The 121,896-nt window shown below is 35.7% G+C and overlaps 1 protein-coding gene across 1 annotated transcript; it reads right to left on the minus strand.

Annotated features, from left to right (window-relative positions):
* Positions 1 to 54,342: 54,342 nt before the first annotated feature.
* Positions 54,343 to 121,661, minus strand: LOC147080132 (uncharacterized). Its single transcript, XM_085948344.1, has 6 exons — positions 120,505 to 121,661; positions 118,986 to 119,101; positions 111,269 to 111,431; positions 110,676 to 110,859; positions 99,675 to 99,779; positions 54,343 to 54,638 (listed from the first exon to the last, which is right to left on the minus strand). Exons 4-6 carry the CDS (start codon positions 110,744 to 110,746, stop codon positions 54,479 to 54,481), a joined length of 336 nt encoding a protein of 111 aa, XP_085804470.1. The 5' UTR covers positions 110,747 to 110,859; positions 111,269 to 111,431; positions 118,986 to 119,101; positions 120,505 to 121,661; the 3' UTR covers positions 54,343 to 54,478.
* Positions 121,662 to 121,896: the final 235 nt, after the last annotated feature.

Genomic DNA, 121,896 nt, shown 5'->3' on the forward strand with positions numbered 1-121,896 from the left:
ATCCATCTAATTACATATCTAACTCAAAAATTTTCAAAAACCGTTTTAGGGGCTTTTGAAACTAGGCGCTTCATAATATAATCAATTATTGATTATGCCTACCTATCACTAATATTATGATCATATTATTTTATATGTATTAAGAATAATGAGGGGTTCTTACACACGAAACAAAAAAAAATCTTAATATATACTTATATTATGTATTACACAAAAATAATAATTAATATTATAATATAAACTAGAAAATAATTCATAGGTTATATTCATTTTTTTTATATTCGTTTTCATGTTTATGTTATGTTTATAAGTATTCAATAAATAAGGTGGATCTTTAAAAAATTTATTAATTTCTATCTCAGAAATAACAACACAACAATAATAATTATGACATCTAAAAGTTAGGTGGATAAATCAACGCATCCAGTGGCGCACTCAGGATTTAATATTGGGGGGAGCCCAAGGAGGAGAATGTAAATTAGTCCCATTGCTCTTTTTCTTCTTCATATATTATTTTACATATTTTCTTAATACGGGGCGGTATATTTGTACAGTTTCTCCTAGTTTTCATTAATTTGGAGGCATAGTGGCGGTAACCGTGGAGCGTGTCATCAGCGACTGGCGGATTGGAAGTGACTAACAGCGACCATGCTGGACATGTGCGCCTAGTATGCTAAAACATTAATCAAATAATATCGGCTGTGCTACCCGCTTGGTCTAGAGAGCTACAATATTTATGCCGAATTCCACTGAAAAAATGTTCTTTTGACTTACACCACCGCCGACTATAGTGGGTGTAGTCGTTCTTTTCGCCGAATGTTTATCGTTGATTTTTGGTTTTTTAATATTGAGGTTCCAAAATATTAATTGAAAATGGACAAAAAATGCATTTAACTTAACTTAACTTAACAAACCTACTCAACACAACACAGCCAAATTTCTCGTTTATCGGTCTTTTGTCTATTGCACTCGGCGTACCTTCACCATGGCCCCCGCATCCTGAAACGGGCCCTCAGGCTAGGATATTTGGTGGGCCCCCTACCTACCGCTAAGATTAAAGGCATTGTGAAACACTACATTAACGTTTTTCAAATTGTGTTTTAGTTCAAATTAAGGGTACTTATACAGTTTTCTTTAGCGATTTTTAATACATCTGTCTGTATCTGCTGTACGAGCTGTCGAGTATAATACACATAATAATCAGAAAATAAATTGCCCCTTGCCCCCGCCCCCCGGGTGTGCCACTGAACGCATCTATTCTATACATAAGACTGCTATATCGAGGACAGTTTTTCATATGTTTGTATCGAAGTATTATAATTGTTACAATAAGTTAGCCGTCTAAACAGTCAAAACTGTCTATCTCACTCTAAAATTTAGCACAGCCAAGAGAGGTGCTGTTAAAACATTGCACTTATTGTAACAATTATTACAATTATTGACTTATTGTAATTGTTACAATAATAAGTCTTAATAGTTCGATGCAGGCGGCTCTCGTGGTACTGCGTAAGGCGCTTGCCTTCCACCCGAGAGTTCTGGGTTCGATTCCGGTGAGGACACAATTTTTACGTGATTTTATCAAAGCCTGGGTGTTTGTGATTGTTTACAATTACTTGTACGAAAAAGCAAGGACATGGTTAATAATAATAATAATACTAAAATACTCCGATACAAAAATTGAAATTGAATTGAAAAACTACCATCGATAATTGCCGATAGCGGCCGATAACAGTCTTGTGTAAAGAATAGATGCGCAGGTATTGATAAAAAACGTTACTTTTCACCTAAATTACGTTTAAGTACCTACATATCACAGGAGATTTAAATTGGCAGAGAGATCTCGTTATTAGAAGAAGCTTGATTCAGCTCATTGCGGAGTAGGTGTCATAGATAATATACGTGTAGGTATTCAATCAATACTAACTAATCGTTGTACTTACTCGGTTAACGCGCCAAGCGAGTCGTGGTAGGTATCTTACGACACCCATTATGTATAGGTACGTATACCGTATCGTAACGAACATTAGGCGCCCTTTAAAATTGTTCTGAGAGCGTCCCAGGGGCAGACCTTGGTTGTCGTGCACTAGAATGTGCGTGATTCCTGCTTTGATATAGTTAATTACTGTCAATTCTCGATGAGAAAAGACCTTCTATCGGCGCCAATCTGGCGCCGGTGTTAAAGAATGCAGGACATGATGAAAATCAAACAATTTAAATCAAATTTTGATTATTTCAAAAGTTGAAATTACTCAATAAAAGATGTAGCTATCATTTTATAATGTTAGTTATATACAGTCCAATATATTATAATATTATATAAATATTTGATTTATAAAATGTATTTTTATTTAAATTTGTTAAAATAATGATCAGTTCCCTAGGTATGAGGTGTTTGAGACAGTAAAAAGCATAAAATGACCCTCCATCTTCTAAATATCTTGAAGAGTATTATATTTACCTCCAGTTTTAGTATATCTTCCTTCTATCATGGACTTTTTATCTATGTCATTTTGTATAAAAAAAAGGCTAAAAAACCCCAAAAATCTATATTTGACATGTTTTTTTCATTCCACTTATACAAAAAGTTAACTTAAATGTAAATAAGTACTTGATAGAAAAATTCAATACTTACCCATAAATATTTTAAATATTTATTTGAATTGAATGAATAATACATGTGTTATATCACGTTTAGTAATCAGTGTGCCTTTTTAAGTGATCCTGAAAAATTAATTCTGTCTGCAATGGGTTAAGCTACGGTGACTGTTCGGTTAAGAACTAAAAAGTGCAATGGTCTGGAGTCATCCTATGCGCCACTTTAAATTTGGAAAAGATAGATAATGGGTACATATGCGGTAAAAGCGAGTGCATGCTTCTAATCAGGTTTAACGTAGAGACGTTGGATCTGACTCAACTACATGCTATGGATGCCCTTTCATCGAGTCATCCGGATTCCAGCGTCGCAGACGACCCCTAAATACTATACGGCAGAGCTCCAGTACGGTGACATGAAGACGCACAGCAACAGGAATTCTTGGAGCTGCATCCAGTGACGTCCCAAGACAAAATGCCGCCCCATATTTTTATACCATATTTTTTATCATCCTTTCAAGACACCAATATCAAAGAAATGTGTTGTATGGATACATTATTAACAAGATAATATAATATACCACTAAATCTAATTTAAGTGCCACCTCTGTTTCAATAGACAATATTGAGTGTCCATGGTTTCAGATACATTTAAAAATACACCTGACAACTTCCAAAACTCGCGAGTCACTGGCAAAAGTATTTGGATACATTTTGAATTAGGTAAGTATGTAGAGTATATGCTTCATAACTTTGCACTCCGGCTCTAGGATGAAAATGATGTTATATATTCTAAAAACATATTTTTTTTGTACATAATATATTAAGTATTTATTTATTTATTAGTACATAAGTAAGTAGGTAAGTATATTAATTTTATGCAATATTATTTAATGAACTAATTTTATGCGAATCAGGCAAAATAGGTGCATCAGTGTAGCAAAAAGTGTTATAAAACGTATACTCTACCTACCTATAATTCAAATGTAATTTGCAAATCTGCACATGGCATTGCTGATAACCAAGGAAAACGGAAGTAAACTAGATTTCGCGAACCTAACAAAATAATTACAATCCCGTTGAGCCTTTTATAGTAATTAATACATTTTGTTTCCAACCAGTCAGTTGATTTTTAAATGGAAAGATATTTCGGTACTGTTCGGTTATCAGGAATACAGCGGAAAACACATTTTGAAAATAGCCGATAAACTGGATTATTTGTTAGGATAACCTAACCAAACCTAACCTCACCTAACCCAAACTAACAAATAATCCAGTATATCAGGTATTTTCAAAATGTGTTTTCCGCTGTATTCCTGATAACCGAACAGTACCGATATTTCCGTTATTACTAAGTCGAGGTAGCTATTTCTATATGCCAAAAAAAGATTCTCCTCGATTTGCAGCCCTTCGGGAAACTGCCGCCCCCCAAGCGACGCTCAATCTGCCTAGCCCCACGGGACGTCACTGGCTGCATCACATCGTCCATACGCCCCACCCAACGAGTGGACATGGACAGAAACGGAATTCCTAGTATCTCTTCTCTTCTTGGTCGTGCACTCATGCTGAGGATCGTGACCACATTTAAATTTCGCCATCCTTTGAGCGACCAAGACTTTCCATCCTTCTCGATCTTCCGCTTCTCTCAGGGCAGAATGGATGGTGCCCCCAGTCAGCTCTTTCACTTGGTCGCCCCATCGCGCAGACGCTCTTCCTCTGCTTCTCCTTCCCTCGAGGCTACCCAAAACTACCAGTCTCTCCAGGTTGTCCGGTCTGCGCCTGACAATACGTCCAAAAAACTGCAGAATTCTTCTCAGACATATCGTCGATAGTCGTTCCTTTAACTTCAGTCTCTGGATGGTTGACCGGTTCGTCCTGTGCTCCGTCCAAGAAATGCGAAGCATTCGGTGCCAACACCACATCTCAAAGACATCAATTGCCTTCCGTTCTCTTGCCTTCAGGGTCCACGACTCGACTCCGTATTGAAATATCGAGAACACTAATGTTTGCACAAGCATCATTTTTTGTGGCAATCGAAATTCCCCGATCCTTTCATATAGTGGTAAGGCGTGTCATCGCATTTTTTGCAATCTGTGTGCGCCTTCTTATTTCCGATTCGCATCTGCCCTTTCCACTGATGGTCGATCCAAGATATACAAACTCGTCGACTGTTTCGAGGTTTTGGAGTTGTACTTGGTGTTGGTAGAAGGTTGACCCGATCAACAACCATTAACTTGGTCTTATTCCTATTAATAAGGAGGCCGTATTTGCGACTCTCTTCCTATACCCGGTGTAGCAGCTCTGTGAGTTCTCTTTCATCAGCAGCGATTAGTGTGGTGTCATCTGCGAATCTTAAGTTGTTTATTTTCTGGCCACTAATTGTTATTCCGCCTTGCCAATGATCTAGGGCTCTTCGCATTATATGCTCTCCATAATATATTGAGTAACTGGGGAGATAAAACACATCCCTGACGAACTCCCTTTTCGGTTCGGAAACTCTCAGGAAACGCACTATTTACTCTTACCTTTGTGTGGCTATTCATTTGCGTTTAATTTTCCGAGTTGATATTTTTTGTGAATTATACCGGGAACTTTTCAATCAAACATGCCTCTACGTCCTTGGAAAATGTGTAGATAATTAACATATTGACAATATGTAATACCTGTTATTTTATATACAGGCAGTTGGTACAACCGTTTCTTTACTTACATACTTATGTAGGTATCATTTACCAAGTTCAAAGTGAGTAGACATTATATTCATTTGGTTTCACACTAACCGGAATGTAGTGCTAAAGTGAACGCATGTTTAGAGTCAAACCAATTAATATAAGTGTTTATTTTTCGCCAATTTAAATGTCGTTATTTTAATTTAGTACATTCAGGCAAAAATAATTTATCGCGTCATTATTTTATCTATTCTGTTCGACATGGACGAGGAGACTGCTCTCATCTCCAGCAGGAAGGAGCCGCAGACGTGCTGTGATGGAAATTCCAATGCACCATTATCAAATAATGCTGCTGCGGCCAACGATAGAGGCGGACTATCAGTGTTTTTCACAATACTATGCATCGTCGATTTGTTTGGTGTCTTTCCAGTTATAGCACTGCCAAAATCGGTGATTGCCTGCGGTAATAACCATATTTTAAATTACAGTTAGTTATACTTCTGATGGCGCGTTTGGGAAAACAGATCAGAGTATATTTTTGGCGTGTGATGAAGTTGCGCGCGCCGATGTAACACGTTTGGCGTGTGATGGAAGTTGCGTGCGCCGATGCAACACAATTTATTATTATGGTTATAATAATTTCGGTCTCGAGGGTACGCGCATGCGCATAGTGTCATTCAATGTTAGTCGTTCAATACAACCAAGTAAACAGCACGCGTTGTAAATATAACCAATTTCTACACTGTTAATTTATATTCATAAAACTTTATTTATATTAGAGTGTTTTTTTATTTTTCATTGTAAAGGTTGTGTATCAAGATTTGAGGCTATATTTATTAATAAATAAATAAATTTTGTGAATGTTGAGTTGGTAAATAATTCAAAAAATATATCAAAATTTTATTTTTTATTAATTCATCACGGGCACTTCTGAATCGATTATAACCGCTGTATGGCAAAGATGAGTTTTGGTCCAATACAATAATTATGTTAAAATTATCATGTGCTATATGAGACACAAATGAATCGTGTACGTTTTCATCAACCTAATCCACTGTAATATTAATAGACTCAGGTAACGGCCTATTTTTTTTTTTTATTACGCTAAAGACGTAGGTATAACTTCTAACACGCGTACATAAGTACACATACCGATTTTTTATTATTATTTTTCATTTTCATGTCCCTTGACCACTAATCGTAACTTCTTTCAAATAATATCTCATATGTGTCTCTCCCATACCCGTACCCGAAGAGAATATTTTTTATCTCGAGAATTCTCGAGAAATAATGAGAACATTCGATTCTCATTTCTCGAGATTTATTTTTCAGAAATTCATGATTCTCCAAGAAATCATCAATAAAAATACATATTATCTAGAAATCGAGGAAATGATACGAGCGTATATTTGGTGTTTCGACACCGCAAGCAGCTGTAATATTGTCTAACAAAGGCCTCCTCCAGAATTTTTTTTCTTCAAATCCACGAATGTGTACTTAGCCCGCCTTGCTGGTAGCTCCCCTTACATTCAATTGGTATACGTGGTCAATATCATGGCCCCCACATCCTGAAGCGGGCCTTCAAGCCAGCATCTTTGCTGGAGGCGCCCTTACCCATCGCTAAGATTAAAGACACTATGACACGTTAAAGTGGCGTTTTATAAATGGTGTTCGACAGGGCTCGAAATGGAATGGAACGCACCGGAGCGCCGTTCCGGCTCGTAAAATTTGTAAATTTATCGCTCCGTCTCGTGGAAAAAACATGTTGACCGTCTGAGCTAGATAGACCATAGAATAGAAAATCTGACACACTTATTTTTATAAAATACACCTACGATTTGATGACTATGTAAATAAATATCTTCACAAAATTTGACGACCGCTCCGGTTCGCAAACTTTTCCATTTCGAGCGCTGGTGTTCGATGCCAAATAAAATTCAGTGTATTTTTAGCTATTTTTTAGCACGTCGAATTATGCAGTTATCAAGTATCAACACAAGACGACCAAAAATTGCATTGCACAACCATATATTTAAAAATGGTAATAACTCCGAAATAAAATAGCGCGCAGGCGACTTTTTTCATTATTAGAGCAAATTTAAGATGTGTTTTTATCTCATTTATCTATTCAACCCGCCACGCCGCCCCCCTGTGGGAGCCATGGTCAATATAATCTTCTGATTTACCTTAATTATGTACTTATTATTTGCGATGTTAAAATGTATAAAAAAAACCTATTTTACCCTAGTTAAAATAATTGAAGGCGATGACTGTGACTCAAGTGTCTGCCAAACTTATTTTAACTGACGGCACGGGACGGGATGGGGAAAAAAGTACCTAATAATAAAACGAATTAATATACATAATGTTATGTAGGTAGCATGGATAATAACTTTATTAGTGACAGTGATTGTCTCCAAGCCGAAATCAAAAATGACGCTTTGTATATGTTACGCCGAATGTGCGAAATTGAATATTACATGAAATGGGCAAAATTTTGCCTAAATCATGAAAAATGCAAGCCCGTTGCCTTATTCATGAATTAGACAAAATATCTGGAGAGTGCGTGAATTCGGCAGTAATTTTTCTGCCTAGTTCATGTATTGGACAAATTAGATAGTAGCGCTACGGTGGTATTTTTTGCAACTAAACTAAATGTATCAAATGCTCATGCATTGTTCAAAATGTACATATTATATTATCTATGGTCAAAATAGATGATCGCGCTCCGGTGGTGTTTTTTGCAACTAATCAAACTAAACAAATGAGTCAAATGTCATTGATTATAATATAAAAATATACCAATCAATAACTATAATGACGTTCATATCCATTTACTATGCGCAAAAAAAATCTAGAACTATAATATGATAACGGAAGAATTTTATTGAAAAGTATTTTCGCGATTTGATTCGTGCTTGGGTAACAATCGTGCAATGGTCTATTGCATGTTTTCCCAAACTATGGGTCCCGACCCACCAGTGGGTCGCGAACGAATATTGAGTGGGCCCTCGCCACTGTATACATAAATTTAAAAAAAAAGGAAGTGATAAATTTGATATTTCAGTCAGCTATTTATAATTCCTAAAAATTGAAATAAACTTAGAAATAATGAATGTTCGATGAAGCTATGAAAGTCCTCCTCCTCTTTACTACCTCATATCTATGTGAGGTCGGATTTTCGGCTATGGTTAACATTAAAACTGAATACCGAAATAAATTGAATATATCAAACTCACTGCGATTAAAAGTAATTAAAGTTGAAGTTGATACTAAAACTGAAATGAAGAAAAATAAGAAACAAATACATCCTTCCCGTTGTAATAACTTTGTAAAAAAACCTTGCAGGTGTAGGTATTTAAGTAATATTTTTTATTTATTTAAGTTGTTTCTTATTTCAACAGTCTTTCATTCATATTGGTAACACTTATAAAAATATTTTTTTTATTTCAATTAGAACAAATAAGACAGCATTAAGTAGTTCCACGACTCGCTACTAGGGAATCTGAGCATTACCAATATGTATGCCCTCTTTTCTCTAAGACAGCTAAGAGGTGGGTCTATGATATTTGTGGGGAATAGACTCTATTGAATGTTTGTGATAGTTTGTTGACACTTGATAGCTAACCTCAAAATGGACATTCAGTTGAATAATTTAATTCAGAATTACAAAACCTAACCTAACCTAATAATATGAATAAAAAATCTGACGTTTCTCTGTGGTGTACTCTCGGTAAATTGAACCATAATAATATTATATTATATCCAATTATAACTAATTAAACCATCCTTATTAAATTTACTTTTTCTTCTGTCATGTTGACATTCAAGAATTCCATACCCTGGCGAATTCATGTACTCAGCAGAAAATTTACCTAATTCATGAATAAGGCAACAGGCTTGACTATTACATGAATTAGCCAAAATTTTGCCCATTTCATGTAATAGTCAATTTCGCACATTCGGTGTAACATATACACTGTCAATGTCACGTGTGTACCGTCGTAGACTATCGTCCATGTAACCTTGCCACTGTACACAGTGACAAGGATTTGTGTGTATACGCAACCGTATAGATGTATTAGTAAACAGTTTACACACGTACGTCGTATAATTGTATTAGTAAATTCCAAGCACTCGATTGGTATATTCACGTTTTCATTCAAAAAAATCTATTGCAAATGGCAAGGTTACGTGACGGAGACTCTATCTTACGAAAGGTAAAGGTTTGATAACCACTCGTGCTTAAATTTGATAATCAAGTGATGGTAAATACTAATATTAAATTATGCAGAAATGTTTTCTGCTTAATTACGAAGTCACTAAGGTGGAAATGTGTTTCATCAGTCTGATATTTACATTTATGAGTAGTGATTAAATCCCTCTGCTTTATGCAAGTTCGGAGGAATCTAAACCGCTGAGCTTGTTATTGCGAACTGGGTCATCTATAGAGTTGATGGAAACCCGCTGGCATATTGGGTTGAGGCTCAACCAGTATGATTTTTCTTTTATTGTGTTAAAGTCAATTCATGGTGGAAATCCATTGTATTATTGATTTATTTTAATAACACATGTTGAAAATGTCACTCTACTCTGAGGCTAACGAAACTGGTCCAGATAAAATTAATAAAAGTGGAAAAAGTACTAAGTATAAAAAATTTCATTTTATTAAATTAAATTGAGGATACAGTATCATTTTGTTTTGACAATGTGATTTTCTAACTTTGACTTGTTTTAATATCTTTATGTTGTCGCTTACATCCTGCGATGTACGCACAAAAAGGTTGTAGTAAATAGGTGCAATACTAAATATTTTTTAATCATTTATTTCTAGGTCTGTATGCAGTTCCTATTGTACTCTTTGTGTTCACTCTTCAAATATACACAGCAATACTCCTAGGTCGATGTTGGTCCATAGCTGAAAAGATTAACCGTACAATTATACATAAAAACAGGTAGGTATTACATAATATATTATTGTCTTATATTTTTAAAATATCATTATCGTACATATCATAACTGCAGGCCTATGTTATAACTGGTGATATAAAGTCACCCGACGACATGACGTAAGCCAATACACGCTCGAGGCAAGCCGCCTAACACACACTGCTCACTATAGATATTATTATGCTGAAACACCTATTTGTGTATGGGGACAATGAATAACGCCAGTATTTGACTAGCGTTATTTTCTTGAATGCTATTATCACTCCGGTAGTACGTCACAATGATGTCATATGACGTCATGTCGACCGGGCGACTACAACTCGCAAGTTCTAACATAAGGCCCCTGGCACTATTTTTAGAAACATATTCAGTGGCGTAGTCCTAAATAAAATAGTGCCAGGTTGCTGGTTTTTTTTTTTAATATTTAATAAACCTCCCACTTTTACAAACGCACATTTTTCAATATTTCGATGGGTATCGATTATGCATAGGCTTACCATACGTCCCGGTTTCACACACTGGTCCCGGCGTCCCGGCCAGTTTGGCATTTTGTACCGGCTGTTGTTGTGTGCGCATGAATGATTGTCAATATTGAATTGTCCTGATTGGCCGTAGTAGCGTATATGTGATGACAGTGGGATGGGTGCGAAATTACATGCCATATTGCGCAATATATGTAAACTATATATTGTCTATACATGATATCATGGCTCCCACATCCTGAAGCGGGTTCTCTGTCTAAGATGTTTGGCGGGCCCCCCTACCTATCGGTAAGGGTAAAGGAAGTGTGACGAGCTGTAGTAGCGTTTTCCAAATGATATACGCGGTAAAATTAAGGTGTATTTTTAGCGATTATTAATATGTATATCCATTTGAATTACCTATGGTGTTGTCGAGTATCGGCACACAGTTAAAAATTACTCTGTACTTACAACCAAATAAGTACTTTTAATTATTAAAATCAATTAAGTAAAATAGCGCCGCAGGCTACTTTTTTACCATTAGAGCAAACTTGTGATCTGTGTTTTATCTCACTTATCTGGTCGACTCGCCACGCCGGGCCCCCAGGCTAGAGCCCTGTCAGCCCCCCCTTATGGGGGCCATGCATGATATACTCACTATTATATCAAAAGATTTAGTTAAGTAAGCTCCCACCGACTACCATGTTGGTATACTACATAGCCGCAGCCCGCAATAGCAAGTATTTGCTTGGTCCGGACTTCTCCATCTTCATATTGTACAACTAAGTATATTTGAAAACATTTTTACAGATATCCATATGCAGCTATTGCTGAATTGACATACGGCCCATTGATGAGTAATTGCGTTACGCTACTTCTCGACGCTACTTCTCGACGCTACTATCTTTGGAGGGGGAATACCAAAGTTGTTAGTGGGTATGTCATTGGTTTTTTTTATTATTTTTATTACAACGTTTTTATTAGGTCATATTCTTGTTTGTCCGGTACAAATCTTGCAATCGATTTTTAACAAACTTCCCAACTAGCTAGACATTTGAAACTTTTGGAATATATCAGAACACGATGCCAATGCATTTTATTTAATACTTTTAGCCATCTTTAAGTGGAATTGAATTCATCTTCAGTTAATTCTGTTTGTATGAAAAGTTATTTCGACACCATTATTGGTTGCTAGGGGTCTGGGGTCCTAGCAACTAAATTATTAATATATACGTGCGTTACTTTGGAAATCAATATGAAATGTCAAAATGACATTTCAGTACCAATTCTATATTTATTCAGTATTTTATCAAGTACAATAAACTGCATAGAATTATCAAGTTTATATAATTCAACAGAAAATTTAAAAACGTGGTATGTAAAAAGTTCTTTTTATCTTGTAATTATTTCCAAAATATTTTAATATCATTTACCGTATATTTTCAGCATCGCAGAACCTTCAACTATTCGGCTTAAAAATGACAGATTACAAACTAAATTTCTCTTTCTGCTGGTGGTTAATTATTATTGGAATTTTACTCTGTCCAATAATGTGGTTGGGTTCTCCGAAGGATATGAAGTAAGATTTAAGTCGGCAACGGCACACCTTAGTGCTCGGCCGTAGTGGTTTGGCGGGCGCGGTTATACGTTTGAGTTTCGCAAGACGCCGCCACGCCGCGCCCACCAAACCACTACGGCTGAGCACTTATACTTGCATGATAAAATTTAAACTAATATTTGTAATACTGAATGGCGTATTCATAATTTAAACCATAATCATGTACGAAAGATGGGAACGACTGAATTTGCTTGTTATACGCGTTACTTACTCGTTATATCAGAGAATAGGTATGTTTAAATGAGCGGTCACATAACACAAAAATACACAATTAGAATTTTTACCCGAAACAAGCATGGTATTCATAAACTACAAAAGAAGTTATTGTAATGAATGCTGGTAGGTACCTACTGACTTCACAAACCTTGAGTTTTTAATATGCAATTTCAATCATCCGCGTGGATACTTTTTCAATATTGTCGACGAAAACGCTAATGAGGTAGGTACTTAGACACTTTTAACTAGTGTCATAAACGTAATCTGATCCCGGCGGCATCCTGTCTGGTCGGATTTTATTGCTTAGGGTCGAAATGTTTTTAAACGATCGACACATTAACAGTTTTAAGAAAAATTTTGACGATATTTTAGCTCGGTATACCCGATAAGTAGCTCATTATAAAAGTAAATAAAATTATGGAGAAAATCATAAACTAAGATGTCAACGAATGTTTCCTCGTTATATCCGAGATCTCGCTATATCCGTGATCGTAATAACTGAGTTCGACTGTAGTATTTTATTATTTCTTGTACATTTACAGAAAATATGTTTTGTATCAGCGCTCGAAATAAAAATGTTTACGAACCGGAGCGCTCGACATTTTTCTAAAGATATTAACATAGTTATTAAATTTTATATGTATTTTATAAAAATTAGTATGTTAGATTTTTTGTTACATGGCATATCAAGCTGAGACGGTCAAATTATTGTTTCCACGAGACGGAGCGATAACTTTACCGATTTCACGCACTGGAACGGCGCTCCGGTCCATTTGGAGCCCTGGTTTTGTTTCATTGCTAACCATCCCTCACCCCTCTTTCCCCATCTGCCGCCATAAAGTTAGTCAGAAATATTAGTATCTTTTGTTGAGTATATTTTAAAGAATTGTCGCTTTTATTGTATATTTCTAACAATAAATCTTTTATTCTTTTAAGAATCTGATTATCTCATCAAACATTTCAATGAAAATTAAGCATCTCTATTCTTCCTTCAGAATATATTCGCGGTCCCTATATAGTTTTCAATAATTTGCAATAAAAGTATTATATCCACAATTAATAGTAAATAACAGAATTTGGTGAGAATATTATTATTATTACTTATTTGTTTCTTTATTAAACACCACAACACCCCGTGAAGCCCAATAATAGTAGTAAAACTCCCAGGCTTGAGGAATTTACATATTAGATTATGTAAATAGATTTTGACCTCACCGTGAATCGAACCCAGAACTCCGGGATGGAAGGCCAGCGCCTTACGCACTGCACCACGAGAGCTAAACTGTCAATATTTTGTTCCCCATTATTTTAAAAACCCACCACAAAATTCAATATAATTTCAACAATTTTTTCACTGCATAATGTGAATTACAGCAACGCTATCTACTTGTGCTTTCATGTCATCATTTGACTTCAAAAATATATATTTATTAATTAAAGCTTCACAGAAGACCATTGAACATTTTCAGTTTCAAAATTTTAGATTAAGTACTTACAATTTTAATACATTGCAGAGGAATAGCCTTATTATCAGTGCTGGTGGTCGGCACTGTGGCAATCATTACATGGCTATGTATTCTTGAAGAACCTGAGAGACTGTTTCGTTACAACAACCCAATCTACATTGTCCCAACACTAGATGATATTTTAACAGCTTATGGGATAATAGCATTTCAGGTAATCCTTTCAATGATATAATATGATGTTAATTTATTAAAATAATTATTCTGACAATAAGATGAGCTGCAAATAGGTCGGTCTACGATGGAAATATATCTTCAAATATTTTTTCCAAGCGACACAGCATTGTGATGTTTGAAATGAAGATATCTCTGTCGTCATGGATTGATGATCAACATAAAAAAGATGTCCGTCTATTCAAAACTGCCTTTTTAACTAGTTATAAAGAAATTTTCAGGTTGGGTGGAAGCAACTATGTGTTTTTATTATTTTGTTGACAGGTGCTGTCAAATTATGAGAAATATCACCAGATTTGTTACCTACCTACTGTAGGTATAGTAGATCACGGCCCATTTGAAACTTGATATGCCTGATATATAATATATGAGTCACTTAGTCGTTAAAACCGCTCTGGAGGTTTTTTTTTAAAATTTCCAGTAAATCACGAAAAACTGTTTTGCGCATTTGCGATGATGTTGATGCTAGTAGTGGTGACGTTTGTATAACAATTTAAACGTATGCTAAAAATCATGGTTTGAATCACAATGTGTGATTGGTCGGCTATGTAGAGCGGATTTAGTAACCTTTTATTTATCCTAGAGCGGATCTGTCGACTCCAGTCAACATTCATTTTGTTTTGTAGACACCTCTATAGGCTGGTAGACCTATCGATATAGCACGTACATATACATTCAAAACTAATTTTGACTAAGCGACTCATGTTATAATAAAATAAAAAAACATATTAATAAATACTTACTTACATACAGAATTCTTCATTTTCAGTTTGACATACATCCAATGTTACTCACTATTCAAGTAGACATGAAACAATCGTCAAAAGTTCATATAGATTGGTGGATTTTTAGGTAATTAATAGTATTTTATTATATTATTGTTACATTATATAATTACAAGATAAAAAGAACTTTTTATATACAACGTTTTTAAATTTTCTGTTAAAACTGTTGCTCAAACTTGTACTTGATATGAAGTAAATAAAAAACAAACAAACAAACAAAAAATATAGAATACCTACTGAAATGTCATTTTGACATTTCATTTTGATTTCCATAGTAACGCACGTATATATTAATAATTAAGTTGCTAGGACCACCCCCTTAGCAACCAATAATATTCTTTAACTTTTTACGGATTTTTCTCAAATAACTTTCCATACAAAACAGAATTAACTGAAAATGAATTCAATTCTGCTCAAAGATGGCTAAAAGTATTAGAAGAATGCATTGGCATCGTGTTGTGATATATTCTAAAAGTTTCAAATGTTTAGCTAGTCGGGAATCGATTGCAAGATTTGTACTGGACAAACAAGAATACGAGCTAATAAAAACTTTGTAAAAAATATTATAATTCTATAAAATATTTATGCTTCAAAATGGGTATATTATGAGATTGCGTCTACATCTATTATTAATTGCATTGTGATACATATTTTGTCTTTCACTGTTTCTAATGAATGATCTGTTACTATTTCTCATTTAAAATTGTGTCAATAAAAAATCTTGGTGTATAATAAAGCTGGATCAATATAAAATACCGTTTACTTACATACTTTATATTTTTTAGTTTCTGGTACTCTATTTACAATGACGGCCATATTAGCAGCTTTTCAATATGGAGACAACATTAGATCTAATATTTTACAAGGTATGTTATTTTTAAGAATTGAACTAACCTTTCAATGCTTTCGCTCATTTGCATGAATTATCTTACAAAGAAGTGAGAATTAAATGAATACCTACATGTGACTTAAAAAGAGAAAGACGGTCATATCTGCCCCTTAGATGGAGCCATGGCCCCCACATTCTAAAGAGGGCCCCCAGGCTAGGATGTTTGGCGGGCCCCCCTACATATTGCTAAGGGTAAAGTCAGTGTGACGCGCTGCAGTAGCGTTATCCAAATGGTGTATTTTAAACTATTTTTTATATTTTTATTATGTACGAGTACATCCATTTGAATGATGGAGTTGTCGAGTATCGGCACACAGTAAAAAATTGCATCGTACAACTAAATAGTTTAAATTATTAACATCATTTCAAAATAACTCCGCAGGTGACTTTTTTTACTATTTGAGCAAATTTGTGATCTGTGTTTATCTCACTTATCTGATCGGCTCGCCACGCCGGGCCCTTCCTTAGCCTGGCCCCCAGGCTAGAGCCCTGTCAGCCCACCCCTTGTGGGGGCCATGGTTGGAGCATATGGACACCACGTGGCACCTCCAATGATCCCTGTCTCTTGCCAGTCTTCTTGCAACGTTCCAGGTCAAACCAGGCTCCCGTAGGTCCGCCGTGTACACTCTATAGATAGTATTCCGAAATTTGGTTGGCTTGAAAGACAGTCAAGCCAGGATGAAGTTCTCTTCTGGCATCCGCAGCACGTGGCCAAGTCAGGTCCAACGTCGCTTCTCCACTCTCAAGCTGCTGTGCGTTCTCTTATCTTCTCGTTACTCCAAAAGTCATACCACCGCATACCCAATATCCGTCGCAAACATCTGCTCTCGAAGCTCAGTATATGGTTCGCTACGTAAAGCAGCACCGTCAGAATACAAGCGTCGAATAGGCAGCATTTGGTTTTTACCGAGTACAATCGTGAGTCCCAGATACTCCGCATCTAGTTGAATGTTGCTCCAGCCATTCCCATTCGGATAGCGTCCTCTCTCTACAAAATGCCATCTCTCGTGACGTGTACCTTCAGCTATTTGAAGTTGTCGACACGCTCGATGTTTTGCCTGTCGCTAATCAGAGGAAAATCGGGATCAGGACAGGTGCTATTGCACAAAACATTGGTTTTCTTCGTGTTGATTTTCAAACCAATGCGAAATGAGTTGGCATGTGACCTATCGATTGTCTCTTAAATGCCCTCGATTAAGTTGTCGAATATATCAGCGTCATCAGCGTATTCCAGATGGCATATTTGACCACCTGAGCTAGATATGACATACTATAAGAAATAATCTAACATAGGTACTTATTCTCATAAAATACACATAAAATTTGATAACTATGTTGATATCTTCAGAAAATTGTCGAGCTCTCCGGTTTGTAAACTTTTTCATTTCGAGCGCTGGAAATATAGAAAGACTAGATCAGACTCACAGATTTACATCTTGATAATTGCATTCGGGTACGAGTGACAAGGTACTCACCGAGATTTGAAAAAATTGTGGAGAAAGGTGAATGCCATTTTTTTCACTAATTATGTTTATTTTTACTCACTTATTTCAAGATATTTTTCAATTATTATTTTGTTTATAAATAAATAATTAAAATACCCATTTTATGTTTTATTGGAAGTCCGATGTCCTAATTTATTTTAAGCAATATAACAATATTATGTATGGTTATATTATGATATGGTTAAAAATTATAAAAAAGGAATATTTGTATAAGTAGCTCACCAGACAATTTCAATTTCTGAACATCCTTATTAAGTTTTAAGACCTGCATTAGACTATATCCCATAATATAGTGTATAAAATATTACATTATTTTCATAACAATATAATAATGTAATTTGAATATTTTGTCAAGACCCCTTTAAAGTTTTACACTTGCATCATAGTATAATATAATTAGGGATTGCAATACCGAATGAAAATGTCAATACCGGTATTTCTTAAACATTAAAAAAACAGAAGTAGGTGCTTATCAATAACAATATAGCTATTACTTAAAGTATTTAAAAAATATTATTTTATAGCAAAAACCTACATACCTACATTTATTATGTTGACATTTAAAAACATGTATTGATAATAATTATGGAACTAGTGATTTTTCACAAATAATTTGATTATATTGATAATTTTAACAAAAGCGCTCAAAAGTTCATCAAATGTCCGGCTGCAGGAAAAGCTTATTAAATTCAACGCTTGTACAGTCATCAATGATTATAGACTAATTGAACATTTTTGTCACGGATGTTTTCTATTTCGAAATAATATTATGATAATTCATCGCAACAATTACTTAATATAAATATATTTGATGAAATTTGTTTTATTATTTTTTCAAAACTGATATTGGTAAGTCTATAATAATGATTATTATTAATTGTTAATATTTTTAAGCCTGTTTTTTAGATGTGATTATAACATAATAAGTAAATATTATTTATTCTGAAAAATTACTCATTTAAAAAAAAAGTTCAGAAGCTTCTGAATTACTTGCATGGCGGTGCGCATGCGCAGTAAAACCATAGTGGCGAACCTGCCGGAACAAAACAAACTACACCACACAGAATATTTTGGCGTCTACCGATTATTTACGAACTTGTCTGAACGTGTCTGAATCTGTCAAATAGCACCAATACGATGATAACATCGCGTCTTGCTTACATTTGAAGAATGAGATTGGAGATACAGCCAGCACTTTTACGTGTAAACAGTTATTATCGCGATAGTTTAAAATACACACTATCGGTGCAAGTAAATCCATGCACGTGCAAAGTGCTATAAGTATGTAGTCATTTTTTTTGTTTTATAACCTTAAAATAATGATCAAAATTATTGCTTTTGGCTGCCTAAATAAAATTAACGAGTTAGTATCTTTCCACAGGTATTTTTAGCAAAATTATATAGGTATTCAAATGTCTGCTTTAATATGGCAATATGTGAGACGCATGAAATGTCTATTTTAATTACTTATACACTAATCCAATTCTATGATTTTAAGTATTAAAGATTTATGTTAGCAATATCTGCATATAGAATCATGTATGTAATTACGTGATTGAGTGAATCATAGTGGAATGTCATAACGGAAGTGTGAAGTTCTCATCAAATGAACCTGCAATGTAAAGTCACCAGTAGCTAACTGTAGAGCAGGTCTGGGCAAACTTTTTTGATGAAGGGCCACATTAGGAATATAAAATGAATGACATGCCGCAAGTAAAATACTATTTTTAGACATACTTACATTATTTATTATCATGAAAAAGGAATTTCAACATAAACAATAAATTATTCTCTAATAGCCAACAATTTAATGAGAAGAATGAAACTGTTTTACATTTTTTTTAAATTTCAGGTGTTAATTTTGTAGTTAAGATTTTTAAAACTGCTTGCAAATGTTCATCAGTGATGCTTGATCGTAGCGTTTTTATTGATATTAATGTTTGTTCACATAAATGTAGGTTAATCCAAAAATAACCAGAATTTTTCAAGCAGATTCCTTAAGGAATACGATTAAAGCCCGCGGGCCCCACAGAAATACTTGGCAGGTCGTAGTTACCCCAGGCCTGCCGTAGAGGAACATATGCGGCCAGTACGCCTGATTTAAATCCACTGATAGACATGAATCACTCGTCATTACTCAAGACTCAGTCTTAGGTACAAAATCTCAATATTCAAGTGGACACATCAGTATAATATTATCTCAAAGACACAAATGTCAATTTTCCCCATGTACCCTCACTGCAATACAGGTAGAACAATATGCAATGTAGTATGTTGTGTTTCACTCCATGAACAGCGAGCCCAAATCTGATCATTTGATTCGCTATAGATTTTTATAATAAACTAGCTGACCCGGCAAACGTTGTTCTACCATATAAATTATTTCTAGTGAATATTTTGGTTGATAAATAAAAAATAACGAATGTATCGTAAGTGTGTGGGAATGGGATCTATGACAGAAAGATGAATAGAGCGCTGTAGACGATGACCGCCGATAAAAACAAAAAAACATCAACCATTCATTTTCTCAATTCAAAATGAGTAATGATGTTCACAATGAATGAATTACTTGTGACAGGATCTCGTTGTTTAATGTTTATGCAATATCCGTCTTGTTCCTTCCAGAAAATTAGCGGATATTGGAGAGCGTCGTATGAACGGTGTGTGTCAGCGATGAACTCCAGATTATTGTTTCTTCTTCGAATCACAATTTCTCGCGTCGATGTGCGGTCGCCAACTATGATTCTAGCAATGTCGTCAACAACAGGCACATTGAATTGACGTACGTGCTCTCCAGCTGGTGTTTTATCAGTATTGACGACAATAGCGTGATTGTCACATTGCAATTCGTGCATGTGTGCTTTGAAGAATTTCAATAATTCATTGTGCTCATTCTTCGTGCGTCCAGTTCGCCGACGATGCGCCTGGCATTAGGCGAATTGAGGCTATTGTAGCCGCAACGTGCATCCACATGATTGATGTCCTCGCCGCGCCTATGAAGTAGATTTGTAAAAATGTATGTGGTTCGTTTGGCATTGGCAGCAATGAGCCTACTTTGTGGTATACTTGGCCTTTGATTTTGAACGTAGAATGGAATTGTTGACCATTTGCCGCAGTATTGTGAACTATTTCTGTTGCTCCGAACGAAGTCATTTGGAAGCATGAATTGAATGTGCGAATGGACTTCAGGAACAGGTTTGAATCTGGAACCGTGCCGATGAGCAAGCCGTTCAATGGTTCTGGTGGTATCTCAATTTCTGGTAGTTGCACTTTTCCTGATGCGCAACACATCTCGGCTGACTCATGTTTGAATTTGAGCGCATGACAATGGGGACATTCTTTGTCCATAGCACCAATCAGCACTTTCGGATGAGCGGAATATTCAATATCTGGCTCGTACTCGAATGCGAGACGAAGGAACGAAGTGGATGTAAATGTTCGATGTACTTGTTGGCGTTGTCGGTCATTTGCTCTGCGTGTGTTAACTACGAACCGGCGCGCTTGGCTCCGTTCCAATTGTCGTTGTTGATTTCGTTCAGCTCGTACCTCTTGTGATTGAGATGCACGCAATTGCGACATGCTTACACGCACATTTTTGTTATCTTGTTGGATTTGTTCGTCTGTTCTTTCTGCTCTACTATTTCGCATGTTTGTTGCTTTATTTGTTCGACGGTTCGAGGGGGGCCCTTGCGTCTTGCTGGCATTGTGACTTTGATACACGCACATAAAAATAGATAAATTAAAATAAATCGTATAAAATTTTGCACGCACTGCGTTGTAATATGCCGAATGAAATGTCAAAATGACGCGAAGCTTCTCTTGAATTCTTTTCGGACGTAGCGCCATCTGTCATTCAACAACATAAATAATTTCGTTCTGTTTGAAATACGAACGACGGTTAAATTTGTTCATACAAAAATAATAAAATCGCGATTAAAAAATGGGAGGGTGGGGGTAGGAGAGTGAAAATTTGGGGTTATAGGTATTTTTTTATGCCAAATATTAAAAAAAATACCAAAAAAAAATTGTCAAAAAAATAAAAGAAAATTTTTCTGGATAGAGATACCCTAATCACCTAGCGGTATGAAATATACTTGTTGACCTATTCTCATACCTAACAAATATACATAAAATAATTCATAAAAATCAGTCGAGCCATTTCGGAGGAGTTCGACCACAAACATCGTGACACGAGATTTTTATATATATAGAGATAAATAATTTCTTACAGATATGTTATAAAAGCAGTTGTTTATGAAATCGGCATCCTAACAGACGTCAATGAAAATGATACAACAACTAATGAAACGCTAAAGTAAGTATTGTTTATTCAAATAAACGACAATATCTGATAATAAAAATAAAAGTGTATTATCAAAAATATTTCATAATTGAAAAGTAGTATCATTTTTTCTAAGTAACAAAATACAATTGAAATTCATTTATAGATCAAGCAACATTTTAGAAAAATTGAGTTTTCTCTTTTTTCACTTTGGTAAGTACTTACCAAGGTGCTGTGTGAAATTCGAAAATGAAGAATTTGGAGTATCTTTACGAGCTTAGCCCAGGGTTCGAAATGACCGGAGCGCCGTTCCAGTTCATACAACCACCAAAATTATCATTCATGTTAATTTGACTGTCTGAGCTAGATATGCCATATAATAAAAAATCTAACAGTTATTATTATAAAATACACATACTATTAGATAACTATGTTAATATTTTCAGTTTCTTAAAATAAAATAAAATAAAAAATTTCCTAAGCGTTAAAATTAAATTCATGCACGGATAACCCGCAAACCAGATAATCCGCACACGGATAATCGGGAGTTTATTGCACATGTGTTTAAGTTGAAGAATGACAATGGGAGAGTGTGGTAGATAACTGCCAGTTTTGATCCTGAATAGTTGATCACAACCTAATTGATGTTGGACATGCCTGCTACCTATATAAAACACCTATAATTGTAAGAATGGGAGAAAATGTCTAGCTCAGCTACCTTGGTAAATTCTTATCATCCATTATTATCGCTGTGCTTTTATTTCACAGGGATGAACAGATGGACTTCACATTCTTCAACCCTGATAGAAACGGATCGACGATTAACCTGGGAAATATCCCATTGCCCATTCAGACGAATATTAATGGCCAAGTAATTACAGGACTTACCGCTGTCAACTTGGGTACAAATTTCTACATCACAAGTCGGTTCACTCAACTCTTCTGATGGAATTGAGTTGATGTCTTTTTAAGGAGTAGTGAAACCAAGAGTTTTGTCAATACTTAATTCACACATTCTATAATGTTTTATTAATTTTCATGTAAAAGAGATCTTTCAACGAAACTAGCCCACAATTATTATTTGAGACAATAGAAATCAATCGCTTTCTACTGATCGTTGATTATTTTGAAAGAATCATATATTACTATAATCAGATTTGATTTGAAATTTCACAACTGTATAATGTCACACTTGTAAAAATTGTATATTTTTTCATGTTGTGACGTGCCGGTGACAAAAGTCAGTTTATTTAACTTTGCTAGCTATGTGAGTTAATTCTTTGGCCATATTCGCCCCTTAATTGGGACATATGGATACCGCGTGGCGCCTCCAAGAATCCCTGTCGCTCACCAGTCTTCTTACTTCGTTTCAGGTCAAACCAGCATCCCGTAGCTCCGCTGCATACACTCTGTAGATAGTATTTAGCGGCCTTCCAGAACGCGGGAATCCGGCCGGCTTGAAGAACAGGCAAGCCAGGTTGAGGTTCTCTTCTGGCATCCGCAGCACGTGGCCGAGCCAGGTCCAACGTCCCCTCTTCACTTTCAGCGTGATGAGAGGTTGCTTGGTGCGTTCTCTTATCTCCTCGTTCCTCCTAACGTCATACCACCCCACCGCACACCCAGTATTCATCGCAAATATTTGTTTTTGAAGCTCAGTATACAGTTGCTCTGAGTTTTTGTAAGGTGCCATGCTTCTCTACCGTAAAGCAGCACCGTCAGAATGCAAGCGTCGACGAACAGGCGGCATTTGGTTTTGACCGAGTACAATCGTCCCAGACATTCCGCATCGAGTTGAATGTTGCTCCAGCCATTCCCATTCGGATAGCAAGCTCTTTCTGCAAAATGCCATCTCCCATGATGTGTACCCCCAGGTACTTGAAGCTGTCGATGCTCTCGATATTTTGTCCGTCGCTAATCAGAGGGAAATCTGGATCAGGACAGGTGCTATTACACAAGACATTGGTTTTCTTCACGTTGATTTTCAAACCAACGCGAGCGGAGTTGATATGCAACCTGTCGATTGTCTCTTGAATGCCCTCGATTGAGTTGTCGAACAGGACAGCGTCATCGGCATATTCCAGGTCGCATAGCTTCACCGTGGGGGTAACAGGTATGCCTCGGTCGGGTGGTATTGACTTTCGTAGTATGAAGTCAAAGAGAATGATGAAGAGAAACGGTGCAAGGACACAACCCTGTCTGACTCCGGTCGTGACCCCGAACCATTCCGTTACAGTGTCTCCAATTCTGACATAGCATTCGCTATTCTCGTGCAGGCTTTTGATTATGGCTATGATCTTGGGAGGGATCCCGTATCCTCCCAGTATCATCCAGAGGGAGGGGCGGTGCGGACTGTCAAAAGCCTTCTCATAATCCATAAAGCAGCAAGCCATCGAACTGTTCAGCTCAAGGCTCTGCTGGAGAAGACATCAAAGGTTGTGGATTCAGTCTGCACACGCTCGACCAGGTAGAAACCCGGCTTGGTTATTCCTGAGGACGTGCATTATTGGGTCCCTTATTCTCATCAAAAGGATGTTTGCCAAAATCTTTCCCGGAACACTGAGTAGCGTAATGCCTCAGTAATTGTCGCAGCTTAGAGGGTCACCTTTTTTATGAAGTGTGATGATTTCACTGTTCACCCAGTCCCTTGGACAGCGCTTTTCTTCCCACACCTTTGCCATCAGATGAAACATAGGGTGCAGGATTGCACTCAGGCTGTACTTGAGGAATTCAGGATAAATCCTGTCTCCCCCCGGTGCCTTTTCATTCTTGAGCCTTTTCACAGCCGATTTTACGTCGGTGTGCGTGGGCGGGCAATCGGAAATGTTGGTTGCTCGGGGATTGTCCAAAAGTAAACCTTCCGCAGATATGTCAAGGGGATCCAAGGGGGTGGGCGGTTCAGCACTCCGCAGAAATGATTCTTCCAAATCTTCTTGACGCATTCTGCGTCAGACTCTTATTGCTCCACTGGGGCCACGAATGGCTCCGGATGTCAGTGGTCGCTAGCCGCAGACTTCACGGGTGATTCGGAAGAATTTCCTGGTGTCATTTCTGCTTGCTGCCTTCTCTGCCGCTTCAATTTGCCGGTTCATAAAATTGCGCTTATCCAACCGCACGGATCGTTTGACTACCCAGTCTTGGGTCTGGTAGTCAGCCCGTCGGTCCTCGGTTCGTCGGGGTCTGTCTCTTCGTCTCTCAGGGCTTTCAGCCTGGCTTGTTTTCCAATTTCAGCCCACGTTTCGTGAGACATCCACTTTCGATGCTCACTCCTTCTGGTACCAAGGACTATACGGGCCGACGATATAATCGCACTCTTTATGAGGCTCCAGTCCGCCTCAATGAGGTCGAATTCAGATTTGTGCCGCTCGTAGATACGATCTATACTATCTCGTATAGCAGTTTCGAAGTCGACCCTAATTCTGCGGCGTCGGAGCTTCTCAACGTCAATTCGTTCGCGGTTTGGAGGCCTCGCCTGGCCGACTGAGTTTTACTCGGATGTTTCCAATGAGTAACACATGATCGCTATGGATATCGGCGCCTCTGTAAGTACGCACGTCGAGAAGTATCTTTCGGTGCTTCAAGCTGTACAAGAATTGGTTAATCTGCGTCCTAGTGATTCCATCAGGAGACGTCGACGTGTATTTGTGAATGTCTTTGTGGGGGAAAACAGTGCCTCCGATGGCGAGCTCGTTCAGAGTGGTGAATTCTGCGAGCCGCTCACCATTATCGTTGGGGTCACCGTGGCCGTGTCGTCCCATCACCGTGGGGACAAGCACCGGGTCTGCTTCTACTCTCGTATTATAATCCCCCATTACAATCACGCGGTCTCTTCGGGGGATGGCGGAGACTGCCGCGTGGAGAGAATCGTAGAAGGCATCCTTTATCTGCGCGTCGGCATCCTCAGTGGGGGCGCAGCACTGAAAGATGGTCAAGGAGCTACCAGGCGTCTTGAAGGAAGCACGTATCAGTCTCTCCGAGATTGGATCCCATTTCACGAGACAACGGGTCGCTCTCTTTGACATCAATACTGCCACTCCCTGGCGATGATATTGCTTCTGACCTGAGTAGACAATAGAGTAACCCTCAATCAACTTTCTCCCGGATCCTTTCCAGCGCACTTCGCTCAGCCCTAGGATGTCCACACCGTAGGTGTGCATGATGCGTGTGGCGTGCAGGTCCTTTCCGGGGGTACGCAGGGTGCGAACATTATACGTCCCAATGCGCATACTCGAGTCGTTAGAGAGGTTTACTCTACCTGTTTCATTGTCCATTTCCACGCAAGGTCGTCGGTGTACAGTGCCGGTTGTCGTCCGAGGCTGCTGTGAAGGTACACCTTCACAGCAGTTAATTACTTGCAATTTAAATGAATCCCTAAAATTAACCAATTCCACATCTGCACCAGCAGATGTATTCTAATAGGCTGCATGTTCCTAAGGCATAAATCATCTCATTTGTACACACTAGTAATGTTTATTATGGTAAGTACAGTAAGTACATAATGCTATTGAATTCTGTATAAATAAATGATATAGGTACTTGATGATTTTGACAACACTGTCAAATATTTTTGTCACCTTGAGGAAAACACCAGCACATGCGGATTCACTTTTAATGTGAAAAAACCAAAATACATGGTTGTATCCAGAGGGCCGGACAAACATTTGTGATACTTTCAGGGTGTTCTACGGCGATTTTGAAAGGGTCAATAATTTTGTGTACTTTGGGTACTTTGGGTCCTGTACGTGTCACACGTGACAAAAAAACTGACATTCATGAGGCTGGAGGAAAGCAACTTTTGACAGATCCATATGCAGGCAAATACTGGAGAGGCTGACCCACATAGGGTAGCCGCATCAAGAAGAACATAAAACTATTACTAAATAAATTATATCTAATGCTATTTGAAAATGAATTTTATTAAAATAATGTCTCAAATGGAGCATAATAATATTAACGCCATATTATGGAAGAAACTTAATTTAAATATTATGTACAAAAAAAATTATGATGATTACCAACAAATGAAGCAAAAATTCTTCTTGAAATCATAAAACTAGTATAATTTGGTTTTTGATCACTAAAATACTCGTCTTGGATTTCATGCTACGAAAGTCAATACCACCTTAGACATAGCTGTAACCCCCATGGTGAAGCTATGCAACCTGGAATACACCAACAACACTGTGCTGTTCGACAACTCAATCGAGGGCATTCAAGGGACGATCAACAGGCTGCATAACAATTCGTTTCACATCAATTTGAAAATTAATCAAAGAAAACCAACATTTTACATACTAAGTTAAAACTAAATATCGCCTATTTGGCGCTTCAATTCTGATAATGCATGTTGCTTTACGGTATAATTTATCAAATCTAATGCCGGCTTGAAGCAACCAAATACAGATCTATGCTATAGTAACGAGGAGATAACTGAGCGGACCATGCAGCTTCTCATTGATTTGAAAGCGCAGAAGCAACATTAAACCTGGCTCGAGAGAATTTTAACTCTGCCTGCCTGTTCTTTAAGCCAACCAGATACAAGCGTTATGAACATGGCGGAGATACAGAATAATCGAAATAGCTGAAAAGAGGCAAGAAGGCTGAAGATAGACGGAGATTCCAGGAGGCATCGAAATGCTCCATCTGATGGGAGTGACAAGGTACTCACCGAGAATTGAAAAAATTGTGGAGGAAAGTGAATACCATTCTTTTCACTAATTATTTTTACTTTTACTCACACTTATTTCAAGATATTTTTCAATTAAAGTACACATTTTATGTTTTATTGAAAGTCCGCTGTCCTAATTTATTTTAAGTAATATGATAGTACTAGCTGACTCGGCAAACGTTGTTCTGCGATATAAATTATTTCTAGTGAATATTTTGGTTGTTAAATAAAAAATAACGAATGTATCGTAAGTGTAGGGGGATTGGATCTATGACAGAAAGAGGAATAGAGCGCTATAGACGATGACCGCCGATAAAAACAAAAAATATCAACCATTCATTTTCTCAATTCAAAATGAGTAATGATATTCATAATGAATGAATTACCTGTGACAGGATCTCGTTGTTTACTGTTTATGCAATATCCGTCTTGTGACTTCCAGAAAATTAGCGGATATTGGAGAGCGTCGTATGAACGGTGTGTGTCAGCGATAAACTCCAGATTATTGTTTCTTCTACGAATCACGATTTCTCGCGTCGATGTGCGGTCGCCAACCATGATTCCAGCAATGTCGTCAACAACAGTCGCATTGAATCGACATACGTGCTCTCCAGCTCGTGTTTTATCAGGATTGATGACAATAGCGTGATTGTCACTTTGCAATTCGTGCATGTGTGCTTTGAAGAATTTCAATAATTCATTGTGCTCATTCAACAGGGCGTCCAGTTCGCCGACGATGCGCCTGGCATTAGGCAAATTGAGGCTATTGTAGCCGCAACGTACATCCACATGATTGATGTCCTCGCCGCGCCTATGAAGTAGATTTGTAAAAATGTATGTGGTTCGTTTGGCATTGGCAGCAATGAGCCTACTTTGTGGTATACTTGGCCTTTGATTTTGAACGTAGAATGGAATTGTTGACCATTTGCCGCAGTATTGTGAACTATTTCTGTTGCTCCGGACGAAGTCATTTGGAAGCATGAATTGAATGTGCGAATGGACTTCAGGAACAGGTTTGAATCTGGAACCGTGCCGATGAGCAAGCCGTTCAATGGTTCTGGTGGTATCTCAATTTCTGGTAGTTGCACTTTTCCTGATGCGCAACACATCCCGGCTGACTCATGTTTGAATTCGAGCGCATGACAATGGGGACATTCTTTGTCCATAGCACCAATCAGCACTTTCGGATGAGCGGAATATTCAATATCTGGCTCGTACTCGAATGCGAGATGAAGGAACGAAGCGGATGTTAATGTTCGATGTACTTGTTGGCGTTGTCGGTCATTTGCTCTGCGCGTGGTAACTACGAACCGGCGCGCTTGGCTTCGTTCCAATTGACGTTGTTGATTTCGTTCAGCTCGTACCTCTTGTGATTGAGATGCACGCAATTGCGACATGCTTACATGCACGTTTTTGTTATCTTGTTGGATTTGTTCGTCTGTTCTTTTTGCTCTACTATTTTGCATGTTTGTTGCTTTATTAGTTCGACGGCCCAAATGGCCCCCCTTGCTTCTTGCTGGCATTGTGCACTGTAATACACGCACATAAAAATAGATAAATTAAAATAAATCGTACAAAATTTTGCACGCACTGCGTTGTGATATGCCGAATGAAATGTAAAAATGACGCGACGCTTCTCTTGAATTCTTCTCGGACGTAGCGCTATCTGTCATTCAACAACATAAATAATTTCGTTCTGTTTGAAATACGGTTAAATTTATTCATACAAAAATAATAAAATCGCGATTTAAAAATGGGAGGGTGGGAGTAGGAAAGTGAAAATTTGGGATTAAAGGTATTTTTTTTTGCCAAATAATAAAAAAAATACAAAAAAAAGATTGTCAAAAAAATAAAAGAAAAATTTTCTGGATAGAGATACCCTAATCACCTAGCGATATGAAATATACTTGTTGACCTATTCTCATACCTAACAAATATACATAAAAAAATTTATAAAAATCGGTCGAGCCATTTCGGTGGAGTTCGACCACAAACATCGTGACACGAGATTTTTATATATATAGAGATTATGACAATTATGTATGGTACGATAAAGGACGATAATAAAAAATTATAAAGAAGGAATATGTCTCTTTTATTTTGTTAAGGGGGATGTCATCAAAAGTTTCGTTTTTATAGAGCCATCTATTCCCCGAATTACAAAGCATATAGGTCAAAATTATATCAGAATCTAATTCCAATTACAATCCAATTTGAATGAATCTTCGAGGCATCTTATGATGTCACTGTAATTATATATTAATAAAAAATCTAAAAACAGATGATATAATTACAGTTATTATTTAAACAATGGTATATATATTTTTTGCATTTTATTTCAATCGGACTTTTTTATATTTTGTCAGATTATTATAAAAATATATACGTGGACCATCGACCTGGTAGTACCTTATAATAATTACTTATGTGAGTTTAATTGGAATGGATTGGATTGTTTTAGAATTTGGATTTTATAGTAATATTAAAAAAATATATACATATAATAATATTGTGTAATGATATTTATGTGATAACAATCTGTGAATTATTGACATTCTCATAGTAATGAAGATAATTAATTAGGTATGGAAACATTAGACCATACACATGATCTCCATAAAAATGGCGTCATAGACTATTTTACAACACATTTTTAGAAAATAATGATTAGGTTACCTTAGTAAAAATATAAATATTATCAATACATTATTAGAACAATCCGAAGATGACAGCCGGTTTGGTGATTTGAAAATAATTAAATATACCCAAAACATTGACAATAATAATTTATTTTCATCATAAGAAAATATACCTAACATCTGAATAGAATAGACCCATAGGGACTCAAAACAGTACGTCGAATGTGTTGATAATTTATTTTTTTTGGCATTCACAAAACGTAGGTAATAATAATATGTAGGCAGGCACACTGCAGGGTTTATTTGGAAAGCATCTGTCAGTCGTGCAGGTACCTACCTAGTAATATATCAATGCTGGCTGCCATCAATGCTGGCTGAATTGGCTTGGACAGGGAACTCAGAAATATTTTTTTTTCTTTTCTGTGGTCTCGGACCATCGCAAACAAGCAATGTTGCGCCAGTTTTGATTTGTGACTAGGTATAAATATGCCAGTCGAGATTATTTTTGGTAGGTAAATACTTCTGATTACTTATACAAATATTGGAAACTGGTTAAGTAGAACCAAATAAGGACTGATCTAATTATTTAAATCTGAATAGGTATATCCCAAATTAATTTTATAATTAATTTTGACATTATTTAGTTTGCAGATATTTTATAAGTAATGTTTTTTTATGTAGCTACTTACAAACATTGTGTCAATTTTATTTTCGATGAATATATATTAAGTAGGTATGTTAAGGGGGAGACGCATGCTAGCAGAGAACCTAGCGGAAAAATACGAAGCTTGCAATTTGAGATTTTTTTTTGATAATTTACAATTTCAACTGTATTATTTAATAAATATGTATCCGAAAACATTAAAAAGATTTTTTATTTTTTTTTAAACTTAAAGATAAACTTACAATTGTAAAAAAATGTAATAAAATGTGAATTCGTTGCAGGGTCAAATCTTATTATTGCATTATATTTTATGGTCATAATTATCATTAAAATTTAGTTTATTAAGTTTTAGATTTTATGTGGTGTAGATTTTTGACTAATTCATCGTTTTAATATTTTTTATATATATTTTAAAAAACATCGATTTTTTTTAAAAATATAAATGTGTATAACTTGAAATCCTTTTTATTTATTTATAAAAAACAAACAAAATTTTAGAAACCCAATCCCTAATGAACTGTCAAAAAATTCTCGGTGTCCAACTGAATTCAGGAGTGGTGTTGGTCATGGCTGGGGAGGGCTGACAGGGCTCTAGTCTGGGGCCGGGTTGTGGGGGGCCCGGCGTGTCGGGTTGACCAGATGAGTGAGATAAACACACATCATAAAGTAGCTTTAATAGTAGAAAAAGTCGCCTGCGGTGCTATTACACTTCATGGCCGTGAACATTTTCAATTACTTATATAATTGTGCAATATATTTTTTGATTATTACGTGTCGATACTCGACAGCTCCATTATTAAAGTAGATGTATTAAAAATCGCCAATAATTCACTGTATAAGTACCCTTAATTTGAACTAAAACACAATTTGAAAAACGTTAATGTAGTGTTTCACACTGCCTGTAATCTTAGCGGTAGGTAGGGGGCCCACCAAATATCCTAGCCTGAGGGCCCGTTTCAGGATGTGGGGACCATGGTGTAGGTACACCGAGTACAATAGACAAAAGACCGATAAACGATAAATTAGGCTGTGAAGAAGAAAAAGAGCCTATGGGACTAATTTACATTCTCCTCCTTTGCCCCCCCCCCAATATTAAATCCTGGGTGCGCCACTGCTTATTGGGGTAATAATTAGATTCTATAATGTTTGAGGCTTTCACGGTTGTTTTTTATCGTAGTATATTCTTGGGTTTTCACCGTGTCTCCTTCTTCCTTCTTTACTCGACGTTTCGGGCTCGTTGCAGAGGCCATTATCGTAAAGAAGGAAGAAGAAGACACGGTGAAAACCCAAGAATATACTACGATAATTACATTCATTTGCGAAAATTCGCGTTCACATTCACTTGAAGTAATGGTAATAGAATTCAATGCATATAATATATCAAACGCGATAGTTTTTCAGGATATGTATGTCGTTTCATATAAGATGATTCAGGAAAATTAACTTGTACCTACCTACTACGTAAGCGCGAACATTATGTCATCTAATTGCTTTTTTATAACTGAGAATGTCTCAGGAGCAGTTACCCAAACTGAGGTTGCCATGCACTCAAGTGTGCTTTAACCGAATTTATATGACTAGTCAAGAGTGGCCATGAAAGAAAGGAACACATAAGCAAAATTAAAAATTTTGGTAGCTCATACAAAGCTGAAGCTTTGTGAACTGATATTGTTCAAACCACCATTTTCCTTCTATAAATTTAAGCGGATTTTATAATATTAAAAACGTTTTATTTAAATGTTTTTTTATTGAAAAGATGTGGACTTATAATAAGTTTTTATTACAATTATTAATGTTACAAGATATCTATATCAAATTAACATTTTACATAAAATTATCAGTTAGTGCTAACACCGCTGGCGCGTTCGACTGTTTGAAACTCAGTACTTGCACGCACGGAAATGTAGAGCCCGTAAATACACTTGGGGCACACATCCGGTTAAATGGTTCATTTATACATTGTTTATTTTCTAACTATGTTTGTATGCATCACAGTTTCAGAGATCGATTTTTAATCATTATTCGCTAGCATAGTATATTTAAGAAATGTCATACAAAAAAACTGTAAATTTTATATTATACAAAAATCATCTGTATGTGCTAAGATTATAAACATTTAGAGAATGTTTAAATCATTCTGTGCGCCTGACGCAACAGGTACGTTGCCAATTAGTTCGCCATTAGATACCATTAGCATGATAATTACATTGTAAGTAACGGGTCTGCAGTCAATGAGTTATGAAACCAGAATATGTAACAATATATACTATTCGCAACAGGCAAAAACATAATATTACATATTTTGAAATCAGGTTTACAGAGACACACAATAGTATTTTAGTAATTTCAGATAATTTAATATTAACAGTTTTTGATAAATCGAATCATCTCACAATGACAAAAAAAGACAGCGCAAAATGTGTATAAACAGAAATAGCAAAAAAAATACCATAATTAATAAGTCGCACCCCTAGTTTTAAACTATTACAAGTCAAAAAATTGACATTTTGAGTTAATAATGCAGAAAGGTTGAAAATATCATTATTTATCTAGTCAAAGACTATCACAAGTCTAAATAAATTCTACGGAAATACAGGACAGAAAGAATAGTCTATAATTTTCATAAATTGTATTGTGTGATATTTAAAGACTATGCTATTTTGAGTTGTTATGGTCTTAAATTAGGATTCAAAAATTCAGCGTGTTTAAGACTATGACATCTTGAATTATCATAGGTCAGGAATGGACAAAGTAAATAAAACTTGTGTTGTGGTCACACTGGTGATTGGTCATTGACAACATTGACAATTTGACAGTAGATTGTTGATAAATATAGTAATAAATAAAATAAACAGTGATGGAATCATAGAAAAGGATCTCAGAAGAACACATGAAAATCATAAGAAAATTGATACCGAATTAAAACAATATGTTAGAGATCACATCAAATGCATTCCTAGGGTAGAATCCCACTTCCTGAGAGCTCAAATTTTCAACCATGTCCGATCTAATAAGATCATATGGGCCTCCACGGTGTGGAGGTTTGTATTAACAGATTTTTGTTTTTTACGAGATATGGATGTCAGCCACTTGCTCCACCTATTAGGTCCATACTCTGACTCATACACAAATTGAAAAACAATATGTGTACTTGCCAGACCCAGGATTTGAACCTATGACCCACAACGCTATAGTCCGACGCTTACACCAGACTAACTACCAGACAATTTATTGATGGCTTTTTAAATTTAGCAACACTATAGGCTATACAAAGGAAAGTGCCAACAAAATGATCGACCTTTCGTGAAGTTATCCCAGTATTCTACGATCTTTAACACAGAATTTATTATTGGGCGCTTTCAGTCAAAAAAAGATCAATGGTCAGGACAGCATATACAAATTTAAATAATACACAAAAACAAAACAATTAAATTCGTTCAATAATCATATCCCAAATAAAGAAAAAGCACGAGAGGAGAAAAAAAGACGTGAAAAATGGAGCTATCCCTGATCCAGATATGATAGTTTCATGCTTCGATTTGCAAGCAATTCTTTCATAACCCTGTGGTGAAGTCTAATTGCACTAAAAAACTTGCAACATATTTCACTATCTTTGATATTGCTGCGAAAAAGGGTTTTGTTGTATCTGGGACGAAGTGACTGCTAAAAGAGGTTCTAATGAAATTGGTAGTTGTATTTATAAACCATTTCTTGAAAAGGGAATTCTAAATTAGAATGGGCATTTTTGGTCCGATAACTGTGCTGGACAAAATAAGAATAAATATTTAGTTGCGTTGTATTTATTATTGGAAACAGAAAATATAAAGTCTGTAACGCAAAAATATTTGATCACGGGTCACACCCAAAATCAGTGGATACTGGTTAGCGATTCACTCAAAAAAAAAAGAAAACTAAAAGTGCTCCAGTCTTCAAACCAGCTCAATGGATACCCATTATAACCATGGCTGAAAAGAATGGTGAACCTTATAGAGTTAATGCAATGGCAACTGATGATATATTTGACATGAAATTGGTGTCCGATGAGCTGGGACAAAATTAAGTTATAATTACCGTAGGTACAAAGGTAACATGGCAAGCAATCAAAGTCATGCATTTGAAAATAGAATCACCGTATAGTTTTTTCATTAAAACCAATTTTAATGATTCTTCCTATAAGGAAATTAATATAATGCATCGCATGACGGATCGTCCGGTTCCTATGAATATGATAATTATACTGAAAACTTATAATGAGCCACCAAGTGGCAAGAAATTATTTGGTTCACGAAGAGAGTGATGGAAATTACTCTGATTAATTCTAAAGTATATAATAATTTTCATTACATAATGTCAAGAATCTTGAATAGGTAATCATAATCTTATACAATTATATATTTAAAAAAATCGGTAAGTATGTGATGATTTATCTGTCCCAGTTATTTTATTATGAAATAAAAATTTCAAATAACCATTTTGTTTATTATTTTACTTGATATGCATAATATATTGAAGAGATTTTATGTTGTTTCATATTAGTTTGTATTGTGTGCATGATGGGTTATTTCAAAATTTATCAAAATAGTCCAATTTTTGACTATGACATTTCAAAAATACTACTAAAAATATGTTTTCTGTATGATTTTTCAATATAATAATTATTTCATACAAAAATACAAGCCCTGATACACATTGAGCAAGAAAATCGGTTTGGTACATACATTTTTAGATTTAGTTAAGAGGGTTTGAATCTTTGAATCCAATTATCTCAGAATGCTGTTTTTTGACTTGTCATACTTTAAAACTAGGGGTGCGAAGTGATACATAAGACTTCTTTTATTATAAATTTTTTGACAGAATTCCACGATAGCCATTATAACGATATCACTCACGCAAATGCAACTTTTACCAACACGACAATATGAAATTGAATGTTTATTATGTTTAAAGGTTTTGTACTATACAGACAGTTAAAACACAATAATCAATCAAATTACTGAAATGAGATAACAAATCGTAATATTGCGTAAACCAAACTATGATAATTGACTAATCCACACTCATCTTAAATGATGATCGCTGATTATGCGTGAAACGTAAAACACTATTTTATATAATATTTAAGCAATGCGCGATGAACATAATAAATCAACAAAGATATTATTCGGAATAAACTTTTTACCATTCCCACCTGAGCTATAATTATTCTTCATCTTCATCTTGAAAAGAGAGCACCAGCTTTGCTTTTGGTGCTTTTACTGCTTTTTTGCTTGTTTTTTTACTACTTTTTTGTTCTACTGCCTCAACAGCATCAGGCACAATCTTCGTACGAGGTTTGAAAATAACGCGTTGACTCAGATCTGCACGCTTTTTCTTCTGAAATAATAAAAAATGAGTGAAACTGAATTTTTTTTTATGGACAAGTAATGTATTTTTGTGTGTTCTATTGAAAAGCTTTTTACCAAACAAGCAACAACTCCATTGAATATCAAAGCACTGTAACTGTTTACTGAAAGTTTCCAAATGTCAAATTGACCTTTCTCAGCAGTTTCTCGGCCAGAGTTGCCAACATAGACTAGTTGCCAAGCTCTTGAAATAAAATATAGTATTATAATGATTGAGTATTGCCAATAAAGTATGTAAATTTCAGTTTCAAGAAAAGCGCGGCTTAAATAACTACATCCACCATATTTTATGTGAAAAACTACGAATTTCATCTATCGTAGGTTATTCATGTTTTCAATTAATTTTTGGCAATTCCACTTAAATTGGCAACGTGTTCATTTTAATAAAATTAAGCTCGTATTTCAACACCAGAATAGGTACTACAACTTTACCACTAAGTTATACAGAAATTTACTACTTTATTTATTATTACTGTCAGTACCTACCTATGTAATAGTAGATGTTTACTCTTTTCAGATAAACCGACGATATACATCATGTCATCAATATATATTGAAATATTTGTATACCTCTCTCATGATTCTATTGGTCAAGTAGAACAAGTATGCAAGCGATGGAAAGAAGTCGTTCTAAGTCGCAGAACTTCTGATCGGATGCTGATAAAGTACCTACGACAGTAAATATGTGGCCGGCATGCCGAGAATTAATAACGACCACTTTAAATTTATCACATTCGTTCAATTCACACTGATACCAGATGAAGGTCTCCCACAGGAGACCACCTCAAAGGGTAGACCGAACCATCATATTTCCCAAAATACCACAGCCTACGTCCACTCTACGCGGTTCTCGCAACCCTCTGCCGAGCGAAGCCCGCCTCAAAGAATCGTAAATTCAAATTCTTCAGAATCCCGCCAAACACAGACGCGACCTGTCAAAAACGGTCGCTCGCACCGCCACTAGTCGATTCGTCGGTAAAACAGAGAGCGCGTTAATGCCGGCAATTTGACAGTGGGACGCGCGCGAAAAGCTCTCTCTTTCCCGTGACGCCGAACCAACAGCATCGCCCGCAAAAGCTCTCTCTCGTATCAGACGTCGACCAACAAGGATCTCTGCTCGCCTCGGACGCGAAGCCAAGCCAGCATCCCCTATTCTCCAGCCAAAAGGACCGTGTCGGCGCCAAGCAAGATACCAAGCTAAAGCATTCCGGAAAGCCAGCCAAAAAGACTGCATCGCCATGACCAACCCACCGCCACGACAATAACCTGTACCCACTTAAAATATACCAGCCTTGACAAAATACCCCGTGCGTTTCTGTCTGCCACCCCCGCTTTGGCCTTGACGTTATCACGGCCTGCCATCTCCGCTTAAGAGCGCGCGGAAGGCCGGTGATAACACGTACGAATGCCAAAGATGTCAAACACATTTTACTCAAATGCCCTCAAATTAATAATCTCTCTCTAATGGATTGTGGAATTGATTCTGCAGTATTGAAACATATTGAGTCTCTTGGTGGTATGAAACAGTGTTGTCTATTACAAAGACCTATTTTCAGAAAGTGGGATTTTGCACTGAAAATCGGTCAACATCAACTATTGCATACTTTAAAGTGCAATGTCGGTTTGAGTGACCGGAATTTTGATAAGCTCCTTTTGTCAAAACCTCACACACATAAGTTAATCAGTATCCCAAATGATATTAATAATATAATCTATACTTTAATAATAAAATTTTGTATATTTGGTTTGTAGAAATCATATCACTTAGCATCACATGGGTGACACACTTAAATATGTAAGTATATTTTGTTATCGAAACAAAACAATATAACAAAAACTTTACATTACTTACACGTAAGAAACTATTGACATATTTTCTAAATTACTTATTAAATCTCGTAAGTACCTTAAGAATCAACTATCTTCGTACATAATAATATAATAACTATCCATCCTTTAAGAATATTGTTAATACCATAAATATAATGTATAGCAATATTAGCAAGCATACCACTCAGCATTAAATGAGTGACACTTACTACAAAAATTATCACTTGAATAGGCAATCGACATGATAATTATTCTACCGATCGGCAATTGGGAAACACTGCAGCATAGACTTTGTTATTGTAAGTGAGGCACATAGAGGTTTACCGTCATTTCTGATTTCAAGGTCCACTTAGTAAAACAAAAAATACATAGATAGGTAATTTATAATATTTTTTGAAAAATAGCTATTTTATTGGTGGAAATTAACTGACTAGTTGGGGACTTTTCGGCTTCCGCGGCCGATGTAGCGAGCGCATAATTCACTACGACCAGATTCCACCCTCCATTCATTTTCATGAATTCCACGGCTGTTGTATTGATAAAGTCAAGTCCATCAACTGATAATCACTATCGCTACAACTACCGTCAGAAAAATAGCCATTAAAATAAAAAGTTGAGTTCCTAAATAGCCCAACTAGGATAAGGATGAAGTACAACATTTCCTTTCACCCGTGTACTTACATCACGTACTTCAACAGAAACTTCTTTTGAAAACAATTCTCTTACCGTGGCTTTATTGCTTACTAACGGACAGTATACGAATGACACCTCCTTAATATGAGGACACAAATGTGCAATAACATGCACAACTTCCATGTCAACATTCTTAATTTCACTTAAATAAATCTTCACTAAGTTGTCCATGTTTGATAATAATTCTATTATGGTTTTTGAAGTAAATTTGTTATTATATGAAATTTTTAATGTCTGTAATTTTTTTAAATTACGCAAGTGCTTTAGCCCGCAATTTGTCAAACTATTGCTTCCCTCCATTTGAAGCTTTGAAATATTTGGAAATCCTGAAATATATTCTAAAGTGGTGTCATTGATGCCATATAACCCTAGGGTTTTTAATTTTTGCTTTTGTTGCATTAATAAGAGTTTAAATAAAGATGCGGGATAATCGATATTTTCAAAAATTAAATGCTCAAGGTTTTGACACTTGAGAAGAGTATTAAAACTAAAGGTAGAAATTCTATCGCAGAATATTAAAGTATTCAACCGGGGAAAGGCACCAAAATGAAAATTTATAGCTCCCTCCATCAAAAAATTGTTATCAGTTATATTCAACTCTACCAAATTAGGAAGAGAATAAATATGGCAAAATACTTCCATAACTCTCTTCTCGTCCATTATTGAAGCATCAGTCACGATAAGTTTATTGATTTTCGGGCAATTGCCAAAAATATATTTCAGGTGATTTCCATTCGAAAGCAAATGGATATGAATGAATCTAACAAGTTTAAAATGGCGTCTATATTTTTTTATAAATATGTCCAAGGGGAGGTAACCGTCGGGATTGCCATTTCCAATGTATTTGACCAGCATTCTATCCCAAATGCCAGGACTCGCACTGACCTCTTTCCATCGCTTACAAACTTGTTCTACTTGAACGATGTCATCAAAAGAGAGGTAGGTGAATACCTCAATTAAGATTTCTGTCGGTAACGAATTAATATCCATGGTCGTTGGAAAATCAACAGTTATTTATAATGTACCCTGGGTGTAGATTGTATTGCAGATATTGAGAATCGGACAAATCTGGAAACACAAAAAACAATTAATAATTATCATCAAAAGTCACGGAGCATTTCAAGAATGAATGATGACTAATTGTTGAATCAATGATCTTCTATAATGGGTTTGTGCAGTGACATCCTGTTGGGGTAGGCAGGAAATATGTTGCATGTGGGGCGGCAAATAATGAAACAACCACAAATACTACAAATTTTGAGAGCAGTGGCGGTTTTTCATGAGGCAGACGAAGCCGTTACTTCAATAGAAAGTATTGACATCTTAGTTAAAAAAAACGAAACATAAAAATCCTGAGAATATAACTATCGTCATAGGTGTCGGTTATTTTTATTGTGTCACCTAGTGATTTTGCAAGATGGCGAATGTTTCTTCAGTATGACAAACGTCAAACACCGTATATGTTGAGGTTATGAATAATGACGCATTGGATGAATTGACATTATGCACTCAACAAGTTCGAATTTGAGACTTTCGAAATTTTAAACTTAAGTTCTCTGAGAGAAGTAGCTTTCTTGTTAGTTTTGAGAGTGACATATCGTTGTTGACTTGAGCGCTCCAAGTGTCAAATGAATTTATACCTAAGCATGTGGCGAGCAATGTGGCAGTGGTGTTTTTAGTAGACAAGCATAGCACCTGCCTATGTGGCCGAAGCCTTAAAGATGGTATTTTACCTGAGCCTAAGGAATTCCCTGATAATGTGTGAATTTCGCTGGAGAAGCTCAAGATTGCACTCGTCTCACAAAAATGTTCCAGTATCAGTTTTATCCGAGCTGGAAGAGAGATACAACAAACTATCGATTATTATTGAAAGCAATAACAAACTTATCTACCTAATTTTAATAATATTATGGTTAAACCATTATATATTCGTACCTACCTGTTTCGTTCAGTAAAATAGCTAGGTAGACAGACAGAAATGACAGGATAACGCAGAGGTTATGTGAATAGACATGCGTCGTTCTCGAACGTACGAATCTTTTAAAACTAATCTATAGCAATCGAACGAATCGGTCCCGTGTCACCTGGCGCTTATGCAGTTCGTCGTTCGTCTACCAACTACGAAAAAACGAGGGTGAGAGGACACGCTCCCAGGCGAACTGAATATGTCGTTCAGCTGAACTAAATTGGCGAGAGTGCGCGCGCAGTATAGGAAGAAACGTGGGTGCGAAGGACACGCTGCCGCGAACTGAATATATCGTTCCGTTGAACTAGAGTGCACGCGTACTATAGGAAGAAACGTGGGTGGGAAGAGCACTGCCATAGTTTAGTTCAACTATTTTTTTCATATGTAGTTTCATGAAAACGAGTCCAGCGAACTAGTTACCTACCTAGTTCGCGAACTACCGTATTTTTTAACATATAGTTTCATGGTTACGAGACGAGACAAGCGATCGAATCTTATTTCTTTGCCAACTGGATTGTGCACCTTTTTTATAGGTACGTTCAGGTTGAAGGTTTCATAAAATCTTTCCGTGAATACATTGCCAACGGTTTTTCAAATAAAAAATAAGTAGGTTTGTAGGATCTAATTTACTAGTATAACAGTTTGGATCTGTCATTTTTTGATAGATTTTTATTAGAAATTTGGTGTAATTGAATAAAATTAGAATGTAGTATGTACCTACTCGTAGATTATCTATTACTTGGACAATTATTTTTTATAAAGTTTTATAAAAATTAAAACTAATTCAATTTAATTAAGTATGTACAATATTAAATATTATAATATTATAATATAAATATAACAACATGCACATTAATTATTTCATAACTAGCTACTACCAATAACTAATGTAACGATAATACAACGGTGTCGGTAACCCTTTTACAATAATGTAGTAGAAAAGTATGATTTGACCATTAATAAAATTAATAGAAGTCCAACACACTTTATTCAATTAATTAATAATTAGCAGTTAACCAATGCGTAAGCCATAAGGCATTGGTCTTTGGGTAGGCATGGATCTAATTTTAAAGTATGATAATTTGGATCTGCCATTTTCTAAATATATTTTATTGGAAATTGGGTACCTACCTATATAAATGCAGCAAATATACTTACTTACACGTTTGTTAATAATGCTAACTAATACCTAATAGTGGCGAGGGGTGGAGGTATGCTATTAAGATTCGACATAAATAGTGTACACTAAACTTTGTCAGTTATACTTTATTTGTTTTCATTGAACTGAGAATACTACATGCAGATCGAAGCAGAAAATTTAATTAAACCCTGCCAAATCAAACCATAATAGTTTAATATGCTATTAGCGATCTAACAACAATAGTGCACACTTTTTTAGTCATATTCATTATTTTTCGTCGAATTAAGAATATTCCGTAATTCGTACGCGCTAGTACTATACATTTTATTACGGCAACAAAAGACACAATTGACCTAATCTGTCCGAACAAATCACTATCCGTAATTGACCTATTCGGTCGGTGTCCTCATTAAGTGACTCATTTCCCATATCTAACACGCTGCCCGCCGAACTGAATATGTCGTTCGAGGCGAACGAGATACGCGGGAATGCGCGCGCAGTATAGGAAGAAACGTGGGTGCGAAGGACACGCTGCCCGCCGAACTGAATATGTCGTTCGAGGCAAACGAGATTTGGGTGAGTGCGCGCGCAGTATAGCATAGACAGTATAGGAAGAAACGTGGGTGGGAAGGACACGCTGCCAGGCTAGTACTATACATTTTATTACGACAACAAAAGACACAATTGACCTTATCTGTCCGAACAAATCGCTATCCGTAATTAATCTATTCGGTCGGAGTCCTTAGTAAGTGACTCATTTCTCATATCTATATCAAACTGACAAATAATGACAACTCAGTGTTCAGTGCTGCCAGATACGATTAGTAAAATTCCCAACTTTATAATAATAGTAAATCAATGAAAAATAGTATCTTCGCAATTTCTCATCTAAAAACTACGTTTAAATTATATGCAATAAAACGTTTCTTTAAAAAAGTTAGAACACGGTTAAATTTTTGATTTATGTCTACCAATCTTTTTGAGGTACCTACCTTTAAATAACAAACATTATACCTACCTAAAATTGTTAGCCAGCATTTGCATTTTTCCCATAAAATATTATTATGTAAGTACTTTTTAAGTCTTAACTAACGTATAGAATATATTTCTGAATCCTAGTTTTAATTTTAGCTTCATTTTCCAAACATCGAGTTTTCTAAAAATAAATAATATCTTAATTACCTATATCGGATATAAGTATAGGCATAATCACAATATAAAAAAAATAGTCGGAAGATGTAATACAACATTTGATTAATACTTTATTTTGTCTGAATCATAAATAACAATATTTTTGAATCGTAATTTTACAATTTCGTTAGATAGAGACCATTAGTTCAAAAATTTATTATATTTTACTACTTGCCACTTTGAGCGGGACTCATTACAATTTATAATTTAACACCTCCATCTTTCAATTTACTTTGTATTTAATCTGGGATTAATATTCGAGATTGAAATGGATAAACCTGATCCAAAAAAAGAAGCTGAAGGTAAAAAATATTCATATGTATAATTTTTCATGAACGATTTCCGTGTAATTAGTTTTTTTCTATGGACACACAACCACAAATTTTGATCTGTCTGAAAAACTATTCACATATTATGGTTTATTTAATTATTTTAATTTCTCCAAATGAACCTAAGAATTGATTGAGTTTCTACTTTCAAACAATGTTGATACATTAACATTAAATGCCGGTATTCTACAAAAGGACTTCAATGGCTTTATTCTATATTGTCATAGTTTCATATTTATTATTTTGTCTCATTTACAGAAAACATTGGAAATGCATCGGAATCTCAGGAAACGTAAGTACTGGCATCAATAATTTTACATTGTGATTGAAATAGAAAATATATTTATCTATTCGAATCCCCCTGAATCTAGGTATAATAACATATCCCGAATATGAAAATTTGACTAATTATTTAAATTCCAAACAATATATTATTACTATATTATATTATACCTGTAGATGTTGAAAAAATCATCTTGTGTAGAGATAGTGCCTAAATATATGAAAGTTATTGCAAAAAGGATCACTAATTTTCAGATAAACTCTGATATGAAATTACCTTTCTTACATTTTTGGCATACGAAAACTGACTTGCGTTGACATGTTTCTTGCTGCAGCGATATTTATTAGGAAATCACAAATGGCTCCGCTTGGAAGAAGATTCAACATCTTTGGATGTGTCAGTTTAAATCATTCTATATTACTTAGTATCGGATAGTATTCATAAAATAAAAAAATAAATGAAAATCTTTAAATCTCCGACATGCAACCTACTGATGTAAGTACATAATATTATTATAGAGACAGTAGTATCGACATTGTTGTGTTATTCTCTTTTCTCTCTTGACTTGCCATTCCTAAGCAGTACATGACCTGCGTATCACTTTATTAACCTATTTGTTGTTCAGAATACATCATTTTGAAAAACCTCAAACATGCATATTATAAATAATTCTAGATGAAAAGTTCATCTAAGTGGAAAATGAGCTCACATCTTTCATTGTCCGGATGAGTTATCTAATACCCCGTTTACATGTATTGTGCATAGATTTACTGCTGACAGTACATATTATCACGGCCATAACAAAAAAATGCACGCATTATCGTGCAAGTTGCAAGATTACATGCATGAATCAAAGTTCAGAAGCTTCTGAATTTCATGCAACATTTGGACTGTGCGATGTCTGCGCCTGCGCAGTAGAATGGTAGTGGTGACTGTTGAAAAAAATAAACTACACTGCGCAGAAACTCATTTTGACGTCTATCAATGTTCACGACCTATCAAAAAGCACCATACAAAGACTATATCACGGCTTGCTTATTCTTGAAGAACAGTTATTATAGCGCCTGTACACATGCATGAATTTACTGGCAACAATGGTATGTATTTTAAACTATCGTGACAATAACTGTTTACACGTAAAAGTCCTGACTGCCTCTTCAAGAGTGAGCGAGACGCGATGTTATCATTTTATGGAACTATTCGACAGGTAGTGAAAATCGGTTAACCTCAAAATTTGTTCATACAGACCTACAAACTTATCTGGAGAATGGCCAAAAATGAAACTACGAACTACCATATGACGCCATATTGAAAAACGTTTAAAAAAAGTTTAAACTGCACACTATTGGTGCTAGAAAATCCATGCACGTGTACAGGCGCTATTATTCTTTGAACTACAGATGATTCATGTGAATAACTATTAATCACGACTCTATCTGAGGTGGTTTAAATTTAAATATGATAAATGATATATCTATCTTAATTAGAGTTAGCGTCCGGTTAAATGCCGGTTAGTAGTTTTTTATTTAAAAAAAACAAAAATGGTAGTTTCCAGAACAAATCACAGATGTCAGAGTCTTACTGAATTCGTAATATGGCTCAGTCGCGTCTGGCACTGATAAATACTGTAGATGTCCAAGTAATTTGGAAAGAAAAAACTACAAGTTTAAGAAATATGGGTCAGTCCTGTCCGGTCCTGAGCCAGCCAATTGTTGCCAGTAGTCGCCTACCGACTTTCCAATACCTATGATGGACTGAAAATTTAATTGTTGTTTTATTTTTATTCTTTACAGCTTAACAGAAGATGTTCCACAAGATGTTCCGCAAGATGTTCCACAAGATGTTCCACAAGAGTATGATTACGCTGTATTTTCAGCCATCCTTGATGTTACTGGAAAACTTTCTCCTATACCATCTCCAGTCATGACCACCGATGAACTCCTGGACATTCTCTCGGGTGATGACTGCAACGTACCAGCTCACCAGAGCGATCAGGCCTCTCAAGAAAAGGTGCCAGATCGACAGGATCAAAGTTCCAACGAAAATCCTCACCTCATTCCCGTCGAGTAATATTTTACCACATATTATCCATTATATTTCCTCAGTTCATGCCAGTTGCCTATCGACTTTCCAATATCTGTGATAGACTGAAATTTAATTGTTGTTTTATTTTTATTCTCTACAGTTTACCACAAGATGTTCCGCAAGAGTTTGATTATGCTGCATTTGCAGCCGTATTCGGTGATGCGGGAGAACCTTCTCCTCCACCATCTGTAAACCTAGAAGATCGTTCTCCAGTCATGACCACTGATGAACTCATTGACATTCTCTCGGATGAAGACTAGAGAGCGGATTATTTTAGGACATATGCACTTCAAATCATTCACAAACGAACTATTAATTTTAATCTTCATAAGTGCAAATATTTAAATAAGAAATACAATGTAAACCAAACACAACTTTAAACTTAACTTTGACATAACTAGGTATTCCTAAATACTATTTACTATTTTTTAGTCGGAAACAAAAAAATTACTAGAGTATCAACTGGAATATCAAAATAATCTAATTAGTAAATTCCAATTATTGTCTGAAGTTATAGAAATATATAAAATAAAAAAAATAAAAAAGCCTTTTTATTTCTTACAAACAAAAAAAGTAAATGACAGTGAATTGACTATATCTAATGTAAGTTATTTATAACCTATGATTATATCTATCATGTATAATATATATCTATCTATCTATGATTTTTTTTAATATTTTATCTATGATATTTTTATATTTTTTTTATAATACATATTGATACTGGCCTTTCTCCGTCGAGGAGAATGGTGAAGGCCGTATCACTAGCAGGCCAGAAGCGGGGTGGGATGAGAGAAACGCACATGTATGCTGTTGAGGCTGGTGTTTATTATATTGTCGTCGGTGGTGGGTAGAGGCGGTTTGCTTGAGATCTTGTGGCTTGGGATGCTTGATGCTTACTTGGCGCCGATGCGGTCTTTTTGGCTGGAGAATTGGAGATGCTGGCTTGGCTTCGCGTCCGAGGCGAGCAGGGGCGATGCTAGCTGTCCGGCGTCGGCCGGGGGTTGCGAGAGCCGCGAAGAGTGGACGTAGGCTGTGATGTTTTGGGAAAGATGATGGTTCGGTCCGCCCTTTGCGGTGGTCTCCTGTGGGAGACCTTCATCCGGTATCAATATATACCTATATTAAGATTTTTATTTTGTATATAATATTAATAAATAATGTTTATATATTAAAAGTGCTATGTAACGTTTTTAATATTGGTATATATTTTTGTATTTGTAACTTAAATAATATTTTTAATGCTAAGATACTAGTTTCTTTGATTTGTAAGAACCTCTCTTTGGGTGAAGGCCTCCTCCAAAGAAAGAAGTCCCACTGGACACTGGGCTTAAAATGCTTTGGATAAAAAGTATCAATTTCTTTTTCTTTCGCTATTTCTGTGGGTGCGTATACTTGTATTCATTTCCTTGTATTTTTAAATTCAATAGTGCTACTCTATCTGTTATACCTATGAAGTTTACTATGTTATTCTTGTGCTTTTTATATATTAAGAATCCGACGCCATACATTCCAGGTGTAAGTCCTATGTGACATAGAATATGATTGCCATATTCCTCTATCTTTGTTCCTTGACGTCTCACTTCAGATAATCCGATTATGTCGGATTTTATATCTTTTATTGCCCCTCTCAATTCTATTAAGCGTACATATTATGACAGTGATCTTATATTGTAGATTAGTTTGTAGAGCTTGGTTATTGAGATACATGTAAGGTTTGTTAGCGTCATTTTATTTTTCTTGGAGGGTTTTGGTCGTGATCTTCCTCGGTGACCAGCCCTATTGGAAGATGGTTTTTGTTTTTTGTTATGTGTTCATCTATGAGATCTTCGTGGGAGGGGTGGGTTGGTTGCTATGTGTTCTTGTCTTTGTTGTCTTGCTTGTTTGTTTTAATGTTGGTATTTTTGTTGACTAAGAAGTTCAGCATACCCGGTTATGGGGCTCCTTCTGATAAGCTACTTGATCTTCGAAACGATGTCTGTGGTTGGAGCGTTCTGTTCTTTTTGGTGGGTTGAATGTTTCTATCGTTCCGTAGTAGGGGATTATTTTTAGGTGATGTGGAAAGTGGTCTCTTATTGCTAGGTTTTACTATGATCCAGTGGCGCACCCAGGATTTAATATTGGGGGGGGGCCCAAGGAAGAGAATGTAAATCTGTCTCATAGGCTCTTTTACTTCTGCTTTAAATTATTTATACATATTTTCATAATATACGGCGGTATATTTGTACAAAGTTTCTCCTAGTTTTTATTAAATTGGAGGCATAACGGCGGTAACCGTTGAGCATGTCATCAGCGACTGGCGGATTGGAAGTGACTAACAGCCACCACACTGGACATGTGCGCCTAGTATGCTAAAATATTACTCAAATATTGTCGGCTGTGCTACCCACTTCGTCTAGAGCAGTGGTCGGCAAGCCGCCGCTCGCGAGCCACATGTGGCTCTTTGGCCCCTTGGGTGTGGCTTGCCACAAATGACCACGTATGGGCTAAAACAGTGAAAGATAGAACAGTCAAAATGTCTTTGAATATAACCAACCAGCGAGTCAAAGATCTTAAATTGGTTTCAGCTTTATCAATAGCAGTTAACGAGTGACCAATCATACAGCACAAGTTTCACGTTTTGTAGGATTTATTTTATATACAGGTCCTAAAGAAGAACTTGTAGTATTATTGCAACTCAAATGTCAAACACGTGGAGAAGATATTGCAAATGCTGTAATTGAGTGTATGGAAAAACATCATATTCCACTCGATAAAATTGTGTCAATTTCAACAGACGGGGTATGACAGTAGGACCGGCGTAAGAAAAGGGATTGTTGCTATTTTGAAAGAAAAAAAAATCACGAGATACTTGCTTACCATTTCATCATTCGTCAAGAAGAGCTTTGTGTGCAGACATTTGCAAGATATGGAATTTGTGAATAAGATTATCACCTCTATTATAGATAAAGCTTATGGATAAAGAATTATGGAGCTCTAAATTTGAACATCTCTGTGCCGATATGGACATATTGGAGAAAAAAAAATATGAACATGTTTCACAGTACAAGTTTAGTAGTATACTTTGAAAGACCTGGAGAAGGAAGATATGATGATTTTTAATACTTGGAATAGTATTCCTGACTCATATGATCAGTTGAAAAAACTAGCGTTTGCTGTTCTTTCCCTTTCCGGTTCTATATATTCATGCGAACAATCTTTTTCAAGCATGCAACAACCCCTTTTCTTACACTGGTCATACTTAACTGTTGTTGTTGTTGTTATCTGTTGAAATTGACACAATTTTATCAAGTGGAATATGATGTTTTTCCATACACTCAATTGCAGCATTTGCAATATCTTCTATACCCTGTTTGACATTTGAGTGGTATCCAAGTTCTTCCTTAGGACCTGTAGATGGAATAAATCGTACAAAACGTGATACTTGTGCTGTATCATTTATGTCACAAGACTGAAACCAATTTAAGTTTTTTATCCCGTACGTGGTCATTTGTGACAGAGCCACACCCAAGGGGCCAAAGAGCCACATGTGGCTCGCGAGCCGCGGTTTTCCGACCAATGACCTACACCATGACCTCCACATCTTGAAACGGGCCCTCAGGCTAGGATATTTTTCAGGCCTCCTACCTACCGCTAAGATTAAAGGCAGTGTGAAATACTACATTAACGTTTTTCAATTTATGTTTTAATTCAAATTAAGGGTACTTATACAGTGAATTATTGGCAATTTTTAATACATCAACTTTAATAATGGTGCTGTCAAGTATCGCATAATAATCAGAAAATATATTGCACAATTATATAATTTAAAATGTTCATGGTCATAAAGTATAATAGCGTCGCAGACGACTTTTTTTTACTATTAAAGCTAATTTATGATGTGTGTTTATCTCACTTATCTGGTCAACCCAACACGCCGGGCACCCCACAGCCCGGGCCCCCAGGCTAGAGCCCTGTCAGCCCTCCCCAGCCATGACCTACACCACTCCGGAATTCGGGTGGACTTTTTGGATTTTTTTGACGGTTCCATTAAAAATTGGTTTTTAAAAAAACCCGACATTAGTGTTTCGAAATTTTTGTGTTGGAAATTAAAATCTAAGAAATTTTTCTGAAAATGGTGCTGGAGAATAATTACAAATCATTTTTTTGCCATGTTTTTATTTGTCTAAGCCCAAGGTATAGTTTATTGGCTTTCAATTTCAATGTTTAAAATCATTCATTTTCATGTTTGGGGTGCCAGGGCCCCTTGCCCCACCTCCCTGGGTGCGCCACTGCTATGATCAGTTTATCATATTTTATTCTGACTGTATTGCCTTTCTCTTTCTCTAGGATCATTTGCTATCGTAATTCTTTTCTTTTATCTAAAATGTACTGTGGATAGTCCTCCATCATATAATATTGAGTGCCTTTCAGCGCTCCCTTTTGTTTAAATATGTGTATCCTGAGACCGAGAGTAGTGAAAGTTACCATTATTGGAAGTTATAGAAATAAAACCGTTAATAATTTAATTTGTTATGTAGATTGTGATAAAAATAATATGAGAATCTAATATCTGTGTGCGAAAGGAAGAGGGCGATAAGTCGAAAATCGGTACTTTGATATAACATAATATTATGCTTCACCCAACTGGGTTCCGCGAGCAGTGCAGTATATAATATATCAGTTTATTATAAATTTGCTTGCATGTGTCCATTCCAAAAATAATAAAATGCGAATAGTATGTAATAAAAATACATTAAATTTAATACGAAGGTAAGAGGCCAAAATTTCAGTCTCGCTTGTAGCAGTTTGCTTCAGTATGTCACTGCGTACTGATATATACATATTTTTGTAATTTATTTTCTAGATCTAAAATGTGTCATTCAGGTACTGCCATCCAAAAAAGGTTAAGACGATACATCAGTGAAACGGCAAATAATTTTCAACTATAGGCGCGACGAAATTTTGGATTCGCTGGCATTCGGAGAGAGAATGTCGAGCTGGGAACGCGTCGATTTGTTTCGTGATGGCAACGGGGGTATTAATTCTTAAATCGTGTAAAGATGACTAAAAACGTTACCCATTTACTTAAAAAAGAAAACATGTCACAAAAAATTATATTTCGTTTGGCATGTGTTATTTGCACCCGCGACCCGCAATCCACGCATCGCCTAGCCACGATCTTTTTAGACCGTGCCTCAACTGAGGTATAGCCTTAAGCATCACAATTCTAAAAACTATGTTACGTTTTTTACAGATTCCGATAATATCACTGAACATATTTTGATCTAACAAGACCATTGCTCGGGAGAAAGATGGGGACATAAACAAAATTCACATTTTATAACGTTTTTCTTAAATTGTAGGTTTATCTTTGACTTAAGATTAAAAAAAAATCTTTTTAACGTTTTCAGATACATATTTATTAATTAATACAGTTGAAATTGTAAATTATCAAAAAAATGTCTCAAATTGCAAGCTTTGTATTTTTCCGCTAGGTGCCTCTTCAAAAAGGGCTCGGTAAATGCTTCACCTTAAACTCCACCAAGTTACATCCTAAAAAGTAAGTAAGGTATATTACATTTTTATAATAAGTAAAAAGTATGCACATTTTTTAAATATAATTGAAATTCAGAGAAGTGAACAGAAAAATAATAATCATACTAATTATGCAAGTAAATAACGTACTTATATAAATAATTATAATGTAAAATTAAATCACAAATGCACCCTAAGCAGAATATAATATGGACCCCTTCACAGAGAGAGCCCAACAATAATATCTAATATTTTACAGACAGTACGTGCCTACATCAAACCTTGTGTTTTTGTGAATATATTGTATTCTTATATGTATTATTATAATAGTAAGAATTAAGCATTGATGAGCTTTCTGATATTTTTTAAACTGCGATATTGGTACCTGCAGTATATTATTTCAAATAGAATAATTTAAAAACTAAGAGTAAATATAGAAATCGTCATATTCAGTTGATAATAATTGACATTGTTACGAGGAATGATTATTAGCCATTAGCACAATTAATATGGTTTTTGACCTTGATCAAACACATTGAAAGAACATAATGTGCTTTTTACACGGGATCAAACCCACACCCACAACTGCAGAGACGAATACGAAGTATGCCACAGTAGAATCACCAGCAAACAAGACTATCATTCTGGGTTTATCACAACAGTAAACTTTATTAAATTATTCAACAGTGAATTAGATAGATGTAACTGTATCACGCTTGAAATAATGATATAAAGTAATAAAAACTTATCGATAATATAAAAATTTAGTCTTTCTGGTTCTTTAATATTCATAGATCAACTGGTTCTAGAATCTAATATTTCTGGCAGCAAAACACTTCCTATAAAATTTATATACTTAGATGTTTTTTCATTCTTCCTGTATAAAATGTCGTCTTTGTTGATTCCAAACTCCAAATCTTTCTTAGTAATATGAAGTCTTCTTTTTGTCACAGACTTATAGTAAACAATAATTTAAAAACTAAGAGTAAATATAGAAAGCGTCATGTTCAGTTGATAATAATTGACATTGTTACGAGGAATGATTATTATCCATTATCACAATTAATTTGGTTTTTGACCTTGATTAAACACATTGAAAGAACATAATGTCCTTTTTACACGGGATCAAACCCACACCCACAGCTGCAGAGACGAATACGAAGTATGCCACAGTGGAATCACCAGCAAACAAGACTAACAATAATAATTGTTAAAATATTCAGAAATAAATTTTTGTAGTTCTACTGAAAGATTTCGTGGCCTCCCAGGGAACCGTAATCCATTAGCTTGGGAAATTTATCAAACTCAATTCATAAAAAAACAAATAATAGTGAACTGTAACTAAATATTTAATGAACACACATTTTTTCAATTTTTGACTTGTATTTAGGTACTTACCTATTATATAATCTAAAAAATATCTGTTTTTCTTTATATTTTTTTTGGATACATATTAGTAATTTAAAAAAAAAACACATTTTTTAGTAAATTGTATTGCCCCTGCGGGGCTGTTCTAACGTATCCAAACGTATGTGTTAAAAGGTTAAAACGGCTAATTATGATAAAATTATCAAAATTAACACATTTGCTATTCTCGCGGTCATTTGCGTAAGAAAGCTAACCGATATCCCTGTCAAAGTTAGCGGCACCTCGATGTGCCGTGCTACTGCGAGAACGAGAGAAAATATGTCAATTTTACATATTGAAAATTGAGATGCAAGATAATATGCAAAGTTTCAAACCACAATTTGTGGTTCGGTTCTACGGATTCTATGGTTAGAATCATAGATACTATTACTAATAAATGTTCGTTTCGCGGATGTCAAATAACTGTCGTTATATTGTTTTATCAATTTTATTATCCATCTACATTCTACAATTGTACAGACTGTCGAAAGAAATAGTGATCGAGATAGTGACCAAATTGGACTCCGTGTTGATGAGAGGCATACCCAAAGGAATTCCTGTCCAAATTCAGGTAATTAAAATCACAAATTACTTCGACATTTAGTAGCTATACTTAACCCTACTTTATGACAGCGCAAGATAACATCATGGGTAAGATACATTTACTCAGTTTGACAACAGCACATGTAAATACCTACCTACTTCATCTTTAAGCATTCACCACGACAGAAAACATATTAAAATTAACAGATTGTCATTGTTCATTGTCCTTCGTCATTCTTCATTTCCTCTTGTTATTGATTGATCCAAAAAACATTTCAGGTGATTCAGGGTATGCGGTAGAAAAATATATGCTCATTCCGATTCTACGTGCCGAGGTAGATTCACCTGAAGCTCGCTATACGGCTGCCCACTGCTCAACAAGGAATGTCATAGAGAGACTGAACGGTGTGTTGAAAGCAAAATTTAGATGCCTTCGAGGGGATAGAGCCCTCCATTATAAACCTGAGAAGGCAACCAAGATAATATATGCGTGTTGTATTCTGCATAACATGATGCAACATTATAGGTAATTATTGAAGTTTCAAGTAAATGAAAACATTACTTAAATAGATGTGACATTGGACTGAGTCTGTGCTAACACATCTCTTTTTCTTTCTTTTTCAGGATACCGAATCTAGAACCTGTTGATGAGCCTGTCCTATCGGAATTCGTGTATAATGAGACGCGGAATCAAAATAGATTAAGGGAGGCATATGCTACTCGTCAACGAATTGTCGACATCTATTTTGGTGACGATTAACACAATCACTATACCAGTATCTAATGGACAGGCTCGTTTTCAGCGCTCAATAACTCATTCCACACCGTTCCACATGTATGTGCCAAATAATTTAGCCTGTATTCAAACGTATATATGATATACGAAGGAGATGCAGCTAATGTTGGACAACAAGAAGACCAGGATCATCCCTCGTCATTTGCAGCTCGCCATCCGCAACGAGGAAACAAGCTGCTCTCCGGCGTCACCATCGCCCAGGGTGGAGTGCTGCCCAATATCCAGGTGGTGCTCTTGCCCAAGAAGACTGAGAAGGCGTGAAAAAAAATCTTATCGTCTATGATTACATGCAATAATCCATCTATCGTCGTACAAAAGGCCCTTTTCAGGGCCCCCATTTTTATTCAAATTCGACTGGTAGCGAACGTGTCGAGGTCGTTATTGTTGCTTATGAGATGACATTTATTATTTAACGAATCACTGGTCAAATTGGAAATGGAACGATTGCATAACGAAAGAGTTTTAACTTAAAGTTTAGTGTGCACTATTTATGGCGGATCTTAACAGCCTACCTCCACCCTTCGCCACTGGCACTGCCAGTAACAAACATTTTCGTTTGGTTTTACAATTACCCGTATTCCGTAGACATCAAAGGAATCAAAATTTTGCATAGTTATGAGTGGGTATTTAATGAAACAACAATGTATAACGTTTCAAATTTATTTAATCAAAAACATATTCAAAAAACAGATTGTGATCATTGAAAAAAAATTCAGCTGACGAACGTGAAGCAGATGATGTAGTCGGTTGCAGCTTTCGTCTTCTCTCTCGGTCATCTTCGTTATTCTCTTGTTTCCTTTTGGTTTTCTTGGTATTGACTGATCTAAAAACATTTCAGGCAAATTAGGTTATGCGGTTGAGAAACCCACTGTTCAACGAATGTGGTAGAGAGACTCAACGGTGTACTTAAAACAAAATTTAGATGCCTACGAGCGAACAAAAAGCAACAAAAATAAAAAAAATATATGCATATTGTATTCTGCACAACGTGATACAAGAATTTAGGTAATTTAAGTTCAAGTAAATGAAAACAATAGGTACTTAAATAGATGTGACATTGGATTGAGTATGTAATGTATTGTGCTAACAAATCTCTTTTTTTACAGGATACCGAATCTAACTTAATACATTTACGAAACAACAAATTCTTCAAATTTTAATCTATTGTCAATATTAAAAAAATATATATAAAGAAATTATTCGTAATCAGAAGTACAATTAATGATGGCGGGCCGCAAAAAAATAGCCGGCGGGCCGCAGTTTGCCCCCCCCTGTTATAGAGAGCATTTTCGACAAAATGAATGAGCAATGAATGAGAAGAAATGAAAAAGAATGAGAATGACCAATTACTAGTAGAATAAGATAGTAGGTATAAAGTAAATCACCATTTCCACTGCAAGGCGGAGCATAATGTGAAAATCCACAATGTTACAGTCTTTTACGAGGTATACCTACGCTGTATGATAAAACAAATTGGTTTTTTACAAAACAAATTATTAAAAGTAATATTTAGGAATACAATTGACCGTGAAAACTAAATTAAAACACCGTCATTATTTTCATCTGCGACTATCTGGCAACAACTTTTTAAGTCTTGAAAAACCTTTACATAAGGAGAGAAGGTCCTTCACTTTGTTACCTGGAATTGACACGCAGATTCTTCTTCTGAGTATGATGTTTTGTAGGTACTTAATCATACAAGGTTCTTCCTTATTAACCTGGATTGCTTTTACCTGCTGCCATTTACCTTTGTCTTTAGTCATTTAAAGAAAAAAAATTAGGGTAGCTTTTTATTATTTTATTTCACTTATCAATATCGTTCCTTTCAGGAGCTATCTTTTTCTGAGCAAGTTGGACATTTTTCTTACATGTGTTTCGTACTCTTCCTTCCTTTTTCATTTATCAAAATCGGAACTGTTCTTTTCATATGTTACACAGAATGAACAAAGATCCTTTTTCGGTTTGAAGAACGAAATATTTAATTTCGTATTAAATATACGACTGTAAATCGATTGATTAACACTGCTGGCCGCCGTTCAAACATTTTTCTTTATATAAATTGTTATACAATATCATAGTGATATTTAATAGTCCATGTATTCCCGTGCGGTTCTTGCATGGCAATAGTGAGACTCAATTCTTTTAAAACTTCTTATATGGTCTTCGAACTATTGAACGTCAAATCAGAAAGATCCAAACTGCAGAAGAAGTCAAATGCTCGCGTATACCTGCAGAACAATACTGAATTCCAAAATGAACTCAAAAATGCACTATCGGCTTTCTTAGATGAGAACGAAACCGTTTCCCTATCCAACGCGGAGGATATAACAAATATTATTCTACAATGTGCAGAAAAAACAGGCGTAAAAAGCTCAGAAGTTACACCTTCCACCAAGCTTTCGAAGGCAACATTGAATCTTATGGAGCAGAGAAGGAAAACCAAGAGCGATAGACAGGCACAAAACGATATGGAGTTTTCATCACTTTGCAAAACCCTCCGAAGGGAGATTAGAGAAGACCTTCGTAAATTCAATGTAAACCTCATACAAGCAATTGTGAAAGCAGGCAGAAGTTTAAACAAAAACAAGCAATGCTTGTCGATAGGAGAACGTCAAATCACAGCACTAAAAGCAAAAGATGGTTCTATCGTCAGAAATTGGGAACACTTGTTAAGCCGAGTTGAAGAGTTCTACAGCGATCTCTACAGTGATGACACTGACAATACGACTATAGACTTAGATCTTCAGAGAAATGGAAATTCGGAAGACCATACTCCCGAAATTACATCCTGGGAAGTAACCCATGCTTTAAATTACATGAAAAGTGGGAAAGCCCCCGGGGAAGACGGTTTAACGATAGATATCCTCAAAAAAGCAGGAAAGGATGCAAATGAAGTACTTGCACAATTGTTCACAGCCTGCATATGCAAAGAGGATGTCCCAGAGGTATGGAAAAATGCCAGCATTGTCATTCTTCACAAAAAAGGTGACAGAGAAGACCTAGCAAATTATCGTCCAATAAGTCTACTCCCTATTCTCTACAAGACGTTCACAAAAATTCTCTCAAACCGTCTGCAAAATGTACTAGACGAGAACCAACCGAGAGAACAAGCCGGATTTAGAGGAGGATACAGCACTATGGACCATATCCAAGTCGTCAGAGAAATCATAGAGCGGTACCAGGAATACAAACTGCCACTATGCATGGGTTTTATAGACTATGAGAAGGCGTTTGATTCGATAAAGAAATGTTCAATACTCGACGCACTCAGAAAACAAGGAATCACTGGACGCTATATAAATATTTTCAATAATATATACAGTAGCGCAACAGCATCTGTAAATCTCCATAAACCATCGCACAGATTTCCTATCACCAAAGGAGTCCGACAAGGTGATACAATCTCACCTAAACTATTTACAGCTACCCTTGAAGACTTATTCAGGCAACTTGACTGGAATGACAAAGGGATCCCCATAAATGGAGAATACCTGAGTCATCTGCGCTTTGCCGATGACATAGTAATTTTCTCGCAAGACTCAGAAGAAGCAGAATGCAGGAACTCGCTGAAGTAAGCAACAAAGTAGGTTTGAAAATAAATGTAACAAAGACGAAAGTCATGTTCAACTGCTTTGCAGGCCAAAAAGAGATCCTCATCAATGGCACTCAGCTCGAACAGGTGAAAAGCTACATCTATCTGGGACAACAAGTATCTATAGATTGATGTGTATTTGATGAAATTGTTCGCAGAGTAAAGCTAGGCTGGAGTGCTTTTGGCCGCCTGAATAATGTCTTCAAAAGTGACCTTCCACTGTGCCTAAAGCGCAAAGTGTTCAACCAGTGTGTGCTTCCCGTGATGACATATGCCTGTGAAACATGGACCCTAAGTAAAAGAGAGATCCAGAAACTTAGAGTAGCACAACGTGGTATGGAGAGGTGCATGCTGGGCATAACGCGAAAGGACAAAAAGAGGAATGAGTGGATAAGGAAGCAGACAAGGGTTTGCGATGTAATAGAGTTTATTAAAAGCCTTAAATGGAGATGGGCTGGACACATAGCTCGAAGAAGAGACAATCGTTGGACAAATCTAGTCATCCAGTGGTATCCAAGAAGTACAAAACGTCCACAAGGTAGACCTAGAGGCCGCTGGATCGATGAAATGATAAAGTTCTGCGGAAGTACGTGGCAACGCAATGCACAGGACCGAGAGAAGTGGAAGCAACTTGAAGAGGCCTTCATCCAGCAGTGGATAGATTCAGGCTGATGATGATATGGTCTTCAACATCATCAGCTTGCCTTTTTGTAGCTCGGAGCAGTACCTCTCATATCAGTTTCGAGAAAACCATCTTTTGCCTTCTTTAGTGCAGTATGTACTAATAGTGTTACTGCTGATTTCTAAATTGGCCGAGAAAAACTGTTTGCAAACTCGAATATTTTTACAACAAACATCGAAGAAATATGTGTGATTAGCCTTCCTTCTTGATGTACCTTCATTTTTTTGTTCTAGATGTTATTGGTTGCATGCATCTTAAAATAAATTCTTTTTGTCTGGTTTTATCTGCCAATAAATAAATAATGTCTTAAAATTGAATATAGTATATTATCAACCATGTTTTAATGTTTAATTAAATTATTCGTTGAATAAAAAAAATCGTTAATTATTTATTTTTGCTTTGTTACGTTGTGCTCAGTTCTTTTAGTGTTCATTCACTCACTAATGTGCTGTGTTTGAACATTTTTCAGTTACTAAATCACTCGTCACTTGACTAAACTAATCAACTAATCTGCACCGGCCTTTAGTGTTTGATATAACAAATCAGTGTTTTTGTCATCTATTGCAGTGCTCCGCAACCTTTTCTCACCCACGGCACACTAAAGGTCTTCCCAGAATTCCACGGCACACCACAATACAATTTATACACGCAAACATGGACTCCACATCCTGAAGGAGGATCCCAGGCCAGAATCGTCGGCGCTCCCCCTACCTATCGCTAAGGTTAAAGACAATGTGATACTTTAAAATAGCGTTTTTCTAATAGTGTTCGAAGTAAAATTAATGGTATTGATTGTATGTTTAGCGATTTTTTGTATTTATTAATACATCCACTTTAATTATTTGTCGAGTATTGACACAATAATAATAAATAATTGTACTTATCCCAAAATCGAATGTTTTAAAATATTAATGGCAGTGAAGTAAAATAGCACCAGGCTACTTTTTTTACTATTAGAACAAATTTGTTATCTGTTTATCTTACTTATCTGGTTGATCCAAAATTAATTGCTTGTTTTCAATGGTGGTCTGGTACTCAGGTAGGTTCTTTGGTACATTTGTAGATCCTTGTCTTAACTCCTTCTAATTATTTATCGGAGCACGTCAATATATTTTCATTCTGACCTTGCATTGTTTTATTAAGTTCATGCATATGCTCAAATATATTACCAGCCATGTACTCTAATTTGGATATTAAGTACCTAAGTATTTTATAAAATACAAAATTATTTGTGTTTTTTTTGGGAGCAATGCACCGCGGCACACCGGCTGCGGAGCATTGATCTATAGCAGTGGTTCTCACGTGAAATTTAACTGTGACCGCACAATTAATATTGACAGTTCTATGGAAACGTCCGGTGGCCGCACACAAATTTCACTTTTGTTGTGGTTGAAAGAATTAAAGCTAAATTTTATTTACTAAAAAAATGGATCAATTTATTTATAGACAAGTCCATTAAAAGACATTTGAACATTTCAGTAAGTATATATCTATTTATTTAAAAATAATGCAAATGGAAATACTCCTTTTTTCCAATGTGAGCCGCATGGCTGCTTCTAAGTTTACATCTGTCAACTGGCTTTGATATTTGTTTTTTTTGAAATGCAGGAAAAATCGACAATTTAATAAATATTTTGTAAAGCACTAGTGGCCGGGAATGGGACGATTTGACACCGCGAACTGGCCTCCGGTAATTGGCCGTCGGTACAATCGGACGCCGGCCCAATTGGACGCCGACCCAATTGGCCTCCTGGAGGATTGGACGCCGCACAGTTGAATTAAATGCGCAAAGGAATAGACGTACGTTACAATTTGTTGGAGTAAATAAGCAAGTCAGTTTAATATGCTTCTATCTTCTCAGTAGTTGTACCTTATACATTTTGCACTTGACACATTTTTAATATAGATTGAGAATAATTATTATGCCTTATGATGTTTATTAAAAGAAAATAATTCTTCCTTCGTTAAAACTTAAAGATGTGCATAATCAATTAATTTATTGTCTATACATGGGTACTTATATTTACAACAAATATTAAAAATAGTGTTAGATGTTAGAATGAAAATAACATTATATTTCAGCGTTTTATCTACTTAATATTATAATAAGGCTTAAACATGTATATTATTATGCATAAATGCGTATTTTAGATAGTATAGATAAGATAGTATGAAATTACAAACAAAATATTAAGTATGTTATCTGCTAAGTATAAATGTTTCAGTAGTTTGATTGATAAACTACTTAGGTACTCGGTGCCGGACGAAATCCCGAATGCTGAAATCCCGTATTATCTCTTATTATCCTTTATATTTATTTTAAACATTCGATGACTGCATAAAGTATTTTTATTACATAAAATAGTATTCGTTTAAACCTCTCGCTCTAATGTTTTAGAATATTGTCATATTTCGGTACATGAATGTGCAGTGGTGTTAAGATTTTTTACATTTGCTGGGTCTCACGCGCGTCAATATCATTTTACTCCCTACTTCAATTATAGTTTGTCAATTTATGGCTACGGCCGTATGTTGTAGCTTAACCACTGGGGAATAACAAAAGAAATGGCGTATTTCAAAAAAACACTTCCTTATTCTTAGGTCAATAATTATTATGAAGCAATCATTATTTGTAATATGTTTATCACACTTAAATGGTCAAAGACATAGCTTATAATAAGTATCTTTAGAATCATCTTCAAATGTGTTAATCTTGCCGATTTTTTGAATAAGAAAATGCCCAATTCTTGTCAAATTTGGGATCACAGAGATTATCAATATAATTTTTTATCGTAAATATTTTACTAAAATTATATCGTCATAAATTATGGTTTTATAAATGCGATTAAAAATTAATAAATGTAAAAAATCTTAACACCATTGTACATTCATGTACTGAAATATGACTATATTCTAAAACATTAGAGCGAGAGGTTTAAAAGAATACTTTTTTATGTAACAAAAATACTTTATACAGTCATCAAATGTTAAAAATAAATATAAAAGATAATAAGGCTTCAACATTATATAAATAGATTATCTACAACGTTTAAGGAATGTCCAGGATCATGGTTTAAAAATACAATAAAAACTCAATTTTGACCTACGCTGAGCATGTGGGCCGTTAACAAGTCACTTACGAGGCGTCGTTTCTTAACCCTCAATATATTATGTGAACAGGGAATGTAGTTTCACCTACCCTCATTGGCAAGTGTTCAGGCAATCCTCTATTCAATGCAACCTACCGCGAGTTGTTATCAAGTCTCTCTCACGCTCGGTGTTAAAATAATCATCGATGTCCCACAATCAATATCTAAGGCAGTGGTTTCCAAACTTTATGTTACTAGCCTCCCTTTTAAAAAAAATTCCCTTTATTTCATTAAATAATACAGACACCTTTTTAAATAGTGAACAATGTACTTAAATACAAAAATGAATAGAAAAAAAATAAATGAACAAGTTTTCATTTTTAAATTAATTTGTTTTTCATGCGACGAATGTGCTTGTTATTGGCATAATCAATTGTAATATAGTAGTCAATCGAAATTCATTATCGTTCATTGACAAATGGATTCTATCATGGGCCCCACGTCCTGAAGCGGGCCCCCGGACCAGGATCTTTCAACCACATATTTAAAATATTTAATATCCCTGAAACAAAGCAGCACTATTAATAAAATAATGTGAAAAGTGCATTAGCAAACTAACCAAGAACGAACTCAGCAAATAGATTTTTGTTTGCTTCAATATAACTGGCGCAGAAATCGTTTAAAAGTGAAAACATGGCGAACTTATTTTTTTGTAATTTTAATTTCCAAAGCTCCAATTCTTCATGAATGCCTTCACTTCGTCTTTTTAATCAGTGAATGCATTAGTGGTCCTTGCATTGATTTATTCACTCAATTTTATTAAAAATTTAAACCAAATAGACAAGTTTAGCAACAAAATTATCGCTCCTAAACAAGTTTGCCTCAAATTTCAACGTTATGATTTGACCCTTTTATTTGATTTTTTCACGAGATGCCAGCGCGCTTGACAATAGTATAGAAGTGAGGGATTATAAAATTAGTCTCCATATTTTCAGACAGGTTTGCAAACAACCTTTTATAGGACTGTTTTTTTGTGTAGTTTAAGACTAGCGGCTGTTTTATAAACTATGCATTTGCAAACTGCAAACTTGTGGCTACATTAATTGTGTTAAACTTTTCGTGCCTCCCAATTTGGAAATCGCTGATCAAAGATGTTTAACAATAATACCATATCGTCGGTATAGTGGCAGAAGACGATAAGTCAAAAATTGGCTGATTTGAGTTATGAATGCAGAATGATAAAGCTTAACACGCTCTATCGTCTGAAAAAACAAGCTCCGCCAAAGTCCATGTAGTTTTGACATAATTTAAAGAATTCAATACGTATTAAGTCACTTTCTTTCTTACTTCATAGTGGCAAATAACAATAAGATGACTTAACGTTATTTGGCTTCAAGCTTCTAGTCACTTGTCCGTTATTTATATTGACTTATTGTCTATGCCACACACAGCTTGCAACCATTTGACAGTTGGTTCTGAATGTTGACATTTTGCGCGTATTTATATATCTCATATTTTCTACAATTGTGCTTGTAATCTATTGTATAATCGTTTTTATCGACTAGTATAATTTAAGATTGGAAAATATTATGTTTCTGTATGGGCAACAGAATAAAATAAGGGAGCATGTAAAAGGTAAGCAACTTAATTCAACATAACCTCAAAATGAAGTTTGCTCTACAATTATTGATTATTTGTGTACTGATATCACGTTTCTATGGCGTATTTTTATGTAATCGGAAAGACATCCTTACTAACGCATATGTATTATTTATATTTTAGATTATGCACACCAAAGTGATGTTGTGGATGGAGACAATATTAATAATGTCTGGGACTCACAATTGTACTCGGTCGAAACCAAATGCCGCCTATTTGACGCTTGCATTCTTATGGTGTTGCTTTACGGTAGCGAATCATGGCACCTTACGAAGGCTCATGGCAACCGTATACTGAGCTTCGAAAACAGATGTTTGCGATGAATACTGGGTGTGCGGTGGTATGACTTTAGGATCGAGGAGATAAGAGAATGCACCAAACAGCTTCTCATCACGCTGAGAGTGAAGAGGCGACGTTGGACCTGGCTCGGCCACGTGCTGCGGATGCCAGAAGAGAACCTCAACTTGGCTTGCCTGTTCTTCAAGCCGACCTGACTCCGGCGTCCTGGAAGGCCGCTAAATACTATCTATAGAGTGTTTACGGCGGAGCTACTGGATGCTGGTTTGATCTGGAATGGAGCAAAAAGACTGGCAAGCGACAAGGATTCTTGGAGGCGCCGCGTGGTGTCCATATGCTCCAATTAAGGCCAAAGAAGACGAAGAAAGAGCTTCAAGCGCAAAGAGGATTTTATTTTAGGGATGCAGACAGTGCTGCTCCAAAACCCCAAAGGGTACGAATTGCTGACGGCAAACTGCGCAAGGACTCAAAATCATACCAATTTTATCAAAATGAATTAAAAGAAAGTATTTGCCAAATTTCTTTCTTAAATCTCCATACCGTTTACCCACCTGTTATCCGATGTTTCTAATAAATAAATTAAATACTGTTCTCGAACCCTTCGAGGTTGGCTATGATGAAGCGGAAATGATCTCTTAATTATATTATAAGTTTTCTTAATTAATTTTGTAGAGTGATTGTTAATTTTAATTGTTTTCATAAATTATTTTTGTGTAATCATCATCCCCATACCGTTTATCCACCTCTTATCCAATGTTCTGATAAATAAATTATATAAAAATGTATTTTTTTTATTATTTTTACCTAGTACTTAGCTACACAAATTTATGTTTAATAATTTAATAAAGATGAAAAGTATCGTAATTTGAAATAAGATTATTACTAATCTTACATACAAAAATATCAAATTACTTCTATACCTACCTAATATTATTACCTAATAGTATCCACCTACCTAATATTATTTCTGTTTTAATTTTAATTTTATTTTAAATTGGCCAGTTTCTATTATTATTAGAGTCCAATGTATTACTACTCAACTACAACATTTAATGTTTGACTATTCTATTAACTCAAAAATCGTTGTGGCAAAAAACGTTAATTCACCTTTTTGTAAATAAACTCAAAAAACTAATTATTATTACTATAAAAAAGACTTGACAATACTCAAATCGAATTCATAAATGATTACCGAATATCATAAAGTAGCAAGTTTAGGTAAAAATGTTTAAACTATTTAAATAGAAAGGTTTCAATTTCTTGAATTTAGAAAAAGACGATTATCTCAAAACACGGTTTTTTGACTTAACGCCTTTTGCCACTATACCGACGATATGTTTTTATCAACACTTATTATAAATCGTAGCATTTCTCATTGAGATTTTAAAAACATAGCAATGAAAAGATTCTGACTCCTGTACATCCTCACCCTCCTTTCACATTATATGTACAAGTACGGCAAAAAAACTGTTCGATTTAAAGCCGTCGAATATGAAAGCGTGCATTACGTCACGTGCACCACTGAGTCATCGGTGACCGTACGGCCGCAGTGCTTACAGTGGCAATGGACGGCTGCTATACGGCAAAGTTTCCGTTTTTAAGCATCGCCGTGTAATGTGAAAAGGGTCATTATCTTCTTCATGCCACTAAAAGAATGTCGCCACTCAATTTTTTCTCCGTACGGTCAAACCTGTATAATGTGAAAGAAGCGTTACGGTGGTGAAATATTACATCAGATTTATCTTATAATCAATTGTTAGCACATCAAAAATAAAACAAGAATTAATATGTCAAACAGCTTTTAATTTATTTTTATTAGACAAACAAAATTATAGCAAGAGATATTTTCGACACTTCCAATGAATCATTATTTAATAAAACTAAACTATATTTATACAAGACAGATAATTGTATTCTTTATAGAACATGTACAATTATTTGGAACATCTCACAACATTCTGGTTGTGTATCATTAGTTTATTAGTAGTAGTTTAATAGTGTATTAAAAGTTTCAGCATGATTAATGTAATGAATACACCGATACTTTAAAATGGTAAAGCACAGAGCCTTAATTACGATGACTGTAGAATGAAGATGCTCCATTTTCAGTCGGTCCCTCAAGGGTTTCGTCGCCGACCCCTCCCTCAACCTGCAGCGGTGCTACAAAAGCAATATACGCACGCACTGCAGGTCTCACATAGCGGGAGACGCATGACCTGGCAACGCACGGAGGTAAGTGCACTAGCTGTATAAACACTCGGGCGTGACAGGGTGAAGTAATAGTATTCAATTTTATTGCGAGATGTTCCAAATTATCAATTGAGATGCCGAGTTGTCATAATATACTCGTAATTAATGAACTAGTTTGGGGCAGTTTTCATTGTTTGAAACAGGATTCGAATACATATATATTGACACCCCCTACATATAAGGTTGGAACTGCAAATTGATTCAGTAATTTTCAGTAATACGATTTCAATAAATTTTAATGACACCATAATGTAAATATAATTGCTGGAATCATATTTCTTTTATTTAAGCCTATAAAATATTGATTGATTTTTTTGTGATATAACTGTTTTATTATCTTTAAAATTATTTAATAAAAGGCAACTAAGTCAAAATAGCCAAAAACGCAGTTCCGAACTTTTACATAGGAGGTGTCAGTCGATAACACTAATTGTTTTGTATCATGGTGTATAAAATGTTATTATTGTCATAGCAACAGCCATATATAATTCGACTCTTAGAATACGGCCTGAGTGGACAGCGTTCAGCAGGGGCGGGAACAACACAAACGTATAACCAAAAAAAGACATTGCCCAAGAACATTTTCACACACGGTTATACGTTTGTGTTGCGCACACCGCTCACGCCCAGCCGAACGCTGTCCACTCAGTCCGTACACTTACACTTTTAAACAATATTTTTTCATGGAATAGTAAATAATGAAATATTTGGAAGCGAGACCTAATTGACAATCGCATATTTTATGAATTAGTTAAATTCTCAGCATCCTAATAAAATTGCTATAAAGATACATATTATGATAATTTAAAAAATGCAGTACATATTGATGTTTCAGTTCCATAGTACGATAAATCAAAAATTTCGTTATGTTAACCATTATATTCGTATATCACTTCTCTTCAGTTCCAGAGAATTACAACTGGAAAAAATGACTAGTTGTCCTCACTCCTCGTAGGGTCAATGTTTTTGTCACCTTTCTACGACTCAGTTTAGATGAGTCAAAACTACTAATTCCTAGTTTTAGCACCATGGAAACGGTGGAAACTAATTATCTTTCATTATTATTATCCTAAGAGATTTTGGAAAACGCACTAACGGCTCATTTAAGCGACATTTTATTGTTATTTTTACATCTTCACTTCGAAATGTGCGCTACCGATTCATCTACCGTTTGAATTGACCACATTTCACAAATTTTCAATGATTTTACAGGTACGTGACGTTTATAACTGATATTTTCTCATAAAGCGTATACAATTCGCCATACTTCTTTTAACATACAGCAGAATGACGTCTTCGTCGCTTAAGACCTTCTAATCCTTTATTTGATAAACAAATTCGATTATTTTTATTCAAATATCGTAATGTAGGCATTGGCGCACTTTTTTCCAGTGAAAAAACCATAATATTGGTACGATTCACTACGTAAATAAAATTATGACAGGCGCACCCGCCTCTGTCCGCCATTTCATAGATAACGTGATATTCCAAATTTGATTTTTTTAAATACTTATTTGTGGCTGTTCACACACCATTTTTTTATTGAATAATTACCTAGGCTACTAATTTCCATAGATCACAATATAGTCATATTAAACTAACAAAGTTGCCATTGCAAACAATGAAAGAAATTAATACGAATTGTTATAGTTATCAAAATGAGTCATATTGTATAATATCTACATATTTTTATCGTCCCTATCATCATCAATCTAGACCTATCCACTACTGGATGAAGGCCTCCTCAGCCTTATTCGACTCCTTACTTACACATGAATTGTTATATTTATCAAAATCAGTGATATTATATTATTATCAACCTAGCTATATATAATTCCATTATTATCACGAGCCTCAATAAATCCACTGCTGGATGAAGGCCTCTCTACGTTGATTGTATTTTTGACAGTATTGAATTTTTAATGTTATTTATCTACATATTCATATCGTCATCATAATCATCATCATCATCATCAACCAGGATCAATCCACTGCTGGATGAAGAGTTCCGCAACCTGATTCTACTACTATTAGTTCAACGAATTTGTGATATTATACATATTTCTATCCATCTTATCATCATTGACTTGAACCAATCCACTGTTGGATAATGGCGTCCCTAGCCCGAATCTACTCCTTTCTGTCATATGAATTGCTGTATTTATCATAATCGGTGATACTATATTTATCTACATATTCATAATGTCATCATCATCATCATCAACCTGGATCAATCCTCTGCCTAATAAAGACCTCCATAGACTGTTTCTACTGCTTTTTGTCATATGAATTTCTGTATTTATCAAAATCGGTGATATTATATTTATCTACATATTCATATCGTCATCATCATCATCATCATCACATCGACCTGAACCAATACACTGCTTAATAAAGACCTCCCTAGCCTGATTTTACTCCGTTATGTCATATGAATCCCTGTATTTATAAAAATCGGTGATATTATATATTTTATCTGCATATTCATATCATCATCATCATGATCAACCAGGATTAATCCACTGCTTAATAAAGACCTCCCTAGCCTGATTCTACTCCTTTCTGTCATATGAATTTCTGTATTTATGAAAATCGGTGATATTATATTTATCTACATATTCATATCATCATTATCATCATCATCATCATCGACCTGAACCAATCCACTGCTTATTAAAGACCTCCTTAGCCTGATTCTACTCCTTTCTGTCATATGAATTGCTGTATTTATCAAAATCGATAATATTATATTTATCTACATATTCATATCGTCATCATCATCATTATCATCATCATCATCATCGACCTGAACCAATCCACTGCTTAATAAAGACCTCGCTAGCCTGATTCTACTCCTTTCTGTCATATGAATTTCTGTATTTATCAAAATCGGTGATATTATATTTATTTACATATTCATATCGTCATCATCATCATCATCGACCTGAACCAATCCACTGCTTAATAAAGACCTCCTTAGCCTCATTCTACTCCTTTCTGTGATATGAATTTCTGTATTTATCAAAATCGGTGATATTACATTTATCTACATATTCATATCGTCATCATCATCAACCAGGATCAATCCACTGCTGGATGAAGGGTTCCGCAACCTGATTCTACTACTATAATATACCTATTTCTATCGTCCGTATCATCATTGACCTGAACCCATCTACTGCTGGATAATGGCCTCCCAAGGCTGATTCTACTCCTTTCTGTCATTTGAATTGCTGTATTTATCAAAATCGGTGATATTATATTATATCTATTTATATTTCCATTATCATTATGAGCCTGAATCAATCCACCGGTAGATGAAGGCCTCTCTATGTTTTTTGAATTTATGTCGGTCATATGAATTGCTATATTTATCAAAATTGCTCATATTATATTTACCCATTCATAATATCGTCATTATCATCATCAACCAAGATTAATCCACTGCTGGATGAAGGTTATCCCAACCTAATTCTACTCTTCTTGGTCATATAAACTGCAATCTTTTTTTTAAATTTGTGATTTTATATACCTACCTATTTATATCGTCATTATCGTTATCAACCTGTATAAATCCACTGCTGGATGAAGGCCTCTTTAAGCTGATTCCACATCTTTAGGTCTTATAAATTCCTATTTTTATCAGATATAATATGTATTGCTTCATTATTTATCAACATTTGTCTCGATATGAATGTCCCGCACCGGGAAACTATATTGTTTAAGGTTAATTTTTAAATCAAAATATGATTTTTAAAATATTATTCTATGGCTCCGAGCATTTATTTTTTATAGACAATGAAACAAAATAATGTTTAAATTTATTTTTTATGCTGCTATGTAAATGGGACCCGAAAGAGATTAATATTCGCGTTATATTGGATCGCTATTTATGATAATCACGATTGAGATGTATAATTATTTATCATATTTAAATGCACATATTTACACATATATTGTATTAAAATGACAGTGGTAGCAATCGGCGATTGCCAACTGTTCTGCTAGACCTAGCAGCCTGAAATGGTGTCAGACGATATTGAGAAGGCCAGACTCCAGAATAGACTACGCACATGTCTCCAAATTTGTATTGGCAGTGACGACATGTAGATCGTAAAACTGACAAATCAGCTAAATTTTCAACTGTCTGACTTGAATGAAAATCCATCCCGAAGGGAAAACTATGGCCCCGTCTATACACGCTTTACAATTATTATATTAAAATCCAACGCCAAAGTCACTATGACGAAAAGCTGTCTGCAAGACCTAGCGAGACAGACTGGCGAGAGCCAGCTGGCTCAGCTAGTATACATTAATTTTAGAAGGTAAGTATTTTCTCGCTTCATTGCAATAACAGTGGCGGCGATGGGCGGAGTTAGGCTAAGGAGATCTGACAAAAATAGTGCACACTAAATTTTGCCAGTCATTGTTTTCGTCGACCCAATAATAACTTTCAGATGTTAGTTAATTTTTAAAATTGAATTGAAACCTGTTTAACCAAACCATACTAGATAAATGATACTTCACTTTTAAATTGTTAAATATAACACCATAGAATGAAATTATATAAAACATATTTATTTTAACAATATGTTTTCAACATTTTAAACATTATAAGATAGAAACAGCAACAAACCAGGCTTATGTTGAATTAAAAAAACAATTTTAAAATCTTGAGACTGTTTCATTCAGTGTTGACTAGGGGTTGATGAACAGATTTATTTAATTGTAACACTCTTTATAATATGAGGCACCTAGTTTCAAAAGCCCCTAAAACGGTTTTTGAAAATTTTTCAGTTATATATGTATTTAGATGGATATTTTTGTTAACTATATGATGGCCAAAGATTGAGCTTGAAAAAACGCCAAAAACCATCAATACGTATGATCAAAAATTAGGGTACATTTCAAAACCCGCCAAAATGGTTGGGTGTGCTTTTCAAATACTCCTAAAATGGAAAGCCAAATACTCTTTAGAATGTAACGAATTACAAAAGTTCACAAATTTAATAGAAATGATTTTATCTCCTTTTTCTCAAAACTACCCAGAACCGTTTTTCTCATTTTTCTCAGAACTACCTTAAGGGGGGACATGCTCGTCGTAGGTCAAAATTGAGTTTTTATTGTATTTTCAAACCATGATCCTGGACACTCCTTAAACGTTGTAGATAATCTATTTATATAATTTTGAAGCCTTATTATCCTTTATATTTATTTTAAACATTTGATGACTGCATAAAATATTTTTGTTACATAAAATAGTATTCTTTTAAACCTCTCGCTTTAATGTTTTAGAATATAGTCATATTTCGGTACATGAATGTGCAGTGGTGTTCAGATTTTTTACATTTATTAATTTTTAATCACATTTATAAAACCATTAGTATAATTTATGACGAGATAATTTTAGAAAATAGTAAGTAGAAAATAGTAGAAGATAATCTCTGTGATCCCAAATTTGATAAGAATTAGGCATTTTATTATTCAAAAAATCGGCAAGATTAACACATTTGAAGATGATTCTAAAGATACTTATTATAAGCTATGATTTTGACCATTCAAGTGTGATAAACATCTTATGAATAATGATTGCTTTATAATAATTATTGACCTAAAAATAAGGTAGTGTTTTTTTGAAATACGCCATTTCTTTTGTCATTCCCCAGCGGTTAAGCTACAACATACGGCCGTAGCCATAAATTGACAAACTATAATTAAATTAGGGAGTAAAATTATGTTAACGTGCGTGTTTCCCTCATTACATATAAGTAAAATTCATTGAGGCGTCTTATCATCAAACACAGCAATGTCATATTTTTATCATGGAAACAGAAATGATAAGAAGTGCGCCACCTTTTGTTGAAGCCCGAAATACAAAAAGTTCATGGCCGCACTGAGCTCGAAACAAACAAAAGTGTTTATACGAAAGGATCAATAGGCCGTGCTTTCGCAGTCGCTGTGCGTACTGTACATCGTGATCAAACCAGCTTTTGCCCTTTTGCTCGACGCGAGATTTCCGGCCTCGCTGAGCTGGTCCTACAACACCTGCGTTATTCTTAGACAGATGTACCGCCCCAGTCAAACTTCCCGCAAACTTAGCGCGAAAAACCCATGACGCGCGGCAATGGGACTGTTGTCATACAATATACAACTTACAGACACTTCCTCACAACTATGGAAGATGTGCAAGTAGATTTACTTGTAATGGATGAGATAAACTAAAGGAATAACTCGGAAGTGCTAGCGGTAGAGTCAATAGCTCAACTGTTGAAGATACCCAGAATCGCAATCACAGTCACAATATATCCATCTACATACTAGGTATGCGGACTCTTGATAACAGAGGTAAGAGACAAATCTATACTAGACTGTTAACTGCCAGAAATGGGAGATTCTGTTATTAACAAGATCCCGAAAGGGAAAGAGGGAATAGCCTGGAATAGGATAGGACAGAACTAGATAAAGGATGTAAGGTCATGATATTCTACCCAACGACTGAAGCGTGTAATGTAGCCTCGAAAGACTTGCAAGATCAGGAAGCCCATGACCCGCCAACAGCAATTAAAGAAGTCCTAAAACTAAATAATCCGAAGGAACTTCGCCTTATTCTGGGGGGAAAATACGTTTATCATATAATTACATATGCAACGTTGGAAGAGCATATAGGGATTTGTCATAAATTTAAACAACCTGCCACTTACGCATTCTGTACAGGGTCTACAAAAACACCTGATGACGATGGAAGATGTCAACTCAACCGGACCAAGAGTTATTGAACCAATAAGGCAAAACTAATGAGTCTGCCTGCCATCGACCAACTCATCCAGCGGATCCAAAGATCGTATCGGAACGACAAGGAATGAGCTCATTACTTCGGACAAAAAGTAATATTGTCATTTGATACTCATCATTTACTTAGAAGGAATTATAAATAACATGTCAACTAAAAATATAAAGTGGACAATTTGCAGAAAACAATTTGACGGAAAATGGGATCACACAAGCATCCATGCCGATACTGTAATGATGTTACCAAAATTGACACGACTCCAATGGGTGGAGGTGTGACAAGCAAGTATGAAAGCATATGTGGTATGCATACTATTACATTCGTTTCTGAATAAACTTTATATTTAGATTTTTCAGAATAAAAACAAACTTGTTCCACTTCAAACGAATCCAAACAAGGCCGTGTAACGTAATTTATTCCGTAACTTAGAATAAATACGTTTGAACACTTTTAAGGGCAACATTATGTTTCTGAAATTTATCGTTGTTAACATGGCAGTCTGCGTGGAACGATTTTTAAGTTGGTATCTCCTACGCGTGGGTAGGCGACTACATGCGCGTGGAGAAGGGAGTTAGTCTACATCCGGCGAGCAACGCAGAAGGTCCAGTCTAGAACGAGGTGTCGGTATTCGGACTCCCGGCGGTTTTAACAATGGCGGACACTCTCAACCGGTATTTATTGTATCGATTAACTAGAGGATTAGACTCCTGTTTTGCTTAAACTTGGTAATAACTCCCCACAGAGAACTCTAGTTTTGTTGATAGGTATTTGGCATTTGGTTCGGGTCTAATTGTAACTTGGATTATTATACTGTTGCGTTTTAACTGCGTGTGTTAACTTGTTGCTGTACTGTTTACAATAAATTTGCATATTGTCCATTCTGGAACGTACTTAAAAGGTTTTATTATTTTCTTGTCCCGATATGTCCCTTGTATTTAACCATGCCGTAAGGAGAAATCGGGCTAAGATGGCGCCCCTTTACACAATTACATAAATAATTAATTTAACAACATTTGACCTGAAGTACTGGAACCGAGAGGAATAATTCCGAACAGATATAACCACATTCACGATCCTCGATTACGATAAGATTCTTGTGCTATACTGCTTTTGTGTTATTTATTGAGCTAGTTCCGGAAGTAATAAAATTATGGGTACACACTATTATGGTAAGTAGCCTATATTTTTACAGCCGACAGTACGGGACGCGTCCCGGTCGGTGGTGGGTTTGTTTTGGGCACTCACAGAACACGTCTTGAAACACGGACCAAAGAGTCTAGCATGCGCGCGAGTCGAGCAGAGTGGCAGCCAAAGCCAGAAACGCTGCAATATCGACGGAGATGCTAGCGAACGACAGGTTGTCGTATCTGTCGCCTGCTGCAAGACAACTGATCACCCTGAACACGAGGCGACCGAGACCAAAAGCGCCAAACGCGCGGCTGCTTCGGCAGTAGCCAAAGCCAAGTCCTCTGTCAAATATCACTTTGAAAACGAGGAAGCAAAGGAAAAGAGAAAGGAACAGCATGAGTTTCTGAAAAACGAGGCCAAAGCAGCCAAGAGAACTGCTAACAACCAGAAAACAACAACTGAATACGGCGAAGGGGAGACATCCGCTCCGGGGCCCTACCAAGCCGCTGACGCCGGACCAACCCCCAATAATAAGAAAAAAAACAAGACAAGGTCGAAAACCAAGGACTTCTCGCGGAATGACTCCGCTGACCCTAACAACCAGCCTACAAATAACAAGGACAACGAGAACGAGGCACCCAGGCAAGGCTCCGGGGCAAACCCAAGACCCAAGCCTTCACGGGTGCGCCGGCGGGTTCACCGACGGGCCCCCGGAGTGCGTGCACTTCTCCCGCAGTATAACACTGGGACCTCGAGGGGTGGAGTCGACGGCCGCCGCACGCGACGGTAGAGAAAGAGGTTAATAAGGTTATGGACATGATAAAGACAGACAACCGAATGTCTAACACCATCAAAGAGCTGGAAAAGGTAACCGAGGATGCCTGGGCGCTGGCTATCCAGTTTAAGGCAAGCAAGACTGTCCTTGAGGACCGCGCCTCCTTCCAGAGCAAGATCGCAGCTGCGGTCGGGCAACCACAAAAGAGGACACGGGCAACAACCACTCTTGGAGTGATGTCACCCGAAGAAGAGCCAGAAGCTGCACCAAGCAGGCCCCTGAAGACTTCCCGACAGTCCCACCGACGGCGGCGGCCAGACCGGGTGTCTTTTTCTTCCTGACAGGGGAGACCAAGAAGTCCGAAGACACGAGGACCGTGAAAATCGTGCCCAAGAACCTCAACGTCCCAATAACCGGCCTCAGGATGGGGCGGGACGGCAGGGTCATTATACACCCCAAAACTGACGCCGAGGCCAAGCGTCTCATGGCAGCCCCTGGCATCAAGGAGGCCGGCCTACGGGCTGAAGTCGCTGGAAAAAGGCTTCCGCAAATCATAATTTTCAACGTCCCGGTTTCTACCAACGAGGAAACGCTTAAGGAAGCCATTAAGTCGAACGCTCGGGACCACACGGGCCTCTTTGAAGAAGACTACCGTCAGGTCAAGATGAGCCATAGAGCCGGACCCAGAGTCGGCAAGTGCCAAATGGTGCTGTCCGTGCCGGTCCGGTCCGGTGCCATCGAGTTAACCAAAAGCGCCTACGTCATGACGGTAGCCGGCCGCGACGGTCTCTCTCTCCAGAGTCGGGTTGCTTGAGAGTGCAGCCTTAAGCGGGTGGTAGTCTCCATCTAAGGCTAAATACTACCACGAGACCGATAGCGAACAAATACCGTGAGGAAAAGTTGAAAAGAACTTTGAAGAGAGAGTTCAAGAGTACGTAAAACCATTCAGGGGTAAACCTGTGGAACTCAAACGAGCGAACGGGGAGATTCATCGCTCTTCCACCGGGGTCCGCATCTCGCCGCTCACCCTCCGACAGCACGCCTTCGCAGGTGCGCCGGCGGGGAGGCGCGGGTTCGCCGACGGGCCCCCAGAGTGCGTGCACTTCTCCCTCAGTATAACACCACGACCTCGACGAGGGGCGGAGCCGCGGCGTCAACGGCCGCCGCACGCGACGGTAGAGAACGAGGTTAATAAGGTAAATAAGGTTATGGACATGATAAAGACAGACAACCAAATGTCCAACACCATCATCGGGGCCATCAACAAAGAGCTGGAAAAGATAACCGAAGAGGCCTGGGCGCTGGCCATCCAGCTCGAGGCAAGCAAGGTTGTCCTTGAGGACTGCGTCTTCTTCCACAGTACGATCGCAGCTGCGGTCGGGCAACCACGAGAGGACACGGGCAACAACCACTCTTACATACTCTTACTCACACATACATGAGGTTGACTTGGAGAAGATTCCTATAATATTATGCGACGCAGGATTTGAATACCATGATTTGGATAGCCAACAGCAAATTCCACAGGAAAAACAAATAGGTAAGTCACCAACTATTTGTGATTGTGAATAGACTAAGTTAGATAATGACCCGTAGAATTATAATACATTGAAATTATTTCATTGAATTATACCGAGTATATGCAAACTCAATTAATTAATTAACTCTCTTTGTGAGTTAAATTTACATAAATCAATAAAATTGTATATGGATATTATTTATTTAAATATAATTAGTGACATTAAAAGTGCAAACCATGCGCTACATATTATTATGATAAGACATACACAGACATTGTCTTGCAATGCGGGCTGAAATGATTTGTTAGTTATAGTTATATAAGTAGTTAGTATATTATGACGTAATTTTAAATGGTTGATTTTAATTCTTTACAGAAATTACACAAGACGTTGCATTGGACAATAATATAATCATAGAATACATACATAGAATCATATCATAGAAGATCAAATAAAGCTGGCAGATGAGATTGTAAATATTTTAGCCGATGAAGGTTTTTTACTGTCTACACCATGATTTTGCCTGTTTCATCATCCACAGGAGTTGAAAATAATTGTCCTAATCCTATGGCTAAGGAACTGCAAGAAGTTGCACTCCAGGATCTATCTGCACGACAAACCTGTTGGAAGACATGTAATCCTGCAGGATGGAAGCGAAAAAAAAAGAGATTTTATTTTAAGAAATGTGGAGTCCAGCAATCTAAAATACCGTAAACAGAACACTGTAACAGGTAAACAACGTAAAGATGCAAAAGCATGTTACTTATATAAGACCGGCCAAATTAGGCTGAGTTTGCCAAAACTTTTTTATAAAGACGATATACAGTTATAAAAAATGCTTTTTATGGGGATGGATATGAGGACGCAAAAACCCATCAAATAAAACTAAACAGGAGGATATTAGTATAGTAAAGGGTCATATTGAAAGATACCCGAAAATGTAAAGCCACTATACCAGAGCATCTTCGACGAGGGAATATATGGATAGTGGTCTGTCCATTTCCAAAATGTACGATCAGTACATAGTGTACTGCGAACAGTCCCGGTGAGTTCAATAACTTATAGGCGAACTTTTAGCCTTAATTACAATTTAAATTTTATTAAACCAAAAAACGATCAGTGCGTCAAAATTGCATTCAGTACTCTCAAGCCTCTAGTGAGGAAAAAATCATATCGGAATCAGAGTATAGAATGCACATTGAACGGAAAATGGCAGCTGAATTATCAAAGTCATCGGACAAAAATCTTTCAATCAACAACGTAAAATACATTACAATAACTTTTGACCTGCAGAAAGTCCTACAAATACCACCATCCAGAGCTACACTGGCATATTATATGCGGAAGCTTAATATGTTCAATTTAACCGTATATGAAGGTGCTCCTCCAAATAGAGGATTTTGCTATGCATGGAGTGAAGTAGACGGAAAGAGGGGAGCTTGTGAAATCGGATCATGTTTGGCCATCTATATAAGAAATGAAGTGCCACTAACAGCAACTAACTTGGTGCTGTATTCCGATACATGTGGAGGCCAAAATCGCAATGTTCATATAGCAGCTCTCCTGAAACACCTACCGCATAAATTTTTAGAGAGTGGACATTCGTACGTGGAAGTCGATAGCATGCATAGTGCTATCGAGTATAAGAAAAAATTTATGGACGTGTTCAGTGTGCATGATTGGCTGAACATTTTCAAAATGAGCCGTGTGGCACGGAAGTTTAAGAATGTAATGAAAATCCGTATCATGTGAAACAATTGACATTCAACGACATGCTCGACTTGAAGACATTAGCGAAAAAAATTATCAAAAATAAAAATGATGACGAAGACAAAGATAAAGTCCACTGGCTCAAAGTGAAATGTTTTAAATATGAAAAAAATTCGCCAGGAACAATCTTTTACCGCTACGATTATTCAAGTGAATACAAAAAAATTTATATATTTGGTAATCGTAGAGGTCGAAGAAGTGTTCTACCACTAGAAGACATACCAAACGCTTACGCTTCTCAGTTACACATTTCCAATGAGAAAAAAAAAGATTTATTGACAACGTGTAGCAAAAACATTATTCCTCCAGAGCTTTCATTCCGCCAGTCGGATCATCACGTGGCACTCGCAAGGTATGTTCTTTGCTAATGAAAACACCCTGAAAAAGCATGAAGAGTGAAGGCCGTTGAAGTATGATGTGTGTCCTGGTACAGCAATGCTGGTACAGTACTGGCAATGAAAGTACCTAAATATATAATATACCTTTACAATAATTATTGAAGGATACGTTTTTTTAATATACCTATTATTTGAAACTAGCTGAGCCAGCTGGCTCTCGCCAGTCTGTCTCGCTAGGTCTTGCAGACAGCTTTTCGTCATGATGACATGGTGTTGGATTTTAATATAATTGTAAAGTATGTATGGACGGCGCCATAGTTTTCCCTTATAGTTTTACGTCAGACATTTTGACATTTCGCTGATTTGTTAGTTTTGCGATTTGCATGTCGTCACTGCCAATACAAATTTAGAGTCATATGCGTAGTCTATTCTGGAGTCAGGCCTTCACAATATTACCTGACACCACTTCAGGCTGCTAGGCCTAGCAGAACAGCTGGCAATCAAGGATTGCTACCATTGACATTTTAATTTTAATACATTATATGTGTAGGTATGTGCATTTAAATATGATAAATAATTATACATCTCATTCATTCGCATATACAGCAATATTATGTGATTATCATTAAAAGCGATCCAATATATCCCAATATTAATCTCTTTCGGGTCCCATTTACATAATAGAAAAAGATTAGTAGCATTAAAAACAAATTTAAACATTGTTTTGTTTCATTGTCTATAAAAAATAAAAATGCTTGCAGCTATAGAATAATATTTAAAAATCAAATTTTGAATTCAAAATTAACCTTAACCAATATAGTTTCCCTGTGCGGGACATTTATATCGAGACAAATGTTGATAAATAAGAAAGCAATACATATTATATCTGAGAGGAATAGACCAATTTTGATAATAATAGGAATTTATAAAACCTAAAAATGTGGAATCAGCTTAAAGAGGCCTTCATCCAGCAGTGGATTGATGACGATAATGACGATATAAATAGGTTGGTATATAAAATCACAAATTTAAAAAAAATATAGCAGTTTATATGACTAAGAAGAGTAGAATTAGGTTGGCATAACCTTCATCCAGCAGTGGATTGATCATGGTTGATGATGATAATGACGATATTATGAATGGGTAAATATAGTATCAGCAATTTTGATAAATATAGCAATTCATATGATCGACAGAAATACAAACAACTTAGAAAGGCCTTCATCCACCAGTGGATTGATTCAGGCTCATGATGGTAATGGCAATATAAATAGATATAATATCACCAATTTTGATAAATACAGCAATTCGAATGATATAAAGGAGTAGAATCAGGCATGGGAGGCCTTTATCCAGCAGTGGATTAGTTCAGGTCGATGATGATAAGGACGATAGAAATAGGTATAATATCACAAATTCGGTAAACCTATATAGTAGTAGAGTCAGATTGCGGAACCCTTCATCCAGCAGTGGATTGATCGTGGTTGATGATGATGACGATATGAGTATGTAGATAAATATAACATCACCGATTTTGATAAATACAGCAATTCATATGACAGAAAGGAGTATAATCAGGCTATGGGAGGCCTTTATCCAGCAGTGGATAGGTTCAGGTCGATGATGATAAGGATGATAGAAATAGGTATAATATCACAAATTCGTTAAACCGATAGTCGTAGAATCACGCTACGGAACCCTTCATCCAGCAGTGGATTGATGATGATGATGAAATTCAAGACTATCAAGAATACAATCAACGTAGAGAGGCCGTCATCCAGCAGTGGATTTATTAAGGCTCGTGATAAAAATGGCATTATAAATATAGATAGTATAATATCACTGATTTCCATGTGTAAGTAAGGAGTAGAATAAAGCTGAGGAGGCCTTCATCCAGCAGTGGATAGGTCCAGATTGATGATGATAAGGATGGTAAAAATAGGTAGATATTATACAATATCACACATTTTGTTAATTATAACAATTCGTATTAATTTATTTCATTGTTTGCAATGGCAACTTAATATGACTATATCTATGGAAATTAGTAGCCTAGTTAATTATTCAATAAAAAAATAGTAAGTAAACAGCCACAAAGAAGTATTTAAAAAAAATCAAATGTGTTATTAATTAATAGAAAACTCATCTTACAATGGAAATGTCTTGATTGAAATTGATTATTTAACATGCTAATAGAAATGTCACATTTTTTCGATTAATTCTGCAAATTCTAAATTTGAATTCTGACACGTCAAATGAACTTGTTTTGCGAAAGAAAACAAATGAAAATCTAAGTCTATTAGTTTGACAGATAAAAAGCAGTGACATGGTTTTAGATTATATTTTCATAGTAATTAGTGAGGAAAGATGTATTTATTTCTTGTAGCACGCCAATGTGCTACTTACAGATTTGAATAGTTTGGTGGAATATTAATTCTGATTTGTGAAATATCGATTATATAAAAAGTATTAAGTGACAATATAATCAATTTGCCGTAGATGGCTAGCAAGATGCGAAAATGTATGGTGACGGATGTAAAACGCGATTTAAAAACGATATTATCTGTAATTGTGTCGAGTTATATCAAATTTGTGCCCGATTCAAATGGAAGTAGATTCGGGACTCTAAAAATTTTAGTGAATTCCTTTAACCGCCCGACCTCTTTGAACGTACGCGATACGCGCTCTGTGACGTAGCCCTGGCGCGCTAACCCGTATCACGTTCGCGCTTTAGAAAAAAATACATCTCGATGTCTACAAAACGAACGTGATACGCTTATGGGTTTATACATACATACAATTCACATACTCAGTTAATTCTTCAAGGTTAGTCGACGCGCGCGGTCGTTTGGAGACATTTCGTAAGGTTCATTCAACTTAGTACTACGAGTCAGGGGCGCGGTACATGCGTTTTAGTGCGTAATTATTTTGAAGCGCGTTTTTTGTTTCCTGTACAGTTTTATTTGTTTTTTGTATGAATAATGACATTTATTTTTATGTGAATACTATACTGACTTACTTTTTGTGTGTGTATATTGATATTTATTTTTTATTGGTGACTTTGAACCCATTTATTTTACCAGTGAACTTTTTTAGTCAGTAAAACATGTCTAGTGAGAGTGAATATGAGAATATTAGCACCTCCGGGAGTGATACCACAATAGATGACAACTCTTCGTCTTCGCAAGACGATGTAAGCGATGTCGAAGAAGACATTCCTACAAGTTCTCAGGAGTGGGTTGACATAAATCCGGAAAACGACATTTCGCAGCAGCCGTTTCAATTTACGGAAAAATCTGGCGTTCCCGAATTTATGAACAACTATAAGGAGGAATTCGAATTCTTCAATTTCTTCTTTGATGAAAATCTTTTGAAGTTGATCGTGGAGCAAACTAACATATTTGCTGAGCAATTTATCAGTACAACACCACATTCATCCAGCAGCCTCATAAGTTTATGGCATCCGACTACAGAAAATGAAATGAGAATCTTTTTTGTCATAATTTTAGTCCAAAGCATAGTAAAGAAACCAGAAGAAAAAATGTATTGGTCTAAAAATCCTGTATTTCTTACGCCATTTTTTGCTCGAACACTGTCATATAGGAGATTTATACTGATAAAAAAGTTTCTTCACTTTAGTAATAATTCCGAATATGATGAATCTTCACACCCCAATCCCAAACTAAATAAAATTTGGCCTGTCTATCAATATCTTCAAACAAAATTCCAGGAAGGTTACATACCAGAAAAAAATGTAGCAATTGATGAGAGCCTTATGCTGTACAAGGGGAAACTAGGGTGGATACAATACATACCCCTCAAAAGATCCAGATTTGGTATAAAAACATATATGCTGTGCGAATCGTCGTCTGGATACATATGGTCCACAATAATCTACACTGGAAAAAATACTCTCTTTGATCAACAATATCGAAACCTCCCTGTTACATCCCAAGTAGTTATGAGCCTAATGAAACCATTGCTGAACAAGGGCTACTGTCTTACCACGGACAATTTTTATACATCGCCGGAATTAGCCGAGATACTCACTTCAAATAAAACTGACACATACGGGACTCTAAGATTTAGGCGTAAAGGTGTACCAAAAAATATTTCATTTCCAAAGAAAGTAACTAGAGGGTATACTAAAGCCTACAGAAAAGGAAAGTTGATGGTGATGAGATGGAGGGACAAAAAGGATGTATTTTTCCTTTCCACTATCCATAGTTGCACCATGATAGATGTAGGCCAGGGTAAACAACGTCCTACTGTGGCAAATGACTACAATTTTACTATGGGAGGCGTTGACCGCGTTGATCAACATTTGGCAATCTGCCCTGTTACGCGGAAACAGGGTAAGAAATATTACAAAAAATGTTTTTCCATTTGCTCGAACAAGCTTTGTGGAACGCATTTGTTTTATATAAAAAGAACGGGGGAAAAGGAAGTAATTCGAAATTTAGGGTGAAAGTAATTCATCAATACTTAGAAAAATATCACTCGCCAGAATTTTCAGCGAAAGGAGGAAGACCATCCACAACTCCAAACCCATTACGTCTTACTGAGAGACATTTTATTGATACAATCCCGCCAACGCAAAGTAAAGCAAATGCAACGAAACGCTGTGTTGTTTGCTGTTCCAAAACGGATGATAAAGGGAAAAAAGTGAGGAGAGAAACGAGATATTATTGCCCCGACTGTAATGTGGGCCTGTGTATCCCATGCTTCAAGATATATCACACTAAGAAAAATTTTTAAAATATTCTATACTGTATCATCAGCCGGGTCAATCCACTGCATCATGAAGGCCTCCCCAAGCTTCTTCCAACTCTCTCGGTCCTGTGTCGTTATCAATCAAACATGAAATACTGAAATAAAATCCCACTCAAAGCAAAGAACCACCCACCAAAATAAGAAATAAACCCAAAAAAAAAATCGCTGCCACGTATTTCCGCCGAATTTTATCAGTTCGTCAATCCAGCGGCTTTTAGGGCGATCCTATGGCCATTTCGTGCCCTTTGGGTACCACTGGATGACGGCATTTGTCCAGCGCCCGTCCTTTCGGCGAGCAATGTGCCCCGCCCATCTCCATTTCAACTGTTTGGAAACGTCTATTATATCGCGTACTCCTGTCTGCTTCCTAACCCAGGTGAGGTTCTTTTCTCTATATATATATTTCTATAAACCCTTATACGTATAATTTTTACAAAAGTAATATATTATTTTCAAAATATTTTTATTACTACACTACAAGTTTCCAACCCCTGATGTAACACACTAAGGAAAAATAAAATATATGCTTGATATATTTCTGTAATCCCTTTTATGTATAATTTTTACACAAATAAAATAATATTTTCAAAATATTTTTACTGCTACACCACTAGTTTGCAACCCCTGATAAAATGAATCTAATCTAATCTATTGTAAATGCATCTATTTCAACAAAATATTGTCAGATATGGATGAGGACTAATATTGTTTTCGTATTACAAAGGTAAAAAAAGGTGACTTTTTTTTACCCATTTCTTGGAAAATAACTAAGAGGTAGGGCGGTTAATAATCAACAAAACGGTGTTTAAATAAAAAAGTTGACGTATTTTCCAAAATCTCTTAGGATAATAATATATTATATAGGAGATTATAAAAAATGAAATATAATATCTATAATAGTTTTGGTAGCGAGTATCAATTGACATTCTGGATTATTTCCTCGGCGAAATATCCTGTTAAATATTATTATTTACTATCAATTTATGGTTTAATTGAAGTGACTAAGATTCATAATGTTATCTAATATTTGCTTCGTAGATTTCTGAATTCATTTTATGACAGCTGTCTTGCATGTTATTGGGGACACTGTTCATATTTCAAAAAAAGAACTACTATATGTTCAATCAAAAATCTGTTTTTTTTTCTTGTTATAAATGTTATAAAGACAACCGTCAAAACGGAAAATTCAACAAAAAGACAGTGTGACGCGCACTTGCCTATCGAAATTCTTGCGTGTGATAATCTTGGCCGTATATGCAGCGTTGACGCACTTGCCATCTGACAGAACACAAAAAAATTCATGCTGGGGTACAACGAAACTCGCGATTTGACGAAGTGTTGCAATCTTAAATTTAATCCCCTGAACATTTTAACAAGACTGATATCCCTCTTTCTTCCCTGTACCCTTCACTAACAATTTTATTATTCCAGACAACCATTGCCTAGCATCAACGGATTGCAAATTGACAAGTTTGCCTATCAGCAAGTGCCAGATGAAGGCTATGAATTAAAAAAAAACGACAAGACCAAAGTTTTTGCTTTTTTAGCATTCGACCTGCAGCACTGTTTTCCAATGCCTTCTCTTAACTCAAATATAGTGTAATATAAAAGGCAATTGTACACATATAATTTGACTGTAAGAAATTGCACATCGAACCGAACCTCATGTTATATGTGGCACGAGGGAATAGCTGCAAGGGAGCCAACGAAATAGCGTCTTGTGTGATAAATCATCTGAATACCTACCTTAACCCTAACTGTTGAAAGTGTTATTGCATTCCCTGATTCTTGTCCGGGACAAAATAAAAATAACACAATAACTGCAGGTCTATCTTACTTTGTAAGTACATCACCAACTATCCAGGTCATAGATCATAAATATTTTCTCCCAGGCCATTCACGTATTGAGAAAGTCAAGAAAACTTCCAACATAGCAGTTTGTTAGAACAGTAAGGGGCAAGAAATCTTTTTGAATTTGTTTGTTGAATTACAAAAACAATTTTAAAATCTTGTTTCATTCAGTGTTGACCAGGAGTTGACAAAGCGTTTGATAAACAGATTTATTTAATTGTAACATTCTTTATATATTGAATATACATCAATTTTGAAAACACGTCAGAGTATATGCACAGTGAATATAGTTTTGAAGTTATGTTGGTGTTTTCACACTGAGTTTTAGTAGATGGGGAAAATGGTGTTACGTGCCGAGTGGAAATAGTTTTGACTGTTTAAAACATGTACGGTCCAATAACCTCATATAATAAAAATGATTAATAGTTGAACAAACTTGTTGACAAATATTACTCAAGAAAGCAAAACAACATTCATGGCATGAAGTTTACTTCTATTTTTGCAGAGTGACAGTAGATTTTGAGCATCAGCTTGTTGTCAGGGAAATAGATCCATTACGAGGTCTCGGAGGAGTTTAACCAGATAGTGAAGCAGAGGGACGCCACCCACAACATGGAACCACATGGGTACCTAATATTTACATACTTAATATTATTTAACATACTTGATTTTAATCATATTTTGTTTTTTTTTTCGTATTTATTTACATATACCGTGATTTGACATTCGATAAATCCTTTATGGGCTTAACTGTTTTTCATTGATTCAAAAACTCCCATTTTGTAAAATGCAGGAACGAGCAATATTTATAAGATTATTTTGAGAGCTTATTAAGAGCACTTATATAATGTTTATTATAATAGGAAATATTGTGCACAAAAATTTAAACATATTTAATAACCACTAATTAATACATTCACAAGGATTAGAAATTATAGCTTAATAGATTCTAGCACCTAGTTGCTTGGACTATTTCAACTCTTAATTTTAATGGTGTTTTCTTTTGTTTACCAGGAGTGCTTTGCCTCATGCCCGTTATCGTCTTCGTCTTCAGTAGTTATACCACGTGGGACGTGCAAGGTGTGTTCGATGTACTTTGCCAATTCCAACGCCCTGAGGCTGCACGAACAGCAACATTCTGAATAAAGGCCTTTTGAATGCAAAATTTGTACAAGCAAATTCAAAAAGAACTCGCATCTACTAAAGCATAAACACATCCACTCAATTCAGAGACACGGTTGCCCTAAATGTGTAAAGATTTTAGCACCGGGAAAAGTATGAAAAGACACAGCATAGTTTGAGTTGTGACCAATGCTGAAAAAGCATGTCCTGACTCACAATGACGGGTACTGCATTCTGCTGTGACTTGTGAGAGATGTCTTGGAAGATTCCGGCGGCCAACTAATAATAAGTAACTAACTTAAATTCAAATTTCATCAAGTACCCTCAGTTGATAGTATTAATAATGATATGACAATTATTATACACTACACTAATGTATTCATTGGTTTTAAATAAATTGCTGAATTTTCATGGACTGACGTACTTTTTTTTCCCAAAAATATAGCTGCTACAGGCTACGTCAAAAAATAATTGCAGAAAATAAAATTTGAAACAAAGCATATTATTGGAATATAACTTTCTATAAATTATAGTGTAGCCTAAACTGTCAACAGTGACCGCACACTGACGTGCTCTACCAACTTAATCCCTTCAAATGACCCACAGGCTACGTCAAAAAATAATTGCAGAAAATAAATAATTTTATAATCGTTTATAGTGACCAACCTTTGATCTTAAATGTGTATGTAGTTATAAAGTATAAAACTTAATTGTGTTCCTTTGTATTGTAAATTTGTAAACTTTAATTAACGTGAACAATAACCAATAAAACTCTTTGAGACATTTTGCAAAAAATCGTAATATTTCAATACTAATATGCATCCAATATGATCAACTATTCTTAACATAGACTACCAATAGACATAAATAAATATATTTATTGAGAAGCAACTGCACAAACGACCCGATTCTTACCGAAAAAATACGAAGCTGATGGGCTGGGGTGTTGAACAGAAATCAATGCGCAACAAGCAATGCGAAATTCATTACAAAATGGCGGCCATTTTCAAACTGATTTATGGGCCGACGACGCATGCCCTGTGTTCAATTCGTGACACGTACGGAAAAGTCGCACTTGCGGACTGACACCCGTCGCGAGCAGTCGCCTGACTAAGCGTTCCGATACCTGTCCAGATCTAATTCCATCTGCCGAATTATCTGCTACCGATACTCCGCTGAACACCGATACCTGATTCCAGAGATATAAGCAATAATCAAAATTCCAACAGATTACCAAATTGCTTTCAACACTGCAAGTACCAAAGAAGACCAAACTACCTGGAAACACCATGGAGCAGATACAATCCGAATTAACCAGACTCGGAAACTCCAGACCGACCAGGCTCCGAGACTACCTGACGCTACACATCCTACTGCTGATGGCCTATCAGGACGAAGCCATAACATCACTCTACGTCGAAACACCCACCCGCACACACACCAGGAGCAACACTACAAAGAACACGCCACGAAGTACTTCATACACATGGACCAATCATAGCCAGAAATCCACCCACCGATCACCAACAAGAAAGTCAAGGAAGCAGACCCTCCCTCATCCACATAAAATGAAAACAATCGCCTAACTATAGTCATAAGAGGCTTCCCTGTGAGTGACGCTACCGTAACACCGATTGATCTCCACACTTATTGTAGTCGGTCAGCGGCTACCCTTATTCCAAAAATAAGGGGGAAAATAAGGCCTAGATCGATTATTTTTAGTGATTTATGACGGCCATACATCAAAGTATATAAGTATTTTCAACACTCGACAGTCAAGGAAATATTTGACCATCGTGATTTCGTCGACCCTATAACACGCGCTCACACCCACAAGGCAAGAAGAAATGGAGAATACCGAAATTGAGACAAGCACCTAAAAAGAGCGCACAGAGACAACAGAATTAGAGACAAGCATCGAGCGACAGATTCAAGAATTTCACCAAGACATGACGGAAAACATGGACAAGCTCAAGTGACGCTACCGTAACACCGATTGATCTCCACACTTATTGTAGTCGGTCAGCGGCTACCGTTATTTCAAAAATAAGAGGGAAAATAAGGCCTAGATCGATTATTTTTAATAATATGACGGTCATACATCAAAGTATATAAGTATTATATACTTTAATACGTGATATGTGAATTCGGAAATTTTGTTCAAACTTCTTTTCGTGGATCTTGTATCTCAATCAGAAAATAAGGCCTAGATCGATTATTTTTGGTGATTTATGACGGTCATACATCAAAGTATATAAGTATTTTCAACACTCGACAGTCAATCATGAATACATTTTTAGCAAATGTCCTAAAATCAATAAACTTGTGACTCATGCTATTGTACGTAGGGGATAACGAAATATTTGACCATCGTGATTTCGTTGACCCTATAACACGCGCTTACACCCACAAGGCAAGATGAAATGGAGAATACTGAAATTGAGACAAGCACCGAAGAAGAGCGCACAGAGACAACAGAATTAGAAACAAGCATCGAGCGTCAGATTCATGAATTTCACCAAGACATGATGGAAAACATGGACAAGCTCAAGTGACGCTTCCGTAACACCGATTGATCTCCACACTTATTGTAGTCGGTCAGCGGCTACCCCTTATTCAAAAAATAAGGGGGAAAATAAGGCCTAGATCGATTATTTTTAGTGATTTATGACGGTCATATATCAAAGTATATAAGTATTTTCAACACTCGACAGTCAATCATCAATATATTTTTAGCAAATGTCCTAAATTCAATAACTTTGCGACTCATGCTTTTGTACGTAGGCGATAACGAAATATTTGACCATCGTGATTTCGTCGACCCTATAACACGCGCTCACACCCACAAGGCAAGATGAAATGGAGAATACCGAAATTGAGACAAGCACCGAAGAAGAGCGCACAGAGACAACAGAATTAGTGACAAGCATCGAGCGACAGATTCAAGAATTTCACCAAGACATGACGGAAAACATGGACAAGCTCAAGTGACGCTACCGTAACACCGATTGATCTCCACACTTATTGTAGTCGGTCAGCGGCTACCCTTATTCCAAAAATAAGGGGGAAAATAAGGCCTAGATCGATTATTTTTTTGATTTATGATGGTCATACATCAAAGTATATAAGTATTTCCAACACTCGACAGTCAATCATATATAATATATTAAATCCAAATGCCCTAAAATCAATAAACTTGTGACTCATGCTTTTGTACGTAGGCGATAAGGATATATTTGACCATCGTGATTTCGTCGACCCTATAACACGCGCTCACACCCACAAGGCAAAATGAAATGGAGAATACCGAAATTGAGACAAGCACCGAAGAAGAGCGCACAGAGACAACAGAATTAGAGACAAGCATCGAGCGTCAGATTCAAGAATTTTACCAATACATGACGAAAAACATGGACAAGCTCAAGTGACGCTACCGTAACACCGATTGATCTCCACACTTATTGTAGTCGGTCAGCGGCTACCCTTATTCCAAAAATAAGGGGGAAAATAAGGCCTAGTTCGATTATTTTTAGTAATATGACGGTCATACATCAAAGTATATAAGTATTATATACTTTAATACGTGATACGTAATACGTGATTTCGGAAATTCTGTTCAAACTTCTTTTCGTGGATCTTGTATCTTAATCAGAAAATAAGGCCTAGATCGATTATTTTTAGTGATTTATGACGGTCATACATCAAAGTATATAAGTATTTTCAACACTCGACAGTCAATCATAAATACATTTTTAGCAAATATCCTAAAATCAATTAACTTGTGACTCATGCTATTGTACGTAGGCGATAACGAAATATTTGACCATCGTGATTTCGTCGACCCTAAGTTCGTATCATTGAACCTGAACTGAACGAATCAAATAGCACGTTGGATTTATTTGATTTGGAACCGTTTGGTAGAATGTCCACGGAAACGCTTTTCTGACAACTAATTAGTGTTGCCAGTACTTAAAATTAATTCATAATATATTAGTCTCTAAAACAGAAACATATTTGAAACGTCAACTTGTTATGAAATTCTAACCTCCTATCGTGGTCTACAATAATACAAATTTAACAAACTGTCGTAATCATTCATTTTAAATATACAAAATATAAAGAATGCTTCATAAATAGGTAGCCATTTAGTTAATTTATAAGATTTATAGGTATGACAAGTTTTTAAAAATTACTTTTGATTAGAGCTTTTCATAATTATTGACCACTTGTTCATGTCGACAGTATGATATTGTGACTTAGACGACAATCGAACATATTAAATTCGTTAGGTAATATAAAGATCATTCCGGGTTGATTTAACACAGTTTGTAGTTTAGAATCTCCGTTACAAAATATAAATAAATTCTTTGTCCGACATAATAATTATAGTAATGATATTAAATCGAACTTGCATAGAAAATAGTGCTGGATTTTGAGATAATAACACCAAAAGCGGCGTCTTGTTCGCGTATGGTTACTTATGAATAATAGGTATTGATTATTAATCTATAATACATATAATTCAAGTGAACTCCTATGGTGTAAATATCTAACATATTAATATGAACACCTCACGATATATAAATGCCGAATAATGCTTATCAACACTTTGACAGATTGCCATTAGTCTATGGATCGTCCGAATTGGTTTGACGTTTCATGTCAAACCATTTCTGATGGTCCGAGAACGGTTTGATTTTCAATGATACACTGAACCAAACGTCAAATCTCAAACCATTTCCGGTCAACTACAATTTGTATGTATATTGTCTATGGTTTAATTTGATTTGTTTCGTTCATGTTGAAAGAAACGAACCTCCTATAACACGCGCTCACACCCACAAGGCAAGATGAAATGGAGAATACCGAAATTGAGACAAGCACCGAAGAAGAGCGCACAGAGACAACAGAATTAGAGACAAGCGTCGAGCGACAGATCATCAAAGCATGAATTTCGGGGCCAAACTACTTTATGTAGGAGATGTCCTCCGTCAACTACAATAAACTGATTGTTAATGTTGGTGCTGTGAGTCTCAATGCTGGTGAAAGTAGAAATTAGAATGTGGCTCTTTCTACCACTCCCACTAATCTTCCCCCCACCCCCACGTACCATCTGGAACATTGCGCCTATTGACAATAAAGACTAGTTTGTAAACCCAAACTAATTAACTAATTAATAAACCCCAAATATTATATAACTAATCTTTCATTATTATATAAGTAGGTACCCTAATAATTTCAATTCTTAATAATTTTAATATTACTGACCATATTTTGAATCAGAAAGATATTCTTAAGCCAATAAAAGGTAATTATAGGATAATTTCAAATAATAATAACAAAATATTTAATATTAACTGAAAAAACCCAGCGAAATTAATGGAGTTTATCTAACTAGTCACTCCATTACCTGTGGCCCAAATTCCATGAATGTAATAAACCCACCATTACCTACCCAACCTATTTATTAAATGTAAAAATAAAATAATAATATTGAAATATAAGGTAATGAACTTTGTTTTTCGTCTCCAGAACATTTCACATATTGTCGCTTTAGACAATATAATCCTAGAGCGACGATATACTGTTTTCAACAGCAAGTATCTCATAAACGGTTAGACATAGAAGAAAAGGTATTATATAAACATTTTAGGAAATCAAATAAGCTTTAATTTTTAAATAACAATATTTTTGCTACGACCAACCGTTTTTGAGATATAACCCAAAAACCAAAAAAACACCCAAAATTTGGCGGTTTTTTTGCGTGCCAAAAGTTGTGTTGAAGTCATCCGAATTGGCAAAACTCGTTTTCTTGTCATTCATTACCATATATACAAATTAAAAAAAAAAAATCTTCTACCCGACCTTTTGCAACCATAACGTATTTTTCGGTCAAATTTGACTGGACTATTTATGCTCTTTTGAAAAACATTTGAATCCGACCATCAGAAACAGATGTTCTGTCGAAGATTCCAGGCTCAAATTGGAAACGGCTGTGTTCAAAATTTTAGAAGTCATTTAGGAGTCGGATTGCATGCATTAAAATTGGATCGCGATAATAATAATTATTCGATATTATTTATTTTGTGATTTTGTCATTTTATATCTATTTTTTACTATTTTTATTACACAATACATTATACATTATAGCGGTGTTTCCCGACCAGTGTCACGAGAGCAAATTATATTTAAAGCAAATATATAAAAATATATTTTTATAAAACTATATTACTACTTGATTTATAGTATATTACTACAGGCGGACCTCGACTTTCGAACGTTTGACTTTCGCACAATTCGCTATTTCGCACATTAAAAAAAAATTGTTTTATAAAACGTTGCGCTGAGGGGTAAAGATTCCCCCTTTCGCTCGCTCACAAGCAAGTGCATTTCTTGCATCACTTGCATCCTGCTCACACCCGTCACTTTGCTTGTGAGCTAGCTAGGATAGGTTTAGTGAGTGAGAAACGGAGAAACTGCAGTGTTGATACGAACAAAAAAAAATCAAGGACTCATAAACTTCACACGATCGAGACAAAGATGGAAATTATTAAGACGTTCTGATCTTTTGCATCAATCGGACATTCGTATGATACAAACAGGTCTACGATATGTTGTGAAAATTGTGGAAATATATCTTTAAAGATTGTTTCCAAAAGACACATTCCAAAAATCTTTGTCATCATGGATCGATGACAACATCAAAAAGATGTCCCTCAGAGTATTTCAATTATTCAAGTGAAGGCTCTTAGTTTGCACAAAAATTGGAAGGCTAGATTAAAAGAAGATTCTAACACGATTTTCAAGCAAATAACGGTTGGTTCATATTAAATTCACTGGAGAATCGGCTGATGCGGATAAAGATGCTGCAAAAAAATTTATTTCCTCATTATCCAAAATTATTGAAGATGGAGAATATTCCTCTAGCCAAATATTTAATGTAGACAGGTTTATTTTGGAAAAAATGCCTAGTCGTACATTCTTATCCAAGGAAGAATCAGTTGCCCCCGGGCATAAACCTTCTAAAAACCGATTGACATTGCTTCTTATTGGAAACTTAGCTGGTGATTTAAAATTGATGCCAATGTTAATTTATCAACCAGAAAATCCCAGAGCATTGAAAGGGAAAGATAAAGAATTGCTTCCAGTCATTTGGTGATTAAATAAAAAAGCCTGGGTAACTGCGTTAATATTTAAAGATTGGTTCACTTTAAATTTCGTGCCAGCAGTTAAGCAATATTGTAAAGTTAATAATTTACCATTTAAAATAAGAAAAAGAAGAGTGGCCAACAGTTGACTCTTGATAACTTTTGAAGGGAAACACCCGCAAACCCCACTTAAACATGTCTCTTAAACGCCTTTTAAACATCTTATATACTTGATAAATAAATATTTAAAAATACACACAATTTAATTTTTTTTTTACTTCCCTCTACTTTCGAACATTTAACATTCGCACACACTTTCAGGAATCAACTATGTGCGAAAGTCGAGGTCCTCCTGTACTTGATACTATGTGATTTACAATGTGTGTGACAAATAAAAACTAATACCAGTCAACGTTTGTTTAAATTATTTCGACCTGTTCACCCATACTCATACATAAATGTATTCAAATTAAAAAAGGACAATTACTATCATCTATAACACTACAATATTCAAATAAAAATTTCAAACAAATAAACAGAAATCAACCACTTTCTTGGGGTGATATTATGGACTATAGCAAACCAGCGGTTCCCATTATTATTATACTGTTCTTATTTTGATTGGATAGTAATATAATGAAATAAATTTAGCGGTTCTCAACATGTTATAACAATAAATCTTTTTCTCAGTTTATCTCACAATTTTTTTTATAGATTGTTATTTTGCCCTGCTAAGTATATTATCCAATCAAAATAAGAACAGTATAATAATATCTAATCATTTGAAAAAAATTAAATTTCTTTAACTACAAAAAAATGAGAACCGCTGGTTTGCTATAGTCTACAATATAATCGAAATAATAAATTATAGTAGAATAACAATCGGTGGAACAAAATTTATGAGGTGAATTTAGAAAAAAATATATTTTTATAAAATCTTGAGAGCCACTGAATTTATTTTACAATATTTTACTGTCCAACCAAAATAAGAATAGTATTATAATAATAATTATAAAAAATTGAATTTACGGAATCAAGATAATTATAATAGGTGTAATAATAATCATTCGAAGAAAGTCTGAGGTAAAATTATTTAGAAAAAAACTTTTTATGAAATGTTGAGAACTACTGAATTTATTTGACTATAATTCACTATCCAAGAAGTATTATAGTTTTATAAAAATATATATTTTATAAAATGTTGAGAACAACTGACGTTGCTTTTACTATACTGTGCTGTAGCTACACTGGTTGGGAAGCACTGCTATAATGTATTGTGTAATAAACATAGTAATAGTAGGTACATAATAAAAAAATATTCTAAAATCTTCAAAATTAACTCACTCCCAAGATGTGTATGCTAGATAGCTAGATAATTAACTCACTAATCAAAGGGTTAACGCCCGCTTAGAACTCCAATACTTTCCAGATGACTGGAAACTAATGACATTACCCTCTTACCAAAACTCAGTAAAGATCACACCCGCCCCGATCACTGGCTATTAGCCTGCTCCCTATGATGAGCCAAATTTTAGAGAGAATCATAAACTCCAGACTTCTAATCACCATTTATGAGAAAAACCTCGAACCAAACGAGCAGGTCACGCTACTAATTACCGACTGCTACGTGCAACAGAATACATAACAGATGGTTTCAACCACCACAGGCACACGGTTGGCTTGTTCTTAGATATTGTGAAAGCCTTCGACCAAGTTTGGAATACAAATGTCTTTTTTATACCTCAAATTATCAAAAGAATCAATTTGTTTATTATCAAATAGCCTTTTCTCCTCTTGGACCTCCCATCTCAGCATTTTCAGGCGTGCATCCAGCTCAAACGTCCTACTGAGTAATTAGATAATAAATGTAAAGGAATCCATCTCCCCACAACCAGAAACCGCTTCACGCCCATGTACATAGTATATCTACATGCCTACCAGTAAGTAGTAAAGGGTGCCTGCTGAAGGAAGGTAGGTAATTATATTTACGGAATTTCAATTTTGTTTCCTCAGTGTTTTACAGAACATGAAATTTTACTTTTTAAAAAAAGACAACACGCTAAAGCATATATTTTACAAAAAAGTGCCGCCCAACTGAGAATCGAGCTTGTACTAAAAAATCAACGGTCTTTGTCCAGACTCACGTGTGTAAAATAACAGCCATTACTGCCCTTCCAAGGAAGAAGGCAGTAACAGACACACTTTCGAGATAAATTACATGTTTTCAAATTTTAGTACCTACTGTGAATTAATAGAAAATGGTGATACTTTTTATTAGTAGGATGGAAGACCTGTTTCGAATTCTGAATGGAGACAATACCAGTTTCTGTTTATGGCCAAAGACAGGCAAGGTGATTGCCTCGAAAGGATACAAAAACATTCATCAGGTCCAATCCGGAAACGAAACAGAAACCATAACAGTTCTCAAGTGTTTTCCGCCGATGGTTGTATTTCCGTATTTGAGGCCACCTAAAGATATTGTTAACAGCATGCCGACAGATTGGTTTATGGGTTAGTCGGAGTCTAAATGGATGAAAAGAGAGACATTTTTTGAGTATGTGGCCAACGGTGTGGATATATCGTCACCGTACTGGCAGAAGTTGGTAGGTGACAAAATGAAGAAAAATGAGTTAAGTGTACAGCGAGATTTTTGGGTATCAATCTTCGTCTGGAATAACTCAGTAGGTGCAATTTTTATTCCAGTTCAGTCAAAAATATCAATTTATTTTATCGGTAAGTACTTTAATGCAAATTATACACAAGCAATTGTTGGTAAAGTCACTTCCCGTTAAAAGCCACTCATAATATTCTTTACTATCAAAAAAATAGACTGGAAGAAGTTGGTAGGTGTGCACTTACTGAATTGTGCCTGACAGCAATGTGTCGAACATCAATCTTACGAAGATGTCAGTTCGCTGTAGTCGTCAGTAATTGGGCAGTCAACGTTAATAAATCTCTCATAAAAAATGGATTACCATACAAAACCAAGAAAGGAAGAGGTCATGAAATGCCAGGCAAATTGCCTAAAGAAGTTAATTGTGATATATGTAGATTTCGATGCACAAATATATTTTCTGGAGATGAGATTTGTCGATCATTTTGGAATTTAGATTATCCAAGACAAAAGGATTACCTTAATAGTATTAATGAAAATCCTCCTATTCGAAAAAAAATTGCGAATATTAGACCGAATCATAAATTATCCAGATCATATTACTTGAAAAAAAAACAATGGAACTGCTCATCGAGCGTGTCAAAAATTCTTTATGAGCACTTTGCACATTAGTGATGGGACCTGTAATAAAATATGCATTCAAGGGAAAAAAATCCTTAGGTCTAAATGACAAACCTGACCAACGAGGAAAACACACCCCCATAAACAAAACCCCCGAAGAAATGGTCACTAGGGTTAAAAATCATATTTAAAAGTTTCCTGTGACTGAATCACATTGCCAGAAAACAACATCGAACAAATATTTGGATGCGTCACTCTCTATTGGTAAATTGTACGAGTTATAAATGTTGCTGAATGTAAGGACGAGAAAGTTGATTTTGTTTCATTCATAACGTATAAACGCATCTTTTGTCAAAATTACAACCTCTCGTTTTATAAACCAAAAAAAGATCTCTGCACAAGGTATCAAAATGCAATTGGCACAGAAAGAGGTTGAATATCAATATCATAAGCAGAGATAGGTGGAATGTAATGAAGCAAAAGAAATTGATAAAAGGCGATGCGAGACAGATCGGAATTTCATGTCTGCTACATTTGACATGCAAAGTGTTAGTGCAAAGGAAAATTAATGTTTATAACGTCTAACCGTCTACAAAGCTGTTTCACCAAATGATGCCTATTGCATATCTTGGACTAAATTGAATGGAAAAAGACGAAGTAATGAAGTTGGAACTGCTTTATTTTACTGGATTAAGCAGCTGCCTTCAGAAATTCACTACTTGAGATTATTCTATGATACATGCGGCGGACAGAACAGAAATAAGAATATTGCAGCACTTCTCCTACATATCGTAACTACGACAGGAATATCTACGATCGAGCAAAAATATAAATTCTGTCCACAGCACAACCGAACATAGAAAAAAACATGTGTCTGGGTATTCCACGATTGATTTGCTGAATATCGTAGTAGATTTTTGGGTTTCCACCGTGTGTCCTTCTTCCTTTGTTCCTCGACGTTTCGGGCTCGTTGCAGAGGCCATTATCAAGAGTGAAAATATAATGAAACGTCGAGGAAAGAAGGAAGAAGGACGATGGAAGCCCAAAAATCTACTATGATAAAAAACAACCGTGAAAACCTTAAAGATTTGCTGAATATTTTCTGCTCTGCCCGTTCCACGAGAAATCGTAAATCTGCGCGCCCTTATAAGACAAAGCAGTTAGATTTTTCTGAAACTTTCGATTTTGCCGCATTATCCAAGGGTACAATTATTAGTAATAGAAACATAGATGAGGATAGAAACACAGTTTATTGGCTAAAAATAAAATGTTTAAAATTTGAAAAAGAGCTTCCTCATATAATTCAATATCGATACGATCATAATGGTGAATATAAAAAAATATTTACGAACATAACAAGAAGTAGAGCCGCAAGAAGTCTTGAATCTGGGAAATAATTTAAAACCAGTATACGAAAGTCTACTTCCTATATCGATTGCTAAGAAAAGGGATCTCAAACGACTTTGCAAGTTAGGAGTGATTCCAACAGAGCTGCATGGATGGTACAAAAGTTTACTTGTATCTAAAAACAAAGTGGACACACTTCCAGAAACGGAAACTGAGGATAACGAGGTAGGTGTCGATAAGATTTTTTTTACCCATAGTCAATATTTTTGTGTTTTGATTTTATAATAAAATTGTTAAGATTGATAAGATTTTACATTTTTACTGTTTAAATAAATGTGCCAATGATTCTGTAACTCGTGAATTTTTTGTGGTTGTGAAAAACATTGTTTCCATATCTAGGTACAACATTTTTATGTTTATTTATTTATGTTATTTTTATTTCACATCCATTCATGTCGAATTTTATATGTTGACATGTTGATATTTTATTTTTATTTGATTTAATTTCATCAATCCACTGTTTATTTCTAATTCACATCTTAGTATCCCTTATACTTGTACTCATTCATTGAGAAGCAAAACTTTGTAAGTGCAACCTTTTAAATAAAAACCAACAAAATGAATATCATTTGGTTATCTATTTATACCAATGACATTAATATGGACGAAGCATCTAGAAAATAAAATGACACTCACTTTGTGTCGGGCCTGCCGGATGGCGAAATTCATATTTTAATATCGGTATCCTACGCTCAAATGAACATTCTGCTTGCAAGCGGTCTGGCGACACCGCTGGGTCTGCCCATACAAAATTTCTGACTGTCAGGTTTCGACTCTACCATTATTATTGTGTTACAAAATACCAATGTGCCTAGTTAAAAATTGTAAAAAAAATCTACTAAACACTCCAAGAAAGATGGGATATCACTTTTCATGTGTTAGTATTATTTATTATTTATAAAATGCCATTTTAAGATAATGTTTATTCAATGCAATTGAATGACAGAAACCATTGGACAGTCGCCTGTAATGCGCTAGGCTCACTTGCGTCTAATCTCCGAGAAGTCGTAAGTAACCGAGAATCTGTTTCTAACGCAATGAGTCATGACACTAATACGCCATTACAATAAAGGCTATATTACTATAAATTCTCGAAGCTTGTATCGCATAATGGAAATGGATACGTCATATGGTCACGTGACATCTACCTATACATCTGTGAATGACTTTCATGCACAATTTCTCGTGCGCGCCGGTATGAAGTGAGTTGTCCATTTAATATGTCGTTGATTTATACCAAACTTTATTTGCATCAGATCAGCATAAATCAATTTATATTTTGATAGTATAATGATCAACGAAACCATATATATTGAAGCTAGAGGCTCTATCCTAAAAGTTCAAATTTTCATTTGCTGTTTTCTCAGAACTATCAATATGTTACTTACCAATTTCTGCAAGTACGGTGACGATATGGCTTGATGAAAATAAGATTAAAAGACCAGTTGAGTCGTATAGTATCAAAAGTAGAACTGTTGCAAATATATCGAAATTTAACTAAGTATGCCAAATTATTTTTCTGACCATAATGTACGACTAGCAATATAATATTCGAATCAAAATCACTGTGTGGTAAAAAATTGTGATGGAAAATAGGGCTTGGTATCAGAATTAGAACTGTTCAATACTTTGGAAACCAAAGTAGAACTGTTGAATTTGAATTGAATTTCTAAATGTAGAAACATATTTCATGCTATTATAATACTAAAAACCCAAAACGTTTTTCGTCATTTTCTCGAAATGATGAATAACACACAGATCTACTTTTGTTACTATATGACTCAGTTATTCTTCTTGTCGACGGTCACAAATCCCATTTAACATTAGAATTGAGCAAATTTTGCAGCGAGCGACAAATAATTCTATATGCACTACCTCCAAACACGATGCATCCGGTAGTGTCAGCGTGTTCAAACCACTGAAAGACATTTCGAGCAACCTCAATATGGTCGAAACCATCAAAAATGTATTCAGAAAATGTGGTCTATATCCGCTTAGGTGTAGATTACACGAAATTTACCATAGTCACTGTGACACTGCATTGAATCAGTCAATCAATTAAAGTAAAAGCATTGAACGCCCATGCTGTCAAATCTATCGATAAGTTATCATTCGGTCGATTCGCACGAGCGGGCCCACGCCCAACTTATATACATACCCTGCTACATACATATTAAATTTGTCAACACAAATCGAAAATTTGTGAAGGACACAGTTAAATGCATTTGACATAATAACGATCAGGTCGGCGTCCACAGTGAAGGGTGGAAATCCAAGATAGCCGATTTCATTATTACAATGGATAAGATTGAGGTGAATTGAAATCGGTACGCGGATCATTCTCAAACGCTTTGACATTGCGTTCAGACAAAGCTCGGTGTCGGTCGGTCCGTTCACTGTGCACGCCAAACCTTGGAATACTTAAACACAAACTTTTCGATGATCAATAAGGCATCAGCTCTCGACTCCTGTTGTCTCCTCTTCTCCGACGATGCGGTGCACGATGAATATCCGGCGCCGTCATACCCCCGTGGCATTCTGAAAGCGGACACGCAAAATATGAGATTAGACAATAGTAAATTTACATTTCCACTCATACGGTAGACTGTATTATTACAGTTCGGTTAGGCAGGGTTGAATTGTTTTAACCATCTGCAATTTGTATTTTCAATTCGTATTTATGTCGGATCTTAAGATTGCCTCCATCCTTGGCCGCTGACGTAGAGCAACGAATGACCGGGACCCGAGAAGAGCGGAAGGAGCTGAGGGAAGCCCGATGATTGAAAATTAATTTTCTCAGGACACACCACTAAGAGATTCACTTAACCCGTACACCGTGCTGGGCACGTAAACATGTTGCAATGGGCACTCGCACTCGCTCGGTCACAGACGACAGTGAAAACCAATTTTTGCTGCAGTTCATTGATTATTAACTAAATGAAGAATATAATTATACTGTTGTGTTGCGCTACATTCAAAAGCATCGAACTGACACTTGAAATGCATCCAAGACCAGTCACGTGTGGTCCGGAAACTTGGCGCACGGGCAAATCGACACCTTCTACATATCGTCACCGTTCAGGCAAAAGTCACCAACCCTGAAAATGGCAGTTTTGAGTTGAGTATGTCACCCGAAGCGTAAAATTATGTTCTTTAAGATGCAAAAATCTAAAGAAAACTTCCAATACTTGTCTGAAATACGCAAAAATAACCAAAAGGGAATAGTTTGCTTCAGCTTGTTATAATAAGATCGCTTTGGTCTAAATTAAATCAAACAAAACTCACCATAGCGTAATGGTGACTTTTGACTGCTCGTAAATGCAGCACAGCGATGACGAAATAAACAAACACAAGTCACCACCGATCCATAGAGTTGTGATTGACAATTATTTTTCGTTTATGGTCAAGTCCATGATTATGTTGGGACGTTTCTACGCTTTTCGCTTCACTTGCATCGTGTCACCTGTCATTGAACGTTTGGATCTTCGGGTTACGCTATTGTTTCGATTGTGGATTGTTTTGTGATTAATTGTTGTTATTTTAATAGATACCTCAATGCCTTGCAACATTTGTAAAATTGATTTGTCAAACAGGAGTTCTGTTACCATGCATTACTTGAAATATCACAGTGCATCAAGTGATGTTGAGATTGTTGTACCGGTTAATGACAATGACCAGGAAACCGTGATCCTAGCTATGTTCCAGACGATATTGATGGAGAAACAGAAGGTAGTCACTATGACATTGTTATTTTCCTGTTATGAATACTATTCAATTCATATTATTTAAAAAATAAAATATTTAAAAACAATGAGACATTTTCTTGACCGCATAGTTTTGTTTTCAGAATGCGAGCAACATACCAACAAAACCGGTTGGTGGCGCAAGTCAGATCCTTCTACTTGGACTCGCAACGTTGTAAAAGATCTTAGGAATTCTGGAAAGGCCTATGAAACAAAAAAGGGCGTTTATTGCTAAAACTCCCAAAACAGCCAGCTGCACTAAATGCATATTCAATTGCTCCACGAAGTTTACAGAAGAACAAAGAATATTAATATGCTCTGAATGCTGGAGTCTGGGAAACTATTGTCGTCAAAAGGATTTTATCCTGAAGAACACAAAGACTGTTGAAATTAAATGCAGAATGGTAAAGCCACCTCTCAAGAATCAATCGAATGCGAAGCAATACTATTTTTTTAAGGATGGCAGAGAAAAAGGGTTTGCCGAGACTTCTTTTTAAAAACATTATGTATCAGTAATGGCCCTGTAAACAAAGCTTACGAAAAAGCCAATTAATGTAATGTATTTAACACCGAAGATAAGAAGGGTAAGCATGTTCCAAAAAAATTTCCTGTTACGGAGTCACATTACGTAAGGCAATCATCGAGCCGGCAATATATAGACAGTAAATTGTCAATATCAAAAATGTTTGCACTGTTTACAGATTATCGAAAGGAAAGAATGTCATACAAGCATCACATCTTACATAAGAATATTTTGCAAGGACTATAATTACTTCTTTATTAGACCGAGAAAAGACCAGTGTGCTCTCTGCACAAAATATAACGCAATGAAGGACGGCGACGAGAAGAAACAATTGGAGCAAAACTACACCGAAACTAAAACAGGGAGAGAGAAGCCAACACCGACAAAGCTATGGACAAAGAAAGGACAACTCGAGAAAACACTTTTGAAACAGTAACCTTTGACTTGCAAATGTCTCATCTCTGTATTACAGCAGAGAGCTCTGTTGCTACAATTAGACAATTTATGAAGGAGCTCCGCCTAATATTGCTTTCTGTTATGCTTGGCATGAGGTAAATGGCAAGCGTGGTAGCATAGAGATTGGTACATGTTTGTATTGTTATCAAACTGACTTGCCAAGCGATATAAAAAAAGCGTCCATTTTTAGTGACACGTGTGGTGACCAGAACTGCAATCAAAATATTTTGGCCCTTTTAATGGTGTAGAGCTCAGACAATATTGTAAGTATCGGAGCAAAAGTTTTTAGAATCCGGACATTTGATACACCCCTATTACAGGCGGGCTTCTCCCGGTGTAAAATAATCATTTAGTAGTTATAAGTCGAAACGTAACCCTGACCTCTAGAAACGGCTTCATAAAACATCTAATCTGATTCATCGCTCAACTACGTAATTTTTTTTTTATTCATAAGTAAAGGCCTTCGTCCGGTGTGTGAAAATTATATACTGGGCGGAGGTGTAATTAAGATAAATTTAATTTGATTTAAAAAGTATAAATGATGATGGATGAAAGAGATAATTTTAAGACTAAATATAATGTATAAAATATAAGTATTTAAATCTAATAAATTTTGCCGGCAACATTAAAATCTCCGCGCGCCTGCGCCGAGGTGGTCTTCGTGATTCGTCAAATCAAAAGAAGGATCACGCGATAAAATTTGGCCAATCACGAGAGTCCTTTTTTCTGGTCGGCGTGGGTACGGGGAATTTAAAAAGAGAAAAAAAAAAGTAAGTAAGCGTCCCTTTTCCAATATGGACGGACCTGCGACTATAATTGTAAAAACCCAGATATAAATTTGTGAAACTACAAATCAAAAAAAAATATAAGACAAGACCACGTTACGAACACAAAAGACCTTGTTTTATTTTCACTCCAATCGTTTAACTTTTTTTTGTGAATCCGGGGTGCGATCAACGCTTGAGCTAGCCCTGGAACCCCGGACATCTCACATTCAATGAAGGAATGTGACAGTATGCACAATGCCATTGCGAAACAGAAGAGATTCATGAGCGTGTATACGATGCATGACTGGATAAAAAAATTTTCAGCTGCTCAATCTAATCGCAATAAGAAAACTGCGACACCGTATACCACAAAAAAACTAAAATACAACGATATTTATGATTTGGGTCTCCTGTCGAAACAAATATTAAAAAACAAAACCAGGAAAACGGCTGGACAAAAAGTTAACTGGTTGAAGGTGAAATGCTTAAGGGCGGACGTGGTCAGCGTGGGTCAAAATGGAGCTTTTATTTTATTTTCAAAGCATGATCCTGGACATTCCTTAAACGTTGTAGATAATCTATTTATATAATTTTAAAAACTTATCCTTTATATTTATTTTAAACATTTGATGACTGCATAAAGTATTTTTATTACATAAAATAGTATTCTTTTAAACCTCTCGCTCAAATGTTTTAGAATATAATCATATTTCAGTACATAAATGTGCAGTGGTGTTAAGATTTTTTACATTTATTAATTTTGCATTCCCCAGTGGTTAAGCTACAACATACGGCTGTAGCCATAAATTGACAAACTAAAACTGAAGTAGGGAGTGAGATCATGATAATGCGCGTGTGTGAACATGTACCGTTTAAAAAAAAATGTTTTTTTTTCGGTTAGGTTAGCCAAAAGAAATGGCGTATTTCAAAAAAACACTACCTTTTTCTTAGGTCATTAATTATTATAAAGCAATCATTACCCTGCACTTTACCCTGCTATATGTAAAAACATTAGCGAAAAACAACATGGTTTCATGCAACGCAGGTCGGTGGTAACAAATCTTGCTATATTCTCTAGTTATCTTCTTAATTCCATGGATAAAAAATCGCAAGTAGATTCCATCTACACCGATTTTTCTAAGGCCTTTGATAGAGTTAATCATACTATCCTGATCCAGAAACTAGAACTACTTGGTATTCACGGAGATCTACTCCGCTGGCTTACTTCATACATTCACAACCGATGCCAAGCCGTAGTTATTGGTGGACACCGCTCAAACTTTATCTCTATTCCCTCAGGCGTTCCCCAGGGTTCTCATCTGGGGCCACTTTTATTCAACTCATATATCAATGACATTGGCAAGTGTTTTCAACACGCAAACTATATTTTATATGCAGACGATCTAAAGCTATACACGGAGGTGAATAGCCTTGCTGACTGCCATAGACTGCAAGAAGACATAGAACGCCTAACATCATACTGTGACCAGAATCTCCTTACTCTAAATGCTTCCAAGTGTCAATCTATTTATTTTACAAGAAACCGTACACCAATAAAATTTCAGTATGAAATTAATTCCGCGCCAATCCCATTCACTCCGGTAGTCAGAGACCTGGGCGTCCTATTGGATATAAAACTAAACTTTAATGCTCATATTGATCACATTGCACAAAAATCCTCAAAAGCATTAGGTTTTGTTTTGCGTACAGGTAAGCCATTTACCAACACACACGTCATAAAACTACTTTATTTCTCCTACGTACGCAGCATCTTAGAGTTTGCTTCTACTATTTGGTCACCCACCTATAAATCACAAAAAATCAGACTTGAAAAAGTACAAAAACGATTCATCAAGCACCTAAGATATCACAAATCATCACCTCCAACCCAAGTAACACAACATAATTCCACCAGCACACATAACTACAACATCAACTCCCTGGAATCACGACGCACTGTCCACGACATTAAATTCCTACACCAAATCATACATAACGCCATTGACTCGATCGAAATAGTGCAGTCCAGCATATGTTTAAATGTACCCCAGAAACGCACGCGCTCTCAAAAATTATTCCATATACCTAAACACAACACTAACTACGCTAGTAATGCTGTATTCGTTAGAATAATGACTACGTACAATAATTTTTTCAGCGATACAGACATTTTACACCTAACATTTGACACATTCACAAAAACAATTTGCGAAAAAACATACAAAACTAACTTCACACTACCGCAATAAATACCAAAGCCTACTCCCACGCACTCTCACCCATATATACACACGCACGTAAACACATACCTTATATTATATACTTATTTTAAAGTTGTTTCTTCTATCTCACTTTGTTTTAGTTTAATATAAATGTAATAATAAATGTGGAAACCCATTATTGGTCCTTGTATATTATGTAAAAAGTTGTAATATGTACTTTCAATGTCGACTGTGAGGTTTCCCAAATAAAATAAAATAAAATAAATAAAAAATTATTCGTAGGATGTTTATCACACTTGAATGGTCAAAGACATAGCTTATAATTAGTATCTTTAGAATTACCTTCAAATGTGTTAATCTTGCCCATTTTTTGAATAAAAAAATGCTTAATTCTTGTCAAATTTGGGATCACAGAGATTATCAATATAATTTTTTATCGTAAATATTTCACTATAATAATGTCGACATAAATTATACTGATGGTTTTATAAATGCGTTTAAAAATTAATAAACGTAAAAAATCTTACCACTGCACATTTATGTACTGAAATATGACTATATTCTAAAACATCAGAGCGAGACGTTTAAAAGAATACTATTTTATGTAATAAAAATACTTTATGCAGTCATCAAATGTTTAAAATAAATATAAAGGATAATAAGGCTTCAAAATTATATAAATAGATTATCTACAACGTTTAAGGAATGTCCAGGATCATGCTTTGAAAATAGAATAAAAGCTCCATTTTGACCTACGCTGAGCATGTGCCCCCTTAAGATTTGAAAAAAATAGTCCTTCAATTATGAAATATCGATATGGCCATTCCGGCGAATATTTACAAATTAATATTGCTATTCGGAATCGTGCTCCAACCTTTCCGAATGAATTGTCAAAGTCGTATAAGCCTCAATCAATAAGTTCACAAAAGCATAAAGATTTAATGGTATTATGTGAAAAAGGTGACACCACAAGAATTCTACCACTGGTACCAATCTCTGCCGAGCTCAACCAGCGTTATTAATAGGAATGCAGAACCTGATGTCGGAAGTGATACAGAGGAGTAGTTTTTAATTATTATTTGTTAATCTTTCTTTACTTTCATTATGTTATTACTTAATTTTCATTGGTTTGATATTAGCATTAGATTTCAGTCAAAAAAACACTTAATTCATTTACTTTAAGTATTTATTACTATTATTACTATTTATTATTAATATTAAAAAACAAAACCAGGAAAACGGCTGGACAAAAAGTTAACTGGTTGAAGGTGAAATGCTTAAGGGGGTAAGTGCACTGCGTAGGTCAAAATAGAGCTTTTATGGTATTTTCAAAGCATGATCCTGGACATTCCTTAAGTGTTGTAGATAATCTATTTATATAATTTTGAAGCCTTATTATCCTTTATATTTATTTTAAACATTTGATTTTTTACTTTTATTAATTTTTAATTGCATTTATAAAACTATTAGTAAAATTTATGTTGACATTATTATAGTGAAATATTTACGATAAAAAATAATATTTTATAGTCTTTGTGATCCTGAATTTGACAATAGGGCATTTTATTATTCAAAAAAATTGGCATGATTAACACGGATAGTGAAATTTAAATGTGGTCGCGATCCTCAGCCATGAGTGCACGACCAAGAAGATATTATATTTATTCTCTTTTTATATCTAAATTTAATTTGTATGTTTTAGTGATATATATTTTGGTAGTAATGTCTCCTTACAACACATTTCTTAGATATTGGGAGTCATAAAAGGATGATAAAAATACTGTATAAAAAATGGGGCGGCATTCTGTCTAGGGACGTTACTGGGTTTACAGTCGAACTTGGTTATTACGAGGAAGCTGGGACCGACTGAATTTGCTCGTTATAAATCGAGTGCTTAAAGTCAGACAACGTTATCTACAAAAAAGTGTTTTTTTTTTTTTTTTTGAGAAAACGTTATTTTACATTTACGGCTACATGATAGTCAAACAACGTTATGTCAATCTTTTCTAATTTTTAATTAAATCGTCAGTAAAGTTTAACGCTAACTACATAAGTTACCCTTGTTTTCATATTTTTTAAAAACTATCCCTATAAATTTTAACATCATCATAAGCAAGATAAATGTACAATACACAATAAAATATAAAATATTAAGGCGTATGGGTTTATTCGCAAGAATCAAATTTGACGTAAGCGCCATGAAAAATAACAATGCTCGAAGCGTAAAACGGCTTCTCGTGTAGTAGATACGAAATCAGAGGTTTTAAAAGTGTTGAATTAATAATATTTTTTTCCTAACAAATTTTATAAACATTTTTGTATTCGGTAGAATAAATTATAAGAATAAAAATAGTAGACCTCTAAATAAGAACCTCATATTATTGATATGCTGAATTTGTGAAGTGATACCTTTTCTTGAACCTATCATATTTAGGTTCAAATTCAGTGCAAATATTTTTCAAAAAAAAATCTAATACTAAAAAACACGAAAGTGTAAACAAATATAATTTTATTCATTTTCATAAGCTAACATTACAAATTATAAGTTTAAAACATTCACAAGATGGCATGAAAGATTTCTGTTATTATTGCGTTTTTATTAAATTATAAAAAAATGACTCATAAAAGAAAGCAATCCAATGAATATTTGTCGAGGAACGTTTTTTTTTTAAAATTTAGTACACAACAATTATGATTTAAGAAACAATTATTATAATAGCATGTATTTGACGGCAGTACGTTTTGGTCGCCGCGGAGGATTTCGGAACATTAGTGTATAGAAAATTAATAATTGGTTCCTTAATTAGTGTATTGGTTTAACGGTATGCAATGTATTAGAATAACTATTATAAATTGTTTTTTTTTTATAATTTTATTTTCTTTTCTATTGATAGCTATTAATTGATAATTGATATTATTATTTGTTAACTTGATAATTATTATATTGAGGGTTTCTTATATCCATCGACCGTGTTAGTCTGATCAACGAGTTCAGGCAATACACAATTCATATAAATCTTGTCACTTGTGATGTGAAGAGTAATATTGTTTTTATTATTCAATGAAATAGGTTCTTACCTCAATATATGTTTTACTTGAGTTAAATAATTACTAATAAATGCCTAAGGTGATTCCATTCAATACAACTCGGCATTAAATATATTAAATTCTAAAAGTTTTGTACTATTTCATTTGAGTCGTTTTATGCGATCCTGGTTTCGCCTTTCGACATCGTCAGGATGCGCACTCCTCAAATATACACTGACAACGAAAGCAGCTAATTCTCACTTAACAATAAATTAATACAATAAAGTAAGGTAAAAACTTTATCACCTACCTATTAAGTCAAAGTGCACAATGAAAAATTTAACAAACAATTAATTATGAATAGTTGAATTGTGGCAGTATGAAAAAAAAAGATTTTACCACAAACCATCTGAAAAATACATACATCATAAAACATATACGTGATTTTGTGCCCCAAAACACTTATTTTATTATTATTTTGACGATTAGGAAAATTATGACACATGTTTCAGTGGCCATTACTATGACAGCATTCGAAAACGTATTTTACTTTAAATTTTCTACAAATTTACTATTTGTGACATAAACCACTTAAGATCGATAATAAATAGACCTTGAAAAATAATATTATTTTGTTTCTATTGATAATGCCAATAAACATACTCCTGGATACGTCCCTTTGAAAATAACAAAACATGGCGACCCAGGTACATAAAAACTGTATTAAGCCCAACCAAGTAGGTATTTATCAAAATAATTAAAGTCCACCTATATTTTATCTAAACTGCTCAAGTCCAAAATATTTTTTTTTATAAATGTTGCACCGAACGAATACCTTTAGGACTTCTTTGTAGCCATCGTGGTTATAAGATTCAATTATCTTACAATATCTCACATGCTGCAACCATTTGTATTACAAGATAATAAATAATATAATATAACTACATTTTTCTCAGTTTGACATTCACTGGTATTTTATGATGTTTGATTTGTCAACACAAATTATAACACCTGGTCTACGTTATGTGGTCTTGCCAATTTGATTGTTACTGCAATGCGAGTAAAGGTCATTTTTCTATGAGTTAAAATACTGTTCGCGACGGATAAAATTTTGGAAAAAAAAGACGTCCTCACCCGTTGAAATTCACAAGCCTACTAAGGTTAGAAATGAGAAATTAGAAAAACTATATGGATTAATCGATCAAATGGTCTCTTTTTGTTAATTTTGCAAAATAATTATATATCTAAATTGTCTGAAAATAGGATAAATACATGAAAACGTACGACGTGTTTTGGTAATATAGCGTCACTAATTGTACCGAATTTATAGGGTTTTATTTATTTTTTCATTGTTAATTATTATTTATAGTATTACGGAAATGTTATATTATAATAAAAAAATATTTTTATTGTGCAGTATATATTATTTTGTGAGAAAAAATCATTCAAAATTGGCTGATGTATACTCAAACTAAAATGGCTTTAAAATCTTTATTTTTCTGAAATTAAAAAAAGTACGTGAGTTAATCAATGAAATGTATTGTTTTACCCATTTCTTTCATACAATATATACCTGCAAAACTATTATTAAGTTCAAAAATTCACTGTGGCGTGACAGTCGTTTTGGCCAATTTCGAAAACAGGACCGACTATTTGTCATTTATTTTAAAAATTAAAGCGAATCAGAAAATTTTAATGACACAAAAAGTGTTATTTGAATATTATTTATTAGATTTAAAATAAATAAAGTGTTTATTATGTGTCAATTCGTGTTAAACGTCCTTGCCATTTCCACGATTCTGAGAAGACAGGAAAAAACGGGTCCAATGGCCTTAACATTAGATTTTAAATAAACCTTTCCCTTGTTGAGTTACAAGAATCTAAAATAACGATTTTTGGCTCTCCTGTAAAGTTGCACTTTTGTAGATAGTGTTGTTTGACACTAAGCCCTCGAAATGTTACTCGGTATATCAGAGAATAGGTATTTTTAAATGAGCGGTCACATAACACAAAAAGTCGCAATTCAAACAAGAATACACAATTAGAATTTTTCCCTAAAACAAGCATGGCATTCATGACTACAAAAGAAGTTGATTATTGTAATGAATACTGAAAGGTACCTACTGACTTCAGCTTGAATTTTTTACATGAAATTTCAACCATATGTGTGGATACTTTTTCAATTTTGTCAGCGAAACACCCAATTAGGTACAATTATACACTTAACTAGTGTCATAAACGTAATCCGATCCCGGCGACACCAGTCTACTGTCGGATTTTATTGCTTAGGGTTGAAAATGTTTTAACGATCGACACATTAACAGTTTTAAGAAATTTTTTGACGATATTTTTGTTCGGTATATCCGATAAGTAGCTCATTATAAAAGTGAATAAATGTATGGAGAAAATCATAAATGTCAACGAATGTTTCCTCGTTACATCCGAGATCTCGCTATATCCGTGATCGTAATAACCGAGATCGACTGTATTATCAAATTATCCACATGTGTCTATTCCTAAATCACTTGCCCTGTAATCTTCTTTGGCTAAACTCTCCGTATTCATTATAGCTTAGAAGGTTAATAAATTATAAAACAATTAACGTGTCGACCGGATTGAAAATCCAAGCTTTCCGTGAGACTCGTTTGGAAAGTGCAGTATCGCACATTGCGAAAGGTACATCATTATTGACTTACATAATGTGTGAAGGTACGGCAACGAGCTGGCAGCCGCATGCTGCACCTCTTGAGGGTTTCAATATCTCCATGTCCCATCTTCATCTTCATCCTGCTGAATAACCTTCATACGATGCGTTCAAGTCGGCGTGGCCAGGAAAGAAGCAGGACAGTCGACGAATAATAATAAAAATAATCATAGGATCTGAAAAAGACAGAATAATGCATGAGTTTGTTAATAACATAACATCTGCGTTGTATACTTGTACGCAGCTTACTACTGAATTTGACAATCGAATTCCGGCGAATTATAGAGCTTGATTTTGTACTTTCAACTAGTAAAAATAACGGCGGATTATAGTAGTTATCAGATAATCGAGCGGCAGATTACTGAGTGCACTGTACCTACAAATTTCTCAAAAAAACAAACTATTTTTACGAAATACCTGTTTTAATTTTTACAATATTTTGTATTTATGCACTATAATCCCCCGTTTTCAATGGACACTTGTCTGGTTTATGGGGTGTGGGGTTTTCCATCTCAAACAACAAATATCAATCAGTAAATGGTTATAATTCTACGGTGCACACAAAGAAGGTGTCAATCAACTAACCGCAAACTGTACACATAGTACAATGATCCCCTGCTGGTGGGTGACTCCGTCAAGCAGATGGTGCCCTGAGGCTTCTCTTCAATGTACCGGATCGGAAGACTGCGTCTGCGGTGGCCCAAGATATGGCATCCCTGAGGAGAATCGCACCCAAGATATGACAGTCCTATAATAATACAATAAATTGAGATGTAACTTTCAAACAGTATGAAGTGTACGATCAATGTTAAACACTCGGAACCGATGCGACTCATACATAATTTGAGGCGCCGAGTCGCTAAACTGGCTTCTGGCGATTTTTCGATAAAATGAGTTTTGAATGTACTTAGATGCTCTATCGATAGACCTATCGACTTTTCCAGTTGAGAGTTTCAAATTCCTCCAATTTCATCAAAAAATCAAAATGAATATTGACGTGAGTCGCCAAGCGCGCTCTTTGAAAAAATAAGGAGTCGCTAAATTGTCTCTTCTTAACCGACCAATCAGACGCCGCCATTCAAATACTGATTTCAAACGTACGGTAAAATCTCTATACAACCGCGTCAAACCGTTTGCGTCTGTGCAGTGAGAATGTCTTGATTTTGCTTCATATATTTGATTGTTTTTACTAATTAATAATGGATGTTTCATTAGTAAGTGTAACGGAATCTCTACCAGGAGAATCAAGGAAGCGTTTAAGAAATCCGGCCGGCTGGAAATGTAACGTGTTACGCCAAGAAAGGTATTTAAAAATTGACATTCCTAACATTAATTTTTGCTATAGATGTTTCAAAAATCCAGTGGTGTTTCATAATAATATTTTTTGTTTCCTATGCTTTTTTTAAATTATGCCGTAGATACATAATATTGTATATTTAGCGTGATGTAATTATTATGAGATCTCTAAGTATAGATTTTTAACATATTTTGCTTGTGTCAAAAAATAATATTATTGGGACCTTTAATAATTGAACATTATTTTTTAATCACTTGATGACTTTCTAAGTGAATCCATAAGTATAAAAAATTGATTTAAGATAACCACCATAAATCTCATTATATATATTTACATAATATCTAAGTATAGTCATTATTATATACTTTTGTATATATATTTTATTGACCTCTATCTTTACTTTTTATTTTCAAAGTTATTAATTATTGTATTTTTCATAATTTGTAGCAGATATTCATCTAAAAAATTGCCCGAGTATCCTCAGTGCAAGTGCATATCAAGTGCAGTTCATTAAATGGAACTGATATTAGACATTTCCATACTGCATTTTATGAAAAGGCAGTGAAACTTGCTCAAGATACATTTATAGTGAAGTATTGTGAAGGAGTTTCAGTGATGTCACACAGTGGGGCTGAAAGAAAAAATTCTTTCAATATAAAATATTATGCCCGAAAAAGTCAAACTGGTGCTTTGGTTCCCGTATGCCAAAAAACCTTTTTGGGTATTTTAAACATTAAAAAAGGTAGAATCCAAGGTGTTGTGAAGCGCTTTCAAAATAGCGCGGGAAAACTTCCCACCGAGAGAAGAGGCGGGGATAAGGCACATGCGAGTTTTAATTTTAATTTTTTATTGAATTTGACGTTTTCATTTACTATTCCATATAAACCGGAAACTAGAAAATAACTTAAAGTTATCACACTGCCCATAACAGTTTTGTTATGTTAACAACTCAAATGTTAAGTCAGTGGTTTCCAAACTTTATGTTACTACGCCTCCCTTTTAAAAAAATCTAATCTAGGCGCCCCCCGTTATTTCATTAAATAATACAGACACCTTTTTAAATAGTCAACAAAGTACCTACCTACGAATACAAAAATGAAAAAAAAATAAACGAGGTTTTACTACTTACATTAGATTAATTTTTGACGAATGTGCTTGTTTATTAGCACAATCAATTTCAATAGTGGTCAATCCAAATTCATCTTCCTTCATTGACAAATGGATTCTATCATGGACCCCACATCCCGAAGCGAACCCACCCACTGAGATCCCCGGGGTTCCAGCGGCTAGCTCAGGAGTCCATCGAACCCCGGGTTCACAAAAAAGAGAAATTCAAACGGTTTAGTAGAAATAAAACTCGGTCTTTCGTGCTCGTAACGTGGTCTTCTTATATTTTACATTTTCTTTAAACGTTTACATATTTTGTTTTAACAATAAGTTTCGCAGGTCCTATCCTATCGGAAAGGGGACGCTTACTAATTTTTTTTTTCTTTTTCAAACTTCGCGTACCCACGCCATTCCACAAAAAGGACTCTCGTGATTGGCCAAATTTTATCACGTGATCTTTGATTCGGCGAATCACGAGCCTGACCCTGGCGCAGGCGCGTCGAAATTTGGACGTTGCCGACAAGCGCAGCAAAATTTATTATATTTTAAATACTTATATTTAGTCTTATAATTATCTCTTTCATCCATCATCATTTTTACTTTTTAAATTAAAAAAAATACTTACGTGGTTGAGCAAGGAATCAGATTAGATGTTTTATGAAGCCGTTTCTAGAGGTCAGGGTTACGTTTCGACTTGAGCTACTAAATGATTATTTTACACCGGGAGAAGCCCGCCTGTAACAGGGGTGTATCATTCGCCCCATCTGGATTAAAGTCGAAAGGTACGCCCTGATCTCATCGGCCACCCATCCAATTCCTTGTTCATCCGTTAAATACATGGCATGATAACAGTTTATATAAAAAAATTCAACTACAATCTAACTATTCTAACAAAAAAAAAAAAAAAAACAACTAACTTTACGTATTGTTTCTATATTTATTTTAATTACTATTTTCCTGCTCAAAGCAATGCTCCTGAATAAGTCAGAGTTTGATTTATTTTCCTTTCTTATTATCATTTGTCATAATTTATTATTATTTTATTTTTCTCCTGTAATGTCGTGCGTTTATTTTGTTTTCGTAATGTTTTTGTTATTCTTCTCGTTCTTTTATACTAGTCAGCGGAGGGGTCGTGGAGCTGCAGTCTTTGACTCTTGGGCTGTCCAGTTTTTTTTGTATTCCGAGAGGCTACATTTGTAGACGTTTGGCCCTCGTTCGGAATTATTATTTCGTGTTATGTTTTTCTTCTTCTGGTGCAATAGGAGCGTACCTCGTTTGGCGTCGTCTGCCTTTGCAACCAGGGCGTGGTAATGGCGTTACTATTGAGCCAGGCTCGTTCCGAGCAGCGGATATCTTTCTGTGGAAAGTTTTCCACTGATCTGCTGGTCTCTGGAGTATCACCTCATAGATGGACAGGTACTGTGTCTCCATCTGTTCCTATTACTGCGGGCAAGGCATCGTATAGCGGTACAACGGCTAGGCTCGCTGACGGCGGCACGGCTTTCTCACAGGCACTAGGATGGATTTTCACAATAAGTATCTTTTTCCCTTTCTTTTCTTTTTTTTAGATGGTTACACTTCGGAGGTACCTCTTGTTGTTTCACGATATCTTTCAGGCGTCACGTCCCTAGTCTCTCCATGAACCTGCGCGAGAAAGGAGAGTGCGCACTCTCCACACCATCAAGCTTTGGTATCATGAATTTTCGGCTACGCTGCCTTTGGATGCTCTTACTTCGAGAGGTGGCTCCCTTTGTGCTTCCAAATTGTCTTCATCTGTATTTATTCTTTTTCTTTCTTTAGTAATTTATTCGTTCATTAGACTTCCTGTACTTTAAATTTATTCGAATTTACTTTATTAATTACTCCTACCCCATACATTAAATAGCTACTAATTTTATATAAAATCTTCCCATTGTACTTATGGTACTTACTATCACTTTTAATATTTTACCCTAATACCCATAATTATTTTGCAACATTGTATTGACTGTATAAATAACATTGATATTAAAAATTGAAATATTCCACCCTCTCATATTTATTTCTGAATCAGTACACTTAAAACTGTGTAATTAACTTTATTTTTAGTGAAAATTTTATTTAAAAAAAAATTGTTGTTTCGTTATATGCGCCCGACATCCTATTCCAAAGGCGCGCCGCGCCGATTTGCGGTGCCTCTCACGTTTTATTATTATTATTATTTTTATTTTTTTTCATTATTGAAACCCCGTTGAGAAATTTACGGCTTATTGACTCATTTTTTTTTTCCACAAGCATACAATCTCTACTTTCATCCTCTTATACCTAATTTTAACGTATTATTACAATTTCACTTATCAACTATAATATACACTTCGTCGAGTGATGCCGTATTATTCCCGTTCCGTTTTCGCTGTGTTAAATTTACGATTGGTAATTTGTAAAGAAATAATAGTGACGGTCGTATACTATTTTCCTCGTTTCTCTTTGAATTGAAATTATTAACACGGCGTAACTTTGAAACAGGTTTCGCGCTACTGTAGAATATCCTCTTTCCCGTTTATAAAATTGTTTGCGATTTTCAATGTTAATGTTTTCGAATTCATTCATATTTACTTTATTTGAACGGAAAGAATTGGCGTCACTTTGCGAAGCGTTATTTTTAAAACTAGAATGTACATTTTTCGTACTAATAAACTTAAGATTACAAGACTCAGAAAGTTGGTCCTTAATTAACTTTGTATCTGTAATTAGAAGAATTTCCGGATGTTTTATTCGTATAATCTACACATTTCACTTCCAACAGCAACTCGGCGTTCACCCTTGACTCGAGGGTTGGCGACTGGTCCTGCTTCATCTCCTCGTGGTCGAGCCTGCGCCCGCACAGCTTCGATTCCTCTCAGCTTGCGCGCCTTTTCAGTCCTCTTGTGAGGCTCCCTGGCCTCGCGTTTCCTTTTTCTCTCCTCACCGAACATCCCGTGGTCGACTAGGGTACACAACATGTTAGTGATACCCTAGGAAAATCGGCATTTTGCTCGCCGTTTTTCGTCGTGAGTGGGCCGTGGCCTCTACGAGCCCTCCTCGCTGGATACCGTTGATGATGTGTCTGGTCTCCATAGGTGGGATTTGTGCAGCCATTCGTCGTACTGGAGACGCGCTGGTGCTACGGTCTCCAGCACGACGCTAGGCGCGGTCAGCTCCGTATGTGGACTGTCTTCGAACACCAGAGGGCTCTCCCGGTTTGATGTTGTAGACAGCACTTCTTCTTCGATAAGGGTTACGTCGGAGTCCACTTTTTAGTTAACCATTTCTTGGTTGTTCCGGCGCTCCTGGATCATAAACTTTTATTTAGCGTTCGCGGGCGTAAATTTTATTTCGCGGGTTCGGAAGAATCCATGCGATTCTTCGAGCTTCACGTTGCCAAGGCGCCATTGAGATCCCCGGGGTTCCAGCGGCTAGCTCAGGTGTCCATCGAACCCCGGATTCACAAAAAAAAAGAAATTCAAACGGTTTAGTAGAAATAAAACTCGGTCTTTCGTGCTCGTAACGTGGTCTTCTTATATTTTACATTTTCTTTAAACGTTTACATATTTTGTTTTAACAATAAGTTTCGCAGGTCCTATCCTATCGGAAAGGGGACGCTTACTAATTTTTTTTTTCTTTTTCAAACTTCGCGTACCCACGCCATTCCACAAAAAGGACTCTCGTGATTGGCCAAATTTTATCGCGTGATCTTTGATTCGGCGAATCACGAGCCTGACCCTGGCGCAGGCGCGTCGAAATTTGGGCGTTGCCGACAAGCGCGGCAAAATTTATTATATTTTAAATACTTATATTTAGTCTTATAATTATCTCTTTCATCCATCATCATTTTTACTTTTTAAATTAAAAAAAATACTTACGTGGTTGAGCAAGGAATCAGATTAGATGTTTTATGAAGCCGTTTCTAGAGGTCAGGGTTACGTTTCGACTTGAGCTACTAAATGATTATTTTACACCGGGAGAAGCCCGCCTGTAACAGGGGTGTATCACCACCCTGGTCAGGATTTTCCAACCACATATTTAAATATTTAATAGTTCCAAAACAAAGCAGCGCTTTTTTTGCTATTAATAAAATAATGTGAAAAGAGCACTAGCAAACTAACCAAGAACTCTGGTGTAGAAATCATTTAAAAATAATGGAGACACGGCGAACTTTTTTTTGTCATTTTGATTTCCTAAGCTCCAATTTTTTATGAATGCCTTCACTTTGTCGTTTTAAATCAGTGAATGCGTAAGTGGTCCTTGGATTGATTTATTCACTCAATTTTTTAAAAATTTCAACCAAATAGACAAGTTTAACAACAAAATTATCGTTCCTAAACAAATATGCCTCAAATTTCAACATCATGATTAATTTGACCCTTTTATTTAATTTTTTTACGAGATAGCCATTGCATTATAAAATTAGTCTCCATATTTGCAGAAAGGTTTGGAAACAACCTTTTATAGGACAGTTTTTTTGTGTAGTTTATAACTAGCGGCCGTTTTAAAAACTATCCATTTGCAAACTGAAAACCAGTGGCTACATTAATTGTGTTTTGTGGTTTAATAATGGTTTGTAATGAATAAATACTTACATATTTTGTTAAATCTTGTTTTACAGTGTAATAATATTGTATGGTTTCGCACCTATTTGAGGTTATTTTCTACGTACATAACTATATTATACTAAATCAATCGAATATTTAGGTATTATACACAAACATAACGAAATAAAAAAATAATAATTTCGTTTGACATTTCAGTTTTGACGTTTCATCTCATACCATAGACATCGATTTTCTTGGTTTTGCCAACTGGTCACTCGCGAGTTAATAAGAGTCCTTAGCGAGTGGCTTCCAGAATAGGTATTATAGTATACGACATGAAACGGGCGATAATAACTTGTCATGTCGCACACACGAGACGATAGTTACGAATTCGGGCTGCTGGTATGCGATATTATCGCTAGCAGAATAGCAGCTAGAATTATGTCATTGTGAATATTATGTATTACAAGCCGCCGACAAATATAATAATTTTGTTATTGCTTTGTTATGAGGCACTGATAATAATTATTTTGTGCTTCTTGCGCTCCTTATTAAATAGGGAAAGTGTACTGCGCAGGTGGAAAGAGTGTCATTTTGGTTGTATTCATGCTTCAAGGGCCTACTTTCTAGTGAGCGCCCCGATCCGCCGCTTTTGGTGGGCTTTGTCCCTTATGTGTAAGTTTGAAGACTGCATTGCAGGTCAAAAAAGTTGAGCGGCTTCTGAATTGCAATTTGCATTCATGCAATAGTTGCAAACGGCACCACATAACAAACGCTCAAGACAGTGAACGGCAGTTGTGTCATTAATCAATTCACACGCCACTGTTGCCAGTAAACACATGCACATGTACAGGCGCTATAAAGCACACAAATTCGTATGGTGGACTGCCCAAACTACATTCAAATCCGATCGGGAGATGTGGCCAGTCCAACCGTTTCATTTTGTTTATTGGCAAAAATTTACAAACAATCACCGACCTGGGACCAACTAGGGACACGACACTGCCTAATAATTCTGAATAATTCACGTTTACAGCCGATCAAATATGTTAAATCGATGGATTACTATATAGAAATATAGCCAAATGTGTTCAACTGAACAAAACACAATAAAATGGCGGATAAACATAAAAATTCATGATACACAACGACAACAATTCTTCGAGTCAAAGTTTTCCAGAAACCACAACTAATTAACAATGCCGTTAGCAGAGATTACATAACAAAACAACTAAAGGATTGCAAAGGTTAATATGCCTACAAAACGAGACTAATCACAATACTTTCGTAACGCAGATTTACTTGCAAATGGAGTCTGTAAAATCATTTAATCCTAATAAACACTTACCGCTGAAGAATCTTCATTAAAGAAGGACTCCGTTTTATCTCGAAAAGCCGCTAGTGATTTGGATTATTGTTTTTTCGTCTTCGAGAAGGCACGACAATCTTTCCACCGACTTCAGTCTGTAAAATAGATTGCATTATTGCAGAAATTTACCGCCAATTGAAATGGAAACAAAATCGAGGAGAAAAAGGCAGCTTGTCGTCGATCGAACCGGCGAATAATATGCCTACATGATGCTTTATTAGCTTACCTTCGTCTGAATTTGATGCTTTTCGTTTGCGAACGCCACAATTGTAGAACATCGCGTTCACACACGAAAGTTCACTCGGCGTCCGCCATGTCTTGTTTATGTTTTGAAGAAAACAACCTCGATGCTGATCAGTGTTGCCATATTTTGAAAGTGGAATTATAGTACAGAGCCTCCAAAATTATAGTATTTGGGGATAAAATATAGTACGCGTTGTCATCTGTTGAAAATGAAAATTTTCCCATTTTTCATGGTCGGCTCGTTTTTTTTAGAAAAAATATTTCTTCGCGGGCCGCAGGTTCCCAATTTTCATAGTCGGCTTGTTTTTTTAGGAAAAATATTTCTTCGCGGGCCGCAGGTTCCCGATTTTTCATAATCGGCTTGTTTTTTTTAGGAAAAATATTTCTTCGCAGGCCGCAGGTTCCCGATTTTTCATAGTCGGCTTGTTTTTTTTTAGGAAAAATATTTCTTCGCGGGCCGCAGGTTCCCAATTTTTCATGGTCGGCTCGTTTTTTTTAGGAAAGATATTTCGTCGCGGGCCGCAGATTCCCAATTTTTCGTGGTCGGCTCGTTTTTTTTAGGAAAAATATTTCGTCGCGGGCCGCAGATTTCCAAATTTTCGAAGACCACTCGATTGCGAAATGGCAAATGCAAAATTATAGTACTTTTATATGAAATTATAGTACGATTTTCAAAATTATAGTATTTTGGGCGTACTATACATATTTTATATCGTACATAGTACGCGGACCAAAATTATAGTACAAATACTATAATTATAGTACGGTTGGCAACACTGATGCTGATGCATTTGCTTTTGTCGCCAGTGTTGCCATCTTTTCATAGTGGGATTTTAGTACAGAACCTCCAAAATCATAGTATTTAGGGAAAAAATATGCGTTGTCATTTCTGTTGAAAAATGAAAATGTATTGGTTTTTTGTTTCTCAGAAAATAAAATAACGGAGAATTTGAGAAACTCCGAGATCCCTTGACCAAATTATGACAATTTATCGGCTATGTTTCTCATGAACTTTAAATAATTTATGCGTCGGTTTTTAAAGCCTCGCACAAACCAAGGCTATCGCTGTCGCTAGCGCTTGGATTTGATGCGAATTTCGCGTTTGACATCACACCAAAGCGTCAGCGACGCAGCCATAGACTAAATAATTTTATTTACGCGCCAGATTTAAATTGTATATAATATTAATGTTTTACGCCAAATATTCTGTAATTTTTATGAATTAAATATGAAAAATGAAAGGAGTTTTACCTACCAATAAAACTCTTATTATTCATGTTGACTTTGAAGTCCTTGAGATAGGGTTTGCTCTTTCTTCTTCGCGTGAGGATATATTCTACTAATTTATTTTTCTTTTTCTTGTCGTTGGTCATTTCTCCGTTTTCATTTACTGGTCATACCCGCGCGTCTGTTTTTTATGTATAAAGTTTGGCATCACTTTGTTCATTATGATATGACTCAAGGAACCAGGTAGAAGTTACCTGGACTTCAAAGTCAACATGAATAATAAGAGTTTTATTGGTAGGTAAAACTCCTTTCATTATTCGAATTTGACTTTGAAGTCCTTGAGATATCTGTTTGTTATCACCTGGTGTTGGGTATGCCAAATTCCTGTATGTGACAATGATTCATTGACGAGGTATAGACCATCGTGACTTTCCATGTATATGTTGAATAGAGAAGTTAATGGGTTCTTTTCCCCTTCTGATGGTGGTGTATCCATCGTTCTCTGGTAGTTGTCGTGAAATGTCGACTCACTACGCCAGTTACCTCTCTTTAAAATATCATCTATTGGGTATATTTACAGTTTAAGGAAGCCACTACTGAGCGGACACTACCTGGTGGTTCTTGTACCCCTGCTTCCAACAGTACTGACCATATCCAATTCCTTATAACTGTCCTGGTGGTTGGTTTTGGTGATCCTCTTGAAGATATAAATAATTCCGAAATATACCGACCTTCCCCTCTCTTTTAGGTTTGACCAGCGCTCGAAATGGAAAAGATTACAAACCGGAGCGCTCGAAAATTAACATGGTTATCAAATTTTATGTGTATTTTATAAACATAAGTGTGCTAGATTTTATTTTTTTTTTTTATTATATGGCATATCTAGCTCGGACGGTCAAATTATTTTGTCCACGAGACGGGGCGATAACTTTACAGATTTCACGAACCGGAACGGCGCTCCGGTGCGTTCCGGTCCATTTCGACCCCTGGGTTTGACATGCAGACGAGTTTCCGTAACCAGAATACTGGGTCGATGTTTTGACACGTGGAAGCGCTTAGCTTCCATTCCGATTGACGATGCTTGGCGGTATCTGTATTTGAGCCAAACATTGGCCATACAATTTGTGGCCACTTTTTTCCACTAATCCATTGTCTACTATTACTGAGTAGTGTGAGGTCATGAACCCTTCGTCCCGATGCGAGAAGCAGCCGAGTAGGTGGCTGTCCTGCGAGAGGTTTCGAATAGGTTGTACTCCACCGGTGTTGTTTTCCTAAGATGATCTACCACTCGTCCTGGATCCCAAACCGGTGGTTTGATGGGTTTCATATTTTCAGTTATCATAACCGAAATTTCCTGTAACATATTGTGTTGTACTACCACGTTGATGCTGATATCTACAATGATAATCGGTTTGCAAAA

The sequence above is a fragment of the Rhyacophila brunnea genome, unplaced genomic scaffold, assembly GCF_057557595.1.
Source record: "Rhyacophila brunnea isolate RB1 unplaced genomic scaffold, BYU_Rbru_1.0 scaffold_1, whole genome shotgun sequence".
NCBI lineage: Eukaryota > Metazoa > Arthropoda > Insecta > Trichoptera > Rhyacophilidae > Rhyacophila > Rhyacophila brunnea.

Bases quoted from the DNA above. Each gene is read 5' to 3' on its own strand.
- LOC147080132 (XM_085948344.1), bottom strand. From the start codon at position 110,746: ATGGAGATATTGAAACCCTCAAGAGGTGCAGCATGCGGCTGCCAGCTC. The intron at 99,780-110,675 runs GTAAGTCAATAA...GTCCGCTTTCAG, and splicing joins GCCGTACCTTCACACATTAT to AATGCCACGGGGGTATGACG. The intron at 54,639-99,674 runs GTTTGTGTTTAA...AAATGTTTTTAG, and splicing joins GCCTTATTGATCATCGAAAA to ATCAGTCAATACCAAGAAAA.